Source organism: Cynocephalus volans, chromosome 3 (genome assembly GCF_027409185.1).
Source record: "Cynocephalus volans isolate mCynVol1 chromosome 3, mCynVol1.pri, whole genome shotgun sequence".
NCBI classification, from domain to species: Eukaryota; Metazoa; Chordata; class Mammalia; order Dermoptera; family Cynocephalidae; genus Cynocephalus; species Cynocephalus volans.
In genome coordinates, this window is record NC_084462.1 from 172662210 (window position 1) to 172774862 (window position 112653).

General features: G+C 37.6%; 1 protein-coding gene and 1 non-coding gene across 5 annotated transcripts; both read left to right on the top strand.

The window, feature by feature from the left end:
- Positions 1–9863: 9863 nt before the first annotated feature.
- On the top strand, positions 9864–9998 carry LOC134374394 (small nucleolar RNA SNORA16B/SNORA16A family). The gene has a single exon (XR_010023243.1). It is a non-coding gene; the product is annotated as a small nucleolar RNA SNORA16B/SNORA16A family (small nucleolar RNA).
- A 14900-nt stretch (positions 9999–24898) lies between these two features.
- On the top strand, positions 24899–111753 carry BTBD7 (BTB domain containing 7). 4 transcript variants are annotated; one of them, XM_063089863.1, is made up of 11 exons: positions 24899–25088; positions 60666–60853; positions 61648–62727; positions 93309–93517; positions 95286–95361; positions 99183–99343; positions 101992–102135; positions 103757–103946; positions 107010–107188; positions 108844–109290; positions 110678–111753. In XM_063089863.1, exons 2-11 carry the CDS (start codon positions 60772–60774, stop codon positions 111491–111493), a joined length of 3384 nt encoding a protein of 1127 aa, XP_062945933.1. In that variant the 5' UTR covers positions 24899–25088; positions 60666–60771; the 3' UTR covers positions 111494–111753. The 4 variants fall into 4 exon arrangements, with proteins under 4 accessions (XP_062945933.1, XP_062945936.1, XP_062945935.1 ...); XM_063089864.1 differs by lacking the exon at positions 24899–25088 and adding an exon at positions 25106–25161; XM_063089866.1 differs by lacking the exons at positions 93309–93517; positions 99183–99343; positions 101992–102135; ... (2 more) ...; positions 108844–109290; positions 110678–111753.
- The last annotated feature ends 900 nt before the right edge of the window (positions 111754–112653 follow it).

A 112653-nucleotide genomic window follows, 5' to 3' on the forward strand; every position in this document is an offset into this window, starting at 1 on the left:
TGAGAATTTTTTTCTTCGGAAGACCACCAGGTCTATTCTACTCCAGAATGCATTAACAAATAATGCTCATCTTCCTGAAGACTATGAGGAAAGATAAGGGAAAGAATTTATACCACTGTATGGCACATGAAAAAACTTAAATCTCCATAAGATAGTTCTGTTCTTCCCCCAAAATCTCTGTAATGCAAAATGCCCCAAATACCTCAACACACTCTTCTCCTGATATATTTTAACTTCTCTGGTTATCTATTGTTGCATTAACAAGCTAGCTTAAAACTTAGTGGCTTCAGAGGCAGGAGTTGAGGGCAGCCCCCACTGCCTGGAAGCAGGCAAGGAGCATACCAATGGTCTTAGGCAGGGGCCAAGGGCAGTCCCCACCACCCAGATGCAGGCAAGGAGCACAGCCAGGGTCCTAAGCAGGATCTGAGGGCAGCCCCCCCCCCACCTGGAAATAGGCAGGAACATGCTGAAAACACCATCTATGCAGGGTGGCCCACCACAGCCACTGCCACAAAAGTGGCTTGCTACCACAGTAGTAGCCACAGCCACTGTGCAGGTGGCCAGCCAGACTTTCAGCCAGACTGCATTGACACAGGAGAGTTGCCAGCAGAGACCAGAAAAAGAAGAGGACATCTCTCTCCTCAAAGTCCATTCCAGAGTAAAAGAAGAAGCAACTGCTCTACCAGATAACCAGACATCAACATAGAGATACTAAAAATATGAAAATTCAAGAAAATATGACACCAGCAGAAGAACACAGAAATTCTCAAATACTAGACCCTATAGACAGGAAACCTTTGAAATGACTGAAAAGGAATTCTGAGGGATAATCTTAAGGAAACTCAATGAGATATGAGAAGACAACTTTAGACAACATAATAAAATGAGGGGAAAAAAATCCAGGATATGAAGGAGGAAATTTTCAAAGAGAATAATACCTTTAAAAAGAATGTATCAGAACTCATGGAACTGAAAGATTCATTCAACAAAATAAAAAACACAACCAAGAGCTTAAGCAGTAGGCTACAACAAGCAGAAGAAAGAATTTCTGATCTTGAAGACAGTCTTTTCAAAATAACCCAGGCAGACCAAAAAAAAAAAAAAAAAGAATTTAAAAAAATGAAGAAAATCTAAGAGAGCTAGCAGACAATTTCAAGTGCACAAATATTCCAATCATGGGTGTTCCAGAAGGGAAAGAGAAAGGAAAAGGCATTGAAAATCTATTCAATGAAATAATAACAGAAAATTTCCCAGGTATAGGGAGAGACACAGACCTTCAGATCCAGGAGGCACAAAGATCTCCGAACAGATTCAATCCAAAAAGATCCTCTCCAAGACACATCATACTCAAACTGGCAAAGCTCAAAGACAAACAGAGAATCTTAAAAGCAGCAAGAGAAAAATGTCAAGTCATCTATAAGGGAGCCCCTATCAGACTAACAGCAGACTTCTCAACAGAAACTCTACAGGCCAGAAGAAAATGGGATGATATATTCAAAATACTAAAAGAAAAAAAAAAAAACTGCCAGCCAAGAATACTATAACCAGCAAGGCTATCCTTCAAACACAAGGGAGAAATAGTGTATTTTCCAGACAAACAAAAACTGCAGGAGGTCACCACCACACAACCAGCCCTGCAAGAAATCCTCATGGCATTCCTGCATCTGGAATCCAAAAAATTGTAATTACTACCATGAATACACAAGAAAGAAAAAAACCCACTGGTAGAGCAAAAATGCAAACAAGAAAGAGAAAGAAACTAAATCTTACCACCACAAAAACCCAGCAAACATCAAAGATAAACAATAAAAGGGAAGAAAGGAACAAAAGATATTTAAAACATCCAAACAATACTACTCAGCCATAAAATAGGATGAAACTCTACCATTTGCAGGAACATGGATGAATTTGGAGAAAATTATGTTAAGTGAAATGAGACAGACACAGAAAGAAATACTGCATATCCTCACACATAAGTGGGTGCTAGGAAGGAAGGAAAGAAGGAAGGGAGGGAGGGAAGGGAATGAAAGGGACAGGAGGAAGGAAAGAAAGATGGGAGGGAGGGAGAGGGAGAGAGGGAAGGAGGGAGGGAGGGAGGGAGGGAGGGAGAGAGAAAGAAACCACAATAATATGCTGAACTTTCAGAAGGAGAGAACAAATCTATGGTTACTAGAGGTGGGAGGAAGGGACTGAGTGCAGTTTGGGGAAAGATTATGTAAAGGGTATAAAGAATAATTATTATTTGTAATATTGAATATGTTAATAATATTGATTTGACCATCACATATTGTACACAGGTGATGGGAGTCAATGCTGTGCCCCCAAAATATGTATAATCAATTATGCTTCAAGAAAAAAAGAAATATACAATAAAAAATTAAGAAAAAAGTCCAAACAAAAATCAATAAAATGCTAGCAGTAAAACAATACCTTTCAATAAGAACCCTAAATGTAAATTGATTAAACTCCTGCTCAAAAGACACAGACTGACTACTGGATTAAAAAGCTAGACACAACTCTATGCTGCCTTCAAGAGACTCACCTCTCCTGTAAAGACACACACAGACTAATGTGAAGGGATGGAAAATGATATACCACAGAAATGGAAACCAAAAATGAGCAGGAGTAGCTATTCTTTCACTGGATAAAATAGACTTTAAACCAAAAACCATTAAAGAAACAAAGACCACTATATAATGATGAAGGGATCTATCCAACAAGAAGACATAACAATCATAAATATATATGCACCCAACACTGGAGCACCCAGATATATAATGCAAACACTATCGGCATTGGCCCTAAAGAAAGAAATAGACCCCAATACAATAATAGTGGGGACCTGAACACCCCTCTATCAGAGCTGGACAGATCATCTAGGCAACAAATCAACAGAGAAACAAAGGATTTATACTAACTTTAGACCAAGTGGACCTAGCAGATATCTACAGAACATTTTATCCAACAACTACGAAATATACATTCTTCTCATCAGCACATGGAACATTCTCAGGATAGACGATATGTTAGATTACAAATCAAGTCTCAACAAATTTTTTAAAATCGAAATCATTTCAAGTATCTTTTAAGAACACAGCAGATTAAAATTAGAAATCAGTAACAAGCAAAACTCAGGAAACTATACAAATACATGGAAATTATGACACAGCAATCCCACTGCTGGGTGTATACTCAAAGGAATGAAAATCATTGTGTTGAAGGGATACCTGCACTCCCATATTTATTGCAACTTTATTTACAATAGCTAAGAGTTGGAACCAACTTAAATGTCCATCAACAGATGACTGAATAAGGTAATTGTGGTATATATACACAATGAAATATTACTCTGCCATAAAAAGCAATGAAATTCTGCCATTCACAGCAACATGGATGAACTTAGAGAAAGTTATGTTAAGTGAAATAAGCCAGGTATAGAAAGAGAAATACTGCATGTCCTCATAAGTGGGAGCTGAAAAGAGAAAAAAAGAAACAAAGAAAAAACAAAAAAGAAAGAAACATACAACAATAACAACAATTCCTTGAACATTCAAAAGAAGAGAACAGAACTGAGGACACCAGAGGTGGGAAAGGGGGAGGGATGGGGGGTGCTAAGGAGAAATTGATAAAGGACCACAAAAAATGATTACATTGTGTAAAGATAAAATTAAAAAAAAAAAAAAAAACTTAGTGGCTTCAGACCAAACCAGTTATATTTTATTATAACTCTCAATTTTGTTGGTCAGGAATTTGGGCAGGACTCAGCTGGGTGATTTTTCTGATCCACATGGCATTGACTTAGGTCACTGGATCAGTCAGCTAGCAGATGGGATGGTCTGGAGGGTCTAAGATGGCATCATTAACATGTCTGGGATCTTGGTGGGGATAACTGGAAGGCTGGGCACAGCTTGGGTTTGAAACCAGTGTGGCTACACATAGCATCTCTTTGAGGGTGGCCTCTAGATAGTTGGTATTCTTACATGGCAGCTCAGAGCTCACAGAACATTCCAAAAAATAGGAAGTGGAAGCGACCAGTCTTTAAGGCCTATGACAAGTAACTATAGAGCATCGCTTCTTCCATATTCTATTAATCAGAGGTGTCACAGAACCTGCCCAGATTCAAAAGGAAGAAACAGACCCCACCTTTCAATGGTAGGAGTGTCAAAGACTTTGTGGCCATCCTTACTCTGCCACACTAAGTGTTAAATACACCTCTCTTCATAGCCAGACATGATGTCCCAGGTAAAAGGAACTGCTGTAAATAGGCCTTTAGTAATGTGGTGGATAGGAGTGGGATGAGGGGAAGCATTCTATAGTCCTATGATTAGGCCTCAATCTTTTAGTGAGCCTATGCCTCTGGGACTATGAGCTTGACAAGTTTTTCTTAATTTTTTCTCCCTTTTAGGTATGACAGGATGGCTACAGTAGGCTAGAGTTTGGTATTTTCCTTCTCTGCCACAGAAAGCTAGAGCTGACTGAAGTTGGGTATTTTCCTTCTCCCAGGCCAGTTAGACTCTGAGGTTCTGATAAAATACCAGTAGGTCAAGATTTAGTTAACTAGTTTCCCCTGAAGGCTGTCCTTGTTAAGAAGAACAGAGTACTCTGGCATATTTAGAAATGGTTCTTTTTCCCCTCCTCCTGCCAGACGCACATGAGGATTTTTCTCTGATATTCCCTGTGAAAATATGGAGATAAAACTCACAAAAGTTGCAGGGGAGACCTATGACTGGGTCCCCCTAGAGTTTTTAACTCTCAGAGTCGTCCACACTGAACCTCCAGCAATTTGTCAATACAGTTCAGGTTTTCCTACCCCATCACTGGTTCCCAATGGCAGTCTCTGCTCTTATAAGCCATGATTCCCTGAATTGACCTGTATATCTCCCCAATCTTGGGGGCAATGGTTTGCTCTGTTTCCTCACTTCTCTTATGGGTCTAAGAGACATTAGATTTTTCAGTGCATTCAGCTTTTTACTTGTTGTTAGCATGGAGGAGCAATGTTCAAGCTCCTTACATGTAGAACCAGAAACTGAAAGTCCCTATATTTTAATGTTTTAAAGTTTTTATGCAGAATGTCATCTTTGATTTGGGCCAGGTACATGCTGAACAACGGTATAAGCAGAAGTGAGGGAAATCAAGTTGGAGAATTTCACACAGGTTTTATGTCCAAAACACCCTCCTATCTAATTTATTTCCTTTGCTGCTACCAGTTTTTTGCAGTGAAGTTCACAGCAACTCCCTTTGGGTTGAGGTATTTTGTACTGTGATTTAGCAATCACTGCCTCTTCTTCTTCCTCCACCTCACTTCACCTCTTGCAGTCTCCTATTGACTAGGAGGCTAGATCATAAAAATAACAAGTAAACCAACACCCCTGCAATAGGAAGTTTTCTAAAGAGGAATTTGTCACTTCTCCTGTGACCCCATCCAAGTACCTCTAAACAAAGATTCAATGCATTTGTCTTTCAAAACCTTTGGTGAAATCTGGATTCTGATCAAGGTTTAAGGAGAGGGCTCCAGAGAGCTTTCAGTCTTTGTTTCAGGTTCCCTTGCTTAAATCTGGTAAGGTATTTTACAGTTTGTGTCCTAAGGTAATTGATTTCCTATTCACTGAAAATGGCATTTTTTTCTACATTTTCATTTTTGTCATTCTCAATAAATTTCAAATAGGACATAAGTAAAACTACCCTCTTCCACCCATTATCTTTTGCAGAAGACCTATCCCTTTATTTTCAACTATTTAATGGGGGTGTGTCTCTAGTAAATATCATATAGCTGGATTAAAAAAATCTGAATATTATAATAAATTTAGTTCATTAAAATTTTGATAGTGAGTAAAATAAAACTCTCAGTGTTTCAGAAACACTTGTCCTTGAGTAGAATCCAGATATAAATGAAAAATAATCAAAATAATGAAAGAAAAATACAGATATAAGGAAAAGGCAACATCTAATTCATTTTATGACTACAAAATGAACAAAGCTGGAAGATCAGGCCTAAAGTGATTCCAGAGAGGATGGTAGAATAGAATCACTGTCAGACAAAAACAAAGGAAGGAGGGAGTTTTGGATTTTGCATAAATATGTAAATCCAAGCCTGTGTCACAGGGATGCTGTGTCCCTCTTGCTTCACATATTGACGCTGATAAGGGCATTGTAATAAATTTTATAGCTATTATGTCCATATTAATTTCTCTATTCTAACTATTCCCATCCATGGAAGAATCATGGATTAGAGAAAGGCAAATGGTCACTCTCTGCCCTGAGTAAGAGCTGACCACGGTAAATTAGGCAGTCTATTGCTTAGATCGGTCTACCTACCCTTATCATTGCCCAGGATAGTTGGGTTTGTCCAGACAAGGACAGCAGGAACAACAGTCAATACCACAGACATCTCAATTGGTTCAGCTTACATAATTCTAATTGAAAAGTTAAAGTTCAGCAAACTTTCCACCGGACATGTGCCAGAACTGTTGTGCCCAGATTAGCTGCAAATGAGAACGGAGATTTCAACGGAAATTTTAAGCAAGTGGAATCAAAATCCAGAAGCACTTCTTTGAAGAATTGTAACAGGAAATGAAACATGGCTTTACCAGTAGGGTCCTGAAGACAAAGCACAATCAAAGACATGGCTACCAAGAGATGGAAGTGGTCAGGCAAGGCAAAAGTAGACGAGTCAAGAGCAAAAGTCTTGTGGCAACAGTTTTTTAGGATGCTCAGGGATTTTGCTTGTTGACTTTCTGGAGGGCCAAAGAAAGATAACATCTGATTATTATGAAAGTATTTTGAGAAAGTCAGCCAAAGCTTTATCAGAAAAACATCCAGGAAAGCTTCACCTGAGAGTCCTTCCCCACCATGACAATGCTTCTGCTCATTCCTCTCATCAGACAAGGTCAATTTTACAAGAGTTTCGACAGGAAATCATTAGGCATCCACCTTACAGTCCTGCTTGGACTCCTTCTGGCTTTTTTTTGTTTGTTTCCAAATCTTAAAAAATCTTCAAAGGGCACCCATTTTTCTTCCGTTAATAATGTAAAAAAAGACCACATTGACATGGTTAAATTCCCAGGACATTCAGTTCTTTAGGGATGGACTAAATGGCTGGTTTCATCACTTACAAAAGTGTCTTGAACTTAATGCAGGTTATGTTGAGAAATAAAGTTTACATTTTAAATGTTTAGCTTTTAATTCCATTTTTCCACAAACTGTTTGAAGTCCACTCATATTTTTATTCTTCTTATAATTACCCTTAAATTTTGAAGGAATACACTTTCATTAAACATTGCTACCTTGAGGGCTGGCCTGTGGCTCACTTGGGAGAGTGTGGTGCTGATAACACCAAGTCAAGTGTTAAGATCCCCGTACCAGTCATCTTTTAAAATAAAAACAAATAAACATTACTACCTTGGCCAAGAGTATCTCCATCAGTATCAGTATCTATATAGACTTCCCTGCTGGCTACCAGCCCCCTTAGCCCAGCACATGTCCTACCATCTGGGAGGACCATCTGAGAGTCCAATTCCAGACTGCTAAGTTGTTTGACTTAATGAATTAGCAATTACTTAGACTTCACTGTTTTGTTTGGCTGGTGTCCTTCACCACTATTTCCTCTGCTCATCTCTTCCTCTTCCATGGTTTTGTTTTGCAGGAACAAAGCCTCTAATGATTATTTAATACGAGAAAAGGATTTGTGATAGTCTTCAAATCAAAGCCAGCTGCCAAAAAAATTTTTTTTAATTAGATAACCTTTATTTTGACCTCCCACCTAAATGTTTCTTTGGCTACGTATAGTATTCTAATAATTTTCCCTGCTATCTTTAAAAGTGATGTTTCATTGCCTTCGAAGAATGTGTTACACTAAGAGATCTGATTATTTCTTCATAATCAACCTCTTTTTTTCTAACTGAAAGCTTTTTAAAGTTGTCTCTTTATCCTTTTCTTCTCAGATTTCAACATAATGTATTTAGGTGTAGGTTTTTATAATTTATTCTACTTGCATTTAATGGACTGTTTCAATCTGAAGCCTTTTTGTCTTTTCTAGTTCTGAGAAAATTTTCTTCTTTGATTCCTTTATTATCTCCCTTCCATTTTCTCTCTTCTACATGGAATACTATTAGACAGATACTAAATTCCTGAATCAATATTCCATGTGCCCTTTTTCTAACCATTTCTAATTCCTTGATCTTTCCTCTATGTTCTTGAAGAATTTCACAACTCACTCTTGCAGCTAATTTGCTCTTTGGCTATATCATTTTGTTATTTAGCTCAGATATTGAGTTCTTCATCTTAACAATCATATTTTTAACTTCCAAGATGTGTTTCATAGCCAAGGATGAAACATTGTCAGATCTATGAGATATATTTTCTTTAAAATATTTCTCTACTTGCTATATAGTTAATAACTGTGATTTCTCAGTATTAGTTCTTCATTTTTGAATTTGGTACTACTTTTTTTATGGTATTGATTTTCCTTAACTATTTGGTAAAGCTTGGTAGTCTGATCACTTTTGTACTTGAGAATTTCTATGCTTCTGTTTATTTTTATTATGACAAGACTCTAGTAAATGCAGGGGAAGGGCAGTATATGTAGCACCTAATAGTGGCTGTAAAAGCTCTTCATTACTTCTAGAAGCCAGTAGCAGCTACCTGGAAAAAAATCTCAGCCTCATTAGCCCCAGTGCCCACATTTACAACTTTAGTCAAGTAGCCAGTGCCAGTGAATTGTACGATATGTGAATTGTATCTCAATGAAGCTATTTTAAAAAAAAGTCAATGCCACTAATTGATAGGATAAGGGGTTGACATGCTAAACAGCTAAGAATAGTTCCCTAATGAAATCCCCCTAAATATTAATCCAGATCCATTTCCCATTCCTTGTATATGCTGAAGCTGAGCCTGGAATTCCCCATATCAAAAACACTCACTATTGTGATTAACAAGGAAGGTTTTCCCCAGATTTGTTTAGAGGTGGAACATATGTGCCCAGTCCACCTGCTTGATCAAATTTCCCCACCTACAATAAATGTATTAGAATAAAACCTAAACTACAATATGAATAAATCTCAAATATACAACATTGAGCTAAAGAAGTCAGAGTTAATAGTACATTCTGCATTATTCCATTTCTATTAAAGCTCATCTTAGCCTTTTTTTTTGGCAGCTGGCCAGTATGGGGATCCAAACCCCTGACATTGGTGTTACACCATGCTCTAACCAACCGAACTAACTGGTCAGCCCATTTATATTAAAATTCAAACAGGCAAAAATAATCTATGCTGTTAGAGAAGTCTGGATAGGGCTTATCTTTAGGGGACTAATGACTGAAAGGGGCACAATGGGGTCTTCTTGGATCTTGGTAATGTTCTATTTCTTGCTCTCTGAGCTGGTTACATGGTTAACAAAGCTGGTTAACTTTGTGAAATTCACTGAACCATACACTTACAACTTGTGCACTTCTATGTATGTTATACTTCAATTAAAAGATTTTTTAAGCCTTGATTTAGGTTATTTTCTGTTTATTTTATATAGAGAGAGCCATTCATTCATTTACTTTTACCATAATTATAAAAACAGATTAAATACATCAAAATCTGGAAAATCAGGTCATGTAGAGTGCTCCCACTGCTGATAGTGGCAGAAGAGGTCGGTAAGACCATTATAAGAGTACTTCAAACATTTCATGAAAAATAGAATTAAAAGATAAAACAAATATTTCCACGAACTGTTTGAATTACCTTAGTATTTCTGCTGAGCAACTAGACAAGTAAAACAAAATATGCAAACATCTCCCTGAAGGTAAGAAAGAACTACAAGATATTGAATACTTACCAGGCCCGAAGCTGGTGAAATACAAGAGATCAGAGAGGTAAGGTGGCGCTAGTCAAAACTGCAGTTGCTTCCACATAGCAGCTGTGGTCGAAAAGGAGCCCAGAGTGACAGTTTTCCTTGATGGATGCCGTTCTGTTTACTGTAACTAGTTTGCAACATTTTGAGAAAATATAGTTCCAGTGAAAAAACAAAAGGGGGGCCAGCCCCATGGCTCACTCGGGAGAGTGCAGCGCTGGTGTCGCGATCCCCTTACTGGTCAAAAAAAAAAAAAAAAAAAAAGGAACAAAAAAAGAGACGTAAGTCCTGTTTTTGTCAATTCTGGAAGAAATGGCTGAGAAGTGCTTTTGACAGTCTCTCAGGGCTAGGGGGATAGAGATTGGAGTCCAGAGTCAACTGGGGAAGGATAGGGAGGGAAGAAATCAGGCAAATGGGTGAACCTCCTTTGATTTAAGTTGGGACCTCACAGGGTGCAACCTAGAAGAGCGAACCAGAAGTAGGCAGTATATTGAAGAGATTACATCCATTTTAAGAATAAGCTGGGATGTCATGGGAACATGGGGGCTGGACGAGTACCCCAAAGGACACATTTAATCTGAGACTGGGGAGAGGAATAGGAGTGAGTAAAAATTACCCAAACCAAAATGGAAATTGGAGAGGTAAAGGGAAGAAGAAGGGTAAAAGCATGCTACAGATAGTAGCTCTCTATGTAAAGGCTGGAGGCAATCTGAAAAGTTCATGTATTGGTAGGATAGGGGCATGAAAATATGAGTACTGTAGTTAAATATAACTGCAGCATCGTGAAGAGGACAGTTAGGAGTTGTTAAGAGGTGAAGCTGAAGCTGGATGGAAAGTGATAGTCAATGTAAGAGAAGTTAAAAATGTGAAATCAGTTAGACTATAAAGATTAAAGCTACAATAAGGAAAAGGACAGTCAAGGCTGACTCCCAGCTTATTCTTAAAATGGATATAATCTCATCAACATATGGATATATCTCTTCATGTGAATGGATATTATCTCTTCATGTTAATTTCTGGCACAGGCAGCTGAAATAGGGACCATGCTATCTTACTTTTGTGCCTCAAGGTAAACATGATTCACTTATCACATTTATTTTCATAAGCTTACATTAACTTGGGTTGTCTTCCAAAATCAGGTCCTGATTGTACTTACAATAAAATTTCAAACATCCATTACATGGTCTGTAAGTCCACCTATGATGTGGTTCCCACCTACTCCATCAAAATATTCTCACACCACTTTCCCTCTTACCCCAAATCCTTAAGGTTACATAGCTTTAATTCTATAAAATGTCAAGATATTGGCTCCCATGGGGTCTTATGGTTTATGTTCCTTCTGTCTGAAGTTTTAGTTTCTTTCTCCCTTCTGTCTGAAGTTTTAGTTTCTTTCTCCCACTCTTCATCTATTTGTCTTTCAGATCTCAACTTAAACATCATGTTAGCAAACAAATCTTCAATGACTCTCCCCTCCCCCAATTTACATTAGGTACCCTGGTTATTCATCATACTCTGTTTATGATCATGTATTTAAGGTTCCATGTTTGTCCATCTCCCCCTCTAGATTAAGTTAGGGCAGAGACTTTATCTATTTGGTTCCTTAGTATATACCTAGTACCTAGCACAGTGTAGAGTGCACAGGAGATGCTCAAATATTGAATGAATGAGTAAATGAATGTGCACAGGAAGAGCAGGTTTGAGGCCAGAGTCCATTTAAAGGGCCTAAGAGCAGGTCTGCCACCAGTGAACAGGGAAAGTAGATCTTAACAAATCGGTATAATTGTTGGGATCCAAGAGCCAGCCAAAAAAAACCAAAAAATTGGTAAAATTTTGATTAGCCACTGTACTCATACTTTACATTTTAGGAGTATCACTAAACTTTCCACAATCTCTCTCTCTCTCTGAAAAATTATTTTACCCAATTGTGGTTAATTTTATGCGTCAACTTGGCTGGGCCAAGTTGGTCAAATGCTTTTCTAGATGCTTCTGTGAAGGCTGAAAGAGATAACATTTACATCGGTAGACTCTAGAAAAGCAGGTTGCCCTCCATAATGTGGGTAGGCCTCACTTAACCACTTGAAGGCCTTAAGAAAAAGACTGACCTCCTCCAAGAGAGAATTCTGCCAACAGACTGCCTTTAGACTTTAACTCCAACTCTCTACTGTGTCTTCAGTCTGCTGGCCTACCCTGCAGATTTTGGACTTGACAGCTTCCACACCACATGAGCCAACTCCTTAAAATAAACCAAACTCTCTCTCACACACACACACACACTCCCACCCACATACCCTACTGGTTCTGTTTCTCTGGAGAACCTTGAGTAATACACCAATCCAAATTTTGAGATAGAATAATAATATTAAAGTACAAAATATAAGTCCTCTAAAATCTGCAAGCCCAACAAGGGCAGAGGTCTATTTTTGGTTTATTGACCTCAGATAATACCCAGCACATCATAGGAATGCAGTGAATATTTGCTGAATGAATGAATACTAGCAAACTTGTATATCCTCTTAATAATAACATATTTATTGACTACTGTTTCAGGCACTATGCCAGGAGATATTATATCTTTGTTCAATGTTTTATTCCCACAACATCCCTTCAAGACAGCAATTTTAAATCCCTACTACGGAGAAAAGGTAACTGAGCTCAGAGTTGAACTACACTGTCTGCGATCACAGCATAATTGTAAGAATGAGCTAAAATTCAAAGGTATATATGATTCTTCAAATCTGAAAGATGACTAAGAGAGAATAACAAAACCATTAAACTAGGAGCAGTACAAATAAAGTACGCATGTACTTACTCACCAAATTGTGAAATGTAGGAATTTAAAGAGGCAAAGATAAATTTTTGAAAAGTTGTATTTCTCACAGCAAATAGTAAAGCATGGTGTGGCAATACTAATAGAACATAAAAACCATTTAGCTAAACTTATTAGCTCACAGCTACACATCTAATCTTTTAAGGTTAATGTCACTAGATACAAGCATTCACTCCCATAAAATAACACTGGATGTCATTCCCTGAGTCACTCAGTGTGACCGCATAGCAATTCTTATTGTATTTTTCATCAGTAAATTTTCATCAGCTTTCGGGAAGTTTAAAAAATAATCTCTGATCACACATAACACCAAGCATCAGTAAGTGTTTCGATTTTATTTAACAGGCAAGCAGAACATTTTTTGACTATACATCTATATAATGCATAGTACTGGAAAAGTACGAAAATTTACCATAAACATATGGTTATGAAGCTGAATACCCACAGTGGTTGCCTCATTAACCCAACTAAGCACTTTTGCTCATTGAAAGAAGCCACAGGTTTGTCTGGAAGCCTTCTGGACATTAATAGCTGCTCAGCATCTTCCGTCTACTCTCTTCTGAACTGGCTCAGGTTGCTCAGCACATAAGCAGCCGGTGTTAAGAAGGTCGTAAAAATCACCACAATTCCAACAGTGATTTCCTGGAACAGAAGATGGAAAGCGCTGGTAACGAAGATGGCTTCCCGAACCACCGACTCACTGCCTAGCATTGCCTAAAACGGTCTGAGGAATTCGGCAGTCGCCCTAGAAACGGGGGCCTGGTGAAACCTAAAATGAAGGAATTCAGTTCATGGATGATCTAACTTTATTTCTATATTTGTTTGTGTTTGTTTATTTTTTAAGTACATTAGAAAATTATATTGGAAATCTCTTGAACACCTAACTGAAGTTTGAATGAGGGGCTGGCCGGTAAGCTCAGCTGCCTAGAGTGCAGCCTTATAACATCAAGGTCACGAGTTCGGACCCCGTACCGGTCAGGCGCCAAAAAAAAAAAAAAAAGAATTAAAATTCTCCTCACGGATTTCCACCGTTTCGGGGACAATGCGAGATCTTCACAATGAAGTGTGCATTCGAACGTGGTAAACTAACCTTCGGTGCAACAATGGCTCTACCCCTCGGTCTTCGTGCTCACGCGCTCCTCAGGGTCCCCGGCTTCCTTTCCCCTGGGCTCCCTCCAAAGGCGGCCCAGCCAAGAAGCCCCTCCACGCGCGCCCTGCGCCCTCCGCTCCCTATTCCCCGCCCGTCAGGGCGCCCCCGGCCTAGGCCAGCGCTTCCCGCCCGCCCCGTCCGCGCCTCTCTGGTGAGTGGGCCCCAACTCACCGCGGGCAACGCGGGACGCGGGCGCCAGGGCTCCGAGTGGGTGAGGCGGCGGCCGCGCTGCAGGCGGAGCAGGGTCACGCGGCGGCGGTGGCGGCGCGGGCAGACCACGAACAGGCGAGGCATGGCGCGTCAAGTGAGACAAAGCGTAGTGTGGGCTGAATGGACAGCACCGGCGAGGCGAGGCGAACCCAGGCGAGGCGGGCGACACCAAGGCGGATGGTTTGCGCAGGCGCCCCGGCCACGAGAGGGCACCCTTCTCTCCACCCCCCGCTAAGCCCCGCCCTCGCCCCGCCCCTTCCGCTCAGCAACCACTGCTCTGCCCCGCCCTTCCGCTCAGCCCCCTATACTCCCTCCCAGCCTGGACCCGCCCCCTTCTCTCCCACATCCAACTAGGCCCAGCTTCCTACCCCTTCCCAAACTCCCTTCCCACCCACTCTCAGTAGCTCTTGATTTTCTGCTGGGTAAGATGAGGGATTCAGCACCCCTGCACTTACTTCCCTTTGTCTTCTTCCCCACCTATATATACCTCTCAGCTTACTGTTGCTTGTCATTGGGGAGTTTATAGCACTTATACTTTGTTCTCTTATGTTAATTAAATCTTCTATAAATTGTGTCTCGGTTAGTTCTTAACATAGAAAACCAAGGACGAGTATTTGTAGTGTGCTGATGATGTAAAAATTATTCATGGCAGGATCAAATAGACTGTGTAGACCCAGTAGAGAAGTTGATATAAACATGTCATTAAACTTGTATCTCTTAAAGGAAAAATCAAATATATTGTGATTTTAAATTTTAATACTATAATAAACTTTTATCTACTCACTAAGATGATCCCGTTTCTTCATACTGTTTCTTTTTGGGGCTTGTTGCACAAGTAGCATTCTAAGACTTCTTTTGATTGTGCTGTTTCTGCATCTGTTACTCCTATTTCATTTTGTTGTAGTACACCCTTCAGCAGTTCTTTCAGGAAGTGTCTGTGAGTTATAAATTTCCTCAGTCCTTGAAAACTTAGGGGGAAAAGAAGATATTTTGCTCTGTACATAAACACTAATTTGGCTGACTATAGAATATTAGGCTCAAAATCACTGTCCCTTGGGAATTAAAAAAAAAGGCATTGTTCCCTTGTTTTCTAGCATCTAGTGAACTAATAAGTGTAATGCTAATATAGTTGTGATTCCTTCACCGTATCCTCTAGGAGATCTACTTCTATTATTTATTTCCTTCTCTCTATTTTCGCTCTTCTCAATCTGAAACTCCTATTAGATGGATGTTGGCCCTTCTTAGTAAGTCATCTATGTCTTTCAACTTTTCTCTCACTTTTCATCTTTTTGTCCCTTGTTTTACATTCTAGGAAGTTTCCTTGGCTTTTTCTTCTAGCCTTTATCTTGATTTTCTCACTTTAGAATTATATTTTTAAAACTTACCATTTTTTTGCTTTCAGAAGAGTCACCTGTTAGTATTTTATAGATGCACTATCACCTCAAATTTCTCTCAGAATATTAATTTGAACTTTTTAAAGTTCTCCTCTCTTCTATGAACTACCTGTGAAAGTTGTCAGAAACAAAATGGAATCACTTGTGTCAAACCCTGACAAAATGGAGCCAAGGAAGGTCATGAAGGGAGTGTGATTGCCTGATAACAAGAACTATCACAAAAGACTCTGCCAAAACCACAATCTTGCACAAAGGCCACTGCAGTCTTATGCAAAAAATACTTCTGCAAGGATGTCTGCCTAGCAACTCCCCATCCAAACTTGGATTGACACTATGCTTCCTATTGATCCTTGTAGCCAAGGATAATTGTTTAAAATTACTTGTGTGACCCCCCTCATTTTACCTTTAAAACCCCTGTCTTCCTTTGCCTCCCTGAATGTGCCCATGCATATTTCCATTGCAATGCTCATTCCAGAATAAACTTATTATGTTTGGAGAATCTCTCTCTGTTATTTAGGTTGAAAAGAGCAAATTCTATTTATTCATTTTGGCCTTATGATTTTTGCTCAGCTGTCTTATGACCTTTGGTTGTCCTTTCACATTTATGAATATGAGGAATCAGGTGAATTACTTGGGTTCTTTTTGATTACTATCTTACTCCATTCAAGCTGTTAGAATACCATAGACTGAGTGGCTTATTAACAACAGAAATTTATTTTTAACAGTTCTGGAAGCTGGGAAGTCCAAGATCAAGATGCCAGCAGATTTGGTGTCTGGTGAGGGCCTGCTTCTTCACTCATAAACAGCTGCCTTCTCGCCGTGCCCTCACATGGTGGAAGGGACAAGGCAGCTCTCTGGGGCCTCTTTTATCAATCTCATTCATGAGGGCTCTGCCCTTGTGATCTCATCACCTCCCAAAGGTTCCACCTCCAAATACCATCACACTAAGGGTTAAGATTTCAACATATGAATTTGAGGGGTTGGGAGACACAAACATTCAGTCTATAGCAATTACCAGTCTTTCCCCACAATGAAAATACTGATTACATGTTCTATGTCTGTGGGCTGAGTATGTCAACTGGCAGGCAGGAAGGCATCCTCCTTCACCCCCTATGCCAAAGTGACTGTGGTTCTACTCAAGGCTTCCCAACTGCTTTTCTGCCATCCCAGGAAATAACTCAGTTTCATTAGAAGAATTTAGCTTCAGCTTAGGACAAACACTGCAAAATATGCACAAGGTTTGGGGAGGAAAGGAAGAACAGCTGACCCATACAGTCTTTCCATTGACTGCTCTTCCATCAGTTACCTTGAACTTGTGCTTTCCTCCCATTCCAGGTCTTTGTAGGTATCAATTTACAAGAAGGAGAGGCTCTGCTGTGGAAAGTATCTTGTGCCCTTCAGCCTCTGTGTGCTCAGAGCTGTGGCTCCTTGTTCTCTGCTTTACCCACCAATATGAACTCTCTACCTTCAGTCTTAGAGAAGTTCACCAAAACCTTTGATCTGCTGATGTAGCCACACTGCTTCGTTTCTCATTTCACTCGTGGATTCATTTCCTCTTGTACTTCTTTACTGAGAATATAATGGATGTTCACAAAGAAGTATTGATAAACACTTGAGCTCCTTTTTCTATCTTAAAGCGGATGCCCCACTTGAATCATTGGAGTTTACTAAATATCGTGGAAAGGCACTACAGGCTCTAGCCTTATAAAGCAGGGACAATGTGACTGATTTCCATTTTCCAATGATCACCCTGCTCTGTAGAGAACAAAAATATGGGTGAGAGGTTGTATTAGTCAGGGTTCTCCAGAGAAAGAGAATAAATAGGATGTATTTATATATGTATATAAAAGGAGATTACTATGAGAAATTGACTCACATGATGATGGACATTTAGAAGTCCCACAATCTGCCATCTGCAAGCTAGAGACCAAGGAGAGCTGGTAGTGTAGTTCAATCCAAGTCTAAAGGCCTGAGAATCAGGGAACTAATGATGTAAATCCCAGCCTGAGGGCCAGAGAAGATGACATATGTTCCAGTTCAAGCAGTAAGGCAGGAAAAAAAGGCTAAATTCCTCCTTCCTCCACCTTTTGCTCTATTCATGCCTTCAGTGGATTGAAATGATATAAATTTGTATATATCTGGCTAAAAATAATACACTATAAAAATTAATTGCAATCAGTTTTTTAAAATTCTTACCCTAACCGACCAAGGTCCTGCATGAACTGTGGCCACCTCCCTATCCTCACCTCCTTGTTTTCACTCTCCCTTTTGCTCATCCTGCCCCAGTCAAACCTGCTAAACTCTAATTTTGCCTAGGAATCTCCAGATAATAATTTGAGCACCTCTGAGTTACACTAGTTCTGTAAGCACTGGTTTAGTGCAGCATCGCCCCATTTCCTGGCCACAGTTGATTGGTCTAAGGTTGAGCTTTTGACTCAAATATTGAGCCAAAGACCTTTCTCAAGGGATGTTATGCCAGGAACCAGAGGCACCAGAACCCAGTCTATTTGTTGGGATGGATGGTATGACTTGGTAGCCATGTTTTTTTTCTACATATGGAGAAAGCCCCTCCACGGTGAGTTAATAATGAAGCCAAGGGCTGGCCAGTTAGCTCAGCTGGTTACAGTGTGGTGATGATAACACCAAGGTCCAGGGTTTAATCCCTGTACCAGCCAACCGCAAAAAAAATTAATAAATAAATAAAGCCAAGGTGTTGGAAGAATCAGAGATAAGAGCCAGAGGGAACACCCTGATCACTTTCAAATCCATGGTTCTCACTGTTTAGAAGTTAGGATGCTTTACTGTCCTTGAGTTCCAGGTCATTCTTTATGATAAACCCTGCTTTTGGTATAAAGTAGTTGGAGGTAGATTTCTATCATGTACAACAAGAAAGTCTTAATGAAGACTATATTAATCTTTTTTCTTCATGGTATTACCCCATATTTAATTTTTTAAAAGTAACAAAAATACTGGGCCAACCCCCTGGCGCACTCGGGAGAGTGCGGCGCTGGGAGCACAGCAGTGCTCCCACCGCGGGTTCGGATCCCATATAAGGTCGGCCGGTGCGCTCACTGGCTGAGAGCGGTACGGCCGGTCACAAAAAGACAAAAAAAAGTAACAAAAATACTGATGTAAACTAAGAAAGAGCTCCTTAACAGAAGAGCCTGGCTAAATTAATCCTAATCTTGAGAAGTTTAGAACACAGTGCAGCTGATGTGAGAATCAAGCATTTTAGGTCTTTCTCTGTGACAAAAACATTAAATTACTTTTGACAGTGTCAGTAAATCTGACTCCAACTTCAGCCACAATACAGTTAAGTTTCCTGCTGCCCACCCCCACCCCAGGAGACAGCTTTTAGCTGCTCAAATTACCAGTACAAACAAACTTCCTCAGTTTAATTTCTCCAAGTCACAATACACTAGCATTGTTAACTCAAACCTCTACAATTTTCAATAAAGGGTTTAGTGGGCCCAGATTCAATGTATTCTCAGTGACCCACAATGCAAGACCTTCCTTCTACAGTTATATAAAAGGGCATAATTACAGCTATAGCCTAGAGATCAGGCTTTTTGAGTTGTATGTATACAATGAATAAGAGACACTCTCACCCACTTCCTTCTTTTTAATGTGATTTTTATAAAAGTTCAATGTTCTAAATAAACTGGTGTTAGAGTTCTAGAAAATTATATAATGGATTACAACTGCATTACCTCAGGCCCAAATATCTTGTATTCTCTCTCTAGAAAAACACATTTAATTGCTGTTCAAGGACCAAAGGTCTTTGAGGAATGAAGTGACTCTCTATTTGTGTCTATCTTTACAACTGCATGACCTCAATGACAGAGGAACTTAGACTAAGCAAGTGAGAAGAGGAGAAGAGCAGCAAAGGTGGAAAAACATTCAAGTTATGCAACTGGAAACAACAGTAATTTGCTTGAATTACAAGTACAATAGCAATATAAGAAGATCCAACAAAAACTGTGGTCCATCATTACAAAGAATTTTGAGGAGGAAGTGACCTTAGGCAGCTCAAAAGACAATCTTGGTGTTCCAAGTTCACTCATTTTTAGATGTGCAGTATTATTTTTTTCAATCAGTTCTTTCTTTAAAAAATTACATATGATGAAAACAATTTTCATTTTTCTGACATCACCTTTTTGTTTTTAAATTTGACACTCCTCTTCCTTTCCTGAACTACATCCATAAATTCTTCAATGGGTTTCTACTATGCTGAAGTGAAAAGAGGTTGGCAGTCTGAGCTAAAGGTCAAAGATCAGATTCCAGCACTATTATTTACTGGCCCCCTAGCCTCAGGAAAACAAAATAAGTACAGTATAATAATATTTCTTGTAGGGCCGGCCCGTGGCTCACTCGGGAGAGTGTGGTGCTGATAATATTTCTTGTAGAATGTAGATATGGAAATTAAATGAGATAGTGTATTAGTTAAAATTACTTTGATAAATGTTACAGAAAATCTAATTAACAAAACTGAAAAGGCCATAATTGAGAAGTCCAGAGGTAGGACTGATTTCAGACTCAGCTTGATTAAGTATCTCTGGTGATCTATCACCAGGGACTCCTTTTCTTTTGGTTCCCTTGCTCTGACTTTTGCCAAATCAGCTTTACCTTAAGGCAGGCTCCCCTCGGGTAGCAAGATGAGAGCCTATGGCTACGTAATTTTTGGTTATATTCTGTGGAAAAGAGTCTCTTCCATCATGTTCTTTGGAAGAAAAATTTTCTTTTGCAGAAGTCCTAACAAACATTTCACCACATCCTGGCTCTTGACCACAATAAGCAGATGTTATCATTCTTTGACCCTCCAGAAAGTCAAAAAGCAAAATGCCTTGAGCATCCCAAAAAACTGTTGCCATGACCTTTGCTTTTGAAGAGTCCATTTTTGCCTTGACTGGACCACTTCTACCTCTTGATAGCCATGGCTTTGATTGTGCTTTGTCTTCAAGACCCTACTGGTAAAGCCATGTTTCATCTCCTGTTATAATTCTTCAAAGAAATGCTTCAGTATTTTGATTCCACTTGTTTAATATTTCCATTGAAAGCTCTGTTCCTGTCTGCAGCTAATATGGGCACAACAGTTTTGGCATCCAGGAAACAGAAAGTTTGCTCAGCTGTAATTTTTCAGTCAGAATTGTATAAGCTGAACCCATTGAAATGTCCATGGTATTGATGTTGTTTCTGCTGTTAATTTTCTGTCCTCTTCAATTAGGGCATAAAAAAGGTTAATTTTTTCAATGCAAATTGATGTGGATAGCCTGCCACTGTGGGCTTCATCTTCAAAAATGTCTCATCCCTTCTTAAAACAAGTTATCCATTTGTAAACTTCTGATTTGGAAGGGCATTACCCCCATAAACTTTTCTTAAAGCATCAATTATTTCACCATTCTCCCACCCACACTTCACCATAAATTTGATGTTTGTTCTTGCTTCAATTTTAGCAGAATTCACGTTGCTCTTATAGAGGCTCTTGTCAAACCAATGGTATCCTTAGTGCCTCAAACTAGGTCCTGTTCAGACATATTCTAACAAGTTAGTAGGAGCTTATTTTGGTGCACAAAAGTTGAAATCTATGCATAGTTTTCTTTTATAATATGTATTTTCCATAAGCCTTTTGAAGACCCCTCATATTAATCCATGACCTTATCAACACACTTGGAATCGCCTTTTTTTTTTTTAACCAATCTGATATATCAATAATAGTGTTATCTTACTGTGGCGCTAATGTGTAATTCCCTTATACTAACATGGTTGAGCACCTTTTCATATGCTTCATTTGGATTTCCTAATTTTTCAAATTTTTTGCCACTTTCTACTGGGTTGTCTTTTTCTTACTGAATTGTAGGAATTCTTGAAATGCTAGATATCAGCTCTTTTTTGGCTTTATGTATTGCAATATCTTTTTCTACTGTGTGGCTTATCTTTTTACTTTCTTTATTGCATAATTTGATGAACTGAAGTTCGTATTTTAAATGTGGTTGAATCCATGAATCTTGTCTATACAGTTAATGTTTTTTGTGCCTTGCTTACAAAGTCTCTTTTCTCCAATGAAAATATTCCCCAAAAGTATTTTTTAAAAGCTTTATTTTTTAGTTATTAATTCAATAATTAATAAACACTCATTAATTATTTAATTTATTAAGCATCTACAAGGTACTATCATGTCCTGGGCACATGTATTTTCAGTCCTCTTCACCTTTTATGCTCCAGGAAGTTTTTAAAAATGCATGGAAATAGTATCACTATATGCAAAGCAATAGGAGGAAATAAAATTTGTCTTTTCTTCATGATTTCAAAAATCCAGCTTCCATACTGTATTCCCAGGAAAATGAGCCTGGGAAGGGGCTTCAGTGGATGGTTACGTATAGTAGAAAAGGGGGTACAAAAGAAGGAAAAGACTGGAGAGACAGAAAGTGGAATACACAGTTAGATGTAGAAGACTCAGGTTTTCTGCTTAGATGAGCAGGCGGATGGTGCTGATGGAGTGAGCAAAGACAGGAACAGAACATGAATCAGGATTCTTGACTGCAAGCAACAGAAATCCACTGTTTTTACCCACTTCCAACTAGCTTAAAATAAAAAGAGGAGTTAGGGCAACTTAATGGCTCCTAAAAATGAAAAGACCAGGGATGCATTGGTTTCAGGCACAGCGAGGCCCAGGTGTTCAAATGATGTCATGGCTTCCCTTTTTCTCAGTTTCTCTGTTTCCTTCTGTTTACGGTCTTCCTTCTTTCTTACTGCACATGCCTTTCTCCTCTTAGCTGAGGAAGATGATTTACACTGTCCTTTAAGGTCATAATTCCAGAGAAATAGAATGAGAGAGAACATCTCCTCTGACAACCTGGCAGAAATTTCCAGAAAGGTTCTGATTGGCCTGCTTGTGTCACATGCCCACTCAGACTCTAGAACCACTGCTCTTCGCCACTACTGAATACCATCTCAGCACTAGCCTTTTTAAAAAAAATTTTTTTTACTCCATCTTCCTATTTAGATTCAAAGCTCCTCAAGGGCAAAGATCCATCTATTTTTTACCCCTAGCATCTAGCACTGTGCTTGGCACTTGGTATTAGATGCTTTAAAAAATGTGTTGGACTGAACTGAAATAGATTAACCTAAATTCTGATAAACTTGTAAACTGAGTTAATTCAGTATCTCAAAAGTGCAAAGTGGGGCTGGCCCCATGGCTCACTTGGGAGAGTGTGGCGCTGGTAGCGCCGAGGCCGCGGGTTCAGATCCTGTATAGGGATGGCCAGTGCACTCACTGGCTGAGCGTGGTGCAGACTACACTGTGCCAAGGGTTGCAATCCCCTTACCAGTCAGAGAAAAAGAAAAAGTGCAAAGTGGGTGAATTAAAGGGTAGAAAGAATCATGGAACATGTATGCATGGTTTCTAGACCCAAATTGTCTAGTAGAGTTCTACAAATGTGCAGATAGACAAAAGGACAAAGTGGAACCGGCAGATCTTACTTGGCTTTTCAAAAAGACTTTGACAAATTTCCACATCAAAGCTTCTTAGAAAAATGGCGTTAAACTCAAATTGGAATGTATTGTTGTTGATACCATTTTACTTTTGTTTTTTAAATTGTAGCTAGGAAAGATAACCAAAGTCAAGTAATGAAGATTCAGAATCAATGAGAAAGTGTACACTGATCAGGGGGGATTGACATCACTTAACATTTTGATAAATTATCAAGAAGTGATGTAGACAATGGAATTTTTAGTTTGCATGTAATAGCTCTTTCAGTCAATGCAGCATTTAGCTGATGAAGACAAAGGTAAAATACTAATTAAAAATAATGGTAGGTGGCTTCAATGTAGATAAGGTTCAGTTATGCATTTAGGGGAAGTAGAACAATGCAGGAGAGTAGGAGGTGGGCCCTCAGAGCCAATTACTGGCTCCAACTGGATGGACCTATCTCTTTTGTATTTTCTCACTTTTCCAAGGGCTTCTTGACCATTGTCCACAGCTGTGTGCTCAGTTGAAGAGAACCTTACCGGCTAGAGGGGATTCTTTTTTAGGACTAGGGACTATTGCAATCTCGGCTACAATCTCCAAATCTTCAAGGATTGGGGTAGGGAAAACACATGCAGTGAAAGGGTAAAAAAATGAAGCAACATAAATTGGAAAAAAAATACCTTTTCAAGGAAGTAAGGAGGTGATGAACGAGTACAAGGAAATTATAACAAGTCTGAAGTAAGACCAGAGAAAAGCAAAGAGATAAAGTCCTTCCATGGAAGAATGCCTAAACAAATTTAAACCTTCCAACCGAATACAAAATGTATAAAACAATAAAGGATCAAGATGGTAAGATACATCACAAAATTTCAAATTGCTCTTATCCTTTGAAACTTAGAGGTGGTTTAAAAGCAACGACAAAAAAGAAGTTATGACAGAAAACTTGTTTCTCAGAGTGGGTAGAGACTGAAAATGCAAATGCTTTTAAGTAAATTTCCAGAAGACAAATACATCTTGTATTGCTAAGGCCTATCAGAAGACAATGAAGTGTAATGGTGCCTGGTGACCAGGGTCAGGATGCCTGGATTCTAGTCTGGGCTTGCCCACTTGTTAATGCTGCCTGAACAAACAACTTAGTTATTTCTGAGCCTGTTTCCCTAGCTGTAAATCGGCCGTAATAATAACTGTCCCGACTACCTCAAAGGGTGGTTTCGGCGTTCAAACGAAACCATGTATTTAACGGTGTTTTGAAACTATACGGTGCTCCACAAATAATATAAAGTGCTTTTGTCATCGCATCGCTGAAATTATTGCGAACTCCCAAACAAGGGGTATCTAGGGGAGAGCGACTTGGCTCTTTCACGTGGCGATTGTGCTTCCATCAGTCTTGTCCTTTGTTTATGGGGTTATCTTGTTGAGGGAAACTTAAGTGTCTCTAAGATTTTTTGCAAACCTACTATAAGACTAGGAAGGTAGTGGCTGTAAGAGCACCACGCAGACAAGTGCTTAAGACACACTGCCAAGGAGGCACCGAAAGGCCGGGACTGTCAGAAAAGACTTTCCCGCGGAAGCGCAGTTCTTACAGAGCGACGCCTGGTGTGCACTCAGTGGCGGGAGGCCGGCGCCGAGCGGAAACATGAACTGGAAGAACTAGTCGTCCCTTGGTGTAGTTATTACGGTTCCATTCTGATACGTTTAGTAATGTGTCACAATTCCCTGGAATAAGCAGGATGCTGCAACAAACTCTAAGCTCCGAGCAACCCGACGCACAGCTCTCAAGCGACTAGCAGGAAGACTGCGCGCGCACCCGGCTCCCGCAGCTCCCGTTTCCCGCGAACGCGCCTTCCCGGTCCGCCCCGACGCGCGCGCCGACGTCGGGCCACGTGACCCCAGGCGGGGCGACGGCGGGGGCGGGGCGGAGGTCCGGGCCAGCTCCGCAGCGCCGCGCAGGCGCCCCAGGGCCACGCCGAGTCGAGCCCCTCCTGCTCCCTCTAGGAGTCAAAATGGCGGCGAGGGGAACCTGGAGCAGTCCCGGAGCCTGAGCCGCTGACAGGAGAGGAGAGAGCAGCGGCGGCAGGAAGAGGATGGCCGGGGGTGCTGGCGCCGGTGCGGACGGCGGTGCTGGTGGTGGCGGCGGCGGGGGCGATGGCAGCAGTCCCAGTGGCGGCAGCAGCAGCAGCACTGGCGGGAGGAGCCTCCGGGGTGAGTGTCCCTCGGTGTCTCTGAGGCTGTGGAACCGAGGCTCTGCCCAGCGCGGCGCGGGGCGTCCCCGAGGGTAAGGGACAGTGCCTGCGCGTGGGGGCGCTGGGGCTGGGCCGCCGCGGGAGGCGCTGGGGCGCGGGGCGGGGAAGGCGGAGTCGTCCGTCTGGGACTGAGGCGCGGTGGCGCCCGACCGGCCGGTCCCTGTGAGCCCCTCGGGGCGGGCTGGGCAGCGCGCCGCTGTCCCGGGGGCAGAGGCGCGAGGTGTGGCACTCTGGGCGGGGAGAGCAGCCCGAGGTGGGCCTCGGCGACGGCGGCCCGGTCGGCTTTGGGATCCGGCTCCGGGCTCGGAGGGGCGGGACCCGCCGCTCCCAGGACGCGGGGAAACCGCTCCCAGACTCTGGCGCGTGTTTACCCGAGTGCGGGGCTGCAATCGCCCCGGGGTGGGCGTGGGAGCGGCTGGCCGGGAATTGCAGAGGGAGGAGGCCTGTGGACGGCTACTCCCAGGGTGAGAAGTTGGAGTGTCCGGGTGAGTTACTGGGACGGGATAAAAGTGGAGTTGAGCCCTGACAGGTTGGGAGACAATACTGAGTTTTATCAAGAGGAGGCTGTGCTCGTTAGAATGCTTGAATGACAAAAACCGTGCGGTTTTCAGTGCCTTATCATTTGCACGGTTGTTTACCTTACCCCCGAGAATGAGAACTTTCTCACGGTTTTTGGAGAGGAGTGTTGTTTCTGCTTTGAACTACAATAGCACCTCTTCAAGTACCAGCACAGATAAGAACTTGTGCTCTGGAGTAGGCCTAATTTACAGAAGCACTCTCGGTTATCTTTACCAGAGCACTGTTTCCTCCGCTAAAACATCTTATTGTAATGAGAAAATAGGCATTTTTACAGAATTTCTTAGCTTTTTCAACTAACAGAATCTTTTGTCTCTGAATAGCGTCCATTTCTTTTAGATTGCTGAAATAAATTGCTTTCTTCCTGAAATGTGGAAGAAAGATTTGAAATTGCTTTACAAGAATCATACATTGTTAACAGCAGCTGTGATTAGACTTGTCTTGGAATTTTGAAGTCAGAAAAGCCTTTAGACATCTGGTGTGACTATTGTTTTAGAGCCAGGAAACTAGGCCCAGAGAGGTGTGTGACTTGCCATGGGTCCTATAAGTGGTGAGGGATTAGATGAAAACTAGGACCTAGGCCTCCCTAAACTCCCATTTAGAAAGCGCTTTTCACTACACTCTTGAGCTTATTATTTTTCATTGATTGCATTCTTCAGTACCGCTATGCATCCCCATCCCTAGGTCTTTGTGCAATAAAGGTGAAAGCAGAAATGAGAGAGCCTCTCTGATTCTGACAGCTAACCTCAGATAACTAATGATTTTTTTTCTAAACTGCATTTGCTGAAAACTGAGTGACATTTCATTCAGAGTTTCCATAGGCCCATGACTACATTTTCACCCAATTATAGCATGGCTCATTCTTGTGTGAGTTTAGTAAAACCCATAGGTCAATATTCTGTCCCACAAAAGCTTACTACCCTACTGTTGTGAGACCCAACACCAGCATTAAAACAAGTTATTTGTATCAAACGCTCATTTTAGGATTAAAAACACCCGTGGTGTTTTTTAGGGGATACTGCCTAGTGTCCATGTATCTTCTTATTGAGTCACAACAATTTTATTTGTAGTGTGTCGCAGGTTAGCCTTCAGAAATAAAATAATGCCAGATGATTGTGATTTCATATTCTAGTCACTGAAAATCACACATCCAAAATTACACAGGTGATTATTGGAAATCTGCTTTGTGTTTTATATTATATTAGCTCTATGGGAGAAAGGAAAGAAGTGTATTACATAGACTTTGCCTTCAGGTTCTTATTGGAAAGATAAGATGTACCCACATGAACTAACCTACTGAATTCTACTAATACAAAGAATTCTGTAGGTATTCAGGGTAGAGAGTGACGAGTGAGGCAGTAGGAGTCTAAAGAACTTCCTGGAACACTTAGGACTTGAACTGGCCTCTGAGAGTTTAGACTTACAGAAAGGTTGGAACAGTTACTTTGTGAGGGAGAAGCAAGAGTATAAATTGAAGATTCGCTTTGGGGGGAGGGGAATAGAGGGAGTCTGGGATGAGCTGGCAACTGAATTTCCTTGGGAGAAAGTTTTCTTTAGGAAACATCAGACAGTTGGAAGGTTATCTGTCTGTAGAAGTGCTGAATTGAGTAGATTTCAGTTTTTACTTTCTTTTGCAAGGTATTTTCTTTGAAAGTTTGGAGGCCAGGAATCAAGTGATAAGCCAGCAAGGTGAACCTGTTAATGATCTACAGATTGAGTTAGAATAAAGAAAATGGAATGAACCAAGGAAGACAGTAGCTGTTGTAGTCACCAGTGTGAAGAGTTGAGATCCTAGACCAGGATAGAGTCAGTGAGAAGAATTGCATGATAGGTATATTTGTGTGTGTGTGTGTGTGTGTGTGTGTGTGTGTGTGTGTGTGTGTGTACTTATTGTGGTAAAATACACATAACAAAATTTACCATCTTAACCATCTTTAAGTGTTCAGTTCTGTAGCATTAAATACATTCACATTGTTGTGAATACAACCAGCACCACTGTCCATCTGCAGAATTCTTATTATCTTTCCAAACTGAAACTCTGTATCCATTAAACACTAACTCCCGTTTTCCCTTACTCCAGTCCCTGGCAACCACCATTCTTGTCTGTCTCTATGAATTTGACTACTCTGGGTACTGCAAGTAAGTGGAATCATACAGTATTTCTCCTTTTGTGAATGGCTTGTTTAACTTAGCATAATGTCTTCAAGGTCAATCCATGTTGTAGCATGTATCAGAATTTCCTTTCTTTTTAAGATTGAATACTGTTCCATTGTATGTATAGTGCGTACCACATTTTGTTTATCCATTCATCCATCCATGGACACTTAAGTTCCTTCCACCCCTTGACTATTGTGAATAATGCTGTGATGAACATGGGTGTAAAAATATCTGTTGGAGTCCTTGATTTTATTTTTTGGGGGTACATACCCAGAAAATTTTACATTCCCATCAGCAGTACACAAGGGTTCCATTTTCTCCACATCCTTACCAGAACTTATTTCCTGTTTTTTGATGATAGCCATCCTAATGAGTGTGAAGTAGGATCTCCTTGTGGTTTTGATTTGCATTTTCCTAGTGATTAGTGTTGTTGAACATCTTTTTATGTGCTTGTTGGCCTTTTATAGATCTTCTTTGGAGAAAAATCTATTCAGGTACTTTGCCCACTTTTTAATCAGGTTCTGTTTTTGTTGAGTTCTTTATATATTCTGAATATCCCTTATCAAACATATGATTTGCAGATTCTGTGGGTTATGTTTTCACTGTGTTGATAGTGTCCTTTCATGAACAAAAGTTTTTAATTTTGATTAAGTCCAACTTATCTAGCTTTTCTTTTGTTGCTCGTGCTTTTGGTGTCGTATCCAGGAAATTGCCAAATCCTGCATCATGAAGCTTTTCCCCTAAGTTTTCTTTCAAGAGTTTTATAGCTGCAGCTTTTATGTTTAGGTCTTTACATGTGGATATCCAGTTTTCTCACTAACATTTGTTGAAAAGACTTTTTCCCATTGAATATTCTTGGCACTCTTATTGAAAATCATTTGACAGTAAGTGTGATGGCTTATTTCTGGGCTCTCTAGTCTATTTTGTTGGTCTGTAAGTCTGTCATTATGCCAGTACTACAAGGTTTTAGTTACTGTAGCTTTATAGTAAATTCTGAATTCAACAAGTGGGAGGCCTCCACTTCCTTCTTCTTTTTCTAGACTGTTTAGGCTATTCAGGATCCCTGAGATGCCATGTGAATTTTAGGATGGATTTTTCTACTTCTGCAAAAAATGTTATTGGGATTTTGTTAGGGATTGTGTTGAATTTGTAGATTGCTTTGGGTAGTATTTACATCTTGACAATATTAAGTCAATTCATAAACACAGGATGTCTTTCCATTTATTTGTGTCATTAATTTCTTTCAACACTGTTTTTTACTTCTCAGCGTAAAAGTCTTTCGTCTACGTGGTTAGGTTTATTCTTAAGTATTTTCTTCTTTTTGATGCTATTGTAAATAGGATTGTTTGCTTAATTTCCCTTTTGGATTGTTCATTGTTAGTGTAGAAGAGCACCTTTCATTTTGTGTGTTGATTTTGTATCCTGCAACTTTGCTAAATTCATTTATTAGTTTTAAAAGTTTTTAAATGTAATCTTCAGGAGTTTTCTACATACAAGATCATGTCATCTGCAAACAGTTAATTTACTTCTTCGTTTCCAATTTGGGTGTCTTGCTTCTTTTTCTTGCCTAATTGCTCTTGTAAGACTTCCAGTATGACTATGTGGATTAGAGGTGGTGAAAGTGGGCATCCTTGGCTTCTTCTTGATCTTAGAGGAAAAGTTTTTAGTTGCACTATTGAGTATGATATTAGCATGGGTTTTTCGTATATGATCTTTATTATGTTGAGATAGTTTCCTATGTTCCTGGTTTGTTGAGTGTTTTAATACGTATGTTTTAAGAGAAAAATCATTTGTGGATGCTGAAAGAGAGAGTTTCTAAAGCCTGATAAGTGAGAAAATTCTGGTGTCATTGGCAGAATGATGTTGTCAAGTTGATGTTTTAGGCATCGTCTTTGTACATTTGCAGGCCTATTTTAACTGAAGAAAAATAGTACTACAGTTTCTCAGTGGAGAAGACTGACATTAATAAAATAATCATACAAGCATATATGCCTGGATAACTGTAGTACAGTTTTGCTTACAACTATATTCTCAGCATCTAGCAAGAGTGCCTGGCACATAGGTGCTCACTGAAGTTATTAATTGAATCAAGAAGCAGAAGACTAAGATTTAACCCAATAACGTAAAAAGCATATTGTTTATAATTTTTTAATAGAAAAGTTTTTATTTTATTTTAAACCATCTTCCCTGTTAACCCAGTCTTGGTACACTGGTAATAAAGTAAAATCAAATTTCTATACTGTAGAAGGAATTAGGCAAGTGACTTTTTCTAAAACAGGCATCTTTTTAAAAGTGAGGTTATATTTTCTTTTTAAGTTGATGCTAGTGGAAGTTAATTATCAGAATCCAGAATTTCAAAAGGAGGCATAATTTAGAAGAAACTTTTCATGGGTCTGCTGACTCCAGATTTATAAAGAAACGCAAACATTCAGTGCCTCATTTACTTACAAAACAAGTTCAAAATTTTTTTAGTGCGAGCTGTGGTGTGGTTCACTTTAATGCAATACACAGAACATCCTTTAAATCACATGATTCAAAACAGTTCCCTTTTTTGGGCATTGTTGGCATTTTCAGATATAGTTGCAATGTAATGGAACACTGGACTGGGAATCAAACCTCCATTCAAATTCTGACTGCTGTTTATAGTTTTATGATCTTAAGCAAGTCACTTAACCTGTCTGAAGCTTGATTTCCTTATCTGTTAAAAAAAAAAAAAAGTATAGAAATGTCTTACTTAACAGCTTTTCCACCTTGTATGTATATTTTTATTCCATCCTTTCCCTCTCTATTACCACTACCTTATGAGTCTGGATTGTTATTGAACAGCCTACCAGCTAAGTCTGTGCTTATTCTTCCACTCTCCCACTCTGGGTATTCTCTATATTACTACCAGAATTATGTTCCTAAAAAACCCAATTGGAGCATATTACTTCCCGACTTTAAAAAACCTGTGTTAAGGGCCGGCCCGTGGCTCACTCGGGAGTGTGTGGTGCTGATAACACCAAGGCCATGGGTTAAGATCCCTTTACCGGTCATCTTAAAAAAAACCAAAGAAACCTGTGTTAACTTCCCATTGTCTATAGGATAAAGTCCAAACTCACAAGAGTTTGTAGTTTGTGTCCAACCTTACATTTCCCATCACCAGCCATAGCAAGCTGTTTCTTTTCCCCTGTGTTTTTCATGTGTTTTTCCCAGTGCCTATAGTTCTCCCTCTTCTTTGTCATCAACTCTGTTAGCTGCCCATCTAGTATCTACTTTCCTGACAGAAACCTCCTTTTGTTCATGCATCCAGGAGACTCGGAAAAGGTGACTCATCATCACCTTCAGGTAGATTTTGGTTAGTACAGATCAGTCAGTTCATGGCATTTCCCTGTAAACTGTTACTTGTCCTTGTCAGATTGAGGGTAAAGAGACATTCCATTTCTGGGGAGAAGCCACTGTTGCTACCAGCAGCTATCTTGTGACCACAAAAGATGAAGCATTCCTTAAAGATGGCAGAGCAGAGGGGTAGAAGGGATCTGGGTCCTTGACAACATCATTTAGCCACATATTGTACTGCGTCTGTAGCCTTCCATACCACAGGACTTCTCATAACAGATATATTTCTTAATGTTTAAGACAATTCTTTGGAGTTATTTGCCATTAAAAATATCCTGATCGATACAGTCCTCTCTGTTCTTCAAGATCTAGTTATTTTACCCTTACCAATAGTCATACACTCCCTTGGTACTTTGGATCACTCTTCTAGCCCTTATTGCAATATATTATAATCACTTGCTTGTATGTCAGACTCCTCTACATGACTCTGTACGCTTTGTTTGAACCAAAGCAGACAGGATGTAGCACAGTGTCTGATGCATAATAGGTATTCAGTAAGTGAGTTGTTAGGATGAAATAATAACATGAAAGAGTGCTTCGTAAGCAATTTTTAAATAAACATGAGGTGTGTTATTACCTTTAAAGTGAAATGGAAAAATCATTTGACCGGACATTGTTTTTTGCATTCCCTTCACTATTTTCTAGAAATTTTGACTTAGGTAAAAAATATGACAGTCTCCTCTGGCCATGATCCCTTATAAAAGGAGCAATAATGAATTATGCTATTATTGTGCTATTTCCTTCCTTCCTTCCTTTTTTAGGGGAAGACTTAAGTGCCAGAACTAACTTCAAGTATAATGTCCCTTTTCCCTGTGTTTTGAAATTATACTTAGTTCTTTTTTTAATCTGGGATTCATTTGTGAATTATTCTTTAGAGAGAAATTGCATAATATGCTTCATAAGACCTAATTATTCTTATCTTCAGACTTTCCCAAAATATTTTTTGCTTGCTCGAGACTAGACATGAGAATTTTCTTGTAAGCAAAAAGCTTTGTGGCAGAACTAGATAAGTTTGTAGCAAATGTTAATAATAGCTTATAACAGATAAGTCTCATTACAGGCTTAATTACAGAGTCATAGTTCTGTCATATGCTTCAACAATAATGTCTGACAAGAAAGGGAGGATGGGGACAGAAGGAGAGTTAAAATTTACAACTCAGTATACTTCACCATTCAAATAAATTAAACTTTAACATAGCATTTTGTAGTTTTCAAATCAGTGAAAAGAGAAATAGAGTATGCATTTGGAGATTTGTAATATCATGTGTTGGATGATTATGAAAGGACGTATTTGTCATATTTTGCTATGAAGAAGAACTTTCTTGTTTTGGTGTCTCATTTTTTTAGCTTTCTACTTTACTAAGGCACAGTTAACCTCCCTGTGCCTTAGTTTCCACAGCTGTTAAATGAATAGTATCACCCTTTTCTAGGTTCTTGGTTGACTAATTAAGGAATCTATGTGAAACACATAATACGGTGTTTAGAGCATAGATGCCCAGACATTTCTCTTTTTTTCCATCAACTTTTCAAAAATAAGTGAATTCCTTTAATAAAGCTGTTTGGATTTCAACTTTTGGTTATTTAAGCCAAGATCTCTCTCCTGTATTTTGTATATATTTTTTATTTCTTGCTGGCTTATTAATTCTTGAATAAGAAAAAGTCTGCTACTTAATTCAAACAATAGTACATAATTTTAAAGAACAATAACAAACAACACCCTCTCTAAAGTCCAAACTCTTTGTCATGGATCATGTGGCTCTTATCTGACTGCTGCCACAAATCCTTCCCACGGTACTCTATATAAAATTACTTTTATTTCCTCAGTGAACCAGGTTTTGTTCTCTTCTTTGGCCTTTACATGGTTCCCTCTGCTGTTTGAAGCATTATTTTGGCATCCCTCCTCCCACCCCCTTCACTGTTATCAAGAAAAGGGAAAAGTTCACACTTTTTATTGTCAACCTTAGGTCTCACCTCAAATAATCACTCTCTCCACAAGCTGGTAAGGTAGACACTTTTATTATCATTAGACGCAGAGAAGATAAAAGGTTTACCCAAGCTCATACAGTTTGCAAATGGCAGTGCTATATCCAAATCCAGCTTGGCTCCAGAGTTCTTCATCTCCACTAATCTATGCTTCCTCTGTATTGTAATCGCCTATTTACTGGTTTGCCCCATTAGACTTTAAGCATCTTTACAGCAGAAATTATCCCTCGCGTGTTTGTCGTTATATCTCCATGTGCTTAGCACATAGTAGGTGCTCAGAAAAACAAATGAAAATTCTCTTGAGAGCAGAGAGCATGTTTTGATTAAATTTCTCAGTACCTTTAACATAGTACATGTGTTGGTAGTCTTTTCCTTCTTATGATACAAAGTAAAATTTTAATGGTCAAGTTAATTGTGGCTTAGGGCCGGCCCATGGCTCACTTCGGAGAGTGTGGTGCTGATAACACCAGGGCTGCAGGTTCGGATCCCTATATAGGGATGGCTGGTTAGCTCACTTGGCAGAGCGTGGTACTGACAACACCAAGTCAAGGGTTAAGGTCCCCCTTACTGGTTTTTTTTTTTTTTTTTTAAGTTAATTGTGGCTTTGAAATATAATGTACTACCCACCAAAGAGAGTTACAACCCCATTTTTTATAACTGCTGTTAACTCCTTTTTGCCCTATATAATATCACTTTGCAACATTAAAAACTGGTGCTTTGTAGGCCTCCTTTTCACCTTATCCCTCTGCAAAATGTTAAAATGCAGATTATTTGTAATTAGTTTCTAAAGGGTGTGTAGGAAATTTTATAAAATAAAATTACACTAGCAGATGGACTCTATATCAGTTAACCTTTTAATAGATGTAATTTCTTTTTTTTTTTTTTTTTCCCTGACCAGTAAGGGATCGCAACCCTCGGCACAGTGTTGTCTGCACCACGCTCAGCCAGTGAGCGCACCGGCCATCCCTATATAGGATCCGAACCCTCCGCCTCGGCGCTACCAGCGCCACACTCTCCCGAGTGAGCCACGGGGCCGGCCCAATAGATGGAATTTCTGTGCATATATTGAATTGTTTAAAAGTTTCCCATATTTTAAACCTTGACTGTATCACAAAAGATAAGTGCTTTATCTGTATCGATAGAGTGGATAATGATTTAAGGCCTGTACATTGTCTTCATGTGTTTATCAGAGAAGTCATTATACTTCAATAGACTTTTCAAATAAAGCCGTGGAGGTACTTCTAGCATTGTGCTGTAATTCTCATCAGATCTCTAGATAGAGAACCAGAACAATCTTTTTCTTCCATGAATGTTCTCATTTTGCCAAAGACATTGCTTCTTTGGTTAATCTTTCTCTGTTCTTCATCCTTCATATTCTACTACATGGTTTCTCAGCCTTGGCACTATTGACATTTTGGGCCAGATAATTCTTTGTTGTGGGGGACTGTCCTGTGCCTTGTACAATGTTTAGTGGCATCCTTGGCCTCTACCCATTAGATGCCACTGGTACCCTCTCTTTGCTCTTCCCCAGTTGTGGCAACCAAAAATGTCTCCAGACATTGTCCAGTGTCCCCTGGGGGGCGGGGCAAAGTCATTCCAGATGAAAACTACAGCTTTACTAAATCATTCCTATCCACTTACCCATTTGTTTTGCTATCTTCCTCTTTCTCTCACACACATCTTTTCACACTTCCACATTCCTCTTTACAACTGCCTCACTTCTCTATACCTTTTTACAGCCATATTTTAAAAAAAGAATTATAAAATATCTGCTCCCTCCAAGTTCTCACTTCCAGTTCATTTCATCTCTTGAATTCTATGAGACCACATTGTTTTCCTCTATCTCTTTGACTGCTGCATTTTGGTCTCCTTAATCAGCTCTTCCTAGCTGGACGATGGCATTATCTTTGCTTCTTTCTTATTCTGTCTTTTCTAATCAATGCTTAGGCCTTCTTTTCTTGCCTCATTTCCTAGCGCTTATATGTTGTCCATCATAAACCTATTAGTTCTTTGTTTGGGGGGGGGTTAAATTTTGTTTTATTGTGATGAGAACACATGAAATCTACCCTCTTAAAAAAATTTTTAGTGTACAGGACATTATTTTTGACTATAGGTCCAGTGTTGTATAGCAGATATCTAGAGCTTATTCATCATACTTAACTTTATGCCTATTGATTAATAACTCCCCATTTCCCCCCCTCCCTAGTCCCTGACAACCAGCACTCTACTTTTTGACTCTAAGAATTTGTCTATTTTGGATAGTCACTAATCAGTCTGGGTAGTGACCAGGCCTAGATAGGTACTTCATGTAAGTGAAATTATGCAGTCTGTATTTGTCATTCTGTGACTGGCTTGTTCCATTTACCGTAATATCTTCAAGGTTCATCCACGTTGTCACATATTTTCTTCTTCTTTAAGGCTGAATAGTGTTTCATTGTATGTATGTACCACATTTTCTTTATTTATTCATCTATCGATGAACATTTAGGTTGTTTCCACATCTTGGCCATTGTGACCTTTTAACTCTTAGGCTGTTCTCTCCTGAAATGCCCTTATCTACTTTTCTCCGTGTTTAAATTTTAACATCCTCCAGGGACCAGAGCAAATGTCGTATTTACAAGAAAGCCTAATTACCTTCCTCTAACTTCCATGCCATGTTTATATTTTTTCTCTCTGTACCCACTTGTATCCTGTGTGTTATTTTTGTGGATGAAATATGTCCTCCAGTAGACTGTACGTTCCTTTTTGTATCCCTAACAGTACCTGGCTAAGTGTCTTGCACATGGTTGGTTTTCAGGTAGTTGTCAAAGGAAAAATGAGGTGGTAGGGGTAAAGTGGAAAGGATTTAGTAAAAACAGTGATGATTTGAGAAGTTGCAAAAGATAGGAGAAAAAGAGAAAAAACAAGGAAAATTCAAAACTGAAAGTGGAACTTTTTAAATAGTCTCCTTTCTTGACATCTGTGATACGGATCTTTCCTGATTTCATTCTCCATTTCTAAGCATTTTATTAAGGATCCATTATGAGCCAGGTATTCTTCAAGGTCCTTGGAATACATACTTAACAAAATAAGACACAGTCCCAGTACTCTAGGAACTTAGTCTGTTTGAGGACATAGAAATCTTAAGTAATTGCCATTACAGAGTGATAAGTACTGAAATTAAAGTACATCCAAAATTTCCTGGTAGTACAGAGGAAAGAGATGATTTCTCAATTTGGAGTAAACCTCATTCAAATGCCACTTCTTACATGCAGCCTATCCTGGTCACTACCCAGCCTGATTAGTATTTTCCCACACATTCCTTTATTCAGTTCTCTTCCTTTTCCAGCCCCCAAATCATCAGCATTTCCTGTGGCTCATCATTCAGCTTTCCTTTCATTCTTCTGTATCCTTTTACTTAGAAAAAGATTTAGTTTTGAGACTTCACCTGTAACTTAAATTTGTTCTAGCTCCAACAAAACATTTTTTATTGTGAAATAATATACATACAAATAAGTATATTAAACACATTTAACTTTTCTTTTAACAAATTATTTTAAAACTGACACCACCCTGGCCGTGAAATACAACACAGTAAGCATTCCAAAAGTCCCCCTAGTGCCTCTTCCCAATCACAACCACTTTCTTCTTCCTCTTAAAGGTAACCACTATTCTGATTTTTATGGTAATTTCTTCACAGATTTTTAAAAATAGCTTTGTACCTGAATACCAATGAGATATTTATCCCAAAACAATATTGTTTCATTTTGAGAGGCTGAAGAAAAGTGGTAGAGGAAGACATTTCATGGTATTCCATTTTGTACCTGTGTTGGGATCCCCAAGACCACCCCCAGGTTTGGTGATTCACTAGGAGGACTGAAAGGATTCAACATGTAGTACGACTCATGGCTAAGAGTTATTACAGCAAAAGGATACAAAGCAAAATTACAGAGGGAAAAGACTCATGGGTTAAAGTTCAAAGGAAACCAAGCACATACTTTCAAGAGTCTTCTCCCAGTGGAATCGCACCAGATGCAGTTAATTCCTCCAGCATCCACTTGTGACAGTAAGAAGTGTTGTCTACCAGGAAAGCGCATTAGAGATTCAGTGCCCTGGGTTCTTATTGGGGTCTGGTCACATAGGCACCGCCTACCTAGATTGTCCAAAAATTCCAGACTCACTGAAGGAAAGCAGGTATTCATCATAAACCATATTGTTTGCACAGTTTACACACAGTAAATCACCCTTATCAGGTAGTTAGGGAATGGAGGGAACACTTCCAAAATTCAGGCTCCCAGAGACCTTGTAGGGCCAACCTTGCAGGCAGCCTTTCTAAGGACAGCAGTCTCAGGCCTGCCATGTTAACTCTTTTCTGCACGGTATCTTTTGATTTTTTTTAAATTCATAATTTAAATTTAAAAAATCAATTTTTATATTGTTATTTTCTTTCAAAATGTGTCAACATTAGCCCAGTGTAAACCTGCCTCACTTCATACCTTGACTACTATAATATGATTGAAAGTAGGAACACTGTACATGGCTTATTATTGATTTTTCTTAGAACAGTTTCCGTGATAATTGGGAAAGGCTGAGTTAAGCACAGTTAAACAGATTTCTTAGCTGCAGGACTCTGAACCTTTTGCAGGGATGTGCTGCTGCTTATTTTTCCTGCCTCATCTCACATTATTCCTTCCTCCCACCCCGTTCGCTTACTTTGTATCAGCCACCTTGGCCTTCTTTCTGTTCCTAGAATTTACTAAACTATTTACTCTGCCTTAACTCCCCAGCATCACCACCACCTCTGTCAATAAATCAAGTCCATTCTTTTTTCAAAGTAGCCTGTGCTTCTCATGGCATTTATCCCAATGTATAACTTATGTGATTAGTTGTTTAAATGTCTATTTCTCTTACTTGACTGTAAGTAACATCAGAACCAAGACTGTTACTCGCATAGTGCTGGGTGTATAGTTGGTACTCAAATATTTGTTTAATGAATAATTCTGCAAAACTGGGCTGTAACAAGTGATGTTTCCCAATCTAGGATTTTTTCTCCCCAGGGCTCATTTCAGTATGTTTGTAGGACTGGTATTCTGTAGAATACACTTTGGGAAATAGTGTTATAATTTATTGTATAAAATACATGTAGAGTATGAACAGGAGGTAGGATTTGTAGCTAGGAGTTTATGCTAATTCTATATTCTTGGTTGAATCTCTGTTATTTTAGGAAAATTAATTTGCTGGTGTGCTAGATGAATTAGACTAGAAGCAGAGACCAAGTTTGACTCTTGTGACAATTCAAGAAAGAGATAATAAATAATTAAGTTGGTCTAAGTTGTTCACAGTGGGATTGGTGAACCAGTTTGATAGAAAGGAGAAATGCCTGCAGTTTTACCCTGGATGCCCAGCGTGTCTTCAATAAAAACAAGATATTTGCATAGAGAGGACTAATTGAGTTTCCTCCCCCATCTTTATCTTTCAAACATATTCATATTTATTGAACGCTTACTATGCATCAGGTACTTTACAAAAATTACCCTTTTAGGGTTTGGTATGTTGAGTTTGAGCTTCTGATGGGACATCAAAGGTAAATAATCTAGCTGGAAGTTCAAAATTTAAGATTGGAGCTTGAGAGAGAACATGAGACAGGAGTTCTTAATCATCAAGTAATTTATTCTTATAAAAATGGTATCAGTGATGTTGAGTCATAGGAGGGAATACAGAGAAAAGAATGAAGACCAAGAGCAGAGCCTTGGGGCAGCCCTTGTTTTAGTAGTAAAATAAGATGGACTCATAAATGGAAAAACTGACCATGTGGTATTCTGAGGGAAGAGAATGTTTCAAGAAAAGTAAAGGTTTCTAGATATCATGGAAATTTTCAAAGAAGGTAAATACTGAGGGGGGAAACATTCAACTTGTCAAGTTTCAATAGGGATAGGTTTGCAAATTCCTATCTCTAGCTTGATTTAAAAGGGATTAAGAGGTAGGATGTTGAGAAATGAAGACCAGAAGATAGATGATTTTTTAAAAATTGGGTGGTAAAAGAAAGGAGAGGACTGAGGTAGAATGAATACTTCTTTGGCTTCAGTCTTATCAGTGAAGTAGGAAACAAGGTTATCTGCTGAGGGAGGTGACTGTGGAAAAGATTTGGAACAGCTGTAGGAGGAACTCCAACAAGAATTAAATGAGATCGTGTTTGAGATGTAATGAAAATAGTGGCCATCTCTCTAATACTGAGGACTGAAGCTTAATTATGAGTTTAGTCAAATCTTAATTGTCTATATTATATAGGCATTTTCTCAGTTTGCCACAATAAAATTATGATCCCTTTACCATCTTGAATATGAACTATTTCTTCATCTCTGCTCAATTGGTATGTTAAGAGAAAGCAAACATTCTTAGTATTCCGTTCATGCATTCAGCAAAATTTATTGAGCACCTGCTGTATGCCAGACACAGTTTTAGGCACTGCAGATACAACCGTGAATAAAACAAAAACCCTGACCTCGTGTAGTTTACCTTATATTGGGGAAGGGAAAGAGGGAACAGAAAATAAATTAAAAATACATGTTAGTTTCACTCCTAGATATATACTCAAGAAACATGGAAACATATGTCTACACAGCTTGTACTTAAGTGTTCATAGCAGCATTATTCATAATAACCAAAAGTGGAAACAACCCAAACACCCATCAATGGATGAGTGAACTAATGAATAAAATAAAAAAACAAAATGTGGTACATCCATACGATGGAATATTATACAGCAAAGAAAGAGGAATGAAGAACTGATACATGCTACACTATGGATGAACATTGAAAACATTATGCTTAAGTAAGAGAAGCTAGTCATAAAAGACCGCATATTGTATGATTCCATTTATATAAAATGTTCAAAATAGGCCCATCTATGGAGATGGAAAATTAGATTAGTCATTGCCTAGGGTTGGGGAATTGAGGATAAATGGGGAGTGACTGCTAATGGGTATGGGGCTTCTTTCTGGGGTGATGGAAATGTGAAGCTCTGTGAACGTTAAAAACTGTTGAATTGTAAAAACAATTTTTTTTCTTTGATCTTGAAAAAACGAGGAAAGTTGATTGTATCTGAGGTCATGTCAGCTAGAAAAGAGAAAATTTAGTAGCAGCTCAATTGTCTTAATTTTTTAGAGGTTTGGTACAAATTGATTTCATTTTCTCTCCAGAAATTAAGAAAAACATGTATATAATAAGGACTGCTTGGGGAATTCTATTAACACTGACAGTCAAATTTTACATTAGCACAAGAGAATGCCATATGTTCCTTAGGAATCAACAAAGATGCCACTCCTCAGTGTTGAATTGTTTAGTGTATCAAATCAAACATGTAAGAAGGAATTGTGAAAGTTTAAATATATACATTTCTTAAAACAAGCATGTCAAATACTCCTAAGTGCTGTATATAAACCAGAGCAGTATAAAGAGCACAGAGTGCTGGAATAGGATTAGGGATTGCTGTTTTATATATGCCTGTCATGGAAGACCTCTGAAGGTGACAGGACATGAAGGAATGAGCTATTCAGATTTCTGTGTGAACAGTTTTCCAGGCAGAAAGGTAGCATTTACAAAAGCTTTGAGGTGAGAAAATGCTTGGCATGTTTTTAGAACAGCAAGGAGGGTAGTGTTTAAAGTAGAGCAAGCAAAGAGCAAAATGATAGGAGGTGAGTTTAGAAGAGATTACATAAGCATAACAGAATTTTGATAGTATAACTACTAGGGAAAAAAATCTAAATTGTAGATAACATATTTGCAGTTCTGGGAATTCGTCATATTGCTTGGTGCCTTTATCCCAGGAAAGCTCAGAGTTGGCTATGTTAAGAAAGGCATTTTTCAGGGGAAAATTTAATAGTACTTTAATTTTATTTTGAAATTGCTTAACTCTGTTAGAACCATTTATTTGTGTTTGCATTAAGAATGGAGCCAAATAAAACACTTTTGGCTAATATTTGAGTTAAAACTTGAAATGTGGCATAGATTTATAAAAATGTTAAGTATGAGGAAGCTATTGAAATTATTATAGTATACTTTTTTCTGTATTTGTCATTTGTATTTAATTTTTATCAGTATTTGATAACCTGCTTAGCATCTTAGTTTCTGTGTTATTAGCTAGCATTCATTTGCACTGTTATACTTTTTTAGGATTTGAGGCTTCAAAACCTTTAACAACCCTTACTTATCTGCTAAACTTCTGGCAACCTCAACTCAAATAATTACTTATAAAATAAACACTTGCAAAATTATGAGTAAGTAAAAAATCAAATTAAAATAAAAGTCTGAATCCCAGAAATATAGTTATGACAAAGCTTACATACTTTATTATTACTTGAGGATGGAGATTTCCTTACTTATCTTGACATGGTGTTTGGTCATCTGATCCTTGGCAGCCTTCATTTATTTTCTAGATTGCAGTCAGAGAACAGAAAGGCCATAATAGAAGCTTACAGAAAGCAATTTAGAGAGGGTTAATGTCATATTTTAGATGTCAGACCTGGCTGAAGAGAAGTATCTACAAATAATGGAGAAAAAACTGTCAATTAAGCATAGAGATCTCAGAAAATTCAGTAAAAAGACAAGCCTAACACTGTACAAGACAATGGCTGCTGAAAGTATCCTACAGTTATCTGGAAAATTTATCCATCTCATTTCCCAGCAATACCAGGTAACTGAGTTATATTTGTATTTAAAATTTAATAAAAATTGTAAAATTAGTGCACTGAATTAATAACTGTGCTATCTTTTATTTATTTATTTATTTTTTTGCAGCCAACCGGTACAAGGATCCAAACCCTTGACCTGGATTACAAGGCTGCACTCTGACCAACTGAGCCAACTGGCCCGCCCTAAACTCTTTATCTAAATGGTCACCCTTCTGCTCTGATTGAAGAAAGTTTACCCGCATAGTCTAATTTGGAGATTACATTACAAATTAAAAGAACTTTCTCAAATATTGTTCTAACTACTTACATATTTATGTATAAATTTGTTTTTTGATATAAGAATATTTACAAGAAGCATGAAACGCAGAAGTTACAAAGAAAAAGACTGACAGAATTGAGTATATAAAAAATTTAAACATTTGTGATAAAAGCCATCGTAGTTTTAAAAGGCTAATGTGAATATTCTCTGACATTTTTTTGTATATATATTTTAATATATTTTTTAAATTGAATCATAATTGATTATACATATTTTTGGGATTCAGTGTTGACATGTTGATCAAATCAATATTACTTGTATGTATATTATTACAAATTGTACTTATTCTTTATGCCCCTTGTCCAATCTCTCCCTATCCTATCCCTCCCCCCCCACCACTGATAACCCTAGATTTCTTCTCTCCCTCTGAAGGTAATGGTTACTTGGTTGATTTGTTGCCTAGATGATCTGTCCAATGCTGAGAGGTGTGTTCAGATCCCCCAATATTATCATAAAGCAGCTGCTGCTTCTGCCACACTGGAATGGGCTTTGTGGAGAGAGACATCCTTTTCTTTGGTCTCTGCTGGTGATTCCTTGATCAATGCACTCCAATGGCTGGTTAACCATCTGCATGGTGATTGTGATGGCTAGCCAGTTTCGCAGCAGCCATGGTTACTGTAGTGGCTATGGTGGGCCACCCACATGGAGGTGATGTTTTTGGCATGCTCCTTGGTGCTGGTGGTATGCCTGGTTGTCGGCAGGGGGTCTGGTCCTCGGATCTATGCCCCAGGCACCCCGGCAGGCCAAGGCGCTGGCAGTGTGCCTGGCCTGGAACTAATTTTTTGTCCTTTGCTTACTTCTAAAATGGGGGAACTTCCTGTGGGAACCAGTACTTGAGCTGTGTGGTTGAGCTAAATTGCTGCTTTACTGCTATTTCCCTAGGGAAGGCTTTTTGTGCAGCTCAGGGTTTAATGGTTGACCTTATAGGTACTTCTGGCTCTCCAGAGACCCAATGCACCTGGGTTGTACAGAAACTCTGATCAGGGCCTGAGTTTTTTCATCAAACTGCACCCCATGCAATTCTGCATTCCTGACCAGTCTCCTCTGAGTGGTCCTGCGGTGATTGGGGGATGGATCAGTTGTCCTTGCTGTGTCCCAGTGTTTTCCAGGGGCCCGTCTCCCCCACCACCCATGCTCCAAACACTTCCCATGGGATGGGCCCTGCACCAGTCCTTTGCAATGACTCACTGGCCTCTGAATGGCTCCCCTTTTTCAGCTGTTCTGGCACCTTGCTCCTGCATGGGTCCACGGGAACCCTATTAGCAGTCTCATTGTCCTGGGGGCCACCAAGGCCCTCTTCTCCCCTGCCGCCTCCAACTATCTCCATCTGAGGGACACGGCTGCAGCTTCTGCCTGCTCCTGGTCCATGTGCTCAGCAGCTCCGGCCTTAAAGCAGCCACAGCCCAAAATGCTTCAAGCATTTTTTCTTTTTCTCATCATGGTTTCTCCTGCCTTCATGAACTCCGTAGATCTCTCCTCTTCCCCTGAGCTCCAGAGGCCTTCGCCTTGCTGGTGTTACATTTTTATAGCTGTTAATTGGTTGATTTGTGGGAGAGAGTGACACTGGGAACCATCTATTCCGCCATCCTGACCCGAACTCCTCTCTGTTGACATTTTAACATTAATAATAGAGAGTGTCACAAATTAATATAAAAAGAACAGCCATATAGGAAAATTGCCAAAGAATATAAAAGCAGCATAGGTACTAATAAATATATTAAGAGATTCAGTTTCACTAATGACATTAAAATAACAATAGAATTCTTTTTCCTCCGTCAGATTGCAAATATTAGTAATACCCAGTGTTTCGGATATTTTCATACAAAGTTGATAAGAGTTTAAATTGCAACTTTTCTGATAATTACATGTATAAATTAGAAATAGATATACTCTTTAACCCAGTAATCTTACTTGAAATTTATTCCAATGACACAACTTAGAATGGGCAAAGATATATGTAAAAGAATTGCAAGCACTGTTTATAATGTTGAAAAATTGGATATGACCCTCAATGTGGAGTTGGTTAAGTAAAATATGGCATATCTACACATTTAAAGGGTGAAGTAAAATTTTGTATATGGGCATGTTTATGCAACCCTGACATACTAAGAAATGAAAACAGCTTTTTACAGAACTGTCTATAAAATATCCCATTTAAAACTGTTTAAAGTTAATTTATATCAAAACTCTAGAAAAGTAGAAATCAGATTGTTAGAAGTTATCTTTGTGGGGAGAGAGGCAGATTTTAGAAAATTGTCTTTCTCTGTACTCTCCTCTGTGTTAGAAAAAAATTAAATAACAAACGTGTATTACTCTCATAAATGAATAGAAAAAAATAAAGATTCTGGGGTGGGTGGAGAACACTTAGCAAGTATGCTGTTTGCCTGTTATAAGCTGTTCTATTACTTTAAAAATTCTTTCAAGACCCAACAGTGCAAATCTCAGCTTTTCAATGCTCAAGTAACAGAAGGCAAAAATATTTCTAAGGAAATGGAAGAGGAAGAAATAGACCATTAAGATACTAAAAATTACTTTTTTCAGGTTTTTAATAAAGAATATGAAATTACTTTTTTTTTTTTTTTTTTTTTTTGTCGTTTTTTCGTGACCAGCACTCAGCCAGTGAGTGCACCGGTCAGTCCTATATAGGATCCGAACCCGCGGCGGGAGCGTCGCCGCGCTGCCAGCGCAGCACTCTACCAAGTGCGCCACGGGCTCAGCCCTGAAATTACATTTTAATTTGTAAAATAGCAAAACTATTGGAGTGAGAGTGGGAAAGAAAAAGAAAGCACTTTAATAGTGGTACATGTGTACTGTCACCAAATAATACAGTTAGTTCTCTATTCAGATTAGGTACCCCCTCTGAACGTGTTCTTAAGAACAGAACGACTTTTTAGCACAAATGTAACAATTAAACATAAAAGTTGTGTGTTTAAATCCCTAAAGTTCAATGAAACCATGTTCTGTAGTCGTTTTTCTTTTTGGCAATTGACCGGTACAGGGATTGAACTCTCGACCTCGGTGTTATCAGCATGATGTTCTAACTAACTGACCTAACTGGCCAGTTCCTGTACTCTTTATTCAAAAGAAATACGTGGGTATGGAGAAGAAAATTATTTGATTAATAATTGGGAGCCCTGTAGCTAATCATCATATTTGGAAACAGCCCTTAAAATATTAAATTTAAATTTAAACTAATTCACATATCAATGTCTAGTAGTAAGACATTTGTGACATGGTTCACTTTCATTTTTTTTATTGACAGTTTACATTGAATATTTGCCATATCTGTTCTTGAATAACCTTATATATTAATATGTTAATTTTAAGTTTTAGTATACATCTGAATGCATAAGTTTTCACATTTAGGATTTAATATAAATTTAATTTTTATAAATGAGAAAACTACATTTAAAAATTATTTCTAATAATGAGTATTTCCTTTAATGGTTCTTTCACTGGTTTGGGTTTTCTTACCCTATTTAAAATGATCTTCAAGGCTTCCCTAATGACTTTTCCTAGGTTGTTCAACTCCTTTCAGATTATCTTTTTTAAATCATTTAAACAACTGAGACATAAGTTTCAGACCATGCTAAATGTGCATTGATAGCAGATGTTTTATTTAAGAAATATTTTATAACTAGAAACAGTAAGAGAACACTAAGAATATACAGTTTCATTTAGAAGTTAATCGAAAGTTCAGAAACCTCCCACTCCCAAAATCAAACTGTAAATCTCTTCACTAGAGCCCAAAATACTAAGAACCAGACTCACCTCCTCATTTTTTGCATTCTTTCCCTCATTTTCTAGCTTGAGAAATTCTTATGATTACACTTAAAAGAATATTGCACAGATTAGTGGAATATGATGTACTTTTATATTCTTTTAAAAATGCATTTTTAATAGCAGAAAAAAGTATCAGCAGGGGACTGACAGCTGTTTTGAATTATGAAAGATTATATTAGAAAAAGCCCACATGAGCTAATAAGATTCTCGGAAGAAAACTCTAACAAGTAATTTTCATTCGCAGTAATGCAATGGAATTATATAGAAAAATGCCAATTTAAAAGATATATTCATTTAATATTAATAAAAATGTTTTATGATGACCTTTTTTGGTGGGGGGTAAGGGAAAAGACTATTCTTATGAGTGATCTTGAGCTACTAATTACAGATACACACTCTCTTATTTATACTTTGAAATCCCATTTTTGGATGGAGGGGGTGAGACAAATTCATTTGATGCCAAACACTGACATGACCTGGATTCATTATGCAGCAAAACCTGTCCTAAACTAACATAGCTTAATCTAAATATTTAATATATTTTACTGCAAAATATTAATTTGTTGATTATGGGATGCTGTGCCAGATTTCACTGGGGATATTTATATAGTATACAGTAATGTTCCGTGTACCATATTACTTTCTTTCAAAAAAAATTAAAAAGGGAGAAAGGGAAAAAGTCTGAATCTTAGAACATATTTGTCTCCAAAGGTTTCTACTTTATTGGTAGAACTAAGATTGAAAGTGTAGTATGTGATCACTCTATAATTCAATTCTGTAGATAAAGTTTAATTATGAAAAATGTGGGACAAATATGTGAAAAGTAGAATAAGTTCACTGATTACCTGTATGTATTAACTGTAAATAAAATTTATGTTACCTAAAGTTAGATCCTGGGGGAGAGAGACAGGTGGAAGATGTTACTAGCTAATTTCAGTATTGCTCATAGTAGGGAACCAAAGGATAGTAGCCAGAAAAGAAGGAATTTGTATTATATACAAGTATAAGTAAAGTTACCTATGGGGCAGAGAGGAACTAAGATAGAGTAGACAGAAATAGCAGCTAAACTTTGGATATATTCTATTTTGTAGTTTCAACTTTAGACCTATTTGAATATTTTACATAATTATGTAACAAAGTTAAATTTAAAATGTAATAACTAAAAATCAAAAGTAAAATGAATCTTTATTTAAAGGAATTTTTTTAATCAAAACATTGGTTGTACATATTTATGGGGTACAGAGTTAAATTTCAGTACATGTATATAATATGTAATGATCAAAACAGGGTATTTAGCATATTCATCATCCCTAAAATTTATCATTTCTTTGTGATGAGAACATTTGATCTCCTCTCTTCTAGACATTTGAGAACATAGAATAAATTGTTAATAGTAGATACTTAGCACTACTGTACACCATTAGAACTTATTTTTCCTTTCTAGGTGTAATTTTGTGTCCATTAACCACCCTCTCCTTATCCTCCCACCCTCCTTGCCTTCCTATACTCTAGTAACCACAATTCTACTCTCTGTTTCTAAAAGTACAACTTACAAATCTTATAAAGTGTATTTCCAGTTGGTGATATAATCACACAGAATAAAATATTCCAAATGACTTACATACCACAGTAATTTGTAGGATATCCCAAACTGAGTAGATCCTATGGGTAAAAAGAATTGAAAAAAAAAAAAAAATGAAAGAAAAGATTTTTTTATTCATCATGTTGTTGATGGTAGTGTTGATATTTTTATTTTCAGGCTGTGTGTGTACATTGTAGGATAAAGTAATGAAAAATTATGTAGACAGCATTGGAATAGAGGGTTTTGGCATGTGAGAAAGGAGAAAGAGATATAAGATCAATGAGATTAAGCTGAAACCCTTTAAACCTGAATATGAATTGGAAGCATCAGTATAAACTGATGATATTTGTGTGTGTATCTGTGTACATGTATATACATATAGATATGTATGTACATAATTTCTTAGCTCTGTGTACTGAAAAGGCAGTGACCACCCTTAGCACCCAGATTGTAGTTTCTGAATACCATTACCCACTAAAAGGAATTAGGGCTCCTTTAAAGAAATGGCTGGTTCCAAGGCTAAATACAGGATATGCCTGGAGTAAGATATAACCCCAGAAAGTAACGAAGCTAGCAGAGCTGAATAGGGTTGTGCCATAAGGTCTCAGGAGCCAATCTGAGTAAGCTTCTACTGTCCAAAGGTGGGACAGTTTGAACCTCAATAAGGATAACTACAAAGGATTGAAACATATCAAGTAGATTTAAATCTATGAATTCATAAATTTTTTTTTAAAAAACTCACTGATTATCTTTAAAGAAAACTGGAAAACTAATTGTTACTAATTGTTTTGAAAGTTAGTAAATAAAGGTAATGAGTCATTCTTTTATTCTGCCCTTTCTGTGTAAACTGTGCATCAGGACAACTGAATAGTTGATAAGTTCTCTTACAGGACTATTCGAGCTAATAAATAAAGAAGGAATAATAGAATATCACCCTTTTGCAATCCATTATGAATTATTGACTCTAGTTAGTGATCATTGATGACTGTTAATATCACAGAAAGAGAATCTAGAAGACATTTGTACTTACTGTTGGAAGTACATACCACAGGCAGCCTTGGAAAAAAAATTTTTTTAATATGAAAATGAGCCTGAGCTTAAATAAGTCTCTAGATCTAACTATCCGTTTACAGCAAAAACAGGGGTCAGAGGAACATATTAAACTACATCGCAGTGATGCATTTGGCAAAATCTAACTATGGAAAACTACAAGAAAACCTGATTTCTTCAACAAAAAAAATTGCAAGGGTGAAAAAGATGGGGGGGGTAGAGGAACCTGTTAAATGAGAGCTAAGAGTCATAGACCTCTCTACCTTAACTTCGTCATTCAGAGACTAGAGAATGATGCCTGTCCTGTTGACATGGAAGATTTGGTGTGAGAATAAAATGACAATGCGTGAAGAAGCACTTAGTAAACTATATGTCCTTGCTCTAATGTAAGATAGTCCCACTACAGTCATTAAAAGGAACTTTACATCAGGGGGAATGTTTTAAAAAAGGATATCTCATTGTTTTAATTTTTTTTTTTTAATTGTGGTTGAAAATACATAATATTTACCATTTTAACCAGTTTTAAGTATATGGTTCTGAGATTTTTTAAGTACATTCATATTGTGTGCAACCATCACCATCATTCATCTCCAAAATTGTTTGATTTTCCCCAACTGAAACCGTGTACTCATTAAACACTAACTCCCCAGCCCCTGGCAGTCATCATTGTATTTTCTGTCTCTGTGAATTTGACTACTCTAGGTACTTCATGTAAGTGGAATCATACAATAGTTGTCCTTTTGTTGTTGGCTTATTTTATTTAACGTAATGTCCTCAAGATTCATCCATGTTTTAGCATGTGTCAGAATTTCTTTTCTTTTTAAAGCTTAATAATACTTCATTCTGTGTATGCATTACATTTTGTTTATCCATTCATTTGTCAATGGAAACGAATTGCTTCCACCTTTTGGCTATTGTTAATAATTTTGCTATGAACGTAGGTGTACAAATATCTATTTGAGTCCCTGTTTTCACTCTTTTGGGGTATATACCAACAAGTAGAATTGCTGGGTTATATGATAATGCTATGCTTAATTTTTGAGGAAGCAGCATGTTTTTTTATAATTACTTTATTGCTTATGTAATTTGAAACAGCTCAAGGGTCATATTTGAGGCTGTATGTACACTGTGATCCATGAGTCTTTTTCCTAGGAAATGTTTTTGTTTCTCCAAGTACTAGTGCAATTTTTAATTCACACTCTTCTAAGAGGCTTAGACTATAAACAAGGAATATGGATCCCAAGAAACAATTTTTGAACTGAAAAGCTTTAAGAATGATTACAAACAAGTCTTTCTTACTTTGTTTATTTAAAAAAAAAACAACTGATTTTATTCAGTTTTTAGCTTAACGCCTCCCTAAGTGCGAGGCACTGTTCTATGTGGTGAGAATTTAGTGTTGAATAAATGAAGTTCTGGCCCTCGTGGAGTTTACATTGTATTGTGTGAGACAATTAACTAGCAAACAAGTATATAATATAATTTCAAGTGGTGAGAAGTACTGTAAAGAAAAATAAACTGAAGAAAGAGGAGAGAGAATGATGGGATGGGATGTTGTTTTATGAGGGATAATTACGGAAGGCCTCTCTGAGGGAGTGGCATTTGAGCAGACTTGAATAAAGTGAGAGCATGAACCATGTGAAGACTTTGTGGAAAATTGTTCAGGCAAAGAGAATAGTCCTGATGTAGGAGCAGAAAATGCTTTTTAGGGAAACAGTTCAGGAATCAAATGGCGGCCTATCTTGACCAGTATGAAGAAATGAATTGGTTTGAGATAGCTTATTAGAAAGAAAAGTATGGGAGAACTAAAGAAAGAAAAATGTTAGGAGTAATTTATTTGTATATTCTGTTAATGATTCTAGAAAAATATATTCATTTGTGGGGTAGGAGATGCTGGCAAAACATTCCAGTAATGATTACCACATAGAAGACATATCCAAGAGGCTGGCTGGTTAGCTCAGTTGGTTAGAGCATAACCTTGTAACAACAGCATCAAGGGTTCAGTTCCCTGTATCGTCCATCTGCCAAAAAAATAATAGAATATATGTTCTCTTCCTCTGAGTATTATTTTCTTGGCAGATGGACATGTGCAGTGAACCCAAAGGGTATTTTATCTTCTCTTCAGAGAAGACAGAAATAAGACAACTGATAAAGGCAATCTTGGTTTCAAGAAGTTATCTAAAAATTTTAGTTAATAAAATACTTTACTAGCCAAGATATCTTACTGATATTATATATGACAATTATACAGATACTGTTGGGAGAACACATAGCCTCAGATCTCAAGCGAGCTTGGAGATTACTTCTGTTTCGCTGGGTGCTGTGCAGTAATGCAGAGTTATGCCAGAAATAGCTCTGAGCCACAAGAAGTGAGCACCATTACTTATATTTATCTTTTTGCAAACATTGGTAGGACATTTATAAATAATATCCTCAATCAGAAATAAATGAGTTGTCATCTTGAGAGATGGCAGTTATTATAAAACAAGGAATGTTACCTCTAAAAATGAAATAGTATTAGGAAGCTCTTGTTTTTACACTTCCTCCTTTATGTATGTTCTGTTTGCATTGTTTCTTCCTTGATGTGTCTTTCTGGGACCTCAAACTCATTACCTTTGTCACCTCAGGTCACCCTCAAATTGCTTCTCCTGTTTCTTCTTGTTTCACAACATTGCTAACCACCCAGTCATGCAAAGTGGAGACCTCAGTCATGTTTTCCTTCTTCCTCTCTGCTACTCCCCTCACCAATGCGGTGAGAGCATTCATGTGTGTCCTTAGACTTCATATGTGTTAACTTAAGTTTTTATTATACATGTCATAAGCAAATGCAAAATAGTGTTTTAAGATGCAAACTTACATTGCATAAACAGGGCCTGGAATATCTGTTCCAGTCTTATATATTTGGACTGTAATGATCCTCTCTCAGTGTTTCTGCTCTAAGTGGGTAGGACAGGATGAGCTATGGAGTTAAGGAAAACTTATCATAGATCCAAGAAAGGACTCTAATAATGGTTATGAGAGTAAGAATTTTGTCTGCTTTTCTACTTCTTGTTTTTTCTAAGAGGTCTTGTTGGTGTCTGTCTACAAGAGGGTTCTTAATAGCTAAAGTTTCTCAAAACTTACTTAATCATCAGACCCACCAGTACTTCTTTCACTAGGACCACTGGATGTAAGATTGTTTCTAACTATAGACTTCAGAAGAAATTTAGGAGGAACACATCCTCATTTGACATGCTAGCAAAAATTCTGTAAATAGTAGGTATTCTGATGGGTGGAAGCTCATCAGAATGGAATAAGTGGCGATTATATACGAGGGTACTTCATCAAATAGTTTGTAGAAAAATGGAATTGAAAGATAATGTGAATCTTTCCATGAATTTTTTGAAGACCCCTTTATATAGTTTGCAATTCCTTTTCACTGAAAATTTAATCTAATGGGTTTTTCCCCTATATTTATTTGGACTCTTAGTCTCTGTAACATGAGGAAAATAGAATTTTAGTACAAAATTATCTCCAGCTCCTAAACCATTATTATCTTCCCATTTATAAGAATTTGAATAATTCATAGGATTATTCACATGACTATTCCCTTGATGATCCAATAGTTTGGAATTTCAACTGTCCTAATGAAGACTGCTCTGGATGAGGGTACCTCTGAATGTCTATATTCGTGTTTCTGTTTTGTTCTTTTTTCTCTTCTTTATGTGTAGCCATAATCTTCAGTCTTACTATCAGGTTCACCCAGCATGTTTTCTTATCTTTCCTCTCCAGCTCTACCAATGGAACTCACAATAACTTATCAACAAGAAATATTACCCTTGTATTTTTAACATTTGCTAAGTTGGTGTCAGAAAATCTGAATGTTTGGCATTGAGTGCAGTTTATGATAAATTGTGTTTTTTTCTTTAAATTCAGTTGCTTTGAATGAATTTCCTGATGTCAGTTGTATTTCTCTCTGCCAGTCGTCTGGAAACTCAAATCTGGACTCATAGAGCCACCTTTCTGAACACCACTAAGGCAACAGAAAAAAACAGTTGTTCCTGATTAGAACAGTGATTTCATTTATTCCATTAAACAATAGGAAGACTAGCTTTGAGCTAGGTACATATCATAAACACAAAGGTTCCAAATGGCACCATTACCTTAAAGTCAGTTGATTGGGCAAGTTCTGCAATCTGTCTTGCAGGACATCATAATCATTTCCACCCTCTGCTTATGGGCTCTTTTAACTAGCTTTTGGGGAAAACTTTCCCTAATTCTTTTAGAGCTCCCTTTTGGGGGATATAGCTGCTAGGAGAAGGCAGCAAAGGCCTTGGTGTTGGAGATGACTGGGCCGAGGCAGCTCCTGCACTAGCTGCTGTAGGCGTCTATCCCAGACTGCCCCGTCAGGTTTGTTATCTCTGCCAAAGACTCAGATAAGGGAGATGAGCAAGGTCCACAGGCCAAGAGTCAGGCTTCCTTCTGGGTTCAGCCTTTTTAAACCTCTATTACCATTTTTCCACATGTTACTTCAGGAGGATCTTATTCTGAGGTTGTAAGTCAGGATGAAGCATTTTGAGTGTGAGCTCTGAGGTAAAGGTGGCAGAGTGTGAGATGTCCGTTCGTGTCTTCACAGTGCAGCCACATAGATCTTTTACTCACCCTTTCCAGGAATTGGTCCCAGCTTTAAATGTCTAGAAGCTGAATTTTTCAGAAATACTTCCATGTCTTTAAGATGTATTTCATCCAGGCCAGGTCAGACCTGGCACAAGCCTAGACCCATCAAAAGACAGCATTTCTCTTGTGATGAGTTACTGCTTCTGCTCCCCAGAAGCAGTCCATATTATCTTATTTAACTCTTAAAACAGCCTTGTAAAGTAGTTGGTATTATCCACTATTTTAGAGATAAGGAAAGCCAGGTCCTTACTAACACTTTCCTGGACTGTAGCAAGAATCCTGTAATAAGTATTCCTGTATGAGTGTCTTCTGTCTTCAAGCCATCAGTAGTCTTTCTAAAACACAAATATAATGGTGCTTCTCCCTACTATTCTATGCTTTCCTCCAGTAGTTCCCCTATTGTGTTTTGAATAAAGGCCCTACACCTTAGTATGGCATTGAGGCTTATTAATCTAACTCTTACCCGTACTCACTACATATGTACACCTTAAGCCTTAGACACATTATTTATTGACACTCATGTTAATAGCTAACACTAACTCAAATATTGTGTGCCTACTTTGTATTCTGTGGTAGATGGTAAGTATTCTAAGATGAATAAGCAGAGTACCTACCCTTGGGAAACTTACAGTTTGGTGAAAACATAAGTAATTATGCTACAATATTAGTAGATAATAGATGTATATTATAGGTTTATGAGAACTGGGAATGGGACACTGACTGGGACAGGAGTTATTCCTATTTATGTATCCTGTTTCTCCTACTTTGAATGACATTTTCTGTTTTACCTGATACACTGCTATTGATTCGTGAAGCCAGATGGTAGATGGGTGGGTGGATGGATGGATGGATGGTCAAACATAAAAAGGTGTCATCCTACCATCAAGGAACATTTAATCTACATGTAAATATTCAGAAAGACACTTTCCTTTTGCTTTGATTTTATAAGCTTTCCTCTCAGTTAAGTCATTTTTTGCTTTATGTGAGAGATCCTTTTAAGCACCAAAAGTAATACTGTCAGGTGCATAGTCACTTCCCATTTCTAGAATGGAACTATATTTGTCTGCTCTGAACATTTTTCCTTAAAACATTTAGGAGAAAAAAAAAAAGGCAAAGATAAGATTACTCGTAGATATAAGAATCTGAATGCCAAGCCTGCCTCCGCAATTTACCAGCTCTGAAACTTTGGGTAAGTACCCAAGCCTTCCATATCTCATTTTCCTAACCAGTCTCTCCTTGTGTAAAGTGGGGATAAGAGACCTACACCTCATGTTATTGAGAAAATTAAAAGCAATAATTCATGTAAATTGCTTAAGAATGGCTGACTCTTAGTACTCAGTAACCGATGGTATTATAATTATTCTTTTAATCCTAATATACATGTATCTCCTCAGTCTTTTATTTCTATAAGAAGCTGATGATAAACATTTACATTCTAGCTGTAGTCTTTATACATCACATTTAAGCATTTAAATGTAAGCCAGGACAATTTTGTTAATTCCTGAATCTGGATGATGAAGGCTTAGGACCTCAATTTGTATGTTTTTGAAATTTTTCATGTTACAATTTAAAATCAGAAATGTGTAAATATAAAAGACAGTACAAATATTGTTCTAAATATAGAAATTGGTTAAAGTATACTGCATCATTTCTATCAACTATTATAATTTAACAAAATACTGTTTGTTTCATTTGTTGAAATATTTGTATATATTTTATTAAAGATTGATACAATAAAACACTCCTATACTGGAAAGCTTTGCCTGTCTAAATTTTTTTCAAATGAGTTCCCTAATGCTTGAATATAAATAATAATTTATCTATTTTACTTTTTCTGGAAAATAGATTTCCTTAGATAAGTGATTGGTTCTTAGCCATAAAGCTTCAAAAATGTATGTTTTTTGATGACAGTGTTTATAATTTATTTTTAATTTTTTAATTGTGATAAAATACACATGACATAAAATTTACCATCTTAACCATTTTTAACACTACAGTTCAGTAGTGTTTTTATGTTGTGCAACCATCACCACCATTCATCTCCAGAGCCCTTTTTATTTTGTAAAACTGAAACTCTGTACCCATTAAACAATAACTCCCCCATTTTCTCTCCCCTCAACCCCTAGCAACCACCATTCTACTTTCTGTCTCTATGAACTTCACTACTCTAGGTACCTCATATAAGTGGAATCATACAATATTTATCTTTTTATGACTGCCTTATTTCACTTAGCATAATGCCTTCAAGCTTTGTCCAAGTTGTAGTATAGTCAGAATCTTCTTCCTTTTTAAGACTGAATAATATGCCGTTGTATGTATACACCACATTTTGTTTATCCATTCATCTGTTGCTGAATACTTGGGTTGCTTCTGTGTTTTAGCTACTGTGAATAATGCTGCTGTGAACATGGATGTATGAATATCTCTTAATACCTTGCTTTCAATTCTTTTGGGTATATACTCGGAAGTAGAATTGCTGGATCATATAGTAAATCTATTTTTAATTTTTAGGAGCTGCCATACTGTTTTCCACAGCACAATATCATTTTACATTCTAACCACTGTGTACAGTGGTTCCAATTTCTCCGATCCTCACCAATACCTACTTTCTGTTTTTTTGTTTTGATAGTAAGCCAACCTAATGGGTGTGAGATGATATCTCATTGTGGTTTTGATTTGCATTTCCTTAACAATTAGTGATGTTGAGCATCTTTTCGTGTATTTATTTGGCCATTTGTAGATCTTTGGAGAAATATCCATTCAATTCTTGCTCATTTTTTGAATCAAGTTATTTTTTTGTTGAGTTTTAGGAGTTGTTTATATATTCTGGATATTAATCCCTTATCAGATAGATGATTTGCAAATATTTTCTCCCGTTCCATGGGTTTATAATTCATTTTAAAAAACAAGGTTGACCAAAATAAACTTGAGGGCCTTTTCCAGCTCCATGATTCTGACTTTCCTGCCTTAATACATATGTTTAATGGAACATAATTTGGCCTTTCATTAATGAGTTACTGCTATCGTAGATAGATATTGTTGTTCTGTGATGTTGAAATTTTTAGGGTTTTTAATGCTGGGTGGAGGTTGTCTGCCTCTATATTAGATCGCTCCAGAGAGACATTAGCCTAGTTGCGGCTTTCTAAACTCCCCTTTTGTCATCTTTTTGAAGAGACCTTGAAGCAGCAAGGGTTTATTGTTGACTCAGCTTCTGTTTTCTGTTCACAGTCTCTTTTTGTCTTGTTGTTCTTGAAATGTATCCAAGGATAGAACTGAAGGTTTACAAAGAAACAGGGTGATTCTAGGCCTTTTGCTTAATATCTGTGTGACCTTGGGCAAGTTACTAACCTCTCAGTCTCATTAGTTAAAAAAGATATCAAGAGGATTAAATGAGTTAATACATGTGAAATCTGTAAGAACAGATTATGATATATAGTAAACCCTCAATAAGTGTTAGGTAACATGCTTGGGGTTTGAGAATGGTATAAGAAGTCATTTCATCTTAGGTTTTTGAGTTTTCTTTCTTTTAATTAAAACATTTTATTTCTGGCTGGTCTGGAAATGTAAGATTTGTCTAAAAACTTTGCCTGGTCAGACCTGGCCTACATGTGTTTTGGGGTCCCATCTGGTTTATACCCCTTTTCACTCTCAAACATCCTAGTTTAAATGACACGTTATATGGTCACCTTAGATTTGACAAGAGTGAAGTATAACTATAGTTTTGCATTTCTCTTTCATTATGAATTGTTTTTCATATTCACATTTCTCCCATATTCCTATCCTACTATCCCTATTAATCAGACTAAGGAGAAAACATATTTGAAATCCAAAGTCCAAGTGCCTTTTTTTCTCTGTAGACTAAATTCAGTGTGGAAATAAGTCCCTTCCCCATCCTCATTTCCTAAATCTGTAAGTCATACAGCTTCACCGAATTTTAGAAACTTGTTTCAGCTTCTTTATTTTACAAATGCGGAAACTGAGGCCTATAGAAGTTGAGTGTGACTTGTACCACAGTAAATTAGTGACAGAGAAAGAACTCAATCCCACATATCTTAACTCCCACTGTTCTCTCTACAGCATAAAGCAGTAAAAAGTGATTTTATGGCAAAGATCAGCATTTTGCAGAATGTGTTGTACAAGTTCACTCCTTTAATGCTCTGTGGGACAACAGGGCTCCTTTCGATTATGCTTAATACTTTCTCTTCACGATGCACCTTAGCACTTCAAAGGTGCTAAAAGAATCCTAAAGTAAAGAAATCTATGTGGCTTTGTTTAATCCTGCATTTGCCAAACTGGGAAAACACTTTTGAAAACGCTGGCCTAGGGTTTTTTGTTTTGGTTGGGGGTGGGTGGTGGAGAGTAGAAGTTGACTTTTGCTTTTTAAAAATTTTTTTGTAGATTTGATTATTTTCTATTGCAGTCAACACGATTTTTCCCTTCATTTGGGTCTACTGCCATCACAGAAGCTTATTTTAAGACAATCATATCATCTGATTAGGATTGGTCATGTTGACTATTAACAGAGGGAGCTCCCCAGAATGGTGATTCTAGGAAAAGGATTCATCCCTTTAGGGCCATTTGCAGCCTCTGGGCCTCTCCCAGTCTTATAGGCCCTCTCTTTCCTTTCCTGTCACATTATCCAAAGATTGGATTTCATCCTGTTGTCTGTAGGAGACAGACCAGGCTTCCCTGGAAAGAAAACATCCCTGGAGAGATTAGACTATGACTAATTCTCATTTCCAGCATCCAAAAGCAGTGAATTAGATTAAGAAATAAATGACATAATACTGTGCTCCATTTGGCACAGGGTTTTGGTTACCTGAGAAGCAATTTCCTGAGAATTTTGAGAAGAAAAATGGCTTTAGTACTGGAACTGTACAATCAGGGTTACCTCAAGGATTTGGAACTGTTGGACACAGGGTGGACTAAAAGGTTATATCTGATCCAGGAAATCACCCCTCCCCATTTCTTTCCAAGACTTGTTTATTTTAGTATTAAGGCTCCAGTTGGAGATATGAATGTCAACCAAATCAGTTCATCCTGAAAGAGGTTCCTATTGACTAGGAGCTACCGGGAAGAGATTGTGTCCCTAAATCCCAAAGACACTTTATTTCAAGCCACCTCTCCAGAGTGAAACCCCAGCTGTCCCTGTACTGCTCATTATAGTGGTAAATGGCCAAACATCCTTAGCTCAACCCGCGACTTACCTAGTGCTTGCCATGTGTTCTTGATTCTCCAGCAGGGCTGTTGATGTTTTATAATCTTGTGTGGTTGTTCTAGAATGTCTAATTGTGCTTATCATAAAATTGAGCTTTTTTAAAAAATGCGTTTTTGATATGTTTAAATCTCAAGCAGACAAATGTAACAGTGTCTTGAGTTAAAGCTTATCTTTTTAAGTTGTTTTTCCTTCTCATTGTGGTGGAGAGTATAATGTTTTTATTCTGGATTTTTTATCATTCAGACTTTTTTGAGAAAGGATTGTCTGTGCTGTTTTTTGTTTTAAATGTGAATCTTTAGTGAGTGAGATTAGGATTTCACCTGTAAATGAGGCCACAAATTTGGCTTCCAGGACTCTGTTTCTTTGAAAGAACTACTAAAAATGTCTGATAGAATCTTGAAGCTTCTGTGGAACTTAGCTTGAAAACCAAGATTTGTTAGACTTATTAAGTTTGAACTAAAAATAATTCAGGCACTTAGTTCCTGTTTTACAAAAATTGACAAAATTCCAAATGAATTACCAAAAAAAAGCAGCTTTTTCTACATTTTTAGTATTCAGGAATCGAACTGTGAATGGCTGTAAGCATCAAACTTTTATAAAGGTTTGATTGCTTACTCATCTATTCTAAAATGGACTTTGCTAGACAAATTAATTTTTTGACCATTTTATGTTTACAAAATAGTAAACCTTTAGATTCCTTGTTGTGTAATTGTGTAATTCTTACGGAAGCACTGTCATGTCTCTGGCTTCCCAAAGCCCTTCACACTTTGAGTAGTATTCACTGGTGTGAACTCTGAATGGTAGGGAGGTTAAGTTTCATGTAGGAAATTTGCTTATGTAAGTATAAGTATATAGTAGTTACTGCTACTTTGCATAATATCTATATCTAGTTAGTGAAAAGTTGTCCCAGTTTTATCCTGAATGCTGTAAGTAGATAGTTACATGCTTAGATAAATAAATTTTCATACACACACACACACACACACACACAAAATTGGAAGAAACACAAAGGTTAACAGTGAATTTTCTTAAGCGTGAATTCCTAAGGTTATGCTGTATCAGTAACAGAAATGAAAATAAATTCCAGGAATCTTGACACAGTTCTGTTTTCCAGCAGGTTTTTTTTTTTTTAATAATTTGTGTGTATGTGTTTTTAACTCTATTTGTTAAAACACCTTATCCATCATTATGAGGCTAGATTAACTGCCTACTGATTGGTTTCCTAACAATTCCAGTAATAGATTTTAAATTGTGTCTTCTTAAACCCTTATCCCTTATCCCTTTTAGTTAGATAAATTTTATATATCCAGATGGTATAAAGATTTAAAAGTATTCCTATTAACTCTGTTCTCTCTTAGAGTTTCTTCTCTTTGTGCATATGTCACCTGCTGGCAGCTCTGAGAATTAAGGTTCAGTAGTTTGGAGTTCAGTCTATAATTGTTAAAATAATCTCTTATTGCTACTGCCCTGACCATGTTGAGTATATCAGGTAATAGAAAGCAGTATTTTTATTTTAGGGCTTTATGGGGAGGATAGATAAAAATGTCTGTTTCTCCTTGTGTCTTACAATATTTATAATAAATTCTCTCAAAATTACTATGGAACAGGTAGTCTAAAGATATTTAGTTTTAATTGTCCACCTTTAATTCCCACTGTTTCAGCAAAATGTCCAGTTACACAGATTAAAGATCAATTTAAGCAATTTTATCTTAAAGCAGAAAAACAACAAACCAGTCACTTATGTATCTGCTCTTTGTATGTGTAGTACTGGTACAACTTCTGAAGTGTTTATAATTTGCCTAGAATGTTACGTTATAATGATTGGTGATTGCCTGTAAGGATTTTAAAAAATTGAAACTTTCCTTTTTAGTCCAAATACTTTTCTCTGTGTTTTGAAATGTTCTTCCTGTAACTATATATTTTGTCTGATATGTTACTTTTTACTGTCTTAGAAGTACATAGTTGGTATATTTTGTGTATCAAAATTGCAGCTAACAGGTTCATAATTCAAGCTTTAAAGATTTGTTTACATTTTCTGAAAATTTTACATGTGAGTTTGACAGCATGTCATTTGCAAATGGAAGCACTTTTCAGTAGCTTGCTTTTTTTATGTGTGGTTTGAGATACATTTGAAAAAATGAATAAAATTATTTTTGTTTCATACCAAGAAATGGATGAAAAGAGGCTGCTGGATCCAGGGTTGAAGGTTCATAAAGGCCTCTGGGATGATTCTCTGAAGAACCAGCAGATGGAATGCCTGAGTGACTGAAGAAAATGGGTGCTAATGCATCTAACTATCCTCATTCATGTTCCCCAAGGGTAGGGGGGAATTCACAGGCCCAACAGACTTTCATAGGTAACTTTCAGTTTTTCTAACTTCATTTCTTTTGTGACTGTCAATAGAATTGTGTTTTTGGTGGTCTTTGTGGATGAAAAGAGAATTGATCTGTGGAACAGTTATTATAGATAATAATTCTGCAGTATCTAGATATTTTCCCTAACAAATATAAATCTGGCTTGTATGATTTTTATCCTAAACAAATTGATTATAAAAAGGTACTTCAAAAAGTTCATGTAAAAATGGAATTAAAAGATAATACAAATCTTTCCATGAACCTTTGAAGACCCCTCATAGCTCAATTGATCATTTCTTTGGTTGTCTTCACCATAATTGCCAGTTATCCTAGGTACACTAGGCAAACTAGCAATCTCCATTGATGTGAAAATAGGGAAATACATGTTTCTCATGTCCTGGTCTATTTATTTTGCCCATACAAATGCAGCCTTGGTAGAGTTAGGAAGAAAAAGAAACATTTCACAATTATGTATAAGTAATATTCTTAATTTACAAATCTGCCTACGTCTCATTTCCTACAATTTCATGATTAAGATCTATGATATCTGGTCCTTAACAGCCAGAGAAGCAAAGGCATCTTTTAAAATTTAAACTAATTTGCTCTGTTTCTATTTTTTATTTAATATAAAAATTAGTTATTTGACCTTTTCTTCTTCCTTTATGAAAACAGAAGTCAGTTTTGAGTGGTTCAGGAATGCCTATTTTTAAAATTTTTTAGCATGAAAAATGTTAATGTTGAAAATGAATGTTAAGGAAAAAGAAACAAATTTTCATATGTTTAATTTTCTCCTTAGGGACATCATCCTATTCTCAGCAAGGCTATGGTTGTGAATCAAAATTGTATAGCCTTGACCATGGCCATGAGAAACCACAAGACAAAAAAAAGAGAACTTCTGGCCTTGCCACCCTCAAAAAGAAGTTTATTAAGCGTCGAAAATCTCATAGGTCTGCCGATCACGCCAAGCAGATGCGAGAACTCCTATCTGGGTGGGATGTTAGAGATGTCAATGCATTAGTGGAGGAATATGAGGGAACTTCAGCCTTAAAGGAGCTTTCTCTACAAGCCAGTTTGGCTAGACCGGAAGCCCGGACATTGCAGAAAGATATGGCCGACCTTTATCAGTACAAGTATTGTACTGACGTAGACTTAATATTTCAAGAAACTTGTTTTCCTGTTCATCGTGCCATTTTGGCAGCAAGGTGTCCATTTTTTAAAACACTGCTTTCTTCCTCACCCGAATATGGGGCAGAGATAATAATGGACATCAATACAGCTGGTATTGATATGCCCATGTTTTCTGCTTTGTTACACTACCTTTATACAGGAGAGTTTGGAATGGAGGACTCAAGGTTTCAAAATGTTGATATCCTTGTTCAGCTTAGTGAAGAATTTGGAACACCAAATTCCCTTGATGTAGATATGCGTGGACTCTTTGATTACATGTGTTATTATGATGTCGTCCTTAGTTTTTCTTCAGACGCTGAACTAGTTGAAGCTTTTGGTGGAAATCAGAACTGTTTAGATGAAGAGCTCAAAGCCCACAAGGCTATTATTTCTGCACGGTCCCCATTTTTTCGAAATTTATTACAAAGGAGGATACGGACTGGTGAAGAAATCACGGACCGAACTTTGAGGACTCCCACAAGAATTATATTAGATGAGTCCATTATACCAAAAAAATATGCAAAAGTGATATTACACTGTATGTATACCGACATGGTGGACCTCTCCGTTTTGCACTGTAGCCCCTCTGTGGGGAGTCTCAGTGAAGTTCAGGCTCTCGTTGCAGGGAAGCCAAACATGACCAGGGCAGAAGAAGCCATGGAACTTTACCACATAGCACTATTCTTGGAATTTAACATGCTTGCACAAGGTATGAAATTCTGATTTTTAATTTTGATTTCTAGAATTATTGTATTTGTCTTCCAAATTGAGAACACAACCAGTGCCCTTAATGATTTCAGTGTTTGGGATGTGACAGGGTTGGTTTTTTTGAACCTACAATTATGACATCTGAGGTAGATTGAAGATCAGTATTAATGTGTTTGTTCATTTAATATTAAAATGAAGCATTCAATACTCGTGACTTAAGAGCATTAGATGAGACTTGAGGTTCTTTCTTCCCTAGTGTAAGATGATAGGTGTGGAAATATATAATTATCCACCTACACCCTGTCTCCACCTGAGCTTTGAACTAGCACAGTTTCCCATATTTCAAGGTTAGATTCTCATTTTTACATTCTGTGCCTTGGTGATGCTTAAATGTCTGGAATACAAATAAAAATTCTTTATAAAAATGAAGATAGTTGCATTTGGATACAAATTTATTTGAATCAGACAACTGGGTAGGGCTCTTTATTTAACTTTTAAAGTATTCTGTATTTTATTTTTAGGCTCAACTTGTACATCAAGCAACAGCCAATGGCATGTAAAGCACAGTTAGTGCTAGACTCACGTGCCTTCTTCATTTAATTTAAACTAAAATTTTAAAATTAGGACAGCATGTTTGTGTTTTAGGCAAATGAGTACATGAAAATTATATTAAAAGAAGTATGTATCTGTTGGTAAATGTTAGAATCTTAACATTTCAAAGCTGGAAAGAGACCTTCTGTGAGAGAGTAAAGGGAGTGTGCTGTGTTGACAGAATGTGTATACTTGGCCTTCTGTGGCCATATATTAAAAGAAAACAAGCTGTATAACATGAGCTTACTTGAGAAATTTAATTTAGCTAATGCGTATTAGCTAAAGGAGTATTAGAATTTGCCAATTAGAAGATATTGTTAATGGTTTGGATAAAATAAATGAATTTAAATAAGGAAAGCTAAGCACATTTTTTGAAAATAATAATTGAAAGTAATAATGTATTGTATGGCTAAATGAACCAATTAATAGGGGTTTGGGAAATTAAAAAAATAAAAGCCCCAGCTAAAAAAACAGTGTCAGAAATATAATGGAAAGAGTTACACAGAAGAAGGCATTGATAAACACTAGCGAAAAATGTTGAGATTTCTTTTATGTAGTCTTTTAAAATCTTATTTTACCATTATCTTTTTAGTAATAGACTAGTTTTATTACCACAATCAAAATGTCATTAAAATATTTTCTTTTTGTTTAAAATAAGAACCATTATATTAATAACAGTAGACTATTTAGATGTCAGATTATATGAAAAATGTTATCACAAATAACCAGGCAGCTTGACCTACCATTCATTTATTCTGTAAAACGAAATTTGTCAGAAAATGCTTCTACAGAAAAATTTGAAGCTTACAGCATCACCAAAAAGGTATAATACTCTCTATTTTCTCAAATTGTTTTATAATTTTTGATGTATTTGAATAATTAGAAACCAAAGTGTATTGTGTATACTTTCCTGTTTTAAAAAATGAGAAAGCATTCCTTAATTTAGTTTTTTTTTTTTTTTAAGTTTTGAATGAAAAGTAAAATTGTGAGCCAGCTCTTGGATCTTTGGTGATACTTGATTACTTATCTAGAGTTCTTTCATGTTAATTGAGTTAAATTCTTTTGTCATTTAGCTAGAAATTGTATTTTATTCTGTACCTTTAAAAATATAAAACAGCACTCCTTGCATTACCCTTATCTGGTTACTTAAAACACAGCAACAATATTCCCTTAAATTTGGGTGTACATGCTCTTCTGTTTCCTTTCGTTATTCAACATATAGTTTGGGTTATTTGTGTTTTTTGCGTGTGTGTGCTCCATGTGGGGCATATCTTTCCCTTATACCCATAATGATATTCATAATAGTGTTTATAACATACCATAACTTTAACATAATTCTTACCTCATTTCAATGGGAGGGAGAATATTTGATCATTTGGGGGGGGGGGGATTTTATACTATAAAGCTTAAGAGCCCAGTTTCTGGAACCAGACAGACTGGGTTTGAATCCATCTCTACCATGTCTTAACTTGTTTGACTTTAAACAAGTCACATAACCTCTCTAAGCCCCTGTTTTCTCACTTGTAAAATAAGAATAGTAATCCTATAAGGTAGGATAATGAGGATTAAAGAAAATAATAAGTTAAATGATCTGAGTAGCACCTGGTACACAGTAAGCATTCAGTAAATGTTAGCTGCTAAATGATATCACCACAACATAAATCTTTCTCTACTACATAGTCCTTTCTAAAAATAACCTTTTAAGTTTTAAAAATAATTTATCAATTAAACTTAATACTAAGCATATTTTATAGGTTTTTGCTAGCCAATTATTGATCTTAAGATTTTCTTGTAATTTTATCACTGTAGTGAATTTGTATATACCACTTATCAGACTATTGTTACGTATCTGGCTATTTCTCACTCTTCTATCAGATTTTCTCAGTAGGAATTCTATAAGCTTATTAAGCCTGTAATACACTGAGGCATCTATTGTGTGTAATGAATTAGCATCTCTTTCATGTATCCAGCATAATACTAGTTACATACCATTTTGGAGAGAATCAAGTAAATAGTCATTTTTTGTGTTCCATGATTCAAATAAGGACTCTCAGTTAAGAAATGCTGTGAGAGCAGACTGTTGGGCAACCATGAGGGTAAGACCATACTCATATTGTTCTCACCTGCGTCTTACTATGTCCTGGTGCCTGGGATTAAAGGAAACATAACATATGGTAAGCATACAGTAAATGTTTTGAATCAACGACTGTTAACAAATAGTAACCAAAAGAGAGCAGGGTTGGCTATATCAACATCAAATAAAATAGACTTTAAACCAAAAAAGGTTACAAGAGACAATAAAGTTATATTAATAAAAAGTTCAATACAGGAAGAAAATGTAGCAATTATAAACATTTACATGCCTGATGACAGACCATCAAATACATATGGAGCAAAACCTGACCGAATTGAAAGGTGAAATAGACAGTTCTACAATAATAGTTGGAGACTTCAGTACCCTCTCTCAATAATGACTGGAACAATCAGACAGAGGATAAGTAAAGAAATAGTAATAGGTATTGTTCCTTAATAGTATAAGTAGTAGTAAGCCAACTAGTAGATCTAACAGAGGTATGCAGTCACTTTATCAAACAACAACAGAATATACATTCTTTTCAAGTGCACATGGGACATTTCCCAGGATAGACTATCTGTTAGGCCACAGATTAAGTCTCAGTAGATTATTTAAAATAGGTATCATGCGAAATATCTTCTCCATCCACAACTGGATGAAGTTAGAAATCAATAACAGAGGTAAAACAGGGACATTCAAATTTTTGGAAATTAAACAACACACTGTTAAACAGCCAGTGGATCAAAAAAGACCTCGAAGACATTATGCTACGTGAAATGTCAGTCACAAAAAGACAAATGCTGTGTAATTCCACTTGTATGAAGTAGAGTAGTCAAAATCATAGGGACAGAAAGTAGAAGCTGGAGGCGGTGGGGAATTATTACCTAATGGATGTAGAGCTTCAGTTTGGCAAAATGAAAAAAGTTATAGAGATGGATAACAGTGTTGGTTGCACAACATCGTGAATGTATGAGGGTGTTTCCAAAAGCTCATGGAAAAAATAGAATTAAAAAGATAACACGAATCTTTCCATGAACTTTTTGAAGTACCCTCATATTTAATACCACTGAATTGTATACTTCAAATGATTAAGATGGTAAATTTTGTGTATATTTTACCACAGTTTTTAAAATTGAGGGAAAAAAGTTAAAGCCCGGTTGGAAAAGGAGACAAATTCTATCAGGGGAGGCTGAGACCTTGAGACCAGACACTCTTCAACGTAGAAAAGGTGACTTGATAGCATCAAGAGCATCATAAAAAGAGGCGTTATAGGCAGAGTTGTTTGGCAAGTGGGTAAAAGAGAGGGTTCTTGACCTATACAGAGAATGTATGTTATTTGATAGGCAAGGGCAGGCAGTAGGCAATAATGGGCACTACTTACAGACCTGACATTTTAGGACCAGATTTAACTTCACTTGATTTCCATTTAAACACAGCAGATTGAATATACATTTATTTTTGTTTCCTCCAAAGCTCTTATACTGTAGTAAAGGAATAAAATAAGTGTACATTCTCAAGAACAAAGATACCTTAGAAGAAAACAACAGTGGAAAAAAGGATATTGAAATTTTTGGAAGTTGGAAAGCAGAGAGAGAACTGGTTACTGGAAGAGAGGAGAGGCCTGTAACTCTAGAGGGGGCTATTGAGGATAAGGGAGGCAGTTCACCCCTCAGAACTTTGGGATGGCTGAGGCCAGGTGGTACTGAGGACTCTGGAGAGAAGGGATAAGCATGGTGTAGAACTAAAAAGAGAGATTTGATATTAAGTCTGAATTCTGAGTGATTAGACCCTTTCCCCCACTCTGGAATCCACCTTTGTACCGTATATGGTATTAGAAAGGGATGTGGTTTTGTTTTTCTATGTATAGTGAGCTGAGTATCCTCTATTAGTCTACCCCCCCCCCCATTTTTGGCACCCTTTATTTAAGTTCCCATGTATATACATGGAGTGTATACATGAGCCAGTATTCAGTCTCCTTGTTCCAATGGTCCATTTGTCTGTTCTTGCATTAATACCACTTGCACCCAGGTGGCATACCCTGTCCCACCCCCCTCAGTTCCCCTCTCCATTACCCCTCCCCCAACCAGACACAAGAAACCTGAGATTTTCTAACATTTTCTGAATTTTGCAAAGAGATTGAGCTAGAGATATTCCGGTCTGGAATTAGCTACAGAAGAGGGTGAAGGTAAAACACAAAGTTGAAATCTAGAATTTTGTGAAAACCTACAAACCAGGTGGTGAAAATACACATTCCCTTTACCCCTCTCTAGAACCAGCTAGGCAGATGCAAGACGATATTGGCACTTTGGAAGTATTCCAGAAGTATATATACCTATAGATAACTGATGTTTTGGGATTCCACAGTGAAATTATACTCATTAGTTATACAGTGAAAAAGCAAGCTTGCCTTGCAGTTCTCCAGAGAAGATTGCAGTCAGCAAGCCTGCTTGTGCAGCAGAGCTTTCAAATAGCTGTTTACTGCCTCACTCTTACATATGAAAATTCATCCAAGGATCACTGAACATTTGAGGAAAGCTTCCAAATTGAGACAGAGATCAGAACAAAAAGAGCAAAGTACTGGAAGAAACAGACAATGAAGGGAGTGGAAGAAAACTTCAATAGAATCAAAATGTCCTTGTATAGAAGAACATTTGATGGAATCAATGAGACAGACATAAGATGCTATAAAAGTAAAAACAGGAGCTCTTGGACATAAGGTAGCAGAAATGAAAAATGTAATAGAAGGATTAAAAGGTAAAGCTGAAGAAATCTAGGAAGTAAGCAAATACCAAAGAGATGGACAACAGTGTAGACAAATAAGAAAACGAGAGTATTTATCCAGAAGGTCTACCATCTTTACAAATAGTGGTTTTAGAAATATATACCAGAGAAAAGCTAATAGAAGACAGTATCTGAGGAGTAATATAAGAAATATTGCCAAAACTAAAGGAATTTTCATGTTAAAACCTTCCTTCCTTTTCAGAATGCTAGGGGAAAAGAGACGATTCTAAAATGTTGCAGAGAGGAAAAAATAGGCTCCATACAAAGAAATAGGAATCAGATGGTATTGAACATTTCAATAGCAACAACTGTATACTACAATACAGTGGTGTAGGGCCCTCAGAAAGCTGATGGAAAATTATTTTAAACACAAAATTCTATATTTAACCCACCTGTCAATCAAATGTAAGGCTAAATAGGCATTTTCTAGTCATGCCTCAAAAAACCTACCTCCCTTGCATTCCCATTCAGGAAGCTGCCAAATGATGAGGCAAACCAAGAACAAAGAAGAGTGGGATTCAGAAAATTGGGTCCAACACAGGAAAGAAGCAAAGGGAAATCCTATGTACTAGCTGTGCAGTAGGTCTTAGTGGGCATCCCAGTCTAGACTGGACCAGGAGGGTGAAAGGATCCAGGAAGGGAGTGTCTGGGAAGAAATCAGTGTCTTAAATGTTTGAACATTAAATAGCAAATGACTTTGAAAGGTTTTATGACTCTTTTGTTGCATTTATGAAGAATGAGCCATAGATTCATAAAAAAATGAAGCAAATGGGAAAAGAGGAAGTTATTATTGCCAAGAAAAATTTTAAATTATGTATGAAAGAAAATATAAACCTAGTACACACCTTGGCTCAGCCATAAGCAGTATTTAAATAGTCATCATAATATGAACACTGAGTATTTATGTAATAAAAATTGTAATATAGAGAGATAAATACCAGAAGAAAGAGCTAAAGAATTGAGAGTAGTTGCCTCTGGGAGCAGGACTGGGAGTGAAAGAGATATTGGGTAGAGGGTTTTGTTTTTAGTGTGTTTTGCTACTACTAAACTTTTAAAATTATGAGCATATACTATGGTTACAAAATTAATTTTTTAAATATAAAAAAAAATACAGTTTCAGTACCCAGAACCAGAGAGATCTAGAGATGGTCATAATTATAAAGAACTGGGGAATTTATCATATTTGTGATGACTGTTAACTAAGTTTACAAAGAGCTCTTACTTTTTTTCATTTGGTCATCCTGGCAACCTGAGTGTAGTGAGGCTCAGAGATATTAGTAACTAGCCTTTTCTCAGGCTTGTAAGTGATGAAGTTGTGACTCATGCCAGCTCTTCTGAATTTGGAATTTGGGCATGGAGGGAGAACAGAATAATATGAGAACCAGTTTCCACAGATGAGAGTGGGAGTCTGTGGTCCAGTCATAGGAACAAAATAGAAGACTAGTGATTGAAGCCTCAACTTGGAGACATCTCAGCACTGAGCCTGATTTGTGGCTGAACCACTTGGGGTGGGGGTAATGTGGGCCCAGCCAAAAGGTTGAAAAACTGGGGACAGGACCTGAGTAGGTCACCACTCAGACTTTGCTTCAATATACTTAGCCAGAAAACAGAGGTTATACTGTTTCAGCCATTCTTTCCTGAATAGACAGCATTCCTGTATCTGTTGTTTGACTTTTTTGGCTGCCCAGCATGAGGACCTTCTTCATAGTTTTGGGGAATTCCTTACTGTGTAGGTTTTTATAGAAGGCAGAGCTCACCTCCCAGCAGAAAAGCCTAAAAGGTCAGGTCCTTGCTTCTTCAGCCTTCATTGTGGTTAGGCCTTTATATCACGTGACCTAGGCTTTTTGAATTGCGAGTTAATGGCACAGAAAAGCAGGGACTATAGAGAATTCTTTCTTGAAGGAGGGTGGGGGCAGCAACATCTAGTGGAAATGGGAAGGCCACGGCAGTGGTACCAGTGATGACATTCACCTTTCTGGGACAGAGCAGAAGCTGTAGTGGCCAGGTCTTAGGGCAACTCAGGGTCCTCACTGGGCTTTCACGTGCTAGGGTCTTGACTGCAGCTTTCCTTTGTCCTTGTTTGTTTGCTGAGCCTGATCCCCAGCTTTCCCAGCAATGCTGTGGACTAACAATATCCTTTCAGATAAAATCCTTTTCTCCTTAAGGCAACTAGAGTTGTTTCCAGTATAAGAAGCCTGGCTGATAGCAGTACCTATATTTTAAAAGTCTATTGTATAAAATTCCAAAATAGGTGACTAGATTGAAAGACCCTGGAAAGAAGGACCAGGTGTTGGATCACTTTGACTTTTCACAATGACCTTAGTATACACTGGGTAAACAGCTCTGAAAATACAAGAACACCAGTGAGAATATATTATCAATTTATAATTTTTTGAAGAAAAATCTCTTTAGGAGAACTATAGGTTTTCTCATGAACTTTAACAACTCACGGGCCTACCATACTTGTCATAAATACTGTTGACTTCAGAACAAAATAGCCCAGAATTAATACCAACATCTACATGCAAATTCTAGTGCAGTACCTTTTACTGTAGACTTTAAACTGCAGATTTTATTTTTTCATCTTGATCAAAAATGCATTTTTCAATCTTTGGAATATGAAATTCATTTATAACTTTAGTTCCAAAATGGACTCTGAATGCATTTGCCCATATTTTTAGTCATAATGGATGCGATTATATTTTATTGAATTAAAAATCTAACAGAGAAGCAACTGAAAGCAATGACCTAATTTTTTCCTTTAGCAACTTGGTCAGGTTCCAAGAGTGTGTGGCTTGAAACAAATGCAAAATAGCAAAGACTCACTGTCCCCACTCACTCATCCATTTCTCCCTCTTCCCATCCTCTCCATTGTCCCTATGTTGACACTTCCTTCTGTTTCAGTTCAGTTGAGCTGGCAGTTCATTTTGCTTCTGTCTGTAATTGTTTCCTCTTCAGCAAATCAGTCTGAATGTACTTCCTAGAGAATAATGGAGATAAGCCAAAGACCATTATTAACAGATCAGTAGTAAATGCAGGTTTCAGTTAAATATACAACATAGACGAAGAATTAATCCCAGTTTCATGTGACTCTGAAGTCATATGTCTCTAATCATAATGAAATTTAGCATTTAAAAAATAATTTTTACTCAGAATTATGAGGAGAGTTCTAAAGTATAATATTTAATTGCGTGTTTTATTTTAAAACTTAAAACCGTCCTCATATAGACTAAGAACTCTCCACCTCTGATCCTCTGCTCTCACTTTTGTCTGGAGTATCTTTGCCTTTGATCGCTAAATGTCCAAATTCTACCCTTAACCTTTAAGACCAATCTCACATGGTACTTCCTTTGTTTTGTCTTAGCTATTCCAGCTTAAAAGTACTTTCTGGGTTGGGCGGTTAGCTCAGTTGGTTAGAGCACAATGTTATAGTGCTCGGGTCAAGGGTTCGGATCCCCATACCAGGCAAAACAAAAAAAAAGTATTTTCTATGTCCTGAAAACTTCTAAAACACATCTTTTATTTTTCTTAGATTTTTATGTTTTCTAGCTTATTCTGGAATTACCTATGTACCTGTCTCATTTTCTCTATCACTTAGTGTATTATATGCTCTCTAAAGACATTATTGAAATCTTGATCATCTTCCAATCACTCAAAGAATGTAGCACGGTGCTTTTCTCTTCTTAGACTCTCAGTTATATATTTTGAATTATTTTTAATACCTATGAAAACTGAATATCCTTTTCTTTAAAAAAAAGGGCGGGGTTGTAATAAATGTTTAACTCTAGAAGTTGCAAACAAATTGGAAACACTTAACCCCGATCTAGGAGATAAATATGAAGTATTATTTATAAAAGTTTAGATATGATCTAAATGGTGTATAATTCTCTACCATTTAACTCATGGTTTTCAGTCACATGTCAAATAAAATTGTCTCATCAACTGTTACTTGTTGGTCCATTGATAGGAAATAGAATATCAGTTGAATTTAACATATTCTTGAAAGCTAATCAAGGCTCTTCATGTTTTGAAGCCAAAAAGGTTTAATCCAAGGACAATCTTTCCTTTTATAATTCTTTGGTCTAATGTATAATTTAGATCAAAGAACTAATTATGTGTCAAATTTAATAATACAAGTTTATTTACAGTTATGAGAATTTCTAATTCATGATAAATTATATAATTCAGAATATTAAAGTAACTTGGAAATTCTTATTCTGAATTAAGAATCTTTTTACCACTTTCCTGTTTGATTTATTAAGGGAAAATAAAATTATAAGGATTTGTTTTTTGTCTATTGAAATTGGAATGTTTATTTACTTTTATTTGTATACTTAAAAGACAATGAATGTAAATGAATATTATGGCTTGTTATATGACTTTTTAAGTGTGAATCTTTATTAAGCACTTTGTAGCCATAGCAAGAAGTGTTATTTCTAAAATATATACAGTTCATTTGCAGTAGTCTTCTCAGTTGGAATGTTTTCTATTTCTTTTTATTTAAAATTATGCAGAGTTTAATTAGAAGCCTTCTTTCAACAATATGCAAAACCTTTTATCTGTGATAATGAAATTCCAAGAATGGGTGAAGGGAAAAGGTGTAATAGCAGAAGACTTGTAAACTTCTGGTATCACAGATTGTCTTGAATTGTTGAGATATCTGTTCTTCACTACACCTTGCATTTATCACCATATATATGACTTTCAAAGTAGGGTAGAATAGTTAATTAACATCAATTGGTCAGAAGTTTTGATGTTAGTAGGCCTAAAATAAGACACAGAGTCATTTTTTTAAATTTCAGGTTAGCATTCATTGAGCATCATTGTTATGCAAGATGCTATACCAAGGGAGAAGAGAATTAAAACAGTTTTTGAATGCCACTGTGTACCTAGTTTCATGACAGGCACTTCATATACGTTGTTTCATTTCATCCTCACAACCTTTGAAGCTTGAAGTTTCCCATTTGTGCAGAAAGGTTGAGAAAAATAACAGTGCTCCAATGGTATTTTGTAAATGTGAACTTTGAAGTTAGATCTGTGTTCCAGTCCTCGCTCTGCCACATACTAGCCATTTAAATTCTGTCTGGGTTCTTCAACTTGAGCTCATTTCCTCTCTTCATAGATGTGCAGGCACCAAGCACTTTACCTGGCTCACAGTTGGGAGGGCCCTAACATATGTTTTAAAAACCGAATTATGTTAGGTCTTCAGTAGAAATTTTCTAAGGGTAAGAATTAGTTTCCTTACACATCATTTGACAGCACAGTTCCAAGTTTCCAAAGTCTAAAAAAATTACCTGGCTCATTTTAAACAATAATGCATATATCACATTTAGCGTCAGCACTCATATGACTACAGTTGCAGGAGACATTCAACATTAGATGATAAAACAGCTCATAAAAAATGATCCATAGAGCTTTCTCATGGTGGTGGGCTGTTTGGTTTAAACTCCCATTCTACTATAGTTTGATTCAGTTATAGTCCCTTTTTCTCTTAGAAATACTAAGAAAAATGGCTGAATTGGCACCTTGTTCTAAAGCCCCGACTTATTTTTATTTTTCTGACTCTACCATAATCAAGTTTTAACTAATGTTCTTACGCCTTCCACTTCCAAGGAGTACAAAAACTAATGGAGTCCAAGATGTAGGTTACTAGTATAAGGAAAACAGGATTGAAGTTGGGCATTAGTGACTGGGGAGGGAAAATGACAGAAGGACCGAAGAACCTCTGCATTGTACAAATGTTCTGGCTTTTCAAACTCAGAATTGAGATGGAGAGTTGAAGTTACTGCCTTAAAACCAAGCATTGCTCTTTATCTCCTAAAAAAACATATCCAGAGGAGAAGAACTCTGAACAGGCACAAGCATTCTGTCTACTTCTGGTTTTGGAAATGGCTGGAAGAAATTTATTCCAAGAATTAAGATAGGTTAGTAGTATATTATTTGGCTGTTATTGTGTGAAGGACACTGTGCTAAGTTCTTTTCCTGGAATACTTCAGTTAATCTTTACAGCTGCTATCATTCTTCCCATTTTAGAGATGAGGAAACAAATGCTTAAATTGTTGCCTCCCCAAGGCTACTTCTGCAGATCAGAAGATGGACTTCAAAACAAGAATTTCCTGAGCACCTGCTCTACATTCAGTAGGCAAGCTTCTTATATACATACTTTGCACTTAGATAGTATGTTTGGTAACATTCATAAATAAACCATGCCCTGTAACAACTCTCTGCCAAAACTTTAAATTTGAATTAATTCATTTCAAAAGCAGTTCATGCTCATGTTGACAAAAGGGAATGGTATAGAAATACCCATAAAGTATATTTTCACCAACTACCACTCCTCTCCCAAATCCTTACCGGTGACATACTGTGAACAGTTTGATGTGTCTCCTTACAGATCTTTATATATGCATGAATATGTGTGTATGTTTATTTCATGTGCATATCTTGTTCTTTTGTAGTATAAATAGCATCACACTGTACATGTTACTCTTTGTCTTGCTTTTTTCATGCTTAAACTTTGGAAAAATTTTTATATCAGTACACATGGAGTTACTTTATTTTTAATAACTGCATGTTTTTTAAGTTACTTTCTAAAAATGCAAGTAATAGATGGTCTAATTGTCACATTTTCAGGTAATACAAATAATACAAAAGGTGTTTAAGAACACTTGCAGTCTCACTCCCCAGTGGTAACTACTGTTTTTAAAAAATGCCTTTTTATAAATATCTCTGAAGGATTGAATCTGTTTGGAGTATATTTATGGAACTACTAAAACATTCAGTGAATATAAACTGGCCAGAAATTGCTTGGCTTCAACCATTTTTTCATATATTTTGGTGGGGAAAAAAAAAGTCTCTTATAAATTAACATGGGCTAGCCTCACTATTAAATATGTCTCCATAAAGGGAATGTCTTTGATATATTAAAAGACTTTGAGCTCTGTTGTGGTTCTTTACAATAAAACATTTTTATACATAAATACATGCCATACTTAATATTGACATGTTTGTAAAACTTCTGATAAATGTTTTACATGTCATGGCATTTGAAGGTGAAATAGCCACACATCTAAAAGTAGTGCCAGAAAACTGAAAATATATTTGCCCACTTAAAAGTCTTTGTTTCTAACCATATTCTTGTTCAACCGTAATAGAGTTAGGCCTCCTCCAAAGTGGCTTGGTTTTAATATTAGGTATCCACTGTCAGTGTTCCTTCCTAATTGAAGTTTACATTAAAGAACGATGCTGAATTTTGAAACTGTGATTCACTGAAATAATTCTAGAAAATACATGGGCATCATATTGTTTTTCTAAATCTGTTAGCATCTAAGCATGTATCTAGTTATGAGAGGTTCAGAAATTTTTCTGAACTGTGTGATTAAATAGTTTGTTAATCTTTGTTTATTCCTCATCTTAAACTATAGTTAGATAGTTTTTTATTTATTGTAAACAATAAAAATATTAAGTATCTAAAGTCTTCAGTGGTGCGAACACCACTCCTCAACTACATTTTGATGTCAATTTTTTAGAAGTACTGGATTAAATAGAAGTAGATTGATACAGTGTTGTAAATCTGAACATTGTAATAGGTCTGCTGGCTGATTATTCAAGCAAATAAAAGAAAAAATAAGGCATTATTTGGGTGACAGAGATATATCCTGTCAATTCAAATAGGCCCCTTGGTATAGAATTAGCAGTTTGACTCCTACACTTTATTTTGCAAACACTTTTTGAGCTCTTACTATATGCCAGGCTCTGAAATTAAAGTAATGAATATGATAGTCCAGTGGTGAGCACCGATAGGCAGTTACAATGTAAGTGCCCTCATAGAGCAAAGCACTAGATGCTGGGGCTGGGAGCACACAAAGGAGAAAGAGGTGTGGGGAGTGGAGATGGGGAGACGTTATGAAGAACACCACAGAGAAGTGAGACCTGGAGAATGAAGGAGTTAAATAAAGATTGGAGGTAAAAGGAAATATATCAGGCAGAAGGAACTGCAGGAGTGAAAGCAACGCCCTTCTGGAGGAGGATGGGTTTGCAAAGATAAGAGAGGTATGGCAAGAAGTGAGGCTACAGAGGCAAGCAGGGCTGTGTAATAAAGAACTTGTGTACCACGCTGAGACAGTGGGCTCTACCCTGACTGTAGCAAGTCCTGCAGCCTGTTTACATCTGCATTTTCTGAAAGCTCTTTTTGTCTGCAGCATGCAGAGACCATAAGAAATGTTGTAGAAATAGTGGGGTTTTCTAACATACATTCTGTAAGCAGATAAAATCTATAAGTTATAGAACAAAATTACTTATTTTTAAAAAGTTTTGTACTGTATTCATTTTTCAGGAGAATTTATTGAGCACCTGTTCTTTGTCAGGCACTGTGCTAAGCATTTTACTCACATTATCCAGGTATTACCTCCATTTAAAGATAAACTGAAGCTTGAAAATATTGTAAACTTACCCAGGGTTACAGCTAGGAAGTGTTAAGGCCAAGATCTGAATCCTGGTCCTTCTGACTCCAGAGCTACTCTTTCCTATTTGGGAGAAGAGGGAATATGATCTCTGAGAAGAAATCATTTGTGAGGTGCGTTGTTTTAAAGGGAACATGTGATCATATGTAAAAGGTAAACCAACCAGTAGATATCAGAAAGTTTTCTGAAAAGCTTAATTACATGGCTCTACAGCAAAAGCTTTGGATTTTTTTCTTTTATTATTGTAATGGAATTGAGGATATCAATTTATGGTTTGTCACTAGTGGGATAATGGGTTAAGGATAGTAAACCAGTTATTGGTATAAATGGATATCTTTTGCTTTTAGATAAAAAGGTAAAAATTTCTGAAGTTTTCAAATACTGAGTACTAGGATTGTTTTTTAATATTTTAGCGCATTTGTAAGAGGGAAGTGCACTAATACATTTAGGTTGTCGCTGACTATTTCTGTTCCTTTTATAGATCTTTGAGTTGCTCTGCTCTCTTGTGACCACACTCCCTTCCTACCCTCTCGCAGATCCCACGCTTGCTTTTGAACTAGAATACACCAGTATAGTGGGTAACGTTACCAAGGAACATTGGTGATAGTAATAGCTGTCATTCATTTAGTGTTTAAGTTAAACAATGTACTGCGTGCTATATGTTTATTATCTTCTTCAATCTGCAAAATAGCCCCATGAAGTAGATGGTATTATTCACATTTTTTAAGTGAGGAAACAGGTAAAAAGTTCACACATCACACAGCTAAAGAGAATTGAAATTAGGTCTCTAGCCAATCCAACTCTAGAGGTATATCCTGCATTTCCCTTCCAGCAAGATGCCTGCACATAAGAACATGTTCAGTTTCAGGGAGTCCGGGCATCTGGTAATCCCAGAGTTAGGTCCCCCTGCGTTGTAGTATAGGAGAGGATTATGTGTGGTGTCTGTGTCCAGAGAACTGACATCCCCATGAATGCTTTTCCCTTTCCTTATGTTGTTCTCACTTACCCTCAAAACACTTGTGAACATTTAAAATGCCATAGTAGAGAACATTAATTTATAATGTTGGGCTGGCTGTTTAGGTCCGTTGGTTAGAACATGATGCTTGTAACACCAAGGTCCAGAGTTTGAACCTTGTAATGGCTAGCTGCCAAAAAAAGGAAAAAAAATTTATAAAGTAAACATAGAAGAAATATTGATCTATATTCAGTTAAGTATCTTAAATGTTCTTAAACTTAATCCTCTGAGTGTGTTTCATGTCTTAAAAAGAAATGTGAAATCTATTATCACTTGTCTGTGTGCTTTAACCTCCTCCTTTACTAAGTTACTAAAGTTATTTCCTAGAAGTTTTCAGCTTCTTTCCCATCTTTCTCTCTCTGCTTTTCCCTCTAACACAACTTGGCTAAAGCTGTTAGAATAAAGAATACAAGCACTCAGTGTCCATTTTCACACACAAGCGGCATAAATTTTAGTGATGGCCTCTTTCCCATCAGAAAGGAGTAATGTTCTCAGAGTAGAGAACCTTCTCATTTCCTTTCCAATATTCACTTGAGTTTTGTGTTCAGTGATTTTTTTTTCTTTCTTCTTCTTTTTTTTTTTTTTTTTTTTTTACTTAGCACTGAGGGAAGGAACTTCTGGCAGCTTCCATAGCCTGGTGGTGGTATTTAATTTTTTGAATAATTAATACATTCACATAGAACAAAATTCAGAAGATACAAAGGGATATTCAACAGAGTCTCTCCTGCCCTTCCAACTTTAACTCCCAGCCAGTCAGTTCCCCTCAACAGAAGCAACCAGTGTTACCAGTTTCATGTATGTCCTTCCAGATAGACAATTCAGAGGTTGTCTCAGAACATGACTTTTAAAATATATTGGAAGAGATTATAAAAAGATATTTAGATTAGATCTGTAATATTAGGAATGATTTCTGGCATTTAGCTATTGCAAGAAAATCTTGTAAGACTACTAAAAGGCACAGAAATTTGAAAGATATACTGCCATGTGGGTAAACATGTTACACTTTAAGACTATACCTCTATATTATGCCTCTCTATCGAAAAAGGACAACCAAGTTTCAAACATTAGCTGTAAGAGTATGAGAAATGAAACCCAGAAAAGCCCAGTGTACTTTTTAAACATTTTTTTGCCAAACTATGATGCATCTTTACCTAAAATGTTGATTGCATTCTTAATGCTCTTCATGGAAGTAAAGTTAGATGTGTTCTGAGAAAAGACAGCTGGAGCAGATCAAAGGCATGGGGCTACTAAGGACAGATTAAAGTGATTAGGATCGTCAGTCTGTCAGAAAGTGTATTGTTAAGGTGGTCATAAGCACTGTGACAAGAAGACCCTAAGGTGACCCTTAATGATCCCCATTTTCTGATATTTCCAAACTAATGTTATTCCCTCTCCTTAAGTGTGGGTATGGGGCTGGCCTGTGGCTCACTCGGGAGAGTGCGGTGCTGATAACACCAAGGCCCCGGGTTCGGATCCCATATATGGATGGTCGGTTCGCTCACTGGCTGAGTGTGGTGCTGACAACACCAAGTCAAGGGTTAAGATCCCCTTACCGGTCATCTTTTAAAAAAAAAAAAAAGTGTGGGTATGACCTATGACTTGTTTCTAAACCGTATGTCAAAGATGATGGGATGTCATTCCCATGATTATGTTGTCATACAGGACTCCAGCTTGGTAGCAGACTTGTACTGGAGACTTTTTTCCTTTGCAACTCTGAAGAAGTAAGCTGCTGTGTTGCGAAATGGCCTGGTGAGAGGACCACATAGCAAGAACTGGGTATGACACCCAGCCAACAGCCGTCAAGAAGCTGGGACCTTAGTCATACAGCCACAAAGAAGTGAATTCTGCCAGCAACCTGAATGAGCTTTGAGGCAAATTCTTTTCCATTTGAACCTTCAGATGAGAAGAAAAGCCCAGTTGCCACCTTAACTGCATGCTTATGAAACCCTGACTGAAGACCCAGCTTACACAGGCCCAGACTCCTGACTCACAGAAGATAGAAGACGATAAATGTTTGTTTTAACCCACTAAGTTTGTGATAATGTTACACAGCAATAGAAAACTAATACATTATTTAACCTTCTGATGTTATTTTCTTACGTCAGAACAGTTTAATTTCTAACAATTTCATCGGCTTTGACTTAATAATTAGGAGAAAACTGAAATTTGATGAAATATTTAAGACAAGTACTTTGTTTTGTAGAGCAAATTTGATGACCTCATTTCTATGAGAATAGGTTCAAACTATTTGAAACACTCTGAGTGACAAATCTATAATGTTGATGGGTTACAGGCAACTAGAATTTGTGAAGAAACCTAGATTGTATTCTTGAGTATTCTTTTTCTCCAACAAGCCATTTTTTTAAACTACATACTCTGTTTATGATTACTTTTACCCTCAACAATCACCACACACATTCCCTCTACATGGAATACTGATGTTGTGTTTTTTTCCATTCCCTTAAAGACATATTTTCGATGTCACCTCAACTAGAAAGCCATCACTTGCCATTTTTACCTCACCTGAGAATTCAGGTGGCCCCCCTACTGTGTACCATAGCCTTCTGTACACTCCTCAATAGAGTTGAGATCACCTACTTCATTTTCCACCTCTCCTAGTAGATGCTTGCTCCTTAAGATCAAGAGCTATATCACTATCCCCACCATCTAGTACAGAGACTGGCATACAACTCAATAAATACATTAAAAAATGAAAATCTAGAAAGGTAATTGGAATCCAGGGCTGGATGGCCCTTTGGTTTGACCAAAATCCAAGAGTGACAATTAAATATAACAATTATTTCCTGTAGGCCAATGTCAAGACTGGAGATTTTGTCTTTGCTCTGTCTTAGCCTGGGTTCCCTGAAGAAAATAAGGCTTAAGGATAAGGACTTGTGTGCAGATAATTTATTTTGGGAAGTACTTCCGCAGGATAGGAGTGGGAGACTGGGAAGAGTAAAGTGGAACAAGAGTGAGCCAATACAAGTATGTGTTCTGATGTGTTCTGAGCTGATCACTGCTATGGACACCTGGGCTTAATCCTGCTGGAACACTCTGACAAGCCACGTGAATACACTTCAGAATTGTTCACATGAGGGAAGAAAGGGGAGAACATTTATCCAGGAGCTTCCAATCCCCTCATTGTAAAAGTGTTTCCCATGGGGTGTTCACTCCCTTGCATCTCATGATTTGCAGATTCCCAGAGGTGCCTACTCCCAGGTGTCAGAATTTCCAAAGCAAAAAACAAGAGTTTCTGACTTTCAGAGAGTAATGGCTACTGCACCACCTTTGCCGTCCAAAACCAATGGTACGTACATCTGAGACGAGGTGCTGTCATGTTATGCCTTTGAAACTAGATTGCTACAGTGAAAGGCAGAGAGGATGTGAGGTGGGCACAAGAGTTGCTTAATTCAGTCTACTTCTTGCATCACTCAGGTCAGTTTGTATGCTCCATTAAATCTGATTCATCACAGAGTCTTCAAGGTGGTGGCCAGCCGCACATTGACAAAGACTTAATTCAGGCAAGATGGGGATAGCCATAGTCCAGCTGCTGCAGTGGGCTGGAAGCTCTAACTGATGTTCTCATCATAACTTTATCAGAGTTCAGTCAAGAAATCTGAGCAACTCTGACTTACATGTTAAGAGAATTATAGGAATTGGACCCTATACAATTGTGGGAGGAACTGGAAAAGTGAAGGTCTGAAAGAGAGAATAAAAGGATCCAGAGGAGTTATCAGCCAGTCAGCCTGAGAAACCAAGCACATCCATCCACCAGGTGGGACCACGCAGGGGGAGCTCATGGAGAATGAGTTTTGTGTCTGTGGATCTGCAGCCACGCGTCTGGTGGTAGGCATGGGGCCAGTGTTGTTCAGGGCTACCTTTAGGTGGAAGAGCTGGATACAAGCAGAGTGTAAGCAAGGGCAAGCTAGGACTCATTGGTACCTCTGCATCTACCTGTCCCCACATCTGGCTACAATGACTTTTAGAGAGTAATGGCTGCTTCCTCACTTCTGCCTTCCAAATCTCACATATTTCTCTTTTAGCCAACTCTAACTTGGAACCATAAAGGGGTGGAGATTTTGGAAAAGTTCTAGGTTAAGCAAGTTGAAACAGTACAAATCAGGACAATCTCCTTCTTCCCTCATCCAGCCTAGATTTTCATGACCCTTTGCCAATACTTAGCAGGTCTAGGCAGCCTTCTGGATGGGGTAGCCCAGACTTTCATTCCAGAGGTATCTGAGCTCTTAGTTTCTTTATCCATAGTTGCTACAATTGTCAGGTTTCTGTTATCACTGGGAGAAAAAGAAGCACCAGAAGATGACTCAGTGAATCCCTTAGGTTCTGAATGAACTCCTTCCTGTTCCTGTTGTATCACCACAAACCTAGCACCCTGGTCCAACATACTCAAGATCCACTCCCACAAGTGTACCTCCAGGACCTGCCAGTACGTATAACCAGGTCCTGCAATCCTTTGGGTGTGTACACTCTTTCCCCTCAGGATAGGGACTGTATTTTCTCGCCCAGACTGTGCTATAAACCTGATCCTGATTATTGGTTTGGAGGTGGTGAGAGGAGGCAGGGGCAGATCTTGAAGACAGGCATTATCTTTTCAGAAATCTTCAGGGTCTCCAGACAAGGCAAGGCTGCTGCTCTCTCTAGCAAGGGTTTGGGGAGCTGTTTCTCCCTGCCTAGAAAATTTAGGTGAATCTTAGGGTTTAACATTCTCAACTCATCTACCCACATATCCCCATTCCAGGTTTATGTGTCCAAGTGTTCCTGTCCAGACCCAGATTTTATCATAGGAGATCTGTTGAGGCTTTTATTCAAGTCTTCTTTGGAGCTCTGATATCCTTAAAATTAAATCTTGAACCTGAATTTTGGTAGTCTGCCCTGCAGCTACAGAGGAAATAGGGTCTCTTTAAACACTAATCTGGAAGTCTTCAGACATTGAAGAATGCCTAGATTTAAGAATTGGCTAACCTGAGCCTGTCATTTTCCTATTTCATGGTTTCTAAAACTGTTGACTGAAGCCAGCCAATATCAGGGCCTTATAGTTATTAGTGTTCCCATTTCATTCAAGTGCCACCACTACTGCCAAGCTAATACATCACCTGCCCTTTACACCTCATTTTAATCTGCTGCTGCATGCAAGTATTATCACAACCCCCACTTACCAGTAGGAATGGGGGAGGGGTATCCTCTTTATCCTCTGAGCAATGAATGATCTAGTTCTAGAATTTCATTTAAGAATCTTGTTTCCTAGAGCAATTTCTGTCACTAGCTATCTTTGTCTAGATGTCTCTTCCCATTCCCCACATCTCTGCTGAAAGCACAGCCCAAAATAAAGGCTTGTGTGTAGGTTTTTTATTTGGTAAGTAACCCCCTGAACAGGAGTGGGGAAAGGACTGGGAAGGAGGAAGAGCAGTACAGAAGTGGTAATTTAAAACACTGAGGTTCCAGATTGGAAAAGATGTAGTTAAACTGTGCCTCCTTGCAGATGATGTGATACTATATATAGAAAAACTTAAAGACTATCAAAAAACCCCTAGAGCTGGTTAATAATTTCAGTAACGTTGCAGGATACAAAATAAATGCCCCCAAATCAGTTGCATTTATATTCTCCAATAATGAACTAACAGAAAGAGAAATCAAGAAAGTAAGCCCGGGCCAAGCCAGTGGTGCACTTGGGAGAGTGCGGCGCTAGGAGCGTGGCAACGCTCCCGCCGCAGGTTCGGATCCTATATAGGAATGGCCGGTGCACTCACTGGCTGAGTGCCTGTCACGAAAAAGACAAAAAAAAAAAAAAAAAGAAAGTAAGCCCATTTACAACAATCACGAAAAAAATAAAATACCTAGGAATCAATTTAACCAAGGAGGTGAGGGCCAAGCCCGTGGCGCACTCGGGAGAGTGCTGCACTGGGAGCACGGCGCCGCTCCCGCCACGGGTTCGGATCCTATATAGGAATGGCCGGTGTACTCACTCGCTGAGTGCCGGTCACAAAAAAGACAAAAAATAAAAATAAAAATAATAATAAAAAAATAACCAAGGAGGTGAAAGATCTCTACAATGAGAACTAAAAACCACTGTTGAAAGAAATTAAAGAAGACACAAAAAGATGGAAAGACATACCATGCTCTTGGATTGGAATAATGAACATTGTCTATACTACCCAAAGGGATCTACAGATTCAATGCAATCCCCATCAAAATACCAATGACCTTCTTCACAGAAATGGAAAAAAACATCTTAACATTCATATGGAACAACAAAAGACCCCGAATAGCCAAAGTAATCCTGAGCAAAAAAAATAAAGCCAGAGGCATAACACTACCTGACTTCAAATTATACTGCAAAGCTATAGTAACCAAAAGGACATGGTACTGGCATGAAAATAGACACTCAGACCAGTGGAGCAGAATAGAGTCCAGAAACTACCCCTCAGGCTTACAGCCATCTGATATTTGACAAAGGCAACAAAAACCTACATTGGGGAAAAGACTGCATCTTCAAGAAGTGGTGCTGGGGAAATTGGATATCCATATGCAGAAGAATGAAACTAGAGATGCCTCTCTCACCGTATACTAAAATCGATTCAAAATGGATTAAAGACTTAAGACCTGAAACTAAAATTACTAAAGGAAAATATAGGTGAAACACTTCAGGAAGTAGTCTAGGCACAGACTTTATGAACATGAGCCCAAAAGCACAGGCAACAAAAGAAAAAAATAAACAAATGGGACTATATCAAACTAAAAAGCTTCTGCAGAGCAAAGGAAACAATCAACAGAGTGAACCAACAGCCTACAGAGTGGGAGGAAATTTTTGCTAACTATGCATCCGACAAGGGATTAATAACCTTAATATATAAGGAACTCAAGCAATTATACAGTAAAAAAAAACCAATTAAAAAATGGGCAAAGGAGCTGAATAGACATTTTTCAAAGGAAGGCATACAAATGGCCAACAGATACAGGAAAAAATGCTCAACATCACTAGTCATCAGGGAAATGAAAATTAAAACCATACTGAGACTGTCTATAATCATGCCTTTAGACTAGCTATAATCAAAAGGACAGAGAATAACAAATGCTGGCAAGGCTGTGGAGAGAAGGGAATGCTCCTACACTGTTGGTGGGACTGTAAATTAGTACAACCACTATGGAAAACAATACAGAGGTTTCTCAGACAACTACAGATCTTCCATACGATCCATCAATCCCACTTCTGGGTATATACCCAAAGGAATGAAAATCATCATGTCTAAGGGATACCTGCACTCCCATGTTCATCACAGCTCTATTTACAGTAGCCAAGAGATGGAACCAACCTAAATGTCCATCGATGGATGATTGGAAAAGGAAACTGGTATATATACACCATGGAATACTACTATGCCATAAAAAAGAATGAAATTCTCTTATTTGCAACAACATGGATGAGCTTGGAGAAACTTACGCTGAGTGAAACAAGCAAAGCACAGAGGGATAAATGCCACATGTACTCACTCATATGTGGGAGCTAAGAGAAAGAAGGAAGGAAAGAAAGACCACAGTAGTGTGTTGGACTTAAAAAGGGAGAGAGCACACCTAGGGATACAAAGTGGAGTGGGGGAAAGGGGGATGGGGAGAGAGGTCAGGGATAATTGGGTGGGGGACATGGGGTATAATCGCAATTTGTGGTAGTGGGCATGCTGCTAGTATGGATCTGGCCATCGCATCTTGGGCACAAGTGGTGACAATCAGCTTTGTATCTCATGAATATTCATAACCAATAAAAAGAAGTAAAGTAAAAATAAAACACTGAGGTACAGATTGACTTGTTTTCTAGCCCATATGTCTGACTCTCATTTTCTGCCTTGGATCTGTAGTTCTTGGTTGCCTTTTTAAAAGAGAGAGATCGGGCTGGCCAGTTAGTTCAGATGTTCGAATCTCCATACCGGTCAGCTGTCAAGAAAATAAAAATTAAAAATAAATAAAAGAGAGAGAGATGTAGGGATGATGTGTTTTAGAAAACTTAAACCTTTCAACAGTATACTCAGTGTGGATTGAAATACTGGAGGGAGGGAGACAGTAGGAAGCTTTTCAGTAATTGATACGTGAGGTGCTGAGGGTTTGAGCAAAGGTGGTGTCAGTGAGAATGGAAAATGAAGAGACTGACGAAGAGTATTTAACAAAGAGTCAGTAGTAGGACACATGAACTGCTTAGATATCGAGGTCAAAGGAGGACGTGTAGGCACGGTAGAAATTTAAGATTTCTAGCCTAGAAAAAGGGTAGTATATAGGCACATTGGCTCCCCAGTATTCAGCGTAATCCTCAGAATTCTGATGGATTATATCAGCCTACGTATGAGGTAATGAGACTCACTGAGGGTGTGTGTTAGTAAGTGAGAGAGTCAAAATTAGTGATGCAAGTACTGGAATTCAAAGCCCGTGCTCTTTCTACTACTTCCCAGCACCCTCACTCCCCTCTTGTTTCATAATTCCTATCCTCAGGATTCAGAATTAGTCATGTACAGGCTAGTAGGAAAGTACTGAAGCAACACTTCTCTTAAGCCATTTGCACTTTAAGTCTTATTTCTGACTGGTGCCACTGAAGATTTACCATGCCAAGTCTAAAGCCAGCCTTGCTCTAAACTTGTGGTACTGTTTTCTGTTGCATGGCAAGCTATAATCTCCCTCTACAGCGCCTTTCTTTCCTTCCCCTTGCCTGTTGCTTTTTCTTCTTTCCACCCCAATTCCAGTATGAAACTCTGAATCTGGAAGCTGCTTATACATTTCCCGATGGACATGAGCCAGTGAAAAGGTTTCCCAGTGGTACTGGTGAAACAAGTAGGAGGGCACACCTAGGAATTACGAAGAGTACAAGGGGAGGGATAAAGACAGATTCTGAAAGTGTATTCAGGAAAGCTGTAAATGTTGGGCTTATTTTAGTTAACAGAGGAATGAACATGAAGAGGAGAAAAACAAAAATTTTAATAATAGAAACAGAAAGTGATCTCGGTTTTTTTTTTTTTTTTTTTTTTTTTTTAAAGGTGACCGGTAAGGGGATCTTAACCCTTGACTTTGTATTGTCAGCACCACGCTCTCCAAGTGAGCTAACTGACCATCCCTATATAGGGATCCGAACCTGTGGCCTTGGTGTTAGCAGCACCACACTCTCCCAAGTGAGCCACGGACCGGCCCTAGAAAGTGATCTTATTTAACATGCAGCAGTAGCAGTCATTTGTATTACTAAATTTCAAAGTAGTTTGTTTCATTTCTTTGTATCTCAGCCTGATTATTCGTTCGTATTGGTTGTGTAGCTCAGATTTTTGAAAAGGCATTTTTACCTGCGTTAGGGATTAGAATGCAAATATTCTGGTGAAAGAATAGAAAAAAGGATTAAACAAGTAGGAGATGGATCTGTAAAGTGTGGCTACAACACAAGCGAAAGGAATTTTAAGAAGTTGATTTCATACCGTCTGCCATCCTCAACAGCATTGCTGAAAATCTTCTACCTGAGCAGAACGCACTGGTGCCTTTTATTCATTAAATGCCTTGTCTATAGGTAGTTTTTGTATTACAAGAAAATTAATAAAAACTTTTGAGTTCATCCAAAAAGTTATATGATTTATTAGCCAACAATTGCTGCATAACAAAACCTGAGAACCTTAGTGGCATATAACAAGGACTATTTATTTCTCACAAGTTTCCAGGTCAGCTGGGGCCGCTCTGGTTGCCATTGTAGGTCAGCAGCGTGGCTGTCTTCCCAGTGCTGCTCATTCTCCTCCTGGGACCAAGTTAGCCACAGTGTGTTCCTCACATGGCAGAAGGCAAGAGGGCAAGCCCGGTTCCCGAAAGAGGAAGGGACTCTGAACAGAGCAGTGCTATTCAAAGTGTGTCTACAGTGAGAGAAGTATGGAGATTGCTAGAAAAGTTTCTAAATGTTTCCTCTCAATTGCCACAGTATTCAAGCAGCATTTTTGCTGAATTTTACTGAAGTATTGGTCCATGACAGATTGGAAATTTAAAAAGAAAGAAACAAACAAAAAACTGTTCCTTGACCTAAGATAGTTTGAGAAGTGCTGAGAAAGAATATGACACTCTGCTCACTAGACCCAAACGCCTGTACTGCATGTAAAAGGACATTCTGATCTATGCATTGGTCTTGGGGTATTTGTGTTAGGATCACTTTGTCACCAAGAATCTGACCATATCTGAGTGTGCTTTTTGCACCTACAAGACTAGTCCAAGGTTTACCAAGGCTGTAGCACTGTATGAAGCCTCTTGACATCGTGCTTTCTGGCCTGTCCCTGCCAGCATCCCTTTGGCCTTGCTGCTCTAATTACATTTTCATTCCAATATTGATATCCTTGACACTGCGGAGGCGCGCCTGGGGTCCTCCCTCAGACCCAGAAGGAGAAGGAGCCGACAGGATTACCCCCAGTGTTGGGACTGAGGGATCTCAGGGAAAAGTGAGCCTGCTGCTCTCCAACCCAGGCCCGTGAAAGAGACACTCGGATGCGGCAGGGGTTCTGTCAGTGCAGTTCCACTTTATTGCCGTTACACTGCAATTTATATAAGCAAGCAAGTAGGGGCTTTCCATGAACTAACCAAAGGATCACGCGGGCATGCATTTTGTACTAACATGTTGAGCATAATGATCACACAGGGTTCACGAGTGCAGAAATACTGGAGGACCAATAAAAACCTTTTGGAGCTATCTTGGGTTACGCCTCCCCTACTTCCCGCAGGCGCCATCTTCATCCTCCACCCATAGGCACCATGTGGCTCACAGATAATGTTTGCTCCTAAAAATGGGCCCAACATGACACAAGGCATATTATCACTAATTGAAATCCTTTACCATAATGTGAAAATACTAATGACAATATAAGGTAAATCTCTTCAAAAATATACTTTCTATCATTGCAGTTTTTGCCTAATTGTCTTTTACATTTTTGATAATATCACCATGTTTGGTGTATTTATAAGGTGCTTTTCATGAGAGAAGAGTTTCTTTTTTTTTTTTCGTGACCTGCACTCAGCCAGTGAGTGCACCGGCCATTCCCATATAGGATCCGAACCCGCTGCGGGAGCATCGCCGCGCTCCCAGCGCTGCACTCTCCCGAGTGCGCCACAGGCTCGGCCCTCATGAGAGAAGAGTTTCTAAGTGAGTAAGTTCTAATGAGCATTGATTAGTAGAAGATCTAAGATTAGAAGCATAAAAAGGGGGCGAGGGGATTTTTAGGAGGGAAGGAAAGGATATGTTTAACTTGTCTCCTTCCTAGCTGTATGACCTTGGGCAAGCTACTTCATCTTTGTGAGTTTTAGTTTTCTCATCTGTAAAATGGAAATAATAATAATAATAATAATACCACCTTCCTAGAAGTGATAGAATTAAATATTCTAAGTAAGCTCATAGCACAGAGCTTGGTACATATACATAATAAGGTTTCAAACTGTTAACTATTATTACTGTTTTTAATTAGTTATCTACTGGGTGTCAGGCACTATAGAATCAGAGACAATGTAGGGCCTCTGCTCCAAGGAACTCTCAGTCTGGTGGAGGAGTCAGACAAATATATAAGAAAGATACTGTGTTATAAGAGTTTAGTACTGTTCTAGAGAGAAACACAGGGCATCAGAGAAACTTTAGGTAGAAGGAACACCTGACCTAGGCTTTGGGGAACGGGATCAAGGAAGGCTCTTTAAAGAGGCAGCATCTAAGCCTAGTCTTAAAGGGTATGGAGGAGTTAAGAAGGAGAGGTAGGAGCATTTCAAAAAATGGAACAACAAATGTAAAGGTCTGGAGGTGAGAGAGTTTGACGAAATTCTAGGAAATTGTTAAGTGATGCAGAATGACTTAGAGTGTAGGATATGAGCAGGGCTGGGGCTGGAGAATAGGCAGAGGCCAGATCATCAAGAGATGTAGTTTGGATTTTGTCTTGAAGTCACTTGCAAGCTATTGAATAATTTGTTACAGAGGCATATGTAATTTACATTTTAAAAGATTTAGAGTACAGATTAGAAGGGAATTTTTTTAGACTATTTCAATAATACAGGGAGAAAGTATCAAATTCTGAAGTGGAAATGGTAGAAATTCAGTGGAGAGTCTGTGGAAGGATGAGTTTAAAAGAAGAATCAAGATTTGGTGATAGAATACATACGGGTTTCAGGAAAAGGAATTAATAATAGTACTCAGATCTCTGGCTTTGGTGACAGGGTAGATGTGATTTTCTTCCCTAAGATTAAGATTAAAAAGAGGACTAGATTTCCCAGAGGAAACAAATTGACATTTGCATTTAAGTATCTGTGAAATATCCATGTGAAACTGGCCAGTGGAAGTGAGTGACTTTGGGAGTCGAGAGAGATCTGGGTTGGAGCTATAGACTGGAAAGTTGTTGGGATGCAATGGGAATGAAGGCCATGGGAGCAGATGACGTCACCAGGAAAGCAGGCAGTAATAAGAGCTGTGCATTCACAGTGCTGTGCACATAGGTACTCCAGATCTTTGTGCAGATGAAAAATGTCAAGTGTATGGTCTTATTTAAATCTCATAACAACCTTGTGGGTTAGAATACGTAGTCCCAATTTTACAGATGAGGGAATTTCAGGCTCAAAGAGTTAAGTCATTTGCCCAAGGTGACTTTTGCTACTGAGTGGCAGAGCTGGGATTTCAAGTCCAGTCTGTCTGATTACAAAGCTGATATCTTTTTTCTACCATATCTTGCTTCTTTGTAAACCTCAGAAGTTTAAATATATAATCAAGTTATCTTAATTATCTTTCTTCTGCCAATATCCTGGTTTAATAGGGATTGTGTGTGTCACACCTTTTTAAATAACCAACTTTTCTCTGATCTCCCCTGCCTCATTCCCAGATTTCCTCTGCTTCAATCCCAAACACATCTATGAGATTGCCTTTCCTATCAGATTAAGTCACCCTACTCAATCCTATTCCAGTGCCTACTTTAAAACAACAGAACAACAGAAGTCCTCCACTGGCTCCTGGATGAGGTCTGTCCTCCGCAGCTTGGCATTCAAGGCTAACCATAAAATCATGAAGACTGTTCAGAACTTTTACATCTTTTTCAATTCTCGGCAGCACATATTCGTGCCTTTGGGCATCACCTACACGTGGCTCTCACTGTGGTGGTCACAGTGTTCCTTATAAGGATGTGTCATTTTAATGTTTAGATTAAATTAGTCAAATTTAAATAATGTTTAGACTAAATAAATTAGTCAAATTTTGTTTAAATAAATGTTTGTTCATTACCATTTTTCTGAAAAGGATTATACTTTTGTGGTAGAAGCAGCTTTGATGTCTTCTGACGTTAGTTCTCTTTCCAGTGTAAGAGTTCATTTTACTCTATGCCTGATGCAATGAGCCAGCCTCTGCTCCTACACTTTTCTAAAGGGATCCTTTTTTTGAGGGGAGGAGAGGAGAGAAATTGTAATTGTTAGAAATTTCTTATTATTGAGCCAGAATCTCCCTTCTTTTAACATCCATTTGTTTCCTAGGACCTGCCCTTGAAACAACAGAAGTCAGTTATGCCTCCTCTGCCTCATGAAGGCCCATCAGACATTTAAAGACAGCACTTAATGTTTCTCCTCAGGCTTCTTACATAAGCCAAATGATATCATTTGCTCGGAGCTTTCTCCTGTAACTGGTTTCAGCCTCTGTATTCTCTTGCCCTCTTCTGAGAATCCTGCAGTTTGGTCAGTGCCCATCTAAAACACGGGGCCCAGAGCAGCACAGTGCCCCACAGGAGAGCAGTGCAGCATCCGTCCCTTGATTAGCACTTGATGCTGTACCTTCAAAGCCTGAGATTGCTTCACCTTTGTGACAATAGTGCCTCATTTAGTATTCATTCAGTTAAAATACCCTGGTGTTATTTTACATTGGTGGTAGTTAGCTCTGCCTTGTGTCTACTGTGCAGTTGATTTTCATTAATCTAAGTGTAGAACTTTCTAATTTTAGTTATATTTCAACTTCACTTTGACCAGTCTTTTTAGTCGATTACAATTCTACAATACAGTGTGTGAACTGTGGTTCCCAGTTTTAGGTCATCTTGGGATTTTGAAGCATACTTTCTACATCTTCATCCACATTCTTGATAAACATGGCAAGAACAGACTCCTCATTCCACCCACCCCACCCCCAAGTTAATGAGTGCTCCTTACAGACAGTTCTGTTAACTACATTCTGTCATCCATCTCCTATCTCTTCACCTTATCTGCAAAGATCTCATTTGTGCATTCAACACATTTTTATTCAGCACCTACCATGTGCTAGAAGGTGCTAGAGATACGCTGAAGACAGCAATCCCTGTCTTGAGGTGTTAACAATCTAGCAACATCATGAAATGTTTTGTTAAACGCTTTGTGGAAATCAAGTTACACAATTATCTATGATATTTCTCATCTGGTACCATATCAGAAAGGGGAATAATGAGCCATTACTTTTTGTAGACTCCATATTGGCTTCTAGAGATCTGTCACCTGAACATGGGATTCATACCCTTTCTCTTTCCACTTTTCATGGTTTCACAAATAACTTTGGACTTTGGAAGTCTCTGGAGTTCCTTGAAGCTTTTTCTTCTATATCTTTTAAAGCTCTGAATTCATTCGAGGGTGGTCTCTAGAGCCATATTTTTGTTGGTAGTGATAGTGGTGTTTAAATACCTCTTATTTTTTCACATTATCAGGATTTTTTTCTATTTTATAGTAAACTTAATGAAGAATTTCTCTCCAACATTACCCATTTCCCCTTCCACAATATTTGTCACTCAGATTTTACTTATATTTTATCTTTATATTTTGAAATGATCTTTCCTAAGGAGAATAGCTATCCTCATATTTTCTTCTTTTCTTCTTCGAGCTCTTAAAATGCTATAGTTGCTTTCTCCAGAATCCTGGTCCTTTCTACTTAAACCAGAATTTCCTTTTAAGTTGACCAGAATTAAGCCAGATGAGCATAAAACTTTTATATTTTGTCTGTTTTCTCAGGGATTAAACTATTGACAGTGCAGGGTGTTATGTTTTTATTGGGATGATACAAAGAACAGATGTCTTCATTGTCCTACCTATCATCTTCTCAGGTGTGGATTTTCTCGTCACTCAAGCATCATCCATGACCTTCCTCTCACCAATTTCCACAGTGCTATCATTTCTTTCTTTTCTTTTTTTTTAAGATGACCGGTAAGGGGATCTCAACCCTTAGCTTGGTGTTGTCAGCACCACACTCAGCCAGTGAGCCAACCGGCCCATCCCTATGTAGGATCCGAACCCATGGCCTTGGTGTTATCAGCACCACACTCTCCCAAGTGAGCCACAGGCCAGCCCCGACAACGCTATCATTTCTACCACTCTTCTTTCCCCTTTGATCCAGTGCTCTCCACTATACTGTCTTTTACACATAGATGTTTATTTCCTTGAACAATTGGGAAGATTCTCTGCCTTTTTCCATAGATCTTTCTCCAGAAGGCAGCAGATTTCCTATAAATGTCATAGTCTATTGTTATTCATCTCACCAAGTCTTGGTGATTTCCACGAGATTTTTGTTTATCTCCTTGAGTTCTTTTTTACTATTACTACTTTTAATTATAGTGCCTAGCACACTAGTGTTCAATAAGTAATATTTATGATTAATCTCAAGAAGTATTTGCCTTCTCTTTTAGGCTGTGAGGATATCATTGCTGAGAGCATCTCATTAGATACCTTAATTGCCATCCTCAAGTGGAGCTCTCATCCATATGGCTCTAAATGGGTGCACCGACAAGCTTTACATTTCCTCTGTGAGGAATTTTCCCAGGTCATGACTTCGGATGTTTTTTATGAACTCAGCAAAGACCATCTGCTTACTGCTATCCAGTCTGACTACCTACAGGTAATCATTTATACACCTCTCAAATTCACTGTCATTCATATGTGCACCAAGAAATTCATTTGTATTCTATTATTCGTCCATCTAAGGTACGGCAGGGGGAGAGAGACAGGCTATGATCAAACCACCAGGAATATCCTCTTCATATTTGTACAACTTCTGTCTCCCTGGCCCTTCACACACACTGCTACTGTGACCCATCATTGTGAACAAGCCCAGGTCCTAACCAATTATACCCAAAAGAGTTTGAGGCTGTAAGCAAGGTCAGAAGCACATCCCAACAGTGATTTTTCTTGGCTTCCTTTAAAGTAGATTTACTCTGACGGTTTCTTACTTTTAGTGAAGTTTCAGATACTTAGATTATAGAAAGTAGCTTAAGCAGCACAAAATAAGAATAATATTCAGTTTCTGATCACTCAAATGATTATAAAAACTCAGTGCAAGTGTTTTGCCAAAGTATAATGTTTTCAACTAATTTTTTTTATTGAAATATAATAGATTATACATATTTGTGGGTACAGAGTTGACTATCAGGACTTGTGTACAATATCTGATGATCAAATCAGGACAATTAGCATATTCATCTTTACAAAAAATAATCATTTTTTGTGCCCATTAACCAGTTTCTTGCTAACCCCCATCCCTTCCTGCTTTCCCACCTCTTCACCTACTTATTTTTAACCAGAAGTAGTTTTAGCAAATTCTTGTGTTCTTGACTTGCATGTCAATCTAATTTGGTAATTAAAAGTAATAATAGATTTTAAATATTGCAAAAAATACTTTCAGGTAAATTATGTTCAAGCTTAATTTTTTTTGCATTGGCTGTATGAATTTTATGCTAAAAAATGTGCAACAGTTTTAATGCTCTGAAGACACAAAGCCATTGAGACATTTCCTATTTCTTTGTATTTGTACTAGAAAAAAATGATAAAAGGTTACCATCTGGGTCAGAAATGTAGTGAAAAGTTAAATAATTCACTCGGCATATGTGCTTTTCCTTCGTACGTTGCTTTGATTGCAGGTAAAATATTGTCATACTTGGGCTTGATTTATGGAGGATCTTTGTTCATTAGCCTTGTTTTCACTGTCCTGGTCAATACTGGATGCTTTATGTTTATGGGACTTGGGATTTGTCGGTTCTCTCAGATTATTTTCAGGAGCTTCGCGTTTCTTCTTAGAAAGTAAAAAAGAAAAAGAAAGCTTGGAGAGCAGCCTAGATTGCTGTAAGATTTAAATAAAGTACAAAGAAATGAGGAGTACGTTGCCATTTCATAGATTGTGCTTCAAGGGTTCTTCACCAATAATTAAATCCCTTGTGGAGTTTCTTCTGCCAACACAAGTTTCCATGCTTGTTTTTCCTGTCTCAAAGGAGGTAGTAGTCACTCTGTATCCCTATATTATTACTTTTATTTATTCATCTCTGTCTTGTTCCTATAAATAATTTAAGACAGCTGTATAGAAGCCATATAGTAAGATAAAATAAACTTAAAATAGGAAGAGAACAGGATAAAGAAAAAAAGATGGAAATAAAAATAAAAAATTTAGTTGGAGCCAGAAGTGAGGTTACTGGATAAAATACAAGTAATGCGGTCTTGTATATTTGCTATTGATGGACCACAGGCTTAACTCTAAAATTTCAAACAGCCAATGTAAAGAGTGAAACATGGTAAGTTGTATGCTGTATTTACATTAGAACCTAGGAAAAGTCATTAATGAAATTGATCAGTTATTTAATTTCACTAAAGTGAGTAAAAACCATTTTTTATTATAGGCAAGTGAACAAGATATCCTTAAATATCTGATTAAATGGGGAGAGCATCAGTTGATGAAAAGAATAGCAGACAGAGGTAAGATCAGAAAATTACCTTGTGCTTGTGTAAGTTTTTGGTGGTTCTTTTATTCCCCAAAGTTTACGGAAGTGCATGCTGTACATCAGTCTTGAAAATAGACATTATTGCCTGTTTAAAATAGAAGATTTGTAATCAGTAAAATCCTTTGGTGGAGAGAGTATAGTTTGTTAAAATAAATGTGTCAGAAAATTTTATTTTACAACTTCAAAAAGATACTTTTTATTGTTAGGTTTCTATTTGCTTAATAATATATGTTGACTAATTCATAGAAGTATTAGAATGAAAAATGTTATATAACGATTCAGGTGTTTACAAAAGCATATTGTTGATGAAAATGTTCTGGAATGATACTGTTGATGATTGCACAACAGTGTGAATGTACTAAAAGCCACCGACTTGTATACTTTAAAATAGTTAAAGTGGTAAATTTTATGTTATGTAAATTTTAGCTCATTAAAAGAACATGAAAACAAAACAAAACAAAAAGCATATTTGTTGTTTATTTTAAATATTGTGAAAGGTAAAAGGGAAATAATACTTTCGAATGATCTCCAGCTGGGGTTGCTGCGGAAGAGAGGGAGGCGTCATATGTAGGAGCATGGGCTTTCAATTTGGGAAACTTATGATTCTGTAGTACTTGTTTGTTTGTGTCTACGGTTAGCCCATCTGGCTACCTCCTCCCCTCATACAATATTAAGTTCTTCTATATGTTGAATGCAAATTTAAGAATTTTAATTAGAAAAATTAAATACAGGTTTCCCTTTTCTGTCATTTTTCAGTAGCTTTATTTAAATATAATTTGCATAACATCACAGTTTAGTAAGAGGCTGTGGAACAAAAACTTATTTAACATAAAGTTCACCTATTTAAAGTATTCAAGTCAATGGTTTTAAGTACATTTACAGAGTTGTTCTGTCAGATTTTAAAATATATAAAAATTTTGTGCTAAGCCTGCCTTAGAACCTTCTTATAGTCCCTTTAATACACTTCTACCCAAGCACTAGGGAACAAAAGCAGTCCTCCTATTTTATTTCTCCTAATTTATTTTGCTGTGGCCTGCAACAGCCTCTAGCAAATCTAAGGTATGAAAATTTTTTTTAATATAAAAACCACTACAATTAATTTGCAAAGTTTTTAAAATGCCAATATACAATCTATCTTTATTTGCAGATTCTGTATTTGCAAATTTATTTACTCACTAAAATTTATTTGTAACCCCAAAATCAGTACTCATGGCACTTTCACAGTCATTCACAGACATGCACAGAGCAGCAGTTCGAGTCACCCAACGAGCACATTCCCAGGTGACGTTGAGCAAGGCAACGACACTTTGCCTTCTTGTTTCAGATCTCCTACTTTAAACACTTCTCAGTCTATTTAGTGCCACATTTTTCACATTTTATGTTTTTTTATTAGTGATCTCACTGTTTAAAATGGTCCCCAAGTGTAATGCTGAAGTGCCTTCTGCTGTTCCTAAGTGCAAGAAGGCTGTAATGTACCTTACAGAGAAAATACATGTGTTAGAGAAGGTTCTTTCAGCATGAGTTATAGTGCTGTTGGCCATGAGTTGAGTCAATGTTAATGAATCAGCAATATGTGTTAAAGTGTCTTTAAGCAGAAACACACATAAAACAAGGTTATATCTTGATGTGTGCCCAAGGGTTCATAAGAACCTAACCCTGTGTTTCTTCTAGGCGCAGTGGTTAAGTATTTGCTTATTCATTGTTTGTGTTGACTTTATAGAACATAACGAGAGCAAATAACAGGAATCGGTTGTATATAACTCTACATAATCATTATAGGCCATAGGCTTGTTCACTGATGTAGAGTTGGTAATGATGGAATGTCATATTTATTTTGGGCAGATAACAAGCATCCTTAAAGGGATAAAATTTCCCTTAAACAGTAGTTTTTAAACTGAGTTAGAATAAAAGGATCTCCTTCAGGGATTAGAAGGAAGCTAAACAAACCAGGCCACACCTTTATGTCAGTCACCTTTGCATAGAAGGATTCAGCCCTTACCTGTTACATATTAAGGGGTTTCATGGAAGATTTCTTGTGAACAACAATAATAATTCCTTGAACTTGTTAAGAGAACAGATGAGGTGTTGATGGGGGTGGGAAAGGGGGAAGGGAGGAATTGGTAAGGGCCACGAAAATCAACTACATTGTATAATGATAAATAAAAATAAGTTAATAAATAAATAAGAGATTCCATGTGAAAACAGGATGCCACAACTTTAAAAACAAAAATTTTTTTGAAAAGCAGTGCTTTATAAGTATGCCAAATCATAGCAAGGCAAGGAAAAAACTTTTTTCCGCACACTTGCAAAAGTTTATATTTTGAATGCCTCCAAAAGAAGCTTCTCAAAAAACAGTATCTCTATATATATAATATCACATGATTTATGGGAGATATCAGTTTGCCTATAGAATATTTGCAAAAATCCAGTATTTACATTCATGAATGATAAAGATCTTACTCAGTGTTATTTTTTTAGGCTCACATAGCAGACTGGATGATGTTCATATTTTTAAGAAAAAAATACAGCCCCTTTGATTAAAGACATGATTAAAGATTTCCAAAGTTATGTACTTTTTCTTCCCACCTCAATATTATAAGGATATATATATTTCTGATCTTCCCCTTTTCACTAATACCCAGTGAAGAAAACCATTATTCTCTGCTCTGTACAATGGACATATATTACATGTCAAAGATCAAAGGGTCCACTTTTATGTAGTAACAGTCTCATATTATGGAAATATAGGACATTTTTAGAAAAGTCTTAAAACTAGATAGAGTGCACGTTAGGTTTTGCTGTTTTGGACACCAATTAATTAATATGTTGTTAAATTGCTGTTAAACATTTATAGCATAATGAGCATAGTGATAACTTACACTGACCAGAAATAGCATATACCCTGCAATGTACATACTGTACTAAAAACAGGTCACAAATGTGAGAAAGCTTAAGAAAAAGCCCTTAATCAAACTAGATTGTGATTAGATTGTCATCTCTTCTCCTTTGAGTTAGTATACTGAAAAGAATCCTTTATTCTCAGCACCACACTCTCCCGAGTGAGCCACAGGCCGGCCCCTTTAGTGCAGAAAAATCATAAAAGAATGGTTTTGTACTGTTGACATCATGCTTTTTTTGGTCCAAGAACATCTCTGTTAAAGTTCTTCTGACAGAAAACTAATTGATTTGGTTGGGCGTGGTGGTGTGCCTCTGAAGTCCCAGCTGAGGCTGGATGATTGCTTGAGCCCAGGAGTTCTGGGCTGTAGTGCACTGTGCCAGTCGGGTGTTCACACTAAGTTTGGCATCAATATGATGACCTCCTGGGCGCAGGGGACCACCAGTTTGCTTAAAGATGGGTGAACCAGTGCAGCTTAGAAATGGAGCAGGTCAAACCTCCCATGCTGATCAGTAGTGGGATCGCACCTGTGCATAGCCACGGCACTCCAGCCTCGGTAACATAGCCAGATCCCGTCTCTTAAAAAGTGAAAAAAGGGGCCGGCCCCGTGGCGCGCTTGGGAGTGCAGTGGCGCTCGCGCCGCGGGTTCGGATCCTATATAGGGATGGCCGGTGCACTCACTGGCTGAGCGCGGTGCGGGCAACACCACGCCAAGGGTTGCAATTCCCTTACTGGTCACAAAAAAGACAAAAAAAAGAAAAGAAAAGAAAAGTAATTGATTTGTAACCCTTTTTAAAGCAGATGTACGTAAGTATGTAGGATGGTACTGAGGAGAGAAAAGAAAGCCTGTCTCTGAAAATGTGGGTTTGGTTGGAGACTTTGCATTTTCTTTCTTGTAGAGCCAAACTTACTTAGTGGCACTGCCCATAGTGTGAACAAAAGAGGTGTAAAAAGACGAGACCTGGACATTGAAGAGCTTAGAGAGATCCTTTCTTCTCTCTTACCTTTTGTGCGAATTGAACACATCTTACCTATAAACAGTGAAGTCTTAAGTGATGCAGTAAGTGTCTTTCTTTATCCCTCTTATAAAAAGTGCCAGGATTATCTTTATCATTGTAAATAATTTCTGTTATTAATAGAGTATTATGAAGCTTCATGGAAGAAGACAGAGACAGATGTCTGTTTTGTGCAACGTGTGTCCCCAGTGTTTGTCACATAGTACAAGTAAATGTTTGCTGGATAAGAGTTGAGTGGGTCTTACTTTTACAAGAGCATAGTTTTTGGGGAATTTAGGTCAGTCGTTTATCAGTGTAGATCAAGTAGATACTTATTCAAAAAGGGAAAGGTAGAAATTACCTTTGGAGACTCCTCATGAACAGCAATAAATAAAGAGAGCAGGAGAGGGATTGGTTCAGTATACTTGATCTTAGCTAAAAGGCTGAGTAGCGATAGATTGGTTCAATATAAAAAGAATGTATGGTCCTTCTTATTTTATTTCATACCCATTTAAAAATTAATGGAGCTAATTATGCTACTTTCAGAATTTTAAAGTGAAATTTTTTTAAACTAATAGAATTGCTTGAATTAATGGATGGGGAAAATAAATATTATAAATATTAGTTATTCATAAATTTGTTTATAAATTTAATGTAGTGCTTATAAACACCATAATAGTTTATTCAACTGCCCAGAAACACAAAGTTTATCTGGAAAAACAAAGAATTTGTAAAAAATTTCTCTAAAAAGGACACAATAAAGAAGGGATAACTCTTTGAGAATGTAAAACACATTTTAAAACACAAATATTTAATCTGTGAAGCTAGCATAACAGACAAAACAAAATAGCCCAGAAAAAAGTCCTAATTAATATAAGAATTAAACATAATAAATGAGCTATCACAAATCAGTGTAGTGCTAGGTTAACTAATTAGCAGAGAAGGAGGAAATTTGCTTGAAGTTAAACCCTCATTTCACTTGCACAGAAAATTAATCCCTGTTAGACTGAAGAATTAAATATTAAATTGAAACATGGAGAAACTAGAGGAAAACAATTAAATATTTATGGAGTCTCTGATTAGAAAAAATGTCCAATCTCACTAGTAATCACACACCCACCAAAGAAAGCAAAATAAAACAGTAAGTTATTTTACCTGGTAAGCCAGTAATCTTTGAAATAATATTATCCCATAGGGGAAGTACAGTGGTACATTAGAAGCATTGTTAATTGCAACAATCCAGATGAATAATAATTAGATAACATGTTATCAAGAGCCATCACAATGTTCATATTCTTCAGTAATTCTACTTTTGAATGTTGACCTTGAGAAATAATTCCTAGTATAGTATATATATACAGTGTTATTTAAATATTTGGAAATAAACTAAATTTCTAAAAACAAGGAAAATAAAAGTAAATTATAGTACAGCTACTCAACAAAATATTTTGCTGCCCTGAACAATGGCTATAAAGACTAATATACCATACCAGCCAGCCACCAAGAAAAAGGACTAATATAGCAACATGGAAAATGCTAATGATGGAATATAACTAAAAAAAACAAGGATACAAAACATGTATTTATGCATTCTGGAATTCAATTAGGTGAAAATACATTTGGAAAAGACTAGAAGGAAATATATCAACATTATTACAGTTGTGATAGACTATTGAGTTTTGGGGTTTTCTTGGACTATTTTCTAAATACTATATAATGCTATATTTTATTGGTTAAAAATAATTTTAATTAATGCAGCAATTAGATGTTTATTATATTTAACAAAAGTAATAGTGGAAAGACAATTTTGGGTTTTGTTTAAAACCTGAGACACAAACCAAATTGAACCCTGTATTTAGTTTAGAAAAATATTTCAGAACTTTAGTTAGAAAATATATATCTCTGCTCTTAATTCCATGCCCACAACATAGTAAATCCCCCAATAAAGATTGCTAACAATGGCCGTTAACTTTTGTGCTCTCATAGTATGTGCTAAATGCTTTTATCTTCATTGCCTTCATTTAGTCCTCACAACCACTTTAGGAGCTGTAGGTACTTACTTGATTTATATTCTCCTAGTATCAGTGACGAAACCACAGGGACACCACATTCAGTTAGTCATGTGGTGCCCCACCCCAGGGCCTTGCAAGAGCCCTTAAAGAGAGGCTCAGTTAAAACAAGATGTCCATGGTCACATGGCTGTTGAATGGGGAGTTGGACTTTGAACCAAATCTGCCTTCTTCTAGAGCCTGTGCTGCTGCATGGTGCTAGACTGCCTGTGTCCTTGTACTATAGACATATAAGCCCAAATCGATATTCTCATTTTATCTTGGCAGGAGTGGAGGTGTGGATGGAATTAGTTCCTAGGTGAATAAGGAAAAAAATAAAAATTGGTTTTATTTTTAAAAGAGTTCGGAAATTTAGTCCAACTTACTACATCTTAATGTCTCTTTGTTTTTAATGAGTTTTTAATGAGCTTAAAAACTCATTCCTTTATTTAGAGAAAAATGAGAAATTATAGTACCTTTTTATTGCTGACTCCTTTAAATATTAAACATTTGAGGTATTTCTAAATTTCCCATGTATTCCTAAATTTTTATTTAAATGGTAAAGTTTATACGTTTTGATCCATAGGTATAAATATTTTTATCTTAGTAGTATTATAGTGCTACACAGATCTCTAGTTTATCTAAAAAAAATTTTTTTTTTTAAGATGAAAAGAGGTTTGATTAGTACCCCTCCATCAGATATGCTTCCTACCACAGAAGGTGGAAAATCAAATGCCTGGTTGCGACAAAAAAATGCTGGCATCTATGTTCGTCCTCGACTATTCTCTCCCTATGTGGAAGAAGCAAAGGTAATGAAAACCATTTGAAACTATTAGACTCCTTTGTGTTACAAACCCTATGCACAAAGATGTTTATCATGGTATTATTTTAAAATTTGGAAATATCCTGAAAGTCCAATAATAGGGAAAATGAAAGTAAATTCTACTTTGACTATTCAACAGGATAGTTTTCTGAAATTTTAATTATCAAGCATGTGTTTTTAAAACTGAGGTCACATTAAAATTCATTTAAAATTTTTCTCATCTTAGTTGCCTCGCAAATTGTTCACTTAATTGCCTTGCAAATTATTGCCATTTTACTGAAATGGTTGTCAGTATTTTGTGATCTTGAGAATGAGGGAAATGTTCTGAAAGAAGATTGCACACATTTGGTCTTCCTTCGTAAACTAAAGAAATGCCATGGTCTCTTGTAACGTTTTTCTGTAATAGCTGACTGTTGGCAGTTGTGTTTAGTTTTAGAATAAGTGCACAAACTAAGGTAAAATTTCAGGCCTACTGAGTAAATATTTGGCATTATGTATACTATAACATAAAGAACTCTCCAAGAAAATATGATAATGTGAAAAATGAAACACTGTAATTTTTATTAGATATATTCAGCCATCAGGAACTTTGGGGTGGCCTTTTGAGGAACTGACAGTCTTTGAAAGTCAGAAATCACCATTAATTTAAAAAAAGGAAAAAAAATAAAACACCGTTAAGCTTTCTGAAATAAATTTAACAGGCCAAATAATGTGTTTGGGTATAGAATTAAATTGCTTTAAAATTTGTCTCATTTTTATTGTCAGAATTCTTAGCTTAAAGATACATGAAAGGATTTGCGAGAAGTCCCTTATTGACTGCATTGACAATGTACTTCTTATTGAGTAGTTGACATTATAAATAGTTCTAAAAAGGGGGAAAAAACCAGAATGGTTGGGTCTGGTCTTTCAGAAATAAGTGTAATGCTTAATGTTGCTCAAGCAGCTGAGACCTTCACAAAGGTCAAGTCTGGTGATAAACGGTCTGTGATAAACTAGACCTGCCCTCCATTTCTTCTGCCTCAAGACAAGGCAGCCAAAACCTAGTGAGACAGTCCTCCAGAACTTCCCCGTTCCTCAGGTGGCTGTGCCTAAGGAGAGAATCGCCCCCAGTAAGTGTGGAAAATGTTGATATGTTCTCTCATTTTGGTCATTCTGCAGTTTGGTGAAATAGATTCATCTGAAACTAATTTAACAAAATTGGGTTTATATATAAGTTTGTTAAATTTAATATCAATCTTTAATATTTTGCATATTGAACATTTTTTGTTGGATCTGATATTTAGCACAAGTATACATTGTTTTCTTTATAATAATTTTATGTATAATTTATTTCTGATTAATTGTATGTCCTTCCATCAAATTTCAATGACTTCTAATTAAAAGCAGACTTTTCAAGATGATTATATCTTTTCAAAGATAGCCAAAAAGAGTCTTTAATAATTAAAGAGGTGGGGGGTACTTTCTCCTTTCATCACTACTTTTAACCTTCATAAATTAGAAACAATAATTAATTCTCTTTTTACATTATGAAGGTAAAAATCTTCTTCCAAATGTGATTTAACACACATGAAGGCTGATTGATTGTTTCTACTGAATTATTATTTCAGTCAGTGCTAGATGAGATGATGGTGGAACAAACAGATCTTGTGCGTTTGCGAATGGTTAGAATGTCCAATGTGCCAGACACACTCTACATGGTCAGTAATGCCATGCCACAGTGTTGTCACATGATCAGCCACCAACAGATCAGCAGTAACCAGTCAAGCCCTCCTTCAGTTGTAGCCAATGAAATTCCAGGTAAGGCAGTAGCTTTTTGAATGAATAAACTTATGGGTTTTTTGTAATTGCTAATGTTTGAACCCCTTTGTATGTATACTAATTCTTTCCACATTTCAGTACCCTTTATGTACTGTTTGCCTTTTGTTTTGTTTTGTTTTCCTTAAAGAATAAATACTTATAAGTTAAGATTTTTGTTTTATATTTTCTTTTATATTAATAAGTGTATACAGTTTTTCAGTTTAGCCCAGGGTTTCTCAATCTTGGCTCTTTTGACATTTAGGGATGGATAATTGCTTGGAGTAGGGAGCTGTTCTGTGCATTGTAGAGTGTTCAGCAGCAGTCCCTCACCTGTACTCACTAGATGCGAGTAAACATGTGTGCATGTGCACACACACACACTTTTGAGACCACTTTTGGAAACTTTTTTTATGTTTCTAGACATTGTATGGGGCTAAATTGCCACTGCTGAGAACCACTGGTTTAGAGGAATTCAGATTTTGCATCCTAGGGTATTTCTCATGTTATAGGACCCTTTGGGAACATAATATGAACTTATACTTTTATTTTATTTTATTTTTTATTTTTATTTTAACTTCTCAATATACAGTGTAGTTGATTTTCATGACCCTTTACCAGTTCCTCTCCCCCCCCATCATGTCTATTCACTTGTCTTAACAATGAACTTATACTTTTGAGTCTACTTATGTCCCCCCAAAATATGATCACCATTGGTTTTCTGGAGATCCAGTTTCCCAAGATCTGCTTTGTGAAGTTTATGTAGTACGGGCTTATAATGTCTTACAACTTTGGGGGAATTGGCCATAGATAGGTATAACTGTCGTGTCCAAAAATGTCTCAGCCTCAGTTAATATTGACTTAATCAGAGGGCTCTAGTGTCAATTTCTAAGGTAAGAAAATCAACAGTGATCTGGTGGTCAGAAATTTATAGCTCTTGCCAGTTGTACTGCAGGATTAAAAATGAGTAAACTGTGGCAATGATTATAGGACCATTCACTTTGGCTTATAAATGTGTTTCAATTAAAGATAAATAAAAGACATAATGACAGAATTTTTAATTGAATGCATACATTTTATTCTGGGACTAATGTCTTTCATCAGTTGTTGCCTTACCAGATTTGGCCACTACCTGTTTACTTAAAGTAACATTGGAAAACAGCATGAAGACAACAATTTCTATAGCTGATTTGTGTGTATTTTGAAGCTTTGGTAATTAGCACTGTTTTTTAGCTTGAGTTAATGCAGCTGAATATCAACATAATTTAATTTTAGAACTCGGTCTCAAAAGCCCAAAGACCTTCACAAGTAAGTACACTCAGGAAAATAAGGCTTGTCTGTGTTGCTTAGCTAGTGAGCCATGGCCCTGTTCTGCTGTCACCCCAGGTACTTCTTGCTTCCTTGCCCACCTCACTCTAATGAAAGACTACAGAGCTCACCGGAGAAGACTCACAGGCTCATATCCTGGCTCTGCCATTTTATTTGTGAGACTTTGGATAAGCTGTTTTCTTCCCTGAACATTAATTTCCTCATCTGTGAAATGGGGATATCTCTTTTCTAGGTTCGTTGTGAAGATTTAATGAAGAAGCATCGTGAGTAATATGCTTAGGAGTTTGCTTGGAATAGAGCAAGCACTCAGTAAACACTGTTTCCTCTTTCCCCCCAAAAATAATAATCACCACTCTAGTTAGTTTATCTCATAAATATTTATGCCTTATTCTCTCTTCTCTAGCCCTGTGGTAACAGCCTTAGTTCAGGTTCCTAACCTGCCTCTTATCTCACTTTCATTCTGTCCTTTACACCAGGGCCCAACAAACTTTTTCTGATCAAATAATAAGTATTTTAGGCTTTCTGAGCTATACAGTCTCTACCGTAACTGCTCAACTCTGAAACAACAGCCATAGGCAATACCTAAACGAATGGGTATGGCTGTATTCCAATAAAACTTTATCTACAAAAGTAGTCAGTGGGTTTGATTTAGCCTACAGGCCAGTTTCCCTTCCCCTGCTTCACACTGGCGTCAGAGTGCACTCACATCACAGCTTTGATCCTGTCATCCCCCTGCACAAGTGACTACCTGCTGTACACAGGATACAATTTAAATTCCTTATCCATGGTCTGCCCCTACCCTCTTTCTAGCCTCTTCTCTTAATGCTCTTCTTGCTTATACCTTTGAACCCTAGGTTCTCATGGCCGTGCCAGCTACTTGTGCCATGCTGTCTCTCATGCATAAGTTTTACACATGCCCAGTCCTTCTGCTCCAAAAGCCTTCACCCTGCTTTCTTTGCCTGCTTGGTTTTCCCTCATTCTTCAAGACTCTGCTCAGGACTCACCTTTTCTAGGAAGCCTTTCCTGCCTGCCTCAAGTCTCGGCTGGGTGATCCTTGCTCCAGATCCTCAGTGTGTTTTGCATCTCTCTCTCCATGAGCATTTGTAACCCTGTACTGTACTTGTTTACTTCATGTCACTAAAGCCAGGGCTTTCTGAGGACAGGGATTGCATCTTTCATTTGGTACACCCTAATATCCGAGTCCAATCCTTGGTGCATGGTCAGGACTCAAAGAATTATTTGAGTGAAAGAATGAATATATCTAAAAGACATGAAATATCCTGAGATTCAGAAGAGAATACATGCAAGTAAAATTTTATTTGAGCTGTAAGCTAAAATAATACAATTCAGGAGCAATTTGGTATAATCAAGAGCCTTTTGGGCACAATGAAATTTTAAAACCTTGAGGGCCGGGCCTGTGGCGCACTTGGTAGGGTGCTGCGCTGGGAGCGCGGTGACGCTCCCGCCGTGGGTTCGGATCCTATATAGGACTGACCGGTGCACTCACTGGCTGAGTGCCGGTCACGAAAAGGACAAAAAAAAAAAAAAAAAAAAAAAAATTTTAAAACCTTGAAAAATAATTAGAGGTATATAAATTCATTTTGCAAGGAAATTAAAATTCTGTCTAAAAAATTTGTAAAAAGATTCTGATACAAAACACATGCTTTTTTCCTTGTGCTCACTGGGTGGTCTTTTGTGTGGCTGAGGAATTTTACCTACACACTGTTCTTCTTTCAGTTCCTCGTCTCCTCATTATGAAAGAAATGGTCAGACGACTGCAGGAACTACGACACACTGAGCAGGTGCAGAGAGCCTATGCACTCAACTGTGGGGAAGGCGCCACCGTCAGCTATGAGATTCAGATTCGAGTACTAAGAGAGTTTGGTCTTGCAGATGCTGCTGCAGAGCTCTTACAGGTAGGAAATGGCATTAGACTATTTGAAAAAGGGAGCCTTGATGACCGATCAGGCAGCATTTTAGACATCCTAAGGAGCCCTCAGCATGATTCTCTCCTTTTCGTATATGCTCTTTCATTGCCTCTGGTGCCATTGATAACCTGCAAGTCCTGCCTGGTGAGAGACAGTGTGGTGGAGTGGGCTGAGCACAGGTCTAGAGTGGAACTGGGATTATGTGTGGCTCTGCTGCTTGCTAATTAGTTAACTTGGAATCAGCTACTTAACCAGTCTGAGCATCAGTTTCCTTGCCTGTAAATTGATTGTTTTGAAGATACAAGGTGCTATATGTAAAGAAACTATGTGTCTGTACATAATAAGCGTACAAGTAGTGACTGCTAAAAGTTCTGCGTGTGTAACCCGACAGAGGTGGCAGAGGAAGCAGAAAATTCTGAACCTCCACTGCACCCTCTCCCTGGTTTTGTCACTAGACTTCAGATTTGGCGCTACTACCATACTTACAGATCTTCCAGATTCCCCTCCTTTTTCTTCTGTCCTCCCCTTTAAGAAATTTTTTGCATGAGGATGTAAACCCAAATTTGAGAATCAAGGAATAAGTTGTTGTTTTTTAACCTAACAGGAAAAAAAAAACCCTAATTTCTAGTAATTATTAGTTATAAAAGCAATAAATAGAATTGGTTTTGCAGTTAAGATAGAATTTGTAAAGTAGTCTGATCACAGCCACTAAATCAGAGCCTTAAATAAAATTTAATTTCATCTGGTCAAGTGATTCCAACATTTTCTTGCTACTGATTCCAAACTCCTTTAGCCTTTACCTTTTATTTTTTTTTGTCTTTCTCGTGACCGGCACTCAGCCAGCGAGTGCACCGGCCATTCCTATATAGGATCCGAACCCGCGGCGGGAGCGTCGCTGCACTCCCAGCGCTGCACTCTCCCGAGTGCGCCACGGGCTCGGCCCTAGCCTTTACCTTTTAGACAGGTAAACATGGAATGGTGCTCTCCGGCAAGGCAACATACCATTTTTAGGTTCTTGATTTTCAATTTTTGCTATGGTTCCCATCCCTAAAATACATAGTCTGGTTTCTACTCATTCCTATTCCCTTTGCCGTTCTAAATTGTGTCTTAATTTGTATCTTAAATTATATAAAAGTAAGTAGTCTTATATAATGTTTATCAGAATATTTATCAAACTTAGTCATGTATAAATGGATGAGAAATAGTTTTATTTCAGACAGAGCATGAACAGATGTTTTGTTAGAAAGTTTCTGAGAAGATACTCAGTTTATGCCTATTCTTCCTTTGGTGTTTCATGGTAATCTTATTTTCTAAGCAAAGACATATTCGAATTAGGTATTATTACCTGTTTTTGCATTATCATGTAATCTTGCAAGAGATGACTGAGCTGCTTGGGGAATATTTGATTGAGCATCTCTCCCCAATAGACGCGTCTTGGGCTACAGAGACTACACTCTGTCCCTTTGTACTATTATTAAGGTAATTTTTTCTTGGGCTTCCGGCCTAGAGAAATATATTGTGCCTTCTACTCTTGCTGAATGTGGCTTAGGTTATCTCACTTAACTCTCTGAGCCTGTAAATTTCCATATATAAAGTCTGCTAATAAATGTCCTGAACTTTTGTTTTTCCCCTATCTTTCTTAGAATCCTCATAAGTTCTTTCCCGATGAACGTTTTGGAGATGAAAGTCCACTCTTGACAACGAGACAGCCTGGGAGATGTCGTGTTAACAGTACCCCTACTGCAGAAACCATGTTTACAGACCTGGACTCTTTTGTGGCCTTCCATCCACCCTTGCCCCCTCCGCCGCCTCCGTACCACCCCCCAGCTACCCCAATCCATAACCAACTGAAAGGAGGCTGGAAACAAAGACCTCCCAGTCAGCATCCTTCACGTTCGTTTTCTTATCCCTGTAATCATTCGCTGTTTCACTCCAGGACAGCTCCTAAAGCTGGACCTCCCCCAGTCTATCTGTCAGGTGTGAAAGCAGCGCCACCTGATTGTACCAACACCACAGGCCTGGGGAGACAGACAGTAGCTGCCGCTGCCGCTGCCACAGCCTCGGCAGCAGTAGCATCTGAGAAACAAGTGGTAAGTCAGCACTTAAGTATATGGAATATTAGCAGCGATTCTCTTGGCCTCAAGAGCCCCAGTGTAACTCAGCAGTGCCCAGAAGTGTTACTGACAAGCTGAAAGCATAGACTTTAGGGGTATGGAATAGAGAGAAAAATAGCTAATATAGGCAAACAAGAAAGGACAGGAGGAGAGAAACCAGAGATGTATATGGTAGGAGTAGTAGAGTGTCTTCTTCATCTTTATGTTCATTGGCCAGTATTAGGGAGGAGTGGAGTTACTGAGCAGTGCAAACAGATATACCAGTTTCTTAATGTTCTGTTCAAGTACGTGTCTAGAATCTGTCCTTAATTTCTATTCTGCTGTTCTGTAGAATCTAGCATTCTACCAAATGCTTTGATTCGATGAGAAGGGGAAGTTACTTGTAGCTCAGTACACCATCAGGAACAATGTGGCAAAAGACTCCCTATCCGAAAATGAGTTCTCACGCATGTCTCTGCCTTTGCTTATCCACCAGAGTGCTCGTTTGACTTGGAATCACAGTAGTGAGGGACAGTAGGTAGGAAATTGACAGAGGATTTGGCTTAATTTTGCACTGCACTGGAGGTTGAACTTCTGTTTTGTATAATACATTTGGAAAAACAATAGTGATTTTTTTTTTTTAAGTCTTCCTACTCAGTCACATGCTATCAGTAACATTCAATAAAGAGAAAAACAAAAGATACATCTGTTAGTTCAGGGAATCTTTATTAAAATATGACATATTGGAAGCTATGGACTAGTATATACCTTGAGTCAAATTATGATCCTTCCTTACTTTATAACCCTCTACCAATTCTTCCTATTCACCCCCTCCAAAAAATAATAAAGGTTGGTAGTTTGATAAAAACCAAATTCCCATCCTGTTGGCCAGGCCCTGAGTTCTGCAACTTTATATTCTACATAAAACTCCCTTTAAAGGTAATTTATCTGTATGTTTATTGCAGTCTTGATTATAATAATAATAAATTGGGAACAACCTAAATGTTCAGTAGTAGGAGAATGGTTAAATAAGTCATAGTTCATCAATACAGTGGAATGTTACATAGTAATTTAAAGTGGTGATCTCAAAGAAAATTTAGGGCAGAATTACATATGCACTAAACTTTTTGAAAATTGATATTTGTGCCAAGAAAACTAGGTGAGAGAAATACTTCAAAATGGTAATAGTGGTAATCTCTGTAGGGAAGTCTAGGAGTGATTTTTTTTCTTGCCTTTATAGTTTTTTGTATTTTTATAATTCTTAAACATGCATTGCTTTTATAATCAGAAAACAAAATCAATGAACATCATTTTTATAAAGAGGAATTTGTGGGCCTTTTTTTTGTTGTTAACTCTCCTCCTCCCTTTTTGTTTCTGTCTACAGTGTACACAACCTGTGCTAAATGATCTGATGCCAGATATCGCCATGGGTGTATCCACGCTGTCACTCAAGGACAGGCGGCTTCCAGAACTTGCTGTAGACACAGAATTAAGCCACTCAGTTTCTGAAGCAGGACCAGGACCTCCCCAGCATCTGTCGTGTATTCCACAGAGGCATATGCACACTTCTAGAAAGAAACACACACTAGAGCAAAAAACAGATGCTAGAGAAAATCAGCAGGAATATCCGGATTTCTATGACTTCTCAAATGCCGCTTGCAGACCTTCTACTCCTGCTCCTAGCAGACGTACCCCTTCTCCTTCACAAGGTGGATATTTTGGTCCCGATTTGTATAGCCACAGTAAGGCATCACCAAGTGGCTTAAAGTCAGCCTATCCACCTAGCCAGATCTCTCCTAAAAAACAGGAAGAAGCTAGGAGAGAATATCCACTTTCCCCCGAAGGGCATCTCCACAGACAAAAGAATGAGCCAATACACCTGGATGTCATCGAGCAACCTCCCCAGCGGTCAGACTTTCCTTTGGCAGCCCCAGAAAATGCTGGTAATGGTCCAGCCCATGTCAGGGGACGAACCACAGTAGAAACTGACTTGACTTTTGGGCTGACTCCTAACAGACCTTCACATTCTGCATGTAGCTCTGAAGCTCCAGAAGAGAGATCCAGTAGAAGACTGGCAGACAGTGAGTCCCTGGGCCATGGAGCTCAGAGAAATACAGACTTGGAAAGAGAAGATTCAATAAGCAGAGGAAGGAGGTCACCAAGCAAGCCAGACTTCCTCTACAAAAAGTCTGCCCTCTGAGAGCAGCCGCCAAGTCGTCTGTGCCTGAGATGTGAAACATCCCATTTTATGATGTAACCCAACAACTTACAGACCAATTTATCAATGCCAGCTGATAACTCAGTTTCACATTATTTTATTCTAGTTTCTGTGTATATATGTTTAGTAGACATGGCATGCTAAGAGGGTTATTTTGAATGCTGCATCTGTCTATTTTGTTTGAACAATTGTGTGGGGAAGCATTTTTAAGAGCAAGCAAGCTGGCACTTTTTTTTCCTCTTTACAAATAATGAATTTTTTTGCACTTGTACATTTATTTTAGCTGTATTGATTTTATATTGGTATGTTAAACTTTATTGCCACATTTAAAGGACTGTATTTTCATACTTTTTTGCATTTTACCTTTCATCTACGATTTCCACGTGCATTGGATTGCACACTGAGATGTATTTTCTTATGAAATAATTCTGTGTTTATTTTTTAATTATAGAAATTCCAAAGAACAGCACATCAAAATGCTCCTCTCTTTTTAGTAATTATTTCAGTTTCGGAAATCTTCCTGCTCAGTCTCCATAAATCTAATACCTTTCTTTTTTTAATAAGTCTTGGGAGCTGGTCTTCGTCCATCCAGCAGGAGTCCAGTCAGGGTCCTCAGGTTTTCTGGTGCAGTAAAGAGCAGGAAGTAGAAAAGCCTTTTGTGCCCAGGCTAGAGCTGCTGCTTTATTCATTGTGGACGCTGTCAGAATCACTGCAAATTCTGGTAGCAGGGATAAGAATATCGCTAGATGAGGTTCTAAAGAGATCAGATTCCTTGGAATTATAAAGCAGTGGAAATAGTGAAGTAATTTAAAGGTCACGCTGATGGGATTTCTGGTTCTGAGCGGTGACTCTCCAGCTGAGATGGGTGAAATGACTACTTGCTGCCTTGAGTTGCTCTGTATGGAAAAACAAAAAAACAAAGGGCTTCAGTCTTATGGATGTTATTTGGTGTTTGTAAGCATACGTCTTGTTTTAAATGTTTTTCAAAGTTACGTCTGAATTTTGGTGTCCTATGAAAAGTAGTTGTATAATGCATAATGCTTTGTCACCAAAAACAAAACAAAAAATTTGTTTTGGTTAAACACTACACGTCCTACTTGAACTCCACTGGGGACGCTGGTTTGGCATTTCCTGAACCACTG

Bases quoted from the DNA above. Each gene is read 5' to 3' on its own strand.
- BTBD7 (XM_063089863.1), top strand. From the start codon at position 60,772: ATGGGTGCTAATGCATCTAACTATCCTCATTCATGTTCCCCAAGGGTA. The intron at 60,854-61,647 runs GTAACTTTCAGT...TTTTCTCCTTAG, and splicing joins GGCCCAACAGACTTTCATAG to GGACATCATCCTATTCTCAG. The intron at 102,136-103,756 runs GTAATGAAAACC...TTATTATTTCAG, and splicing joins CCTATGTGGAAGAAGCAAAG to TCAGTGCTAGATGAGATGAT.